The sequence below is a fragment of the Lethenteron reissneri genome, chromosome 68 (assembly GCF_015708825.2).
Source record: "Lethenteron reissneri isolate LAM-NWPU_2019-01 chromosome 68, ASM1570882v1, whole genome shotgun sequence".
In the NCBI taxonomy this organism is placed as follows: domain Eukaryota; kingdom Metazoa; phylum Chordata; class Hyperoartia; order Petromyzontiformes; family Petromyzontidae; genus Lethenteron; species Lethenteron reissneri.
Genome location: NC_083846.1, coordinates 5,994,876 through 6,139,054, shown reverse-complemented (window position 1 = coordinate 6,139,054; position 144,179 = coordinate 5,994,876). Strand labels below are relative to the sequence as shown.

The window sequence follows — 144,179 nt, the reverse complement described above, 5'->3', positions numbered from 1 at the left end:
TGTATGGTCCGAGTATCCATTCATCCTGAGGGCTTGGTGTATGTGCTCCAACTCACTGGCTAGGTGTTGCTGGTCGGAGATGCAACGGGCCCTATGGTGTAGGGTTTTGATGAGGGAATTCTTCTGGGCTGGATGGTGGTGGGAGTCAGGCTTTAGGTAGGCATCCATGTGGGTGGCTTTCCTGTAGACCGAATGTCCCAACGAGCCATCAGGTCTCTTCTCCATCAAAACATCCAGGAATGGTAGCGTGCCATCCTTTTCCACTTCCATGGTGAATTTGATAGATGGGTGTACGGAATTGATGTCATTGAGAAATTGGTTCAGTGCTGGCAGGCCATGTGGCCAGATGAGAAACGTGTCATCTACGTGTCTCTTCCACAAGGAAGGACGTAGGGTGGATGTCTGGATGGCATCTGTCTCAAATTTTTCCATGAAAAAAATTCGCTACCACTGGCGATAAGGCAGAACCCATTGGGGTACCCTCATTTTGTTTGTAGGTGCGCACGTGCGTAAGTGAGCGTCCACGCACGTGGATAACGCGTCGTGAACATTATCTCGACCCCGCTCACTAAAACAACAAACATCGTAAATGCGTAGAAGCGCGTCTGATGCACAGCAGTTAAGAGGCCAAAGGTAGCGTAATGATACACAACAACGATACACAACGACACACACAGCGATGCAAGATACACATCAACAATACACAATGACACACCACCGATACACACGAACAATACACAACGACACACAACAGCGATACACAGCAACGTTACGCAACTATACATAACAAGGACACACAACAACAACACAACGCGGGCAACAACCACACTTCATGAAGTGTCGCTGCTGCTGCTGCTGCTCTTGCACCGAGAGCGTGAATGGCTGTTCTGCCTCACGGCAGGAGGTTTACCTCACAGCAGATGGAGGGGGGGGCGTATGTACACAGGAATTTCCTGTTATTGATGCTAATTTTGGTCACGTGACCAGGAAGTTGCGATTTAAGATTCCCGCTCAACCACGCGGGCGTCGGCCATTACACACATAATTCAAGATGGCGGCACACATCGCGTCCCAGAGAAGCCAGCCGCAATTGTCCATTGTGGGACCTTAAGAATCATTGTCTGTAAGTTCGTTTATGTTCTTATAATATTGGCAATGCTGTTATAATGTTAGAATGACCGTTATAAGGATGTAAATGCCTTTATAATGCTGTTAAATTGTTATGATAAATACGAGGCCTAGTTAACAACGAAGCCTGCAACTTTCCTTATTGTGAATGTTACTTGTAATCTAATAAGTCGAGTCAGACTTGTACCCAAGTAACTTTATTGCGATCTGGAGAGCAAGGATGACAAAATGTCTCATTCATAGTGCAGTGTTATGTGTAGTACTGTGCATCTGGGGTGCAGTGTGATGATTACACGGTGTGCCTTATGTAACACAGCAGCTTATGCTCTTGTATAGTTGTTCAGTGGTAATGCAGGTGCCTGCCCCCTCCAGGGTCTATTGTTGAGAAACATGTTATCTAAGACAATTTTATGATGCTGTGGTATCATTCATTGTGTTGGTGTTTCCGGGTTATAACAGATGATGTATCTGTGTTTTCTCACCAGTGTTACCTCGTTAAAACCAATAAATGACGTTTGGAGTCGGATGTTCACCCTGGCTCCGAGGGTTTATTGGACGCGAGGTTATCTACTCAGCTAGCGGTGCAACGCAGCGCACAGCGAGGCCGAGACAATGGCCACGTGTGGTGTTCAATACTGATGTAGAGGAGTAGTGGGTGACATCACGTCACGTGGGTGACATCACGTCACGCTCGCCCTCGGAGAGAGTGGCGTCGCGGGACGTGACGTCAGGCGGGCCGTGGAGGACGGTGACATCAAGCCCCCAGGGGGTATTTAAAGGGGGACCCGGGATGGAAGCAGGGTTCGTCGGGGGTGGGAGTGGGGACTCTGGGTAGGTGATCCACACACGAGGCTACGGGAGGCTACGCCACCCGACCGGCCGAGGTTGGGGGTGGTCTCCGGGCCAGGGCAGGGTGGAGAGCCGGGCTAACTGTGGTGAAGGGATCACAGTCCCCTGTCCCCTGGGGGAGTTATTGGCTAGGGGGGTGTTGGTTCGGCATAAGCCTTATCCACCTCGCGTAAGCCCTGAACAACTTGGCGAAAGCCCTTAAATAAACGTGCCGTGAGCCCCTAACAGCAACCTGCCTCGGAGTCGTGGATTGCACCTCAACACTTACACCGCCTGTGTATGTGTTGTGTGTGTGTTGTGTGTGAGTTGTGTGTATGTTGTGAGTGTGTTGTGTGTGTGTTGTGTGTGTGAGCTGTGTGTGTGTTGTGTGAGTTGTGTGTGTTGTGTGTGTGTTGTGTGTGTGTTGTGTGGGTTGTGTGCGTTGCGTGTGTGTTGTGTGTGAGTTGTGTGTTTTGTGTGTTGTGTGCAGTCATTGGTGAACGGGCTGAGATCGTGAACTCCTTTGTTGCATTTGAGTACCGGGTTTAAATCTTGGAGGTAAGGTGAGTCTATGGCTCTCTATGTGAGTCTATGGCTCTCTGTGTGAATCTATGGCTCTCTGTGTGAGTCTATGGCTCTCTGTGTGAGTCCATGGCCCTCTGTGTGAGTCTATGGCTCTCTGTGTGAGTCTATGGGTCTTTGTATGAGTCTATGGCTCTCTGTGTGAGTCCATGGCCCTCTGTGTGAGTCTATGGCTCTCTGTGTGAGTCTATGGCCCTCTGTGTGAGTCTATGGCTCTCTGTGTGAGTGTATGGGTCTCTGTGTGAGTCTATGACTCTCTGTGTGAGTCTATGGGTCTCTGTGTGAGTCTATGGCTCTCTGTGAGAGTTTATGGGTCTTTGTGTGAGTTTATGGGTCTCTGTGAGAGTATATGGGTCTCTGTATGAGTCTATGTATCTCCGTGTGAGTCTGTGTCCCTGTGGAAGTCTATGGGTCTCTGTGGGAGTCTATGGGTCTCTGTATGAGTATATAGATCTGTGCATGAGTCTATAGATATCTGTGTGATGAGTCTATGGGTCTTTGTTTGATGAGTATATGGGTCTCTGTGTGGTGAGTCTATAGGTGTCTGTGCAGTGAGTCTACGGATCTCTGTGTGCATCTTTGTGTTCCTGTGTGAGTCTACGGGTCTCTGTGTGAGTCTATGGATATTTGCGTGAGTGAGCCTATGGTTCTCACACAGAGACCCATAGACTCACACAGAGACCCATAGACTCATCACACAGAGTTTCGTAAACTTGCATAGAGAGCCATAGACTAACATAGTTCCCCACAGACTCATCATATTGAGACCCATATACTCACGCAGATAGACATAGACTCACAGAGAGAGCCATAGACTCACACAGAGAGCCATAGACTCACACAGAGACCCACAGACTCACACAGAGACACATAGACTCACACAGACACCCCTAGACTCACTAAGAGAACCATAGACTCACACAGAGAGCCATAGACTCACACAGAGACACATAGACTCACACAGAGACACAGAGACTCCCTGAGAGAGCCATAGACTCAGACAGAGACCCATAGACTCACACAGAGACACATAGACTCACACAGAGACACATAGACTCACTCAGAGACCCACAGACTCACACAGAGACACATAGACTCCCTGACAGACCGATAGACTCACACAGAGACCCATAGACGCACACAGAAACCCGTAGACTCACACAGAGACACATAGACTCACTAAGAGACACATAGACTCACACAGAGACACATAGACTCACACAGAGACACATAGACTCACTAAGAGACACATAAACTCACACAGAGACCCATAGACTCACACAGAGACACATAGACTCACACAGAGACCCACAGACTCACTCAGAGACCCACAGACTCACACAGAGACCCACAGACTCACACAGAGACCCACAGACTCACACAGAGATACATAGACTCACACAGAGACACATAGACTCACACAGAGACCCATAGACTCACACAGAGACCCATAGACTCACACAAAGACACATAGACTCACTAAGAGAACCATAGACTCCCTGAAAGACCCATAGACTCACACAGAGACACAAAGATCTCTGCTAGTTTCACGACACCCCGCAACATTGCAATATCCCTTACATTGCCTAGGCTAGTGTTTGTATTTTATCGTTGTTATCCCGTCAGTTTGTTTCCGTTATTGCCCATATATTCAGTCTGCAACACGAGCTGACAGTTGAAGGCATTTTAAGTGCCAATATAAACTTAACCTCAGGTCGCCGGGTTCACAAAGCCCCTGCGTTGGCTGTCTCGCTACGAGCTCGGCGACCCGACTTTGATTCGCCCCCCCCCCCCCCACGGCCATCCAACAACAGCTGCCGGGACTCCCCTAGGTCGACTCAGCGTCAAACGGCGGTGTGCAGAAACATCGCCGCTGGGTGAGACAAAGACGGCCTGGGCGGGGTGCTGGCCACCCACCCCCCTCGCGCGCCGTGCCGGCCTTCATTGGCGGCCTTCATTGGCGCTGCTCCCCGCTACACAGCACTTGCCCCAACACTCTGTCACAGGCTATACGGGGGACCTTTGTCTGCCCACGTGGTGCAGTGGTTGGCGCAATGATTCTACGAACCCTGCGACCAGAGTTCAGTTTGCCGCTCACGGCCACCACCATCGCCAGTGACGATTATCTGAATCCGCTCCTGGGCTTCCCCTAGGTCGACTCGGCCTCAAATTAGTAACCTGATGTGGCCGCGTGTAGAATTTCGCCACCGGAGAGACAAAGGCGGCCTGGCGTGGTGCTGGCCACCCACCCCCTCATGTGCCGTGCCGGCCTTCATAAGTGCTACTCGCTCACAACACTTGCCACAACAGCCTGTGAAGGCTATGCGGGGGAGCTTTGTCTTTGATCCATCAACCCTCCTATGTACGTTGAACCTCTTTAGCGCCACCGCATGTCGACAAACGCGCCCATCGGAGGTTTGGCGTGAAAGACAACGAACTAAACACAAGCAGCAGTTCTAAAGAGATGAGTTTGTCAATCTGGATGATGATGATGTAAAAGAAGCATCATGGCTCCCAGTGGCTTCCGAATATCGGAAGGGAAGAGCGTTCCAGACGGCCGCAGAAGTAGCACGCCCAGAAGCGCCACGCGGTGATTTGGCGCGTGGTGTGGCGTAGCCAGAATCAGAATCAGAGAGACCCGTAGACTTGCATAGAGACTCATAGACTCACATAGAGGACCTACAAACAAACACCCATAGACTCGCATAGAGACCCATAGACTCACACAGAGACCCATAGACTTACAAAGAGACCCATAGACTCACACAGAGACCCATAAACTCACATAAAGACCCATAGACTTACATAGAGGACCTACAAACAAAGACCCATAGACTCGCATAGAGACCCATAGACTCACGCAGAGACCCACAGACTCACGCAGAGACCCATAGACTCGCACAGAGACCCATAGACTCACACAGAGCACCATAGACTCACATAGAGACCCATAGACTCACGCAGAGACCCACAGACTCACGCAGAGACCCACAGACTCGCACAGAGACCCATAGACTCGCACAGAGCACCATAGACTCACATAGAGGACCTACAAACAAAGACCCATAGACTCGCATAGAGACCCATAGACTCACACAGAGCACCATAGATTCACATAGAGGACCTACAAACAAAGACCCATAGACTCGCATAGAGACCCATAGACTCACGCAGAGACCCACAGACTCACGCAGAGACCCATAGACTCGCACAGAGACCCATAGACTCACACAGAGCACCATAGACTCACATAGAGACCCATAGACTCACGCAGAGACCCACAGACTCACGCAGAGACCCACAGACTCGCACAGAGACCCATAGACTCGCAGAGAGACCCATAGACTCACACAGAGCACCATAGACTCACATAGAGGACCTACAAACAAAGACCCATAGACTCGTATAGAGACCCATAGACTCACATAGAGGACGTGTCACCTGAGTGGGGATGGGAACGTGTCACCTGAGTGGGGATGGGAACGTGTCACCTGAGTGGGGATGGGAACGTGTCACCTGCTTGGGGATGGGAACGTGTCACCTGCTTGGGGATGGGAACGTGTCACCTGAGTGGGGATGGGAACGTGTCACCTGCTTGGGGATGGGAACGTGTCACCTACTTGGGGATGGGAACGTGTCACCTGCTTGGGGATGGGAACGTCTCACCTGCTTGGGGATGGGAACGTGTCACCTGCTTGGGGATGGGAACGTGTCACCTGCTTGGGGATGGGAACGGGTCACCTGCTTGGCGATGGGAACGGGTCACCTGCTTGGCGATGGGAACGGGTCACCTGAGTGGCGATGGGAACGGGTCACCTGCTTGGGGATGGGAACAGGTCACCTGCTTGGCGATGGGAACGGGTCACTTGCTTGGCGATGGGAACGGGTCACCTGCTTGTGGATGGGAACGTGTCACCTGCTTGGCGATGGGAACGGGTCACCTGCTTGTGGATGGGAACGGGTCACCTGCTTGGCGATGGGAACGTGTCACCTGAGTGGGGACGGGAAAGTGTCACCTGCTTGGCGATGGGAACATGTCACCTGCTTGGGGATGGGAACGTGTCACCTGCTTGGCGATGGGAACGGGTCACGTGCTTGGGGATGGGAACGTGTCACCTGCTTGGCGATGGGAACGTGTCACCTGCTTGGGGATGGGAACGTGTCACCTGAGTGGGGATGGGAACGTGTCACCTGCTTGGGGATGGGAACGTGTCACCTGCTTGGGGAAGGGAACGTGTCACCTGAGTGGGGATGGGAACGTGTCACCTGCTTGGGGATGGGAACGTGTCACCTGCTTGGGGAAGGGAACGTGTCACCTGCTTGGCGATGGGAACGTGTCACCTGCTTGGCGATGGGAACGTGTCACCTGCTTGGGGAAGGGAACGTGTCACCTGCTTGGCGATGGGAACGCGTCACCTGCTTGGCGATGGGAACGTGTCACCTGCTTGGCGATGGGAACGTGTCACCTGCTTGGGGATGGGAACGTGTCACCTGAGTGGCGATGGGAACGTGTCACCTGCTTGGCGATGGGAACGTGTCACCTGCTTGGGGAGGGGAACGGGTCACCTGAGTGGCGATGGGAACGGGTCACCTGAGTTGGGATGGGAACGGGTCACCTGCTTGGCGATGGGAACGTGTCACCTGCTTGGGGATGGGAACGTGTCACCTGAGTGGGGATGGGAACGAGTCACCTGAGTGGGGATGGGAAAGTGTCACCTGAGTGGGGATGGGAACGTGTCACCTGCTTGGAGATGGGAACTTGTCACCTGCTTGGAGATGGGAACGCGTCACCTGCTTGGAGATGGGAACGTGTCACCTGCTTGGAGATGGGAACTGGTCACCTGCTTGGGGATGGGAACGTGTCACCTGCTTGGGGATGGGAACGTGTCACCTGCTTGGGGATGGGAACGTGTCACCTGCTTGGCGATGGGAACGTGTCACCTGCTTGGGGATGGGAACGTGTCACATGCTTGGGGATGGGAACGTGTCACATGCTTGGGGATGGGAACGTGTCACCTGTTTGGCGATGGGAACGGGTCACCTGCTTGGGAATGGGAACGTGTCACCTGCTTGGCGATGGGAACGTGTCACCTGCTTGGGGATGGGAACGTTTCACCTGCTTGAGGATGGGAACGGGTCACCTGCTTGGCGATGGGAACGTGTCACCTGCTTGGCGATGGGAACGAGTCACCTGCTTGTGGATGGGAACGTGTCACCTGCTTGTGGATGGGAACGGGTCACGTGCTTGGGGATGGGAACGTGTCACCTGCTTGGCGATGGGAACGTGTCACCTGAGTGGGGACGGGAAAGTGTCACCTGCTTGGCGATGGGAACGGGTCACGTGCTTGGGGATGGGAACGTGTCACCTAAGTGGGGATGGGAACGTGTCACCTGCTTGGGGATGGGAACGTGTCACCTGCTTGGGGATGGGAACGTGTCACCTGCTTGGGGATGGGAACGTGTCACCTGCTTGGGGATGGGAACGGGTCACCTGCTTGGCGATGGGAACGGGTCACCTGCTTGGGGATGGGAACAAGTCACCTGCTTGGCGATGTACAGGAAGCTGAATCGCCGCGGCTGGACAGGCCGTGTCACGCTCGGCACGCCCCACAGATTCGCCAGCTGGATGGGAGCCGCCAGCAGCCAGAGCAGCGACAGCGGGGCCCAGACGAGCACCGTCTGCTCGAAGCACACCGTGAGGTCGGGCGTCTCCGTCTCCAGCAGCGATGAGTTCTTGATGAGGCGAGGACGCATGGGGTGGGGTGGGGGTGGGTGGGTAGGTGGGTGATGAAGTGGGGAGGAATGGGAGAGAGGGAATGGGGAGGTGGGAACACGACCTCCGATTAGCACGGTTGGCTACGTACAGTGGGAAAGACGTTTAACGTACATAGGTAGAATCACACAGAGACCCATAGACTCAGACAGAGACCCATAGACTCAGACAGAGACGCATAGACTCAGACAGAGACCCATAGACTCAGACAGAGACCCATAGACTCAGACAGAGACCCATAGACTCACACAGAGACCCATAGACTCAGACAGAGACCCATAGACTCACACAGAGACCCATAGACTCAGACAGAGACCCATAGACTCACACAGAGACCCATAGACTCAGACAGAGACCCATAGACTCACACAGAGACCCATAGACTCAGACAGAGACCCATAGACTCGCACAGAGACCCATAGACTAACACAGAGACCCATAGACTCACACAGAGACGCATAGACTCACACAGAGACCCATAGACTCACACAGAGACCCATAGAATCACACAGAGACCCATAGAATCACACAGAGACCCATAGACTCAGACAGAGACCCATAGACTCGCACAGAGACGCATAGACTCAGAGAGAGACCCAAAGACTACACAGAGACGCATAGACTCAGACAGACACCCATAGACTCACACAGAGTCGCATAGACTCAGGCAGAGACCCATAGACTCACACAGAGACACAGAGACTCCCTGAGAGACACATAGACTCACACAGAGACCCACAGACTCACACAGAGACCCAGAGACACACACAGAGAGCCACATACTCATACAGAGAGCCAAAGACTCATAGAGAGCCATATACTCACACAGAGAACCACAGGCTAACAGAGAGACCCACAGACACACACAGAGATCCATAGACTCACACAGAGATCAATAGACTTACACAGAGATCAATAGACTCAAACAGGGACACATAGACTCACAGAGAGACCCAGCAGACACAGATAGATCGGGAAGTATTAAACCAAAGCACCCTCTGATTGTTCACTTAAAGGGCCCTGAAAGGGGGAATTGGTCAGAGGCAGGGGGGACATCGATGGAAGGACATTGCAAGCAGAAATACAAACATGGAGGGGGAGGGGAAACTGAGGGATGATTGACACGGGGGTCGGTCGGTCAGGTTGACCTGCTGGAGAGAGTGGGAAGGTGATTGGGTGGAGGGGAAAGGGGAAGGTCAAATAACTTTCGAAACAGGGGGCTTGAGGGATATACGGGGACTCGTCGACGTACGAAATGGTTAGGTTCCAGAGGTCTGTTCGTAAGTCGATTTATTTGTAAGTCCCTAATTTACTCCAGTCGATTTCAAACACTTTGTACAGCGTGTACACTAAACACGGGGAATAGCTTTAAAAGTTGTATAATCTCTTGTAGATGTAGATGCCACTGGTTCTTCATGTTCTGCAGATGTAGATGCCACTACGCCTTCACGTTCTGCAGATGGAGATGCCACCACTGCGATCACTTATGACTCTCGGTCCAAACGGGCAACTGGACGTATGGACATATCTTTTCGTATCTCTGGAAGTTCGTAAGTAACGTAGGCCCTGTTTAAGGAGGTGGGGAGAGGACGCCATAGCTCGGGACGCTTGCAGTGAAGGGAATCTCCGAAGACCCGCGCGTGTCTCATGCCGGAAGAAATAACGGCTCCTGTCATTGAAGACCTCCTGCGTCGAGTGTTACTGCAAGGCTCCGTCCCTGGGGACGATCGCTTCTTTCGCAGAGTGCAGCGACGATGGAGACTATGGAACGCCGTTGACCGCTAGATAACGATGAGACAATTTAGAATCTTTAAGAGATATTTAAAGGTTGCCCTGAAAATTTTGTCTGCTTTAAAAATGGGCCCCCTGCCCTACGCCCCCCCTCCGCCCACTGCCCCCCCCCCCACCCCCCTCACTGGATCTGCCTTGGCATCTCCCAGCTTTCCATAGTTCGGGGGCACATTGGGATCCTTGGGATGAAATGTGCGATACATGTTTATTTATTATATATTATTTTTTGTATTTCTTTGTATATTTTCAATCAATTTAATATATTTTATTGATGTATTTTCTGTAAATTTTATTTTTATTATTTTTATTATTTTTTAAAAGATATTATTGATTCGATTTTATATATTTGTCTTTTTTTCAATATATTCTATTGCTTTTATCGATTGTTTTATATATAGATTGTTTGAGATTTTTATTTTATTTTACTTTCTCCGTTTTATTTCTTTTCAAAGTGTAATTATTTTATCATTTCATTTCTTTTCATTTCTTTTCATTTCACCCCGCTCCCTCCCCACCTCCTTTCTCTGCCACCGCCCTTTTCCGCGCGCCTCCTCACCCAGAAAGTGGAGCCGCAGTATCGGTCCAGCGTCGACGCCATCGGTCGCCTCTTGGTATGCCCCCTTGGCACTCGGACTCTCGACAGAGGAGCGGTGGGGGGTAGCTCGACGGAGAGGCTCGCGCGGTCCCTCACGAGTCTCACGGAGTCACGCAGCGGAACCCTGCACGCCGCATCAGAGTCAACCGTCGTCGTCACGTCAACTCACGTCGACTCACACAGGGACCCCCATAACACTCACGTGGAGACGCATAGACTCACATAGAGACCCATACTCGCAAGAGAAACCTATAGACTCACAGGGAGATGCATAGACTCACATAGAGACCCATAGACTCACATAGAGACACATACTCACAAGATAAACTAATAAACTCACAGGGAGACGCATAGACCCACGTAGAGACACATACTCGCAAGAGAAACCTATAGCCTCACAGGGAGATGCATAGACTCACATAGAGACCCAAACTCGCAAATATACCCATAGACTCACACAGCAAACCACAGACTCATACAGAGACCCATAGACTCACACAAAGACCCATAGACTCACACAGAAACCCACTGACTCAAATAAATATGCATAGACTCACATTGAGATCCATACCCACATAGAGAACTTTAGACTCATACAGAGACCCAAAGACTCATACAGAGATCCATAGACGGACACAGAAACCCATAGACTCACACAGAGACCCAAAGACTCATACAGAAACCCATAGACTCACACAGAAACACATAGGTGCGTACAGAGACCCATAGACGCACACAGAAACCCATAGACTCACACGGCAACCCAAAGACTCACACAGAGACCCATAGACTCACACAGAAACCCATAGACTCATATAGAGACACATAGACGCACACAGAAACCCATAGACTCACACGGCAACCCAAAGACTCACACAGAGACCCATAGACTCACACAGAAACCCTTAGACTCACACAGAAACCCATAGACTTATACAGAGACCCATAGACGCACACAGCAACCCATAGACTCACACCCATATAGTCACAGTGAGATGCATAGTTCAAGTTCACTGAGCTGCTCTATCTTTTTTCAGAATCGATCTGGCTTTCACAAATGGACATTGAAAGCAGCCAACAAATAACTCTGAACGCGTGGACGTTGATTCTAAATGTGGAGGAGGGAAAAACAGCCAAAGAATCCACGCGACCACGGAGAGAGAGAGACACGCAGACTTCAGTTCTAGCTCCCCCGCCTACTACCCCTCACCTCCATCACCTCCCTCATCCTCCTCACCCTCCATCACCTACATCACCTACATCACCTACATCACCTACATCACCTCCCTCACCTCCATCACCTCCCTCATCCTCCTCACCCTCCATCACCTACATCACCTACATCACCTCCCTCACCTCCATCACTCCATCACCTCCATCACCTCCCTCATCCTCCTCACCCTCCATCACCTACATCACCTACATCACTCCATCACCTCCATCACCTACATCACCTACATCACCTCCCTCACCTCCATCACCTCCCTCACCTCCATTACCTACATCACCTCCTTCACCTCCATCACCTACATCACCTACATCACCTACATCACCTCCCTCACTCCATCACCTCCATCACCTACATCACCTACATCACCTCCCTCACCTCCATCACCTCCCTCATCCTCCTCACCCTCCATCACCTACATCACTCCATCACCTACATCACCTCCATCACCTCCATCACCTACATCACCTACCTCACCTCCATCACTCCATCACCTACATCACCTACATCACCTACATCACCTACATCACCTCCATCACTCCATCACCTACATCACCTACATCACCTCCATCACCTACATCACCTACATCACCTACATCACCTCCATCACCTCCATCACCTACATCACCTACATCACCTACATCACCTCCATCACCTACATCACCTACATCACCTACATCACCTCCATCACCTACATCACCTACATCACCTACATCACCTCCATCACCTCCATCACCTCCATCACCTACATCACCTACATCACCTACATCACCTACATCACCTACATCACCTACATCACCTCCATCACTCCATCACCTCCATCACCTACATCACCTACATCACCTACATCACCTACATCACCTCCCTCACCTCCATCACCTCCCTCACCTCCATCACCTACATCACCTACATCACCTACCTCACCTCCATCACTCCATCACCTCCCTCACCTCCATCACCTACATCACCTCCTTCACCTCCATCACCTCCCTCCCCTCCCTCACCTCCATCACTCCATCACCTACATCACCTACCTCACCTCCCTCACCACCCCTCCCTCACCTCCCTCACCTACCATCACCTCCACACCTCCATCACCTCCATCACATCATTCACCTCCCTACGTATTCCTACAAAGATTATGAATCTTAGGAGACGCATCGTGCCGTAGGCACGCTCCTTCGACAACGACAACAACAACCTGAGAAGTTTGCAACAACAACAAACACATCACGCACAGATGCCTGCTGGCAGTTCCACGCAGAAACGAAGAAGAGACGCAGAGAGAGAGAGGGGGGGGCACGCGGATTAGAGACCACACGGAGGGCGAATGACATCATCATGTTGATCTTCATCCAGCTGTGGAGTGACCATATTCTTAGGTTTTTTTGGCAAAGTCACGTAGGTAAAAAATTAAAATTAAAATTAATAAAAGTCAAATAAAAATGGAGTGACCATGGCTGCTACGATGATGGTGATGGTGGTGGAGGCTTGTGGAGGCCTTCATCCAGCAGTGGATATAGAATGAAGTTATGACTGCGATGTTGATGGAGAGGGTTAAAAACAAACATCCGTAAATCTTCCCGGTCACTCACCTGACTGTGGCCTTCCCATACGACGACTCCGAGTGTGAAACACGCGAACGTGATCGAACACCATCGACACGGCGGGATTATTAACGCCCAAAAAATTATGGGGAGAAAATTATGGGAGAAAAATACGGAAAAAAATTATGGAAAATTTTACGGAAAAAATTGTAAAAAATTATGGAAAATTTTACGGAAAAATATAGAAAATTACAGGAAAATTATGGAAAAATTCACAGAAAAAATAACGGAAAAATAATGCAAAAAATTACGAAAAGGAGCAACGTGCATCGTAGCGAGGCAAGCGCGCGCGCGTAGAACCCCGCTGACGATCCGCTAAGCGGCGACATCAACTTACGGGAGACCTCCAAGTTAGTGGCGCCAGCAAAGTCGACTCAGAAGATGAGATCCTCCTCCTGCTCCCGCTCCCTGTTGCTGTGTAAAGTCGTCTCCGCTTCTCCTGCCCCCCGCCTCCTCTCTGCCCCTCCGTTAGTGAACGAATCGACGGAATGAATGAAGGGGGTGGGGGGGGCTAGAGTTGATTATGCAGCCACCGTGGCTTATACAGCAGCAGCAGCAGCGGCAAACAACCCACACAGCACCGATGCTGCTGAAGTTTCTGTCTCCCAAAGCTCCTCTCTGCCTCCTCCGTTGGAATGAATGAAGGGGGGGGGTGGTGGTCGTGGTGGGTAGAGTTGATTATACAGCGGCCCTGGCGTATACAGCAGCAGCAGTAGCAGCAGCAAGCAACCCTCACAGCACTCACTGATGCTGCCGAAGCTGAACTTTGGACGACAATCAAGATACGTGATTTACATCTTAATAGTGGGGGGTGGAGGGGGTCCGGTGGGTGTCAGCATGTTCAGACGCCGCAAAAGAAGACAAAGATCCCCCGGGTAGCCGGAACAGACTGTTGGGGCAAGTGCTGTTAGCTAGTAAACACCGGGCCGCCTTTGTCTCCCCAATGGCGATGTTTTTTTCTTTTTTTACAAATTGCGTTTGAGGCTGGGTAGACCTAGGGGAGGCCCATACCCGGTTCGAGTTTGATCGCCAATGGTTGTTGGCCGTGAGTGGGATTCGAAATGCGGGGTTCGGAGCGCAACGCGCTAACCACTGCACCACCGCTCCCCACACACACACAGTGTGCTAACCACTGCACCACCGCTCCCCTCACACACAGTGCGCTAACCACTGCACCACCGCTCCCCACACACGCACAGTGCACTAACCACTGCGCCACCGCTCCCCACACACACACAGTGTGCTAACCACTGCACCACCGCTCCCCACACACACAGAGCGCTAACCACTGCGCCACCGCTCCCCACAACGACCCACGCAGCGCACCCTCTGACACCAGAAGCTGCCGGTCGCCACTAAGTGGCAGTGACGTCACCACGGCGCCCGTGCCAGGCTAGGTGCACTTCGACGGCACGTGTCGAATTGCTCCCCGCTGGCAGGAGGTTACGGGGCCTACCCAGGTGCCATGGGTTGGCTGGCTGAGATGATGACCGATAGAAGCACCACCTGTGCCCCCTACTGTGTCAATTTGCCGTGCTTTATCGCCCGGCGTTCCGCTCGTTGTTGTGAGCGTCGCTCCTCCGCCCTCCGTTGTTGCTGGAGGGCGACTGCCTCCAACTGCCCAGTAGCGTCCTTCACGAGCCTCCTCCTCCACAGAGGCTGATCTTGACACCGCTGGTACCGGTCATCGGCAAGTCCACTCAGCTCCACGTCCTCCTGTACCACATCACTCCATCTCTTCTCTAGCCCGTGTCGTGCCCGTTTAGCCCATCCTCTCCGACCAAACAAAAGCTGCCTAGACATGCGGTGGCTGGGCATGCGGGCTACATCACCCAGCCAATGCAGCCTTGTTTGCCGGAGGAGCTCACCGTTGGGAATGTGTCCAGATTTGTCAAGGAATTGTGAGCTCCTCACACAATCCAGCCTGGTTGAACCCAGGAATGGATCTAAGGCAAGTCATCCTGAATTATTCTAACTGGCGCAGATGTTCCATGATCAATTTCTACGTTTCATAAGCAGAGATGACTATGGCCGAGAAGACCCACAGCTTCTCATGGAGCGACAGACCAGGTAGATTCCACACACCATTACACAGCCGATGAAATATAATGCTGCCCGACTGAACACTGTCCACTCTCTCCACAAATGAGGAGTTGAGGGGTGGAGTGTTTGATGGCACAAAATACCCAGGCAGGTGCTTAGTTTTGGAGGGGCTGATGGTGAGACCTCACCTCTTAGAGTCATGCTCCAGGTTTAAAAGCAGCGCCTCCAACTCCTCCTCTGAGTGAGCACCTATGAAGGCCGGCACGGCACACGAGGGCGTGGGTGGCCAGCACCACGCCCGGCCGCCTTTGTCTCCCCTGTTTGCGATGTTTACTGCACACCGCACCAGGTACTCATTTCTGTGACCCTATGGCTCACTGTGTGAGTCTCTGGCTCTCTGTGTGAGCCTATCGCTCTCTGTAATAGTCTGTGGCTCTCTGTGTGAGCCTATGGCTCTGTGTAGGAGTCTGTGGGTCTCTGTGTGAGTCTATGGGTCTCCGTGTGAGTCTACGGCTCTCTGTGGGAGTATTTGGCTGTCTGTGTGAGTCTATGGGTCTCTGCATGAGTTTATGGCTGATTGTCTGAGTCTATATGTTTCTGTGCGAGTCTATGGGTCCCTATAAAAGTCCATGGATATATGTGTGAGTCTAGTGGTCTCAGTGTGATTATGTGGCTCTTTGTGTGAGTCTGTGGGTCGCTATGTGAGTTGTGGGTGTCTGTGTGAGCCTGTGGCTCTCTGTCTGAGTCTGTGGCTCTCTGTGTGAATCTGTGGCTTTCTATATGAGTCTATATGTCTCTGTGCGAGTCTATGGGTCCCTATAAAAGTCGATGGATATATATGTGAGTCTATAGGTCTCAGTGTGATTCTGTGGCTCTCTGTGTGCGTCTGTGGGTCGCTATGTGAGTCTGTGGCTCGCTTTTTGAGTCTATGGCTCTCTGTGTGAGTCTGTGGTTCTCCGTGTGAGTTTTTCTCTCTGTGTGAGTCTATGGCTCTCTGTGTGAGTATGTGGCTCTCTGTCTGAGTCTATGGCTCTCTGTGTGAGTCTGTGGGTGTCTGTGTGAGTCTGTGTCTCTCTGTCTGAGCCTATGGCTCTTTGTGTGATTATGTGTCTCTCTATCTAAGCCTCGCTCTCTGTGTGAGTTTATGGGTCTCTGTGACAGTCTGTGGGTCTCTGAGTCTGTAGCTCTGTCTGAGTCTATGGGTGTATTTGCGAGTCTATTGATTTGTATATAAGTCTTTGGCTCACTGAGTCTACGGGTCTCAGTGTGAGTCTATGGGTGTCTGTGTGAGTCTACGGGTCTCAGTGTGAGTCTATGGGTGTCTGTGGGAGTCTGTGGGTGTCTGTGTGAGTCTGTGGGTGTCTGTGTGAGTCTATTGATTTATATATAATTCTTTGGCTCACTGAGTCTACGGGTCTCAGTGTGAGTCTATGGGTGTCTGTGTGAGTCTGTGGGTGTCTGTGTGAGTCTCTGGGTGTCTGTGTGAGTCTACGTGCCTCTATGTGAGTCCATGACTCTCTGTGTGATGAGTCTACGAGACCCCGGTATCATCTCTGTGGCTTTGCCGCTGAACCTCATAGTGGAACCCAGGCCCTCAACAACATCAGCAGCAGCAGCAGCGGCAGCAGCAACGCCATCTGTAACCTCTGATCCCAGCCTTGGTTATGGATCAGAGTACAGATATTATCCGCGAAGTTTGAACCCCAAAGTTTGGCACCTGACACCATGGGATATAATTATGTTTTCATTTCAGCCGGGGATGTACGGGTTATTGATCGAGAAAATAAATAGACATACACTCAAAAGTATTGATGGCTCAACGAAGTGGCTTACCATCGCGTGGAAATTCATCTCCAGCAGCGAAATGCTCATGAACGCGTGGTGTTGTTAATTCTCAACGTGGATGGGAAAACCCTGGAGAGGAAGCCGGAGACAAATCCACGGGACCACGGTGAGAGGGAGAGAGAGAGGGAGACACCGCAAACTCCCAATATACAACAGGCGTCAGGATCGGGATCGAAGCGACGATCTCCTGTAGACCAGGCGAGGTAGTTAACATCTAGCCACCGTGATGATGATGAGAGAGACGCAAACTCCAAATACACAGCAGGCGTCAGGGTCGGGATCGAAGCCACGACCTCCTGTAGAGCAGGCGAGGTAGTCAACATCTCCTAGGCCACCGAGGCGGCCCTGTTTGTCTCTGTCTATCACGGAAAAGCCGCATCGAAGCCACGACCTCCTGTAGACCAGGCGAGGTAGTTAACACCTCACTCTAGCGCAGAGCCGTCTGGGTAGCCACTGAGTTCACCACGGTGAGAAGTATTGGTAACCCTCCCCAGTGTCCTGCAGGGTCATAACCCAGTGAACACCTCAATGTTGAACGCAAAGCTGACACGTGGTTAGAACCGTTGGACGAACGTTGGCTCAACGTTCAAAATTTACTGGGAGTGCCCCTCCTACACCCACCTTACCCATCGCAGAAATCCTTGGGTTGCCTACCCCTGAACCGTATCACCCATCGATTCCAAACGCGTTGTTACGGAATGTACACTAAACACGGGGAATGGCTTCAACATTTGTGTAGAGGAGTCAAGGCCGTAGCCATGGAGTCAACATTGGGGGGAACCAAATCTTCCGGGGGGTGTGGGGGTGCCCCCCCCCCCCAGAAAAAATATCTAAATTTGAAAACTAATTTCCTGCCTAAAATATTAATAAATTCACTAACACATGGGATGGACTTTTTATTTATTTTTTACAACAATGTCTGTTTTTTTCTTTTTTACCTTTTCTTGTTTCATTGTATGTAATGGCAGAGATTGGGATTAATAAAGTACAATCATAACCACGATCAAATAAACATGATTTTATTATATGGCAATATATTGGGGGGGGGACATTTTGAGCATATTTGAATATTTGGGGGAATGTGCCCCCCCATATACATTATAATTACTGCCTTGAGAGGAGTAGTGTGAGCAACCATGAGGGGCGAACAGAGGGTGGAGCGAGCGAGTTGACAGTCAAGGGTCACGTCACGTCACGTGTGCTGTAAGAGGTTCCTTCGGGAACAAGGGCGGGTCCGGGCTAGGGGGAGGAGCCACCAAAGGTGGACCACGTGACGAGGGCGTGGTCACCATGGGAACCTCATTTTCCAGTAAAAAATATGATAATTGTTTTTTTACCCTTTTATCTGGCAACAAAACTGACACCTTTTTTTACAAGGAGTCATGTTTGCATTGGCCACAATACCTGCAGTCGGAATGCAAACAAAAAACACAACTCTGATAATGTATGCACTGTCCTTGAAGTTGATTTGGTCCACACCCGAGACAGCTTTTTCTTAGAGCCTAGTCTCACGTGGTGTTGGACCAAATGACGCCAAAAGGCGCACAACTCAAAGACAATGCACCATCAGAGTATGAGAGCTCGGGGTAAGCATTTACACCATTGGAACCTCATTTGCCAGTAAAAAAAATATATATGATAATTGGTTTTTTACCCTTCTATCTGCCAACAAAACTGACACCTTTTTTTACAAGGAGTCATGTTTGCATAGACCACAATACCTGCAGCCATAATGCAAACAAAAAACACAACTCTGATAATGTATGCACTGTCCTTGAAGTTGATTGGTCTACCCCCGAGACAGCTTTCCTTAGAGCCCAGTCTCACATGCTGTTGGACCAGATGACGCCAAAAGGCGCACGTGGGCGTAGTCGTTGTGGAGAACCAGGGCAAGGATTAGTTGCAGGGTGTCTCTCTCCTCGTTGCCAGGCGGTGTTTAATGAACCCCCGCTCCAGACAGACGAGCAGGAGAGCTCAGGTAATATCCGAGAATGAGGTCCAGAGTATTCAGTAGAGATCGGCTGAGAGAGGGTTTCTCTCTCTCCTTGTTGCCGGGCAGTGTTGGATGAACCCCCGCTCTGGGCAGACAAGTGGGGGAGCCCTAAAAGGAATTGCTGAAGTCAGGACCAGGCACTGTTCAGAGTGCGGGGTAGAGGACCCAAACAGAGAGCACCTACCTCTGGTGTGAGTCAGAGTGTTGAGTTCAACAGTGTTTGATAAACGGCAACAGCCCTTACAGCATTCCACGTTTCCACGTGGTTATACGGCACAACATTTGTATCAACTCCTGTAGATGTAGATGCCACTGGTTCTTCACGTTCTGCGGATGTCACTGGTTCTTCACGTTCTGCAGATGTAGATGCCACTTGTTCTTCACGTTCTGCAGATGTAGATGCCACTTGTTCTTCACGTTCTGCAGATGTAGATGCCACTGGTTCTTCACGTTCTGCAGATGTAGATGCCACTGGTTCTTCACGTTCTGCAGATGTAGATGCCACTGGTTCTTCACGTTCTGCAGATGTAGATGCCACTGGTTCTTCACGTTCTGCAGATGTAGATGCCACTGGTTCTTCACGTTCTGTAGATGTAGATGCCACTGGTTCTTCACGTTCTGCAGATGTAGATGCCACTGGTTCTTCACGTTCTGCAGATGTAGATGCCACTGGTTCTTCACGTTCTGCAGATGTAGATGCCACTGGTTCTTCACGTTCTGCAGATGTAGATGCCACTTGTTCTTCACGTTCTGCAGATGTAGATGCCACTGGTTCTTCATGTTCTATAGATGTAGATGCCACTGGTTCTTCACGTTCCGCAGATGTAGATGCCACTGGTTCTTCACGTTCTGAAGATGCAGATGCCACTGGTTCTTCACGTTCTGCAGATGTAGATGCTACTGGTTCTTCACGTCCTGCAGATGTAGATGCCACTGGTTCTTCACGTCCTGCAGATGTAGATGCCACTGGTTCTTCGCGTTCAGCAGATGTCGATGCCACTGGTTCTTCACGTTCTGCAGATGTAGATGCGAATGGTACTTCACGTTCTGCAGATGTAGAAACCACTGGTTCTTCACGTTCTGCAGATGTAGATGCCACTGGTTCTTCACGATCTGCAGATGTAGATGCCACTGGTTCTTCACGTTCTGCAGATGTAGATGCCACTTGTTCTTCACGTTCTGCAGATGTAGATGCCACTGGTTCTTCACGTTCTGTAGATGTAGATGCCACTGGTTCTTCACGTTCTGCAGATGTAGATGCCACTGGTTCTTCACGTTCTGCAGATGTAGATGCCACTGGTTCTTCGCGTTCAGCAGATGTCGATGACACTGGTTCTTCACGTTCTGCAGATGTAGATGCGAATGGTACTTCACGTTCTGCAGATGTAGAAACCACTGGTTCTTCACGTTCTGCAGATGTAGATGCCACTGGTTCTTCACGATCTGCAGATGTAGATGCCACTGGTTCTTCACGTTCTGCAGATGTAGATGCCACTGGTTCTTCACGTTCTGTAGATGTAGATGCCACTGGTTCTTCACGTTCTGCAGATGTAGATGCCACTGGTTCTTCACGTTCTGCAGATGTAGATGCCACTGGTTCTTTATGTTCTGCAGATGTAGATGCCACTGGTTCTTTATGTTCTGCAGATGTAGATGTCATTGGTTCTTCAGAGGGGTTTATCACGTAAACAAAACGTGACAATTCGTTACTAGTACAGCACTAACCGGTTGTTTGTTGGAGAGTAAACCCACTACAACGTTTACAATTATAGTGTAGTGTATAGTGTAGTGTATGGTGTAGTGTATAGTGTAGTGTATAATGTAGTATACTAGTTCAGCACTAACCAGTTGTGTGTTGGAGAGTACATCCACAACATTTACAATTATAGTTACGTGTATAGAGTAGTGTATAGTGTAGTGTATAGTGTAGTGTATAGTAGTGTATAGCGTAGTGTATAGTGTAGTGTATAGTAGTGTTTAGTCTAGTATACTAGTTCAGCACTAACCAGTTGTGTGTTGGAGAGTATATCCACAATATTTACAATTATTGTGTAGTGTATAGTGTGGTGTATAGTGTAGTGTATAGTTGTGTATAGTGTAGTGTATAGTGTAGTGTATAGTAGTGTAAAGTCTAGTATACTAGTTCAGCACTAACCAGTTGTGTGTTGGAGAGTATATCCACAACATTTACAATTATAGTGTAGTATATAGCGTAGTGTATAGTGTAGTGTATAGTAGTGTATAGTGTAGTATACTAGTTCAGCACTAACCGGTTGTGTGTTGGAGAATACATCCACAACATTTACAATTATAGTGTAGTGTATAGTATAGTGTATAGTGTAGTGTATAGTATAGTGTATGGTGTAGTGTATAGTGTAGTATATAGTAGTGTATAGTGTAGTATATTAGTTCAGCACTAACCGGTTGTGTGTTGGAGAGTACATCCACAACATTTACAATTATAGTGTAGTGTATAGTGTAGTGTATAGTGTAGTGTATAGTATAGTGTATGGTGTAGTGTATAGTGTAGTATACTAGTTTAGCACTAACCGGTTGTGTGTTGGAGAGTACATCCACAACATTTACAATCATAGTGTAGTGTATAGTATAGTGTATGGTGTAGTGTATAGTGTAGTGTATAGTGTAGTGTACTAGTTCAGCACTAACCGGTTGTGTGTTGGAGAGTATATCCACAACATTTACAATCATAGTGTAGTGTATAGTATAGTGTATAGTGTAGTGTATAGTGCAGTGTATAGTGTAGTGTATAGTGTAGTGTATAGTGTAGTGTACTAGTTCAGCACTAACCGGTTGTTTGTTGGAGAGTATATCCACAACATTTACAATTATAGTGTAGTATATAGCGTAGTGTTTAGTGTAGTGTATAGTAGTGTATAGTGTAGTATACTAATTCAGCACTAACCGGTTGTGTGTTGGAGAGTACATCCACAACATTTACAATTTGAGTACCGTCAAGTTTCGCTGGTGGGGCGGTGGCAGGTTTAACGGCACAGCTGTAGATCTACCCCAAGAATCTGATTCTTTTGATCATATTGCTCACGGAAGCCTCCTTCTTGTCACACTTTCCTGGCTCCCGCCCAGCAGAAGTCTCCGGCCCCACTGATTGGATGACAGCAGCGAAGCCGCAGCCAATCAGACACCAATCAACACTCCGCCCACAGTGTGTCAGGATATTGCAACCACTGTACTGTAGAGGCGATCGCGTTTGATTTCCGATTCAGCGGGAGCGCACACGTATTTTGTTCGGGCTAAGCACGCGTGTGTTCCTCGTAATGAACACGTCCAAGAGAACCAAAGCGTATCACGGTTGTCGAGATTATTAACTTTGGGCTTAAGGGAACAAGCTCACGAGTTTTTTTATTGCGTGTCAAGATCTCAACGTCGGTGCGGATCAGACGAAGCCACACGCAGACAACCCGCCACCTTGCTACATATTTTATGTATACATACAGAGTTACAAAGTTAATGTTTAAACGGAGCTTATGTATTATTTCTTTGTTGAGTTTATCACCAGGTCGATGATAAGGTGGGCGTGATGGGATGGGCGGTTGTGCAGGCAGACAGCTTCATCAGCACTACGTTTCTACGTTATATATACATCGTAAAATTACACGTTGCTAATTTAATCTCTTGAATTTTGGATGTGATTATGTTGGCGCTGCGTGGCTCATTTATAACAGGCAATCTGACACACACAAACACACACAAATTCTCGAGTCACTCAATCACTCACCAGCCCATCAACTCGCAGCAAAGATAAAGATCCCCCGTGTAGCCTTAACAGGCTGTATGGGGCAAGTGCTGTTCGTGAGCACCTATGAAGGCCGGCACCGTGGCACACGAGGGGAGTGGGTGGTCAGCAACCACGCCCGGACGCCTTTGTCTCCCCAGTGGCGATGTTTACTACACATCGCACCAGGTACTTATTTGAGGCTGAGTCGACCTAGGGGAGGCCCCGCCACTGGTTTAGATATTCCTCACCAATCTTGGCTGTGAGCAGGAATCGAACTCAGGTCGACGGGTTCGTAGCGCAGCGCGGGAACCACTACACAGCCACCCACTCACCCACCCACTCACCCACCCACTCACCCACCCACTCACCCACCCACTCACCCACCCACTCACCCACCCACTCACTCCAGCACTCACACACTCACCCACGCAATCAACTCAATGAAGATCAAAGTCATGCTAGCCATTACCCGCTTCGACCATGAACGTATAAACAAACATACACCTGGCTTGAATCACTCACCCACCCACCCATTAACTCACCTACCCATCCACTAACCCACCAATCTACCCACCCACTAATCCCTACACCCACTCAACCACCCATTCACTCACCCACCCACTCAACAACCCACACACTCACCTACCCACTCACACACTAACCCAATCACACACTCATACACTAACCCATACACCCACTCAGCCACCCACCCACTCACCCACCCACTCACACACTCACCCAATCAGCCATACACCCACTCAACCACCCATTCACTCACCTACCCACTCAACAAACCACCCACTCAACGACCCACTCACACACTAACCCAATCACACATAAACCCATACACCCACTTAACCACCCACCCACTCACTTACCCACCCACTCACCCACCCACCCACTCACACACTCACCCAATCATACACTCAGCCATACACCCACTCAGTCATACACCACTCACCTACCCAGCCACCCACTCGCACACTCACCCATACAACGACTCAACTACCCACTCACCCACACACTCACCCACCCATTCACCCACCCACTCACCCACCCACTCACCCACCCACCCACTCACCCACCCACTCACTCGACTACCCACTCACCCACCCATTCACTCGACTACCCACTCACCCACCCACTCAACTACCCACCCACTCAACCACCCACTCACCCACCCACTCACTCACCCACTCACCCACCCACCCACTCACCCACCCACTCACTCACCCACCCACTCACCCACGCATTCACCGACCCACTCACCCACCCATTCACTCGACTACCCACCCACTCACCCACCCACTCACTCGACTACCCACTCACTCACCGACTCACACGCGTGACTTGCCGCGTGTTCTAGCACGTTGGTTCGCGTGTTCATTCACGACAACAACAATGACAGTAGTAACAATGACACACACACGAGACACACCACACATTGATAACAAACACAAACATGAACACAACGTTAGGGCCAATCATACCCCCCCCCCCTTCTTCACAGCTCCCTGCGTCTCAACCCCGGCGACTCCGCAGTGAGTCGCGTGCCTGGTGCGGTGTGGGCGTCATGGGGACACGTGTCAGCTGCACGCGTCAGACGCACTCGCATCGATCCACTCCGACCGCTCGAACTCGATCTTGATATTTCAGCAACCGACGAGAGCCTCCACTCAGCTGCGCGGCTCTTTTTCAATTCACAAATGATTGCAGCTCAGCGAAGTGGGATGATCATCATAATGGGTCTTTGTGTGTGAGTCTGTGGGTCTCTGTGTGAGTCTATGGGTCTCTGTGTGAGTCTGTGGGTCTGTGTGAGTCTGTGGGTCTCTGTGTGAGTCTATGTGTCTCTGTGTGAGTCTGTGGGTCTGTGTGAGTCTGTGGGTCTCTGTGTGAGTCTATGGGTCTCTGTGTGAGTCTATGGATCTCTGTGTGAGTCTGTGGGTATGTGTGAGTCTGTGGGCCCATCCCGTGACCTCCTGCACCTAGTCTGGCACAGCAGTCAACCAATGGTACCTGGCTGGGTCCGTCCCGTGACCTCCTTCGACACTCCACGTAGCCTCAAAGTGCACCTAGCCTGGCACAAGCACCGCGGTGACGGTGGTGGTGGTCATGGAGCAGCATAGCGGTCCTGGGCCTCCCCTAGGTCGACTCAGCCTCAAAGTGAGCACCTCGGTGCGGTGTGTAGTAAACATCGCCACTGGGGAGACAAAGGCGGCCGGGCGTGGTGTTGGCCACCCACCCCCTCGTGTGCCGTGCCGGCCTTCATAGGTGCTGCTCGCTAACAGCACTTGCCCCTACAGTCTGTTAAGGCTACACGGGGGATCTTTGTCTTTGTTGTTGATGGAGCGCCCTGAGCGGCCCAAGCGCGTCTTGCACTATCATCATCGTCATCGTCACGTGGCATCACAAACGTGTGAAAGGGCACACCCAGTGGCAGCTGTAGTTTGAAAATTATTTCCAATTTGAGTTGCGGTTTTTGTTGTTGTTTATGTTGTTGTTTATGTTGTTGTTGTTACAATTATAGTGTATAGTGTAGTGTATAGTATAGTGTATAGTATAGTGTATAGTGTAGTGTATAGTGTAGTGTATAGTGTAGTGTGTAGTGTAGTGTATAGTGTAGTATAGTGTATAGTGTAGTGTGTAGTGTAGTGTGTAGTGTAGTGTATAGTGTAGTGTATAGTGTAGTATACAGTGTAGTGTATAGTGTAGTGTATAGTGTAGTGTGTAGTGTATAGTGTAGTGTATAGTGTAGTGTATAGTATAGTATGTTGTTACAAAATAAAGTCTGGGACGTTCGTCATTGCCAAGGTCATTATATTTATTTGAATCAGCAAGATACAGCACAGGAACTCCAAGCATTGCAAAAGGCTTAACAGCTTAGAATCTTCGAAGTGAACTCCTCGTCTTTGATCTACGCCTTCTGTGGTTGATACCACTTATTGATTTGCTTGTTCAATGTTTGGGTTTTTTACATTTTCTCACGCTTTCATTGACGGCACTTTAATGTCACAAATCATCGTCTGCCATGAATGGCATTCAGCGCACCCACCACTCAATGCGATTACTCGACATAATGCCTTTGTACAGCTCCATGATGTGTGTGCATTGAACTGCAATTAGCATGAATGCCACTACAGATTGTATATAGATGTAGGGGTGTTAGGAAGAGAGCCCGTTATGCATGGCAGCTTATGGCAAACAAACACAGTGGGCGGGGCTACGTGAGTGCACGGGGAGGTGCCCTCTACGACGTCCGCGCCAGGCAGCCTGGGGGGGTTGATTCGGAGTTATGATCCCCCGGGGCCCCACCCCTCAGCGGAGGTTGAGTATAAAAGGGGATGTGTCGGAGGGCTCGGGGAAAATGTTAAGCTAACGAGGGAAGACTGAAGACGTCTTAGCTAGAGCCCTGGACTCCCCTGGTTCGCCGTCCTTATCAGGGCCGAACAGGACCGAGCCAGCGGCGTGGTCCCGAGAGCCAGAGCCGGTGCTCTTGTCAGAGCTGGTCTGGGACTCAGGGTACCGGGCCCGACTTACCAGTGTCGGGCCAGATAGCCTCCCCTAGCCCGTTAGTGGAGGACTAGGAGGCAGGCTAGGAGTAGCTAGCGCGTGTATCCCCAGCTAGCCGGGTGAGGGGGCCGACACCCCCTCTAGTGTTGTATGCCACAACCGTGCTGTGTGAAATAAACCCGTGTGCCTCCAACTCCGGCGTCCAAGAGTCGTGAACTCTACTACATATATATGGAGATATATTTCTAACCGAGATGACTACTGATTGATGTTGTTGTCGTTGTTGTTATTGTGGATAAGCCGGATTGGCGTTACAGGAATTTGGGCTCCTTTACCCAACACTACTGTCATTGTTACTACTGCGGAAATTGGTGAGTGGTGGTGAGGGTCAGGTGAGTTGACTGGTGAGTGGTGGTGAGGACCAGGTGAGTTGACTGGTGAGTGGTGGTGACGCCTGCTGTTGCTGCTGTATATTTGGAGTCTGCGTCTCTCTCACCGTGATCACTGCGTGGATTTTGTCTCTGGGTCCCTCCGAATGTTTCGGGCTGCTGCTACGAATGTCCACGTGACAGGGACTATGATGACGATGATGACGACTATGATGACGACTATGATGACGATGTCAAACCTGCTATCATTTGTGGTGGCCAGGGGTCGCGTCTGAAAAACGTAGTGTCTGGTTAGAAAATAAAATATTGTGAAAGAGAGTTGCGGTGTTTTTAGTTGAGTTCAGTGATTAACCGTCAGGAAGAAACAGGCCTGGGCCCAGCTACGAAGAGTTTGCAATGCTTGGCACTGCCATAACAATTTAGATTTCTCTATATTCCTTTGCTTTGCTTAATATTAATATAGATTTTTGTTAAAACTTTTCTCTCTCGAGTGCCATCTTCGTGTCGTTGTCGTTGTTTCCGTGTTGTAAGCGTTTGCTGTCGGGCGCGCGTGGTTCCCACTAGACGCACGGCATTGTAGCCAGCCTGCGGGGAGAGACGAGACACACAGCGTCACGAACACAACATGCCGCATGGTGTTGTTGGTGTTGTTGTTGTTATGTCTAGGGAGGGGACCTGCATTATTATTGTTATCTTAGCCAGTATCACAAGATTCGCAAAGGATCAAATGCCACTCTTTGCCGGCAAGACGTCCGGACGCCAGGTTTGTGCGTGCGAACGTGCACGCTGAACTTCTTTAGGAGTGTAGTGTATAGTGTAGTGTAAAGTAGTGTAGTGCATAGTGTAGTGTATAGTAGTGTAGTGTATAGTGTATAGTAGTGTAGTGTGTAGTGTATAGTGTAGTGTATAGTAGTGTAGTGTACAGTAGTGTAGTGTATAGTGTAGTTTATAGTAGTGTAATGTATAGTGTAGTGTATAGTGTAGTGTATAGTGTAGTGTAAAGTAGTGTATAGTGTAGTGTATAGTAGTGTAGTGTATAGTAGTGCAGTGTATAGTAGTGCAGTATATAGTAGTGTAGTGTATAGTAGTGTAGTGTATAGTAGTGTAGTGTATAGTAGTGTAGTGTATAGTGTATAGTGCAGTGTATAGTAGTGTAGTGTATAGTGCAGTGTATAGTAGTGCAGTGTATAGTAGTGTAGTGTATAGTAGTGTAGTGTATAGTGTAGTGTATATTAGTGGTGTATAGTCTAGTGTATATCAATCACACCCCCCCCCCGCCCCGTGACCCCATCGCCAGCGTGCGCTGTGCCGCGTTGGCGATGCGGTTTACAAAATGCGCTAACCGCGGCGCCTCCGCTCGCTCACCCGGTGGTGTAGGTGGCCACGAAGGCTCCGACCGAGTCGACGGCGTCGCTGATGAAGGTGAAGGTGATGGAGCTGCCGGTGCTGAGGATGGCGGGCGGGATGGCGGCGCCGCACAGCGTCGTGCGGGGCGCGACCAGGGTCGCGTTGCTGTCGTAGACTATCAGGTAGTCGCCGGACGAGCCGCATGGGGCCAGTCCGTTCAGGCTGTAGGGGTAAGGGGGGGGGTTGTTTTCAGTTTTTCAGTTTTATTAATTAGGTACGAGCTTTATACTACCCGGCTTCGCCCGGGACTTGGATTCACCACGCCCGGCCGCCTTTGTCTCCCCAGTGGCGATGTTCACACACTGCACCAGTTACTCGCTTGAGGCTGAGTCGACCTAGGGGAGGCCCAGGACCGGTTGAAATAATCGTCACCGGTGGTGGCCGTGAGCGGGAATCGAACTCGGGTCGCCGAGTTCGTAGCGCAGCGCGCTACCCACTACACAATGCGTTACGCTTCCACATGCACGGGTCATGTGACATAGATGTGACGTCACAGCTCACTTGCCGTGCAAAAAATATGCATTATTAAGCCCCCCCCCCAAAAAAAAAACACAAAAGTGTATTTGTATAATGTTTGCATGGTGTACACTCTGGAAAGTACCCACATGGTAAATTTCAAGTTTGTTGCATGTCGGGAAGTACGCTAAACTTTTTGAACAGACACATATAATCACACCTTTGCCTTCTATATATATAGATAACCCTGTGAGCCATGCGGCTCTTGAATGGGGTGCAACCGCAACAAACAAAAAAACTAAAACACGAACAAGAAAACATCTTAAAGTGACTATGTGACTGAGTGCAAACAGAAGATCCAGGATTAAACAGCAAGATATTGCAGAAAAAGCACCGTACACCCACGCTGTGTGCAAAAATCCCAGTTGGATGCAAGTCAAACAACAACCACCACAAGACAACTTAGATTAAGGCTTCATTCTAACTCTGTACTACAACAAACAAACATGGCAAAAAACAAAAATGTTTTCGAAATCACAAAAATAAAGCCATAAAAGCAATGCAACAGTGATCATAGGAACTGTGACCCGTTGAGATGTCTTCCTCAATCTCGATTTGAAGCTTTCGTGACTGCAGGAATCCATACCCTTAGGTTCTTTTGGTAAAGTCACGTGGGTAGAAATGAAATAGAATAAAACAAACCGCGACGATTCGATCGCAACACAAGTAGCAATCCTCATCAGGTGGAACAACCACAGCAAGAAAACATTGCTGAAGTTGGCGTGACTTTACCGAAAGAACCAAAGAGTTTGTGTTCTTCAATGAGGCGGAGACAGTGGCCCGGCTATGAGATGTTAACTACCTCGCCTGGTGTACAGGAGGTCGTGGGTTCGATCCAGAGCCTGACGATGCCTGCTGCTGTATATTTGGAGTTTGCGTGTCTCTCTCTCATCATCATCATCACGGTGGCTAGGAGATGTTAACTACCTCGCCTGGTGTACAGGAGGTCGTGGGTTCGATCCCGCCCCTGACAATGCCTGCTGCTGCTGCTGCTGTATATTTGGAGTTTGTAGTGTCCCTCTCTCTCTCTCTCCCCGTGGAAGCGTGGATTTGTCTCTGTGTCCTCCGGTTTTTTTCCCCTCCACATTTAGAATCAAACGTCACCGCGCGTTCAGATGGTTTGGGTGCTGTAGATGTCGACGTGGTGATGATGCCTTAACTGGTAAGATACAAAATAAAGTAGTCGCTTGTTTCGTGTTCAGATGAGGATCACTCCACCACACCACCACCCCACCACCACCCCACCACACCACCACACCACCGCTCCACGTAGGTGAAAGGAGCTCACAATTGAGAAACAAGAGAGAGAGACGGAGACAGACAGAGACACAGAGACAGACACAGAGACAGACACAGAGACAGACACAGATACAGACACAGAGACAGACGAGAGAGGGTGAGATTTAAAAACAAATTAGAACCGGTGGACTCACCTGAAGGAGGTGAACTTGGTGCAGATGAACTTGCCGGCGCGCGTGATGGTGACGGTGAGGTTGGCGTTACTCGCGAACGTGGTCGCGGTCTCGTTGGGAGCCATGAAGCCTCCCGAGGCGGCGGTGAGCGACAGCCTCCGGCGGTAGACTGCGGACGGGAGAGAGACACGTGGTCACGGCGCGGCCATTGCTGGTGGTGGTGGTGGGGAGTGGTGGTGGTGGTGGGGAGTGGTGGTGGTGGGCGGTGGTGGTGGTGGTGAGTGGTGGTGGTGAACGGTGGTGAACGGTGGTGGTGATGAGTGGTGGTGAGCGGTGTTGAGTGGTGGTGGTGGGGAGCGGTGGTGATGGTGGAGAGCGGTGGTGAGCGGTGGTGGTGGTGGTGGTGAGCGGTGGTGGTGGTGGTGGTGGTGGTAGTGAGTGGTGGTGAGCAGTGGAGAGCGGTGGTGAGCGGTGGTGGTGGTGGAGAGCGGTGGTGAGCGGTGGTGGTGGTGGTGAGTGGTGGTGGTGAGCGGTGGTGGTGGTGGAGAGCGGTGGTGAGCGGTGGTGGTGGTGGTGAGTGGTGGTGGTGAGCGGTGGTGGTGGTGGTGAGCGGTGGTGAGCGGTGGTGGTGGTGGTGAGTGGTGGTGGTGAGCGGTGGTGGTGGTGGTGAGTGGTGGCGGTGGTGGTGGTGCCGGTGGTGGTGGTGAGTGGTGAGTGGTGGTGAGCGGTGGTGGTGAGCGGTGGTGGTGGTGGTGGTGAGTGGTGGTGAGCGGTGGTGGTGGTGAGTGGTGGTGGTGAGCGGTGGTGGTGGTGGTGTCCGCGTACAGGAGGTGTAGCTGCACTGGAAGCCCGTGTCGAGCCCCGTGCCCGAGTTGTAGTAGTCGAGCAGGAGGACGTTGGCTGAGCTGAGCGCCGGGGCGGTGAGCGCCTTGCACACCTTCTTGGTGGACGTGGCGGAGAGCGCGAGGCTCATGTTGGCGTAGGTGCACAGCCCCGCGTCACCAAACCTGCGGGCGTGGGGACCGGGCGGGACAGTCGGATGGACAGTCAGACAGATGGACAGACGGATGGACAGTCAGACAGATGGACAGTCGGATGGACAGTCAGACAGATGGACAGACGGATGGACAGTCGGATGGACAGTCAGACAGATGGACAGTCGGATGGACAGTCAGACAGATGGACAGACGGATGGACAGTCGGATGGACAGTCAGACAGATGGACAGTCGGATGGACATTCAGACAGATGGACAGTCGGATGGACAGTCGAACAGATGGACAGACGGATGGACATTCAGACAGATGGACAGACGGATGGACAGTCGGATGGACAGTCAGACAAGTGGACGGATGGATGGACAGACAGATGGACAGACGGATGGACAGTCGAACAGATGGACAGACGGATGGACATTCAGACAGATGGACAGACGGATGGACAGTCGGATGGACAGTCAAACAAGTGGACGGGTGGATGGACAGACAGATGGACAGGTGGATGGATGCACGGATTGACGGACAGACGCACGGACAGACGGACGAGACGCGCGCACGCCCGTGCGTGTAGAACTCACAGCACTGATCCGCAGGTCATGTTGACGCGGTAGAACAGGGGCAGCGTGATGTTCCACGTGCACGTCTCGGACACCGCGAAGCCGATGTAGGGGTAGCCCGGAGACGCGATGGAGTCCGACAGCAGGGACATGCTGCCTCCACACTCTGTGAGAGAGAAGGGAGAGGGAGCAAAGAGCTTTGTAGCTCATCGGATTCGCTGCCAGAATTAAATCGGATTGATCCTGAACGGCAGGAGTAGCAGCAGCAGCAGTCACACGGAGAGAGAGACGAGTCGTAACTCCCCCCCACCACCACCCCCCCCCCCCATCACCACCTCCACCACCACCACCCCCACCCCCACCACCACCCCCACCACCACCCCCACCACCACCATCCCCACCCCCACCACCCCCACCCCCACCACCCCCATCACCAACTCCATCACCACCCACACCACCACCCCCACCACCCCCATCACCAACTCCATCACCACCCCCACCACCACCCCCACCACCACCACCACCATCCCCACCCCCACCACCACCACCACCACCCTCACCACCACCCCCACCACCACCACCACCATCCCCACCCCCACCACCACCACCACCTCCACCCCCACCACCCCCACCCCCACCACCACCCCCACCACCCCCACCACCCCTACCACCACCCCCCCACCACCACCACCCCCACCATCCCCACCCCCACCACCACCTCCACCCCCACCACCCCCACCCCCACCACCACCCCCACCACCCCCACCACCCACCACCCCACGTGACTCACTCATGCAGGCGCTCTCGTTATCCAGCAGCACGTAGCCCACGTGGCACTGGCAGGCGAAGGAGCCGGCGCTGTTGACGCACAGCTGCTGGCACTTCCCGTTGCTGGTGGCGCACTCGTCGATGTCTGCGTGGGGGCAAAGGTAAAGGTCCCCCGTATAGCCTCAACACACTGCTGGGGGCAAGTGCTGTCGGTGGATGTAGCGCCTGAGAATAGGTTTTAGCCTTTCTGGCAATGAACCAGGCTTGTGTTGAGATGTTAAAACGCCAAACTGAAACCCTTTAGTAAGGAACCGTGTACTGCTTCTGGTGCACACACACACACAAATACAACAACACGCTCTGCCTCGTGTGTGGGGCATTGTCTTTGAAACTGATCGGTCCACCCCAGAGACAGCAGCCCTCTTTAGAGACTCGTCTCGAGCAGCGTTAGCCCAGAGGACGCCAACAGGCGAACACGGCACAAAGCCAACGCATCATCATACACGGGCAGAGCGTGTTGTCCAGTGTGTGCGTGTGTGCATGCTTCACCACACGAGTGCGGTTCGTGCAGCACACTATTACTTGCGAAAGGGTTTCACTTTGGTGTCTGAACATCTCAACACCACCTGCTTGATTGCTAGAAAGGGAGATTTTACTGGTAGGACCCTCCTGGTTACACCAGCCCACAGGGGATTATTGTGTCCGTCCGTCGTGCAGGGAGGGGCTGGGTGGGGAGGGAGGGGCTGCATGGGGAGGGGAGGGTGGGGAAGGGCTGGGTGGGGAGAGTGGGGCTGGGTGGGGATGGGCTGGGTGGGGCTGGGTGGGGGGTGGGAGGGGTGGGGCTGGGTGGGGAGGGGAGGGGCTGGTCACCCCGTGGTGCCCTTATAAAACTCAACGTTTAACCTACTCACGCCGGCTTGTGCCCGCCCTCACAGTCGGGCATATTTACGGAATACACCACGCCGCCGTTGACCCTGGCCATTGACCGAGCAACCCAACGTTCCTACCAGCTCCCTCCGCAGGACAACGTGTTCGATGCTTGCAAGGGAGGTGCCACACGTGCACGTGTGAACTCTCACGCTCGCTGACTCACACAGAGACAAAGATCACCTGGACAGCCTCAACAGGCTGCTGGGGCGAGTGCTGGTGGCCAGCAGCACCTAGGAAGGCCGGCAATGTGTGCCAGGTGGCTTCTGAAAGAGAGCTGTACGGCTCAGTGGGCCTTACCCGGTGCAATGTTTTTGTTGAATATACAGCGAGCAATGCTTCGTTATTCGCCTGCTTGTTGTGTTTAGTTTGTTGTTGTGCTTCCGCCGCACCCCCGGTGAGCGGGGCTGGCTACGTACGGTGCGAAAGAAGTTCAACAAACACACGACGACGCGAGAGGCGAGGGCGCTACCTTGGCACGCGGTCTGGTTGAACAGCTGGTATCCAGGGTGGCAGCCGCACTTGAAGGAGCCGTTCGTGTTGATGCAGAAGTCACTGCAGCCGCTGAGCGCTGGGTCGGCGCATTCGTCGATGTCTGCGGATACCACAGACGCGCACACACAGACACACGCACACACGCAGACACACGCACAGACACACACAGACACACGCACAGACACACGCAGACACGCGCACAGACACACGCAGACACACACAGACACATGCACAGACACACACAGACACACGCACACACACGCAGACACACGCACAGACACACACAGACACACGCACAGACACACGCAGACACACGCACAGACACACGCGCACAGACACACACACAGACACACGCAAACAGACACACGCACACAGACACACGCGCACAGACACACGCGCACAGACACACACACAGACACACACACAGACACACGCACACAGACACACGCGCACAGACACACGCACAGACACACGCAGACACACGCACACAGACACACGCGCACAGACACACGCACAGACACACGCAGACACACGCACAGACACACGCGCACAGACACACGCACAGATACATACAGACATACGCAGACACACGCGCACAGACACACATGATCACCCACCCGCTCACCCACCCGCTCACCCGCATGTTCACCCACCCGCTCACCCACCCGCTCACCCACACACTCACCCACCCGCTCACCCACCCGCTCACCCACCCGCTCACCCGCACACTCACCCACCCGATCACCCGCACGCTCACCCACCCGCTCACCCACCCGCTCACCCACCCGCTCACCCGCAGACTCACCCACCCGCTCACCCACACGCTCACCCACCCGCACGTCCGCACGCTCACCCACCCGCTCACCCACCCGCTCACCCACCCGCTCACCCGCACACTCACCCACCCGATCACCCGCACGCTCACCCACCCGCTCACCCACACGCTCACCCACCCGCTCACCCGCACGCTCACCCACCCGCTCACCCACCCGCTCACCCACCCGCTCACCCGCACGCTCACCCACCCGCTCACCCACCCGCTCACCCACCCGCTCACCCGCAGACTCACCCACCCGCTCACCCACCCGCTCACCCACCCGCTCACCCACCCGCTCACCCGCAGACTCACCCGCTCGCCCACCCACCCGCCCACCCGCTCACCCACCCGTGGCGCGCCACGCTGGCCCTGCTGCTCACCTGAGCAGCTCTTGCCATCAGCCTGCAGCTTGAAGCCGGCGGGACAGGAGCAGGCGAAGGAGCCCACGTTGTTGATGCAGACATCCTGGCAGCCGGCGGCGTTCAGCAAACACTCGTCCACGTCTAGCGGTGGGCCAGAGGGCGGTGAGTCGTGTGTTGTGGTGTTGTGGGGTGTGTGTGTTGTGGGGTGTGTGTGTATTGTGGTGTGGTGTGTGTATTGTGGTGTTGTTGTGGTGTGTGTGTGTTGTGGTGTGTGTGTGTCGTGTTGTTGTGGTGTTGTGTTGTGGTGTGGGTGTGTGTGTTGTGGTGTTGTTGTGTTGTGGTGTGTGTGTGTGTGTTGTGGTGTTGTGGTGTGTTGTGGTGTGTGTGTGTGTTGTGTGTGTGTGTTGTGTGTGTTGTGTTGTGGTGTGTGTGTGTTGTGGTGTGTGTGTTGTGGTGTGTGTGTGTTGTGGTGTTGTGGTGTGTGTGTGTGTTGTGGTGTGTGTGTGTGTTGTGGGGTGTGTGTGTTGTGGGGTGTGTGTGTTGTGGTGTGGTGTGTGTGTATGGTGGTGTTGTGGTGTTGTTGTGGTGTGTGTGTGTCGTGTTGGTGTGTGTGTGTGTTGTGGTGTTGTGGTGTGTTGTGGTGTGTGTGTATATTGTGTGTGTGTTGTGTGTGTTGTGGTGTGTGTGTGTGTTGTGGTGTGTGTGTTGTGGTGTGTGTTGTGGTGTGTGTGTTGTGGTGTGTGTGTGTTGTGGTGTTGTGGTGTGTGTTGTGGTGTGTGTGTTGTGGTGTGTGTGTGTGTGTTGTGGTGTGTGTGTGTATTGTGTGTGTGTGTTGTGTGTGTTGTGGTGTGTGTGTGTGTTGTGGTGTGTGTGTGTTGTGGTGTGTGTGTGTGTTGTGGTGTTGTGGTGTGTGTGTGTATTGTGTGTGTGAGCAGTGTGAGTCACAAGTCAATTGTGTTTCTGTTAACACACACGTGTCTGGCCACAAATCTGCCTCTCTGTGCTGCCACCATCATCATCACATGAATACACTCCTTCGGCAATTCTATACTTTAGTGGGTGGGTGGGTGAGTAAGTGGGTGGGTTAGTCAGTGGGTGGGTGTGTGGTTGAGCGTGGGTGAGTGGATGACTGAGTGTGTGGGTGAGTGGGTGAGTGTGTGAGTGGGTGAGTGCGTGAGTGGGTGGGTGAGTGGGTGGGTGAGTTGGTGACTCAGTGAATGGTTGGGTGAGTGGTTGGGTGAATCGGTGGGTGAGTGTGTGGGTGAGTGGCTGAGCGTGGGTGCATGAATGAGTGAGTGAGTGTGTGAGTGGGTGACTGAGTGAGTGTGTGGGTGAGTCGGTGGGTGGGTGTATGAGTGGGTCAGTGGGTGAGTGGTTGAGTGAATCGGTGAGTGAGTGTGTGGGTAGGTGAGTGGGTGAGTGAATGGGTGAGTGAATGGGTGAGTGAGTGACTGAATGAGTGGTTGGGTGAATCGGTGGGTGAGTGTGTGGGTGGGTGAGTGTGTGTGTGTGACTGAATGAGTGGTTGGGTGAATCGGAGGGTGAGTGTGTGGGTGAGTGGGTGAGTGTGTGGGTGCGTGAGTGGGTGTGTGACTGAGTGAGTGGTTGGGTGAGTGGTTGGGTGAATCGGTAGGTGAGTGTGTAACTGAGTGAGTGGGTGGGTGGATGAGTGAGTGTGCGTGTGAGTGGGTGTATTCAGCCTCACGTATCTAATCAAGGCGTGGCTTTATTGCTATAATTTTCCCACTGGCGTAACAATTATGAATTAATCCACGAACTAACAAGAAAACGCTTTCTCTCTCATCTCCAGAGCGCCGTGGCCCAGCGCGGTACGTCCTCTAGGGGGCGTTGGGGCACCGCCCCACCCAGCAGCTGGAGACCAGAAATAAAAAATTCTAATAAAAAAAATACTCTTCTCTCAATCGTTTTGTCGTGTTTAAAAAAAAAACAACGTAACGATTTCCTTCAACGTGCATTGCCCAATGAAGGTAACGTTTTCAAGTTGATCGCGTTAGAAACCGCTGCAAACAACGCAGTCTAATTCGTTGGGCTATCATAGCTAGGCCGCTTCTGCTAAAGAGCTACATGGCTCAATGGACTTAGCTGGTGAAGTAAAATAAGTTGTTTACACCATTGGAACCTCATTTGCCAGTAAAAAATATGATTATTGGTTTTTTACCCTTCTATCTGGCAACAAAACTGACACCTTTTTTACAAGGAGTCATGTTTACATAGACCACAATACCTGCAGTCATAATGCAAACAAAAAACACAACTCTGAAAATGTGCATTGTCCTTGAATTGAGACTAGGCTCTAAGGAAAGCTGTCTCGGGTGTGGACCAATAAACTTCAAGGACAATGCACATTATCAGAGTTGTGTTTTTTGTTTGCATTATGACCGCAGGTATTGTGGTCTATGTAAACATGACTCCTTGTAAAAAAAGGTGTCAGTTTTGTTGCCAGATAGAAGGGTATAAAACAATTATCGTAAAATAAGTTGTTTAGTTCTTAGAGCATCTGGCTTCCGCTATGAATTTCCACGCGATGATGATGAGCCACTTCGTTGAGCACCTATCACTTGTGATAACCAGAAGTCACTTCTGAAATAGGAGCTGCACAACATTCTAGATTTGAAGTGTTCGTGACTGCAGGGATCCATACTCTTTGGTTCTTTCGGTAAAGTCACGTTGGTGAAAAATGAAAAATAAATTAATTTAGTTTTTCTAGATTTGAAGCTTTCGTGACTGCAAGGATTCATATTGTTAGGTTTTTTCGGTAAAGTCACGTAGGTAAAAAATTAAAATTAATAAAAGTTAAATAAAATAAAAATCACGACGTTTCCGAGGCGGAAGCTTGTGTTGCCTCCGAAACGTCGTGATTTTTATTTTATTTTACTTTTATTAATTTAAATTTTTTACCTACGTGACTTTACCGAAAAAAACCTAAGAATATAATTTAGTTTTTACTTTATACCTACGTAAGGTGCACGGCAGCTCAGCAATGGGGGGCGGCCCTGCCTCTAAAAAAAGACCAAAAAATAGTTTCCAGTCGAAGTTTCAGTTCGTCGCCGCTGCCCGCCAGGCTCGCGGCGCTTCGACGTGTGAACCGACCTTCCGGCGCGTTCCCAACTCACCGTCGCACAGGTGACCGTCGGCGTTGAGCGTGTAGCCCGGCATGCAGGCGCACGCGTAACTCCCGTTCGTGTTGTCGCAGATCTGAGCGCATCCGCCGTTGGCTGAGTCGCACTCGTTCACATCTAGCGGAGGGGGTTGGCGGCGAGGCGACGACGGGTTTTTGTTTGTTTTACTTACAGGAGGCGTGGGGAACCTTTTCTATGCCAAGGGCCGTTTGGATATTTACAACATCATTCGCGGGCCATACAAAATTATCAACTTCAAAATTAGCCCGTTGTATTTGGTCAAGCATTTAATTAACTCACCCCTAATGCGATGGGCTGGAACTGCTTCTCTTTGGCGAGGCGTGTGATGTTAGCTGGTATTGATGATGTTGTTGCTACTCGCAACTGCTTTTCCAGGTTTGCTCCTAGATTCATTGAATTTCGAGTGCCGCCTGCGGTTGCCTTGGCAGGGCCACACCAAATGATTTCGCGGGGCCTTATACGGCCCACGGGCCGGACGTTCCCCACCCCTGACTTACAGGGACCTCTCTAGTTGTGAACGAATTAGGTTCCAGAAGTCTCTTCGTAAGTCCAACTTTGCTCCTGGCGATTCCAAACGTGTTGTATGGTGTGTACATCGGAATAGCTTTAAAATTTGAATAATCTCCTGTAGGTGTAAATGCGACCAGTTCATCTTCTGCAGATGTAGATGCCACTGGTTCTACATGTTCTGCAGATGTAGATGCCACTGGTTCTACATGTTCTGCAGATGTAGATGCCACTGGTTCTACATGTTCTGCAGATGTAGATGCCACTGGTTCTACATGTTCTGCAGATGTAGATGCCACTGGTTCTACATGTTCTGCAGATGTAGATGCCACTGGTTCTACATGTTCTGCAGATGTAGATGCCACTGGTTCTACATCTTCTGTAGATGTAGATGCCACCACCACCATCTAATGCGCGGCGGTTGAACTTACAACTCTCGGTCCGAAAAGGCAACTGGACATACGGACCAGCTTTGTTCGTATCTCTGAAAGTTCACAAGTCGAATGTCCGTAAGTGGAGGAGTCGCAGTGCCGTGCTGGCCTTCATGGTGCTGCTACTTGCCGACAGACAGTGCTTGCCCCGACAGTCAGTTAGAGGCCATAAGGGGGACCTTTATCTTTGTACGTGTACGACTCACCCACCCCCTCGTGTGCCGTGCCTGCCTCCATCCGTCATAGCTGCTACACACAAACAGCACTTGCCCCGACAGTCTGTCAGAGGCTACACGGGAGGGACACCTTTGCCTGTATCTGTGTACGAGCCCCACTCACCCACGCACGAGTGCTTGTCTGTCGACAGCAAGAAGCCAGGGTTGCACGAGCAGGCATACGACCCGTAGGAGTCCGTGCAGATCTGTTGGCAGGGGCCTGTACCACCATTGCACTCGTTGATGTCTGTCAAACGAAATGGGCATGAACGTGCGTTAGCACTGTGGTGGCCTGGATAGTATCGTGGTGGGCTGGATAGTATTGTGGTGGTCTCAATAGTATTGTGGTAGCCTGGATAATATTGTGGTGGGCTTGTTAGTATTGTGGTGAGCTTGTTAGTATTGTGGTGGGCTTGTTAGTATTGTGGTGGGCTGGATAGTATCGTGGTGGTCTCAATATTATTGTGGTAGCCTGGATAGTATTGTGGTAGCCTGGATAGTGTTGTGGTGGGCTGGATAGTATTGTGGTGGCCTTGTTAGTATTGTGGTGAGCTGGATAGTATTGTGGTGGCCTTGATAATATTGTGGTGGGCTTGTTAGCATTGTGGTGGGCTGGATAGTAATGTGGTGGGCTGGATAGTATTGTGGTGACCTCAATAGTATTGTGGTAGCCTGGATAGTGTTGTGGTGGCCTTGTTAGTATTGTGTTGGGCTTGATGGAAGGCTACCCTGGGGGCTAGGGAAGGGTAGTGGAGGTGATGGCAAGTAGTGAAGGGGCAAGGGAAGAGGGACTGGGGGGTGGAGAAGAGGTGAGACTTCGAGAGAGGAACGGAATGCAGTTAAGAAGGCGGCTGCTTCATGTGCAGGGCCAGGGTTGAGGCTATGAGTATCGCTGAATCTACGGGGAGTGTTGAATCCATAGGCAGTGTTGAGTCTATGGGTAGTGTTGAGTCTATGGGCAGTGTTGAGTCTATGGGCAGTGTTGAGTCTATGGGTAGTGTTGAGTCTATGGGTAGTGTTGAGTCTATGGGTAGTGTTGAGTCTATGGGTAGTGTTGAGTCTATGGGCAGTGTTGAGTCTATGGGCAGTGTTGAGTCTATGGGTAGTGTTGAGTCTATGGGCAGTGTTGAGTCTATGGGTAGTGTTGAGTCTATGGGTAGTGTTGAGTCTATGGGCAGTGTTGAGTCTATGGGTAGTGTTGAGTCTATGGGCAGTGTTGAGTCTATGGGTAGTGTTGAGTCTATGGGTAGTGTTGAGTCTATGGGTAGTGTTGAGTCTATGGGTAGTGTTGAGTCTATGGGCAGTGTTGAGTCTATGGGCAGTGTTGAGTCTATGGGTAGTGTTGAGTCTATGGGCAGTGTTGAGTCTATGGGTAGTGTTGAGTCTATGGGTAGTGTTGAGTCTATGGGCAGTGTTGAGTCTATGGGTAGTGTTGAGTCTATGGGCAGTGTTGAGTCTATGGGTAGTGTTGAGTCTATGGGTAGTGTTGAGTCTATGGGCAGTGTTGAGTCTATGGGTAGTGTTGAGTCTATGGGTAGTGTTGAGTCTATGGGCAGTGTTGAGGATATAGTTAGCAGTGTTGAGTCTCTGAGCAGTGTTGAGTCTATGGGCAGTGTTGAGTCTATGGGCAGTGTTAAGGATATAGTTAGCAGTGTTGAGTCTCTGAGCAGTGTTGAGTCTATGGGCAGTGTTGAGTCTATGGGTAGTGTTGAGTCTATGGGCAGTGTTAAGGATATAGGTAGCAGTGTTGAGTCTCTGAGCAGTGTTGAGTCTATGGGCAGTGTTGAGTCTATGGGCAGTGTTGAGTCTATGGGTAGTGTTGAGTCTATGGGCAGTGTTAAGGATATAGGTAGCAGTGTTGAGTCTCTGAGCAGTGTTGAGTCTCTGAGCAGTGTTGAGTCTATGGGCAGTGTTGAGTCTATGGATAGTGTTGAGTCTATGGGCAGTGTTGAGGATATGGGCAGTGTTGAGTCTATGGGCAGTGTTGAGGATATAGGTAGCAGTGTTGAGTCTATGGGTAGCAGTGTTGAGTCTATGGGCAGTGTTGAGGATATGGGTAGCAGCGTTGAGTCTATGGGCAGTGTTGAGGATATAGGTAGCAGCGTTGAGTCTATGGGTAGCAGTGTTGAGTCTATGGGTAGTGTTGAGTCTATGGGTGGCAGTGTTGAGGATATAGGTAGCAGTGTTGAGTCTATGGGTAGCAGTGTTGAGTTTATGTTGCAGTGTTGGGTCTATGGGCAGTGTTGAGTCTATGGGTAGCAGTGTTGAGTCTATGGTGCAGTGTTGAGTCTATGGTGCAGTGTTGGGTCTATGGGCAGTGTTGAGTCTATGGGTAGCAGTGTTGAGTCTATGGTGCAGTGTTGGGTCTATGGGCAGTGTTGAGTCTATGGGTAGCAGTGTTGAGTCTATGGTGCAGTGTTGAGTCTATGGGCAGTGTTGAGTCTATGGGAAGCAGTGTTGAGTATATGGGCAGCAGTGTTGAGTCTATGGTGCAGTGTTGGGTCTATGGTGCAGTGTTGGGTCTAGGGGAAGTGTTTAGTCTATTGGGCTTCACGGGCGGACACGTGTCTGTGTGCGTGTCTCACTGTCACACATGAGGAGATCGGCGTTGAGAGAGAAGCCAGGTTGACACTCGCAGATGTACGACCCATTCGTGTTGACGCAAGTCTGGTTGCACTTGTCGCTGTTCAGCTTGCATTCGTCCACATCTGCAACGACCACACACGAAGACAGAGATCCCCCGTGTAGCCTTAACAGACTGTTCGGGCAGAGAATTATACAAACTCCACTCACTCGCTCTCACTCTGTAAAACAGGGGGAGATCATACAAACTACACTCACTCACTCTGTAGGACAGGGGGAGATCATACAAACTCCCCTCACTCTCACTCTGTAGGACAGGGGGAGATCATACACACTCCACTCACTCACTGTGTAGAACTGGGGGAGATCACACAAACTTCACTCACTGTGTAGAACAGGGGGAGATCACACAAACTCCACTCACTCAGTCTGTAGAACAGGGGGAGATCACACAAACTCCACTCACTCTGTAGAACAGGGGGAGATCACACAAACTCCACTCACTCACTCATGCTGTAGAACAGGCAGAGATCATACAAACTCAACTCACTCACTCTGTAGAACAGGGGGAGATCATACAAACTCTACTCACTCTGTAAAACAGGGGGAGATCATACAAACTCCACTCACTCTATAAAACAGGGGGAGATAATACAATCTCCACTCACTGTGTAGAACAGGGGGAGATCAAACAAACTCCACACACTCACTCACTCTGTAGAACAGGGGTAGATCATACAAACTCCACTCACTCACTGTGTAGAACAGGCGGAGATCATACAAACTCCACTCACTCTATAAAACAGGGGGAGATAATACAATCTCCACTCACTGTGTAGAACAGGGGGAGATCAAACAAACTCCACACACTCACTCACTCTGTAGAACAGGCAGAGAACATAGAAACTCCACTCACTCAGTCTGCAGAACAGGGGCAGGGAGAACGTACAAACTCCACTCACTCACTCTGTAGAACAGGGGAAGGGATAACGTACAAACTCTACTCACTCACTCTGCAGAACAGGGGGAGATCATACAAACTACACACACTCACTCACTCTGTAGAACAGGGAAGAGAGAACGTACAAGACGTCACACCGAAAAGGGCTCCCGAGTCAGCAATCAAACCCAGGCCCTTCTGGCTGCCACCGGAGTCGCGACGTTCGCCCTCTGCGTACCGATACAGGACGAGCTGTCCGTCGCCAACTCCCAGCCGGCCATGCAGCTGCACTGGAATCCTCCGAGCAGCTCGGTGCACGTGTGCGCACAGGGGCTGCTGGCGCACTCCAACACATCTGTAAGAACGCACACACGACGGCAATCGTCGACGTCTCCCCCGTCGCCCGTGTGCAGTGACATGGAATGGGTCACCGTGGAACGCAGCGCCGGCTGCTGGCAGAGAAGAGGATCTGCGGTTGCAGCAGCCCTGTCCGTCAGCAGGTCACGTGATAAGCCAGAGAGAGGGACGTAGGGCAAAGGTGATAGGGGGGGGGGGGGCACGTGAGGTGAGCCCGGGAACCCGCTCGGAGGTTCTAGAAGGGGGGCGTGGCCGGGGGCAGAGCGAGGCCTCGCCGGGAGGATAAAAGGGGACCCCCGAGCGAAGGCTCGGGGCTGTCGCTGTGAGTGGGATCCCGTCGGGCTGCTGGAGTCTTCGTCGACGTCCTCACCTCCGCGGCGTCGTCACTCAGGCAGTCCGCTAGCCGTCCCGACTGAGAGTGTAGCCACCCCCTGTACCCCGTGACGGCTGTGATAAATAGAGTGCCTCCTACTCCAAGTGTCTCTGAGTGTCTCACTACACATTTATGTAGCCTTCAAGAGGCTGTCGGGGCAAGCGCTGCCAATGAGCAGCACCGATGCAGGCCGGCACGGCACACGAGGGGGTTGGTGGCCGGCGCCAGGCCCGGCCGCCTTTGTATCTCCCCCAGTGGCAATGTTTACTACACACCGCACCAGGTACTCATTTGAGGCTGAGTCGACCTAGGGGAGGCCCAGGACCTGCTTCAGATAATCGTCACCGGTGTTGGTAGCCGTGTGCGGTAATCGAACTCGGGTTCACCAGGTTCGTAGTGCAGCAGTGCGCTAACCGCTTCTTCACCACCGCTCCTCCCAACGTTACAGACAAAGATCCCCTGTGTAGCCGAGATTTTATCTCAGAATCAGGGCACATTTATTTAACGATGAAGAATCCCTTGAGCTAGCAAGATATTTTTTTACAGATGTCCAGTAGCGGTTACACGGGCACAGAACGTAACGGCAGCAAACACACGATACACAAACACCACGGGAGTGCGGTGGCCCCCCTACAGTGCCGGATGATCCTCGTAGCAACAGGAGCTGCACGTGTAGTAGCTGCACATGTAGTAGCTACACGTGTAGTAGCTACACGTGTTGTAGCTACATGTGTAGAAGCTGCACGTGTAGTAGCTACACAGGCTACGGGCCCCGCACTTTCAAGGGCCCCACGCTCAATGCTTTCAAGCTATCAATTCCGGTTCAGTGATTCTACACTTGCTCTATTACTATAGTACTATACCACCTTCGACTTTTACGAACGACTGGGTGTTTAAGGTTATCGATTTGCCGTATTATCCGGCTGTATAGCGAATGAAAACATACAATCACTTTACTATGCAAGTTAAAAAATGTGTGTTTTATTATTTGTGTTTTTGTTAAGTTAGTGCCCCTTTATAACACATTGCTCGAGGCCCTGCACCAGCTTCACTCGGCACTGCTCCCTTACGTGGTAAAAAAAAAGAACATTTCTATATATAGCGGCATAGTCGCTTTTCGTTTACGTACCGATGCAAGTCACTTTATCAACGTCCAGACGGAATCCTTTGAGGCACGTGCAGTGGAAGCTCCCGTCCTTGTTCACGCAGTCGCCCAGGCAGCCGTCCGTGTCGAGGGCACACTCGTCAATGTCTACACGACGCAGGCAACGTGGACAAAGGGTGACCCACCCCCCGTGTCGCCGTTAGCAGACAGTTGGGGCGAGTGCTGTTCACGAGCAGGCCGGCACTGCGGCACACGAGGGGGTGGGTGGCCAGCGCCACGCCCGGCCGCCTTTGTCTCACCAGTGGTGGTGTGTACACACCGCACCAGTTACTCATTCGCCCACTAACTCACCCACTCACTCACTCAAACACTAATTCACCCACTCACCCACCCGCTCACTCACTCACTCACCCGCTCACTCACCCACTCACTCAACCACTAACTCACGCGCTCACACACTCACCCACCCGCTCACTAACTCACCCACTCACTCACTCACCCACCAACTCACCCACTCACACACTCACCCACCCGCTCACTCACTCATTCACCCGCTAACTCACCCACCCACTAACTCATTCACCCACTAACTCACCCACTCACTCACCCACCCACTCACTCATTCGCTCACTAACTCACCCACTCACTCACCCACTAACACACTCACCCATTAACACACTCACCCATTAACTCACCCACCCACTCACTCATTCACCCACTAACTCACCCACTCACTCACCCACCCACTCACTCACTCATTCGCTCACTAACTCACCCACTCACTCACTCACCCACTAACTCACCCACTGACACACTCACCCACCTGCTCACTCCTTCACCCATTAACTAACCCATGCACTCACTCATTCACCCACTAACTCACCCACTCACTCAACCACCCACCCACTCACTCACTCATCCGCTCACTCACTCACCCACTAACTCACCCACTGACACGCTCACCCATCTGCTCACTCCTTCACCATTAACTCACGCACGCACTCACTCATTCACCCACTAACCCACCCACTCACTCACCCACCCGCTCACTCACCCACCCGCTCACCCACCCACTCGCTCACTCACCCACCCGCTCACCCACTTGCTCATCCACCCACCTACTCACCCACGCACCTACTCACCCACCCACCTACTCACCCATCCGCTCACCCACCCACTCACCCACCCACCTACTCACCCACCCACCCACTCACCAACCCACCCACCTACTCACCCACCCACCTACTCACCCACCTACTCACCCACCCACCCACTCACCCACCCACCCACCTACTCACCCACCCACCTACTCACCCACCTACTCACCCACCCACCCACTCACCTACTCACCCACCCACCTACTCACCCACCCACTCACCCACCCACCCACTCACCCACCCACCCACCTACTCACCCACCCACTCACCCACCCACCCACCTACTCACCCACCCACCCACCCACCTACTCACCCACCCACCCACCTACTCACCCACCCACCTACTCACCCACCCACCCACCTACTCACCCACCTACTCACTCACCCACCCACCTGCTCACCCACCCGCTCACCCACCCACAAGACAGACGTTCAAGTGCAGGAGCTGCACTCAGTGCCTCTCTCCCCGCACCTTCACAGCTGCTGTTGTCTTTGCCCAGTTTCCATCCGCTAGAGCAGGAGCAGGCGAAGGCGCCGACCGAGTTGGTGCAGCTCTGGTTGCAGGGGCCCGGAGAAGGCGCGCACTCGTCAACGTCTGCCGGGAGACAGAGACAAAGATCCCCCGTGTAGCCTTCAACACATCGTTGGGGAAAGTGCTGTTCGTGGCGAGTGAGCAGCAGCACCGTGGCACACGAGAGGGGTGGTTCGCCACGCTCGGCCGCCTTTGTCTCCCCCAGTGGCGATGTTTAACAACATCGAACCAGGTGCTCGTTTGAGGCCGAGTCGACCTAGGGGAGGAGGCCCAGGACCGGTTCAGATAATCGTCAATGGCGGCGTTGGTGGCCGTGAGCGGGAATCGAACTCAGGCCATAGACGGGTTCGGAGCGCAGCAGCGTAGCGCTAACCGCTGCACCACCGCTCCCCACACAACGCCTTGACATGATTTTCAGTTTACCAGGTAAGGCCCACTGAGCCATAGAGCTCGTTCTGGTGAGACTTAATAACTGACCACGGGGAGAGAGAGAGACGCAGACTCCAAGTATACATCAGTGGGATCGAACCCACGACCTCCTGTATACCAGGCGAGGTAGTTAACATCTCCTAGCCACCGTGATGATGATGAGAGAGAGACACGCAAACTCCAAATATACAGCTGGTGTCAGGGTCGGTATCGTACCCACGACCTCCTGTAGACCGGGCGAGGTAGTTAACATCTCCTAGCCACCGTGATGATGATGAGAGAGACGCAAACTCCAAATGCACAGCTGGTGTCAGGGTCGGTATCGTACCCACGACCTCCTGTGTACCAGGCGAGGTAGTTAACATCTCCTAGCCACCGTTGCGCCCATGGTGGACTGGTTTGAAGAAGCAACTCAGTTAGAGATGAGTGTCTAAGTGGCAGCGGCTATTGTAAAGTAAGGGGTTTGTCACGTGAACAAAAGTGCCAATTCGTTTCTAGTACAGTACTAACCGGTCGTGTGGTTGGGGAGTAAACCCACTGCAACGTTTACAATCCGAGTAGCCGTGACGTTTTGCCGGTAATTACAACAACAACTGCAACAACCAGCAGCAGCATCAGGCGACAGCCACAGAGCTGCCGAGGAATCGTCCCCCCTCTTCCTGTTTCGGTCTCCGATAGAGCGGAGGTCACAGATGGGACGTCGTCAACTTGCGCGCCAATGCGGGTGCCGAATCACCACCACCACCAGCAGCAGCAGCACCAGCAGCAGCAGCAGTCACGAATCACCACCAGCAGCAGCAGCCACGTGGGTGCAAACCGCCTTCCACGTGCGGTGGCAGGAGAGTCAAGCTGCAGTGTGACGGGGCTAGTGGCTACGAGGATGACCGAGAGTAGGGGCATGGCCAGGTGATCTAGGGACACAGTGGAGTCAACCTGCAGAGCGAGTGGAGTCGACCTGCAGGGCGAGTGGACTAGAGGGTCAACGAGAAGGATCGGGAACAGGGGTGTGTCCACAGGACAGGGGCGTGGCCTCTGGACAAGAGGCGTGGTCACAGGACAGGGGCGTGGCCACGGGACAGGGGCGTGGCCTCGGGATAAGGGGCGTGGTCACGTGACAGGGGCGTGGTCACGTGACAAGGGGTGTGGTTACACAGGACAGGGGCGTGGCCTTGCACCGTATATAAGGCGGACGCGCGGGAGAATCGGGGCTGCCGCAGGGCGTTCTTCGCGGGTTCGAGGGAGAGCCACGTGGCTCCTTAAATAAAGATCCTTCCCAGACAAGCAGCGAAGCCGTCGCTGCTGCACGCGTGAAAGCGTGCCCCCCCCCCCCCGCCCCGTGGCCTGTGTTTCACCCGTGGCGTGTGTTTTACCGGTGCATGTCGTGGGCGCGCTGAGCACGAATCCGGGGTTGCAGGTGCAGTAGAAGGAGCCGAAGGTGTTGACGCAGTTCTGGTTGCACGGCGACGAGGTGCACTCGTCGACGTCTGGGGTCACAACAACAACAACGACGACCGAGTTGGCGACAACAGGAAAAAACGCGGCGGAAGATGAGATTTAAAGGGAGTTTGGGGGTGGGTCAGAGCGGGGAATTTTTAGTCTAACGGTGCATTTTTTTCGCCTTTGGGATCTTGCGTTAGCCCGTCCGCTACGCCACGTGCCGTAGAATGTCGCTGTACGCTCGCCGCTGCCTCTCGTCCATTGGTCAGTCCCAACTCCCAGTTTGTAATAACTTGCCGATTTCTTTCACGTCTAGGAACCACCTCCCCCTCTCCTACCTTGTGCCAAAAATGAATGTGTGTTTTGTCGCGTTCTTGGTTAGACATGGCGTCAATATAAATGTTGCTACCTATAAACCCGACACCCATCCTGACACCACACGTCCAATTAGCAAAGGATCTTCGCACTGAATCCAAAACGTGCCAATGAGTTACTGGTTCAGCGGTTAGCGCTACGCTGCGCTGCAAACCCGGCGACGATTATCTGAAATGGTCCCGGGTCTCCCTTAGCTCGACTCAACCTCAAATGAGTACCCGGTGCGGTGTGTAGTAAACATCGCCACTGGGGAGACAAAGGCGGGTGGACAGAGTGGTGCTGACTACCCCACCCCCTCGTGTGCCGCCGTGCCGGCCTTCGTAGGTGCTACTGACCAACAGGGTACAAAAACAATTATCATATTTTTTACTGGCAAATGAGGTTCCAATGGTGTAAATCTTTTATTTTTTCGGACCCAACCCCATATTTCGTATCGCTTCGTTTAATAAAACTAAACACAAGGTAACGAAATCCAACAGCAAGCGCGTCCCACCCCCCACCCTCCCCCCTTCACAGTTGACCACTCACCAATGCAGGAGTGACCGTCCGAGGCCAGGGCCAGCCCGGAGCCGCAGCTGCAGGTGTAGCTGCCGGCGATGTTGGCGCAGGTGCCGTTGCAGGGAGGTGGAACTTTGGCACACTCGTCGTCATCTGCACAGGGCGCGCGAACAAAGGCGAGTCACCGTACGCCGGTGAGCGATAATGACGCGCGCCCTTTACCCCCCCCCCCGCTAGCCCTCGGCGTTCTCCGTCGTGAATGAGCGGAGAGCCCGGAGACAAGATCCACGCGGCCACGGGGAGAGCGAGAGACACGCTGACCCACAAATACACACAGAGTAGAAGCCGCTGCCTCGTGCGCAGCAGGCGAGGGAGATGACATCTCGCAGCCGCTGTGCTAAACAATTCAAAACAATTCCCCGAAAATCACTCAAACTAAAGACGAAACTACGTTTTTAATTTTTTTATTTTACCAGGTCATGCCCACTGAGCTAAGTAGCTCGTTGTCAGAAGCGAGCTGGCCACCAATAAATAGCTGAACGAAGCGGCTTATCGCGTGCACATTGATAGCAGCCAAATACTCTAAACGCGTGACGTTGAATCGTGACGTTGATTCCAAATGTGGAGGGGGGGGAAACCGGAGGAACCGGAGAAAAATCCACGCGACCGCGGGGAGAGATAGAGAGCCAAACAAGCAAACTCCAAATATACAGCAGCAGGCGTCGTCAGAGTGGGGATCTAAACCACGACCTCCTGCGTACCAGGCGAGGGAGTTAACATCTCCTGGCCACTGAGATGCCCCGATGCTACACAATGCCAACCAAGTCCCCAGCTAATCACTCGACTGGCATCACACAGCAGCCGCCCTCCACTTGTAGAGAGAATACAAATATTGAGGCATCTGATGAGCTATGAAGCTATTTTTCAGAGTTGAGTCTATGGGCATCAATACTGCCCATAGACTCAACACTGCACCATAGACTCAACACTGCCCATAGACTCAGCACTGCCCATAGACTCAACACTGCCCACAGACTCAACACTGCACCATAGACTCAACACTGCCCACAGACTCAACACTGCCCATAGACTCAACACTGCACCATAGACTCAACACTGCCCACAGACTCAACACTGCCCACAGACTCAACACTGCCCACAGACTCAACACTGCACCATAGACTCAACACTGCCCATAGACTCAACACTGCCCACAGACTCAACACTGCCCACAGACTCAACACTGCACCATAGACACAACACTGCCCATAGACTCAACACTGCCCACAGACTCAACACTGCAACATAGACTCAACACTGCCCACAGACTCAACACTGCCCATAGACTCAACACTGTCCATAGGCTCAACACTGCCAATAGATTCAACACTGCCCATAGACTCAACACAGCACCATAGACTCAACACTGCCCACAGACTCAACACTGCCCATAGACTCAACACTGTCCATAGGCTCAACACTGCCCATAGATTCAACACTACCCATAGACTCAACACTGCCCATAGATTCAACACTACCCATAGACTCAACACTGCCCATAGATTCAACACTACCCATAGACTCAACACTGCCCATAGACTCAACACTGTCCATAGACTCAACACTGTCCATAGACTCAACACTGCCCATAGACTCAACACTGTCCATAGCCTCAACACTGTCCATAGACTCAACACTGTCCATAGACTCAACACTGTCCATAGACTCAACACTGTCCATAGACTCAACACTGTCCATAGACTCAACACATGTCCATAGACTCAACACTGCCCATAGACTCAACACTGTCCATAGACTCAAACACTGCCATAGACTCAACACTGTCCTAGACTCAACACTGTCCATAGACTCAACACTGCCCATAGACTCACACCCTGCCCATAGACTCAACACTGCCCATAGACTCAACACTGCCATAGACTCAACACTGTCCCATAGACTCAACACTGTCCATAGACCAACACTGCCCCTAGACCAACACACTGCCATAGACTCAACACTGTCCATAGACTCAACCCTGCTCCATAGACTCAAACACTGCTCCATAGACTCAACACTGTCCATAACTCAACACTGCCCATAGACTCAACACTGTCCCATAGACTCAACACTGCCCATAGACTCACCACTGTCCATAGACTCAAACACTGCCCATAGACTCAACACTGTCCATAGACTCAACACTGCCATAGACTCAACACTGCCCATAGACTCAACACTGTCCATAGACTCAACCACTGCCCATAGACTCAACACTGTCCATAGACTCAACACTGTCCATAGACTCAACACTGTCCATAGACTCAACACTGCCCATAGACTCAACACTGTCCACAGACTCAACACTGCCCATAGACTCAACACTGCCCATAGACTCAACACTGTCCATAGACTCAACACTGCCCATAGACTCAACACTGTCCACAGACTCAACACTGTCCATAGACTCAACACTGCCCATAGACTCAACACTGCCCACAGACTCAACACTGCCCATAGATTCAACACTGCCCATAGACTCAACACTGCCCATAGATTCAACACTGCCCATAGATTCAACACTGCCCATAGACTCAACACTGCCCATAGACTCAACACTGCCCATAGACTCAACACTGCCCATAGACTCAACACTGCCCATAGACTCAACACTGCCCATAGACTCAACACTGCTACCCATAGACTCAACACTGCCCATAGACTCAACACTGCCCATAGACTCAACACAGCCCATAGACTCAACACTACCCATAGACTCAACACTGCCCATAGACTCAACACTGCCCACAGACCCAACACAGCCCATAGACTCAACACTGCCAATAGACCCAACACTGCCCACCCCACCACAATACTACCGAGGCCACAGCAATACAACACCAAGGTGCCACCCGTCCACCTGGGACCTGCGGGACCTGTTACCTGCGCAGGTGGAGGCCGTGTCCAGGATGTAGCCGATGGGGCAGTAGCACGCGAACGAGCCGGCGCTGTTGACGCACAGGTTGGAGCAGCCTCCGTTGGCGACGGCGCATTCGTCCACGTCTGGGGAACGGTCAACGCGCGGTCACTCGCCGTTACCCCTCTCTGTGTACCCCTCTCTGTGAACCCCTACCAGCCCCTACCCCTGTCTGTGTACCCCTACCACCCCTACCCCTGTCTGTGTACTCCTACCACCCCTACCGCTGTCTGTGAACCCCTACCAGCCCTACCCCTGTGTGTGAACCCCTACCAGCCCCTACCCCTGTCTGTGTACCCCTCCCCCTTTGTGTGAACCCCTACCCCTGTCTGTGTACCCCTCTCTGTGAACCCCTACCAGCCCCTACCCCTGTGTGTGAACCCCTACCAGCCCCTACCCCTATCTGTGTACCCCTCCCCCTTTGTGTGAACCCCTACCCCTGTCTGTGTACCCCTCTCTGTGAACCCCTACCAGCCCCTACCCCTATCTGTGTACCCCTCCCCCTTTGTGTGAACCCCTACCCCTGTCTGTGTACCCCTCTCTGTGAACCCCTACCAGCCCCTACCCCTGTGTGTGAACCCCTACCAGCCCCTACCCCTATCTGTGAACCCCTACCAGTCCTACCCCTGTCTGTGTACCCCTACCCCTGTCTGGGGTGTGTGTGTGTGGTGTGTGTGTGGTGTGTGGTGTGTGTGGTGTGTGTGTGTTGTTTGTGTGTGCAAGGACTGGTCAAGATCTCCCCGCACCTTCACAGCTGCTGTTGTCTTTGCCCAGGATCCATCCGCTAGAGCAGGAGCAGGCGAAGGCGCCGACCGAGTTGGTGCAGCTCTGGTTGCAGGGGCCCGGAGACGCCACGCACTCGTCAACGTCTGCGAGAGACAGAGACAAAGATCCCCCAGCCGGTGAAGCATTTTCTTTTTTAGTATTTTATGAACAAAGACGATTCAAACTAGACTCGAAGCTGTCGTGACTGCACGAGTTACTCCTTGGTTCTTTCGGTAAAGTCACGTAGAAGGGAAATAATAAATTAATAAAAATTAAACAATAAAATTCTAACGATGTTTCGACTGCAACACAAGCAATCATCATCAGGTGTGAAATCCACAGCAATAATATTTTTTTCAAATTTTCTTGCCGTGGATTTCACACCTGATGATGATTGCTTGTGTTGCAGTCGAAACGTGGTGAGAATTTATAGTTTTATTTTTATTATTCTTTTTATTTCCCTTCTACGTGACTTTACCGAAAGAACCAAGAATATGAATCCCTGCAGTCACGAAAGCTTTAAATCAAATTTTAAATAATAATAATAATAGTACGAATGAATGAGTTGCGTGGAATTCCAGCCCATAGCGGCCGGAGGAGAGGCAATGGCCTTACAAACAAGTATGGAGAAAGCAAGTTTAATTCTAGATTTGAAGCTTTCGTGACTACAAGGATTCATACTCTTATGTTCTTTCGGTAAAGTAACGTAGGTAAAAAATGAAATTAAAATTAATGAAAACAATAAAATCACGACGTTTCAGCTTCCGTCTTCAGGTGAAACTGAAGACGGAATATTGTGTTGCCTCTGAAACGTCGTGATTTTATTGTTTTCATTAATTTTAATTAAATTTTTTACCTACGTGACTTTACCGAAAGAACTAAGAGTAAGAAAGCAAGTTTAGTCAAATTAGGAAGTGTAACGCGATGCCATCCCGATAGTCGGTTCAACACACAGTTAATACATAGCCTGGTTCATTACGCTCTTCCAACGATTGCTAAATTAGAAACAAGCACGGAAAGAACCAAAGAGCAATTCCTGCACTCACGAAAGCTTCGAAACCAGTTTGAACCACTGCCTGTTGCAGGCTACAAGGGGGATCTTTGTCTTTGTGAGAGTCAATGCCACTAGGGAGACAAAGGCGGACGGGAGGGTTGACTCTGCGTGCGTGTCCGCTCATCACCATCACAAGTCTTGAGGTCCACTGCGTTGAGGAGGAACCCGGGGTTGCACTTGCAGGCGAACGAGCCGATGGAGTTGACGCAGACTTGCCCACAGGGAGAAGACGCACACTCATTGTCATCTGTAGGGAGGGCGTGGGGGGGGGGAGTGGGTAGGGTGGGGGGGGAGTAGGGGGTGGGAAGGGTGGGGGGGTAGGGGGTGGGGGGAAGGGTGGGGGGGGGAAGGGTGGGGGGAAGGGTGGGGGGTAAGGGTGGGGGGGTAAGGGTGGGGGGGTGAATCACAAGGGAAGAGAAGCCACGCGCACGGAGGGATTCCGTGAAGTATTCCTCGGGAGAGAATGGGATGTGTTGTGATTGCAGGCTGCTTGTGTACGTTGAACCGTACGTCGGCAACATCTCCTAGCCACCGTGATGATGATGATTGAGACGCAAACTCCAAATATACAGCAGGCGTTAAGGTCGGGATCGAACCCACGACCTCCTGCGAGGTAGTTAACATCTCCTAGCCACCGTGATGATGATGAGAGAGACGCAAACTCCAAATATACAGCAGCAGCAGCAGGCATCGTCAGGGTCGGGATCGAACCCACGACCTCCTGCGTACCAGGCGAGGTAGTCAACATCTCCTAGCCATCGTGATGATGATGACAGAGAGAAACGCAAACTCCAAATATACAGCAGCAGCAGGCATCGTCAGGGTCGTGATCGAACCCACGACCTCCTGCGTACCAGGCGAGGTAGTTAACATCTCCTAGCCACCGTGATGATGATGATGATTGAGAGAGAGAGAGGCAGTAGTGGTGCTCGCTCCACCCACCGATGCACTTGCTGTTGTCTTCGGCGAGGACGTATCCCGGATCGCATGAGCAGCTGTAGGAGCCCGCGGAGTTCGCGCAGTGCACGGCGCACACGGCCGGGCTGATCGTGCACTCGTCAATATCTGCGGAGGTGTTGAAACATCCACGTCACGTGCACACCAAATACAAAGATCCCTCCCCTGCCGTGTAGCCTCAACAGACTGCGGGGGCAAGTGTTGTTAGCGGCATACGAGGGGTGGGTGGCCAGCACCACGCCCGGCCGCCTTTGTCTCCCCGGTGGCGATGTTTACTGCACACCGCTACACCAGGTACTCGTTTGAGGCTGAGTGTTGTTGTAAGTGTTGTTGTGAGTGTTGTTGTTGTTGTGAGTGTTGTTGTGAGTGTTGTTGTTGTGAGTGTTGTTGTTGTGAGTGTTGTGAGTGTTGTTGTGACTGTTGTTGTGAGTGTTGTTGTGAGTGTTGTTGGGATTGATGATGTGAGTGGTGTTGTTGTTGTGAGTGTTGTGAGTGTTGTTGTTGTTGTGAGTGTTGTTGTGAGTGTTGTTGTGAGTGTTGTGAGTGTTGTGAGTGTTGTTTTTGTTGTGAGTGTTGTTGTTGTTGTGAGTGTTGTGAGTGTTGTTGTGAGTGTTGTGAGTGTTGTTGTTGTTGTGAGTGTTGTTGTTGTTGTGAGTGTTGTGAGTGTTGTTGTGAGTGTTGTGAGTGTTGTTGTTGTGAGTGTTGTTGTTGTGAGTGTTGTGAGTGTTGTTGTGAGTGTTGTTGTTGTGAGTGTTGTTGTGAGTGTTGTGAGTGTTGTTGTTGTGAGTGTTGTTGTTGTTGTGAGTGTTGTTGTGAGTGTTGTGAGTGTTGTTGTTGTTGTGAGTGTTGTTGTTGTTGTGAGTGTTGTGAGTGTTGTTGTGAGTGTTGTGAGTGTTGTTGTTGTGAGTGTTGTTGTTGTTGTGAGTGTTGTTGTTGTGAGTGTTGTTGTTGTTGTACCGTCGCAGGCGACTCCGTCCCCCGCGAGCTGGTAGCCCGGTGGGCACGCACAGCGGTGCGAGCTCCACGTGTTCACGCAGAACTGGGAGCACGGAGACACCGCCGCTCCACACTCGTCCACGTCTAGCACAAACAACAACAACAACAACAACGCTGAATGATGCAACAGCAGCCACACAAACAACAACAACAACAACGATGAATGATGCAACAGCAGCCACACAAACAACAACAACAACGCTAAATGATGCAACAGCAGCCACACAAACAACAACAACAACAACGCTGAATGATGCAACAGCAGCCACACAAACAACAACAGCAACAACAACGATGAATGATGCAACAGCAGCCACACAAACAACAACAGCAACAACAATGAGAGATGATGCAGCAGCAACAACACAAACAACAACAACAACAATGAGAGATGATGCAGCAGCAGCCACACAAACAACAACAACAATGAGAGATGATGCAGCAGCAGCAACACAAACAACAACAACAACAACGATGAGAGATGATGCAGCAGCAGCCACACAACAACAACAACAACAACAACAACGATGAGAGATGCAGCAGCAGCAACACAAACAACAACAACAACAATGAGAGATGATGCAGCAGCAGCCACACAAACAACAACAACCACAATGAGAGATGATGCAGCAGCAGCAACACAAACAACAACAACAACAATGAGAGATGATGCAGCAGCAGCCACACAAACAACAACAACCACAATGAGAGATGATGCAGCAGCAGCAACACAAACAACAACAACAACAATGAGAGATGATGCAGCAGCAGCCACACAAACAACAACAACCACAATGAGAGATGATGCAGCAGCAGCAACACAAACAACAACAACAACAATGAGAGATGATGCAGCAGCAGCCACACAAACAACAACAACCACAATGAGAGATGATGCAGCAGCAGCAACACAAACAACAACAACAACAATGAGAGATGATGCAGCAGCAGCAACACAAACAACAACAACAATAAGAGATGATGCAGCAGCAGCAACACAAACAACAACAACAACCACAATGAGAGATGATGCAGCAGCAGCCACACAAACAACAACAATGAGAGATGATGCAGCAGCAACACAAACAACAACAACAATAAGAGATGATGCAGCAGCAACACAAACAACAACAACAACAATGAGAGATGATGCAGCAGCAGCACAAACAACAACAACAATGAGAGATGATGCAGCAGCAGCACAAACAACAACAACAACAACAATGAGAGATGATGCAGCAGCAGCCACACAAACAACAACAACAACAATGAGAGATGATGCAGCAGCAGCAACACAAACAACAACAACAACAATGAGAGATGATGCAGCAGCCACATAAACAACAACAACAATGAGAGATGATGCAGCAGCAGCCACACAAACAACAACAACATCAACGAGGGTTGCAGCAGCAACACAAACAACAACAACAATGACGCACCTCTGCATGTCCGCCCGTCATCGTTGAGGAGCTGTCCAGCAGGGCACGTGCAGGAGAAGTTCCCCACGCTGTTGGTGCATTGCGACTCGCACGGAGAGCTGGGGATGCACTCGTCGATATCTGTAAACAACAACAACAACAACAAGGCAAACGCGTCATCGTCAGAAGCAGCAGCAGCATCATCAGAAGCAGCAGCAGTAGCGTCATCATCAGCAGCAGTAGCATCATCATCAGCAGCAGTAGCATCATCATCATTATCAGCAGTAGCATCATCATCATTATCAGCAGTAGCATCATCATCAGCAGCAGTAGCATCATCGTCAGCAGTAGCATCATCATCATTATCAGCAGTAGCATCATCATCAGCAGCAGTAGCATCATCGTCAGCAGCAGTAGCATCATCGTCAGCAGTAGCATCATCATCATCATTATCAGCAGTAGCATCATCATCAGCAGCAGTAGCATCATCGTCAGCAGCAGTAGCATCATCGTCAGCAGTAGCATCATCATCAGCAGCAGTGGCATCAGCATCATCATCAGCGTCATCAGAAGCAGCGTCATCATCAACATCATCAGCAGTGGCATCAGCATCATCATCAGCGTCATCAGAAGCAGCGTCATCACCACCAGTGTCATCATCAGCAGTGGCATCAGCATCATCATCAGCGTCATCAGAAGCAGCGTCATCATCAACATCATCAGAAGCAGCGTCATCATCAGCAGTAGCATCATCATCAGCATCACCACCAGTGTCATCATCAGCAGTGGCATCAGCATCAGCAGCAGCGTCATCATCACTGTCGCTTCTCGCCGTCACGCGCCCTGCCCTGTGTGCGTTGAACTTCTTTCGCACCGTACGTAGCCAACCGTGGCTAATCCGAGTTGCGGGGGGAAGGACAACAATCTAAACAACAACAACAACAAGCAGCAGCAGCAGTTCTAAACAAATGAGTTTGTCAATGTAGAACGTTCCAGACGGCAACGGAGGCAGAGCGATCTGCGCGTCAAGGTTGGTGATGTTGGAATGGAGGAGGCTCGTAAAGGACGCTGCTGCTGCCGCTGCTGCTACTGGGCACTTGGAGGCAGTCGCCTCTCCAGCAACAACAACAACAACGGAGGGTAGAGGAGCGACGCTCACAACAACGAGCTGAACGCCGGGCGGCTAAAGCACAGCAAGTTGGCACAGTAGGGGTACCGCTGGTGGTGCATCTACCAGGGGTCATCTCAGTCGGGCAACCCATGGCACCTGCTGGGTCTGTCCCGTGACCTCCACCTGCACCTAGCCTGGCACAGTAGAGGGGTACAGCTGGTGGTGCATCTACTGGTCATCTCAGTCAGTCGACCCATGGCACCTGCTGGGTCTGTCCCGAAAACTCCTCCTGCACCTAGCCTGGCACAGTAGGGGGTACAGCTGGTGGTGCATCTACCAGTGGCCATCTCAATCGGGCAACCCATGGCACCTGCTGGGTCTGTCCCGTGACCTCCTCCTGCACCTAGCCTGGCACAGTAGGGGTACAGCTGGTGGTGCATCTGCTGGTCATCTCAATCGGGCAACTCATGGCACCTGCTGGGTCTGTCCCGTGACCTCCTCCTACCAGCAGTGAGGCCTTTGACACTTCACGTGGTAGCCTCAAAGTGCACCTAGCCTGGCACAGGCGCCGTGGGGACGTAACTTTGTGACGAAGGGGGTGTTGGTATTGGTAGGTGTGTATGTGTGTGTGTACGTGTGTCAAGGTTGGTGATGTTTGTGTTTATGTGCAGCGGTTAGCACTACGAACCCGGTTTTAAGCCGAGTTCGATTCCAGCTCAGGGCCACCAACACCACCAGTGACGATTCTCTGAACCGGTCATGGTCCTCCCCTAGGTCGACTCAGACTCAAATGAGCACTCTCGGGTGCTGCTCGCTAGCAACAGCACTTGCCCCTACAGTCTGTTGAGGCTTTACGGGGCGTGTTAGGAAGCTTTGTCTCTGTACTCACCATCACAAGCCAGGCCGTCGGCAGCTATGGTGTAGCCGCTGTTGCACGCGCATTTGAACGAGCCGATGGAGTTGATGCAGATCTGAGCACAGGGGCTTGGCAGAGCCTTACACTCGTCAACATCTGTTTTGGGGGCAGAAGTGCGATCGTTACAATCATCGTCATTCAGAGTAAGCACCATCATCATCGTCGTCGTCATCATCTCCCAAGCCACCGTGATGATGATGATGATGAGACAGAGAGACGCAAACTCCAAATACACAACCGGTGCCGTCAGGATCGAGATCGAACCCACGACCTCCTGTGTACCAGGCGAGGTAGTTAACATCTCCTAGCCACCGTGATGATGATGAGAAAGACACGCAAACTCCAAATATACAGCTGGAATTATCAGGGTTAGAGATCGAACCCACGACCTCCTGTGTACCAGGCGAGGTAGTCAACATCTCTTAGCCACCGTGATGATGATGATGATGAGAGAGACACGCAAACTCCAAATATACAGCAGGCGTCAGGGTTCAGGATCGAATCCACGACCTCCTGTGTACCAGGCGAGGGAGTTAACATCTCCGTGCTCACCTTCACAGGACAGGCTGTCGGCCCCCAGGGTGTAGCCGGCGTTGCAGGAGCAGCTGAAGGATCCGTCGGAGTTGGTGCAGGTCTGTCCACAGCCTCCGTTCTGTGTCAAGCACTCGTCGATATCTGGGTGGGGTGGTGGGTGGTGTGGGTGGTGGTGGGGTGGGTGGGTGGGGTGGGTGGTGGTGGTGTGGGTGGTGGTGGGGTGGGTAGGGTGGGTGGTGGTGGGTGGTGGTGGTGGTGTGGGTGGTGGTGGGGTGGGTGGGTGGTGTGGGTGGTGGTGGGGTGGGTGGGTGGGTGGTTGGGTGGGGTGGGTGTTGTGGGTGGTGGTGGGTGGGTGGGTGGGTGGGGTGGGTGTTGTGGGTGGTGGTGGGTGGGTGGGTGGGGTGGGTGGTGGGTGGTGGTGGTGGGTGGGGTGGGTGGTGGTGGTGGGGTGGGTGGGTGGGTGGGGTGGGTGGTGGTGGTGGTGGTGGGTAGTGGTGGGTGGTGGGTGGTGATGGGTGGTGGTGGGGAGAGAGGATTGTGAGTCTCGGTTTCACCATACTTCACCACGCACGGTCACGTGTGGATAGGGAGGAGAGGGGGTAGGGGGTGTCGGGGGGGAGGTGGTGAGGGGGTGAAGGGGAGTTTGGGGTGGAGGCAGGGGGCGTAGAAGAGTAGAAACCCTCCACCCCCCACCCCCCTGCAACGTTGGGGAAACGATGGGTCAAGGTTGGAGCAACGTTGGGTCAAGGTTTGACCAACATTGGGGAAACGTTGGGTCAAGGTTGGAGCAACGTTGGGTCAAGGTTTGACCAACGTTGGGAAAACGATGGGTCAATGTTGGGTCAAGGTTGGAGCAGCGTTGGCTCAAGGTTGGAGCAACGTTGGGGCAACGTTGGGTCAAGGTTGGCTCAAGGTTGGACCAACGTTGGGGCAACGTTGGGGCGCAACGTCATGCAAACGTCGGGCGCCAACGTCGGTTTCGTGTCGAGGCCACGTACCGGTTTCGCACAGGAGGCCCGTGTATCCTGACGGGCAGCTGCACGTGTTGTTGGAGCTGCACACGCCGCCGTTGAGACACTGGTCCTGGCACGTGACTGTGGAAGGGACAGGGAGGGGCGGCTCCATTGGCACCGCGGGCGAAAGAAAGCGGCGAAGAGACCCACGGCCCAACGCGGCACTCGCGCTCGCACACACGAACTGCGACGACCGCGCAACGAACAAAAACTAAACAAGTATAACCCGTAAAAACTAAGTTTTTCACTATAAATCCTTTATATGCTTGGCGGCTAGAGTCCTCTCGTCCTCTGGCTTGAGATGGCTGCCACCTATGGGTCAGATGATTGTCTGCAGTATTAAACAATTGGTAATTAAATATTTAATTTGTTTTCCCTAAACAGTGTACAGTTTTGGAAAAAAATTTCACGAACATTAATTGTCTCGCACAACGAGTCTGTGTGCAAAATGTCAGCTCGATTGGATCATGGGAAGTGGGTTAAAAAACGACCGAAAGATTTGCACGGTCGTAAGCAAGCAAGCAAGCACGCAAGCAAGCGAACTTAATATAAAGAATTTAAAAACGTCATCTCCGAAAGAGCTTCGAAGCTCTTCGGATTGATTCCTCCGGTCTAAGTGCCGGCCGTGTCGCTCTGGCCCGACGAGGGCACGGGGAACGCGCCGCCACGGGCGACGACGAGGAGGGAAACTCTCGTTTGCCGGACTTTCTGTTTGGTGGAGTATCGGTCGCGGCTAGCCAGAAGTCTGCAGTGTCTCGGGCGAAGTGATCGTCCTTACGCTGATGTAGATTGGGTGGGTTCGCTGTGGATGTTGCTCTGATGTCCACGTCATTGTGTTTTGCATTAAACGCATCAACTCACTTGCACTCAGCATATTGTGAGTCTATGGGTCTCTGAGTGAGTCTATGGCTTTCTGAGTGAGTCTACTGGTCTCTGAGTGAGTCTATGGTTGTGTGAGTGAGTCTATGGGTCTCTGCGTGAGTCTGTGTCTCTGTGTGAGTCTATGGGTCTCTGTGTGAGTCTATGGGTCTCTGTGTGAGTATATGCGTCTCTGAGTGAGTCTATGGGTCTCTGTGGGAGTCTATGGGTATCTGTGTGAGTCTATAGGTCTCTGAGTGAGTCCATGGGTCTCTGTGTGAGTCTATGTGTCTCTGTGTGAGTCTATGGGTCTCTGAGTGCGTCTATGGGTCTCTGTGTGAGTCTATGGGTCTCTGAGTGAGTCTATGGGTCTCTGAGTGAGTCTATGTGTCTCTGTGTGAGTCTATGTGTCTCTGTGTGAGTCTATGGGTCTCTGTGTGAGTCTGTGTGTCTCTGTGTGAGTGTATGGGTCTCTGTGTGAGTCTATGTGTCTCTGTGTGAGTCTATGGGTCTCTGTGTGAGTCTATGTGTCTCTGTGTGAGTCTGTGTGTCTCTGTGTGAGTCTATGTGTCTCTGTGTGAGTCTATGTGTCTCTGTGTGAGTCTATGTGTCTCTGTGTGAGTCTATGTGTCTCTGTGTGAGTCTATGTGTCTCTGTGTGAGTCTATGTGTCTCTGAGTGAGTCTATGTGTCTCTGAGTGAGTCTATGGGTCTCTGAGTGAGTCTATGTGTCTCTGTGTGAGTCTACGTGTCTCTGTGTGAGTCTATGTGTCTCTGTGTGAGTCTATGGGTCTCTGTGTGAGTCTTACAGATGGGACACTCGTCGCCACTGACGAGCCAGCCCGGGCAGCACACGTACTGCGTGATCTGGACCACGCGGTAGCTGAGCTTTGACGTTGTCCTGCAGATCGCAACGGAGGGCAGAGGGCAAGCAGTTTAACACGTAGGCGGGGGGGGGGCGGGGGGCTTTCGCGACCAATATTATTCATAATGAAGGTGTGTTGGGTTAGATCGCGTGAGTATGAATGTTGTTGTCGTAACCCTCCACCACCCGACACAGACAATTAGTAATGGGTTCGTAGTGCCGTGCGCACACCACTGGACTCAACCCATCATCCTCCCTCCCTGGAGGGGGGGGGTCGATAAAACGAGCTACCACTTTGTGTGAGGAGGAGGAGAAGGAGGAGGGGGGGTAGGGGGCGTTAACGGGGGTTGTGCATACTGGCCCTCGACATAGGAATGTTGAGTTTCCACGAGGAGGAGTGGGGGTCGGTTTCCCCTCCGACCAGCAGACAACTCACACGAGCGCAGCGTTCTTGTAGTAGGAGATGTAGGTCTGGATTTTGCTGATCTTCTCGGAGCAGACTCCCAACCTGTGGAAGAGAGGCGGGGGGTGGGGGGGGCGGGGGGGGGGGCAGGGGGGGGCACGTGATCACATCGTCACACGGGGTGGTGGTGGTGGCGGGGGGGGGGCAGGCCTCGACTTACGAACGGGTTGCGTTTTTGTTGTGTCCCCAAGGTCCCGTTCGTGAGGTTGGACCACGTGTACCCATGTCGGGCAATGCTTCAGGGTACGACAAAGGAAGGGCAAGCCATTGCTAAGGAATGAATGTGCTTCACATTTGCAGGTCACGGCGTGGTGAATGGTCGACGCAAAGTAAGGAGGGAAATGAAAGAGATCGGATTGTTTTCATTTGCTTCGAGTCGTCCTGATGCCGGCTTGCCTGTCGCACGGATGCTGGGACTCATCACGTCTCACGAATACATCGCTTCGCCGAACGGTGAAAATATATTTCTGAGGCTCGGTTCGACATGTGATCGAAGGTTCGTAAGTCGGGCGGTTAAAAGCAGGTGCTGTCGTAAGTGCGGGTTCGTTCGTAAGTGTGGGTTCGTTCGTAAGTGCGGGTTCGTTCGTAAGTGGGGGTGTTCGTAAGTGCGGGTTCGTTCGTAAGTGTGGGTTCGTTCGTAAGTGTGGGTTCGTTCGTAAGTATGGGTTCATTCGTAAGTGCGGGTTCGTTCGTAAGTGGGGGTGTTCGTAAGTGCGGGTTCGTTCGTAAGTGCGGGTTCGTTCGTAAGTGCGGGCGTTCGTAAGTGCGGGTTCGTCCGTAAGTGCGGGCGTTCGTAAGTGGGGGTGTTCGTAAGTGCGGGTTCGTTCGTAAGTGCGGGTTCGTTCGTAAGTGCGGGTTCGTTCGTAAGTGCGGGCGTTCGTAAGTGGGGGTGTTCGTAAGTGCGGGTTCGTTCGTAAATGCGGGTTCGTTCGTAAGTGCGGGTGTTCGTAAGTGCGGGTTCGTTCGTAAGTGCGGGCGTTCGTATCTTGCTGCATGCCAGCATGCAGGGGTGGGTTGGTGAGTGAGCGGTTGGGTGAGTGAGTGCGTAAGTTGGTGAGTGAGCTAGTGGATGTGTGTGTGTGAGTGAGTTAGCAAGTGGGTGAGTGGGTGGGCGGATGAATGAGTCGGTGAGTGGATATTTGTGTAAATGAGTTAGCGAGTGGGTGGGTGAGTGAATGGATCGATGGGTGGATGAGTGAGTTTCTGAGTGGGCGAGTGGATATTTGTGTAAGCGAGTTAGCGAGTGGGGGAGTGGGTGGGTGGGTGAGTGGGTGGGTGGGTGAGTAGGTGGGTGGGTGAGCGAGTGGGTGGGCAGATGGGTAAGTAGGTGAGTAGGTGGGTGGGTAAGCGGGTGGGTGGGAGAGTGGGTGAGTAAGTGGGTGGGTGGGTGGATGAGTGAGTGGCTGAGTGAACTAGTGGACACGTGTGTGAGTGAGTTAGCGAGTGGGTGAGTGGGTGGGTGGGTGTGTGAGTTGGTGAGTGGATATTTGTGTAAATGAGTTCACGAGTGGGTGGGTGAGTGAGTGGATCGATGGGTGGATGAGTGAGTTTCTGAGTGAACTAGTGTACACGTGTGTGAACGAGTTAGCGAGTGGGTGAGTGGGTGGGTGGGTGGATGAGTGAGTTGATGAGTTCACGAAGAGGTGGAATATGCGAGAATACGAATGACCTCGTCATCAGTCAGTCGCGGTGAAGAAACAAAAGTAGCCGAGCCCTTTGCTTGCGACCGCCACGCATAGAGAAATATGTGCGTGTGTGTGAAAAAACACACACACATACACACTAAGAGATGTTTTTCTCTCTCTCTTTTGAGAACGCACACACACACATTGTGCGTTAAAGGTTTAAACAAAATCCTCATAAACGCACGGCACGAAAATAGTCCGATTGTCTCTGTGTATGTGTGTGCGTGTGTGTGACTGTCTGTGTGTGTGTCTGTGTGTATCTGTGTGTGTGTCTGTGTGTGTCTGTGTGTGTGTCTGTGTGTGTCTGTGTGTGTGTCTGTGTGTATCTGTGTGTGTGTCTGTGTGTGTGTCTGTGTGTGTGTGTCTGTGTGTGTCTCTGTGTGCGCGCGTGTGTGTCTGTGTGTGCGCGTGTGTGTCTGTGTGTGTGTCTGTGTGTGTCTGTGTGTATCTGTGTGTGCGCGTGTGTGTCTGTGTGTGTGTCTGTGTGTATCTGTGTGTGTCTGTGTGTGTCTGTGTGTGTGTCTGTGTGTGTGTGCACGTGTGTGTCTGTGTGTGTGTTTATGTGTCTCTGTGTGTGTCTGTGTGTGTGTGTCTGTGTGTGCACGTGTGTGTGCGCGTGTGTGTCTGTGTGTGTGTGTTTGTCTCTGTGTGTGTCTCTGTGTGTGTGTGTGTCTGTGTGTGCGCGTGTGTGTCTGTGTGTGCGCGTTTGTCTTTTTTTCCGAAAATATTTTTTTGGGAAATCCGACTGCTCCTCTGGTGGAAAATGAAGCGACATGGGGGGGGGGTGAGGGGGGGAGACTTTCTCTGTTACTTTTGTCTTTGCCCCCCTCCCCCCTTAATTTAAATGCAATTGCACCTGACGATGCAAAAGGTCGGGCGACTTTGAGAGGCGTCACTCCTCCCTCCGCTCGTTCAGGGATTGCCGCGCGGTGCTCTGATCAATGCCGGGGGAAGTCAACGCCGAGTCTCGGAGGATCGATTCATGACGTGGGGCGCCACGGTGGCTACTGTAGGAGATGTTGACCACCTCGCCTGGTCTATGGGAGGCCGTGGGTTCGATACAGAGCCCTGACGACGCCTGCTGCTGCTGTGTTATGTGGAGTCTGCGTCTCTCTCTTTTTAACGATCAGAGGAAACGAGATGATGCTCGGTGTAGTCGGCACTTTGCTTCGTTCATCATTTAGTTTTATTTTGTTTTTTTTCAATGCTTTATGTGCCCCCCCCCCCCCCACCCTTTTTAAATGAAATATTTCACGGATTTCTCTCCCCGTGGCCGCGTGGATTGTTCTCCGGGTCCTCCGATTATCCCCCCCGTCCACATTTAGAATCAACGTCACCACGTGTTTAAGAGTAAATCGGCTGCTTACATAAATCCCCACGTGGTGCTGATAAAAAAATTAACCACTTCCGTTAAGCCGCTATCATTTGTGAAGAATAGCCGCATTGCTCGGTGGGGCCTTACCTGCTAAAACAAAAATAGTCGTAATATTACGGCACTTTTGATGTATTACTGTGAGTATTGTTGTTGTTGTTGTTATGAATGCTCGCCCCCAGGAAATCCTCACTTAGGTACAAAAAAACGCCACGTGGTCGCTGAGGAAATCTTCACTTCGACTCGCTGGCAAAGAGGGGTCGTGCCGAAGGCTTCTCACTGGCGGCGCGGTGCGTAAATATTAGTAGCACATACAAGCACACACATTCAGACGCTGTCGCCTCGACAGACCTGGTCTTCACCTGAGGACGGCTGCTTGCGTTGTGGCCGAAACGTCGTGAGAATTATTTTATTATGTTTTATTTTTATTATTTTATTACTTCCCTTCTACGTGACTTTACCGAAAGAACCAAGAAGATACAAGCACACAGTTTGACTTGAAACTTTCGGTAAAGTGACGTAGATAAAAAATATATAATATAATTAAAAATAAAAATAAAGTGATTCAAAACATCACGGCGTTTCGATCGCAACACATAAATGTTCCTTTTTGTATGTTTATAAATGTTATTTAATATAGATACATTCATAAATGTTCCTTTATACATGTTCCTGATGACGACCGCTTGTGTTGTGATCGAAACGTGATATTTTTCATCACTTTATTTTTATTTTATTTTTTTATTATTTTCTACCTACGTGATTTTACCGAACGAAATATGAGCCTAACATTAATATTTATAAATAGAACTAAATATATAAATACATCTTTACATCTATGTGTATATTTTGATATATGTATGTTTAATATATTTATTTACACGCATACATATACAGATATAAATATTTATTTATGAATATATCGATATAAATGCTTATTTCATTAAATTCAGAAATTAATACATATTTAAAAATATATTTAAATATATTGATTAATGTATTTATCAATAATTATATATTTCTTTATAAATATTTTTTTTACATATACATCTATACTTTAATATATAAATAGATTGATATTTAAATACATATTGTTATATGTGTGTGTGTAACATTTGCACCGAGGTGTCCAGAACATTCGCCGGATATTTTAAATTAAGAAGCGAGGAGGCGCCTGTCCTGTTATTATTTATATCCCCCCCCCCCCGCGCTATTCACTTTCATGACTTAGTTAACAATTACCCGTTATTACCCTTCATTGTTTTTGACCACGGCATTCTGTTATTTTTTTTATCTTAATTACTTATTATCATTTATTGTTCTTCATCATTTATTCCTAAATGATTTATCGCTCAAAATTTGTGTCATTATTTTTATTTATATGATTATTATTATTGGACTAACTAAAAAAACAAACCCCCATCTGTCTAACAGCGGGGGACACGGACTCCCCCCCCCCCTCCCATGATCGTGCGTTACCTTTTAATCTAAATCTTAATTTTAATTTTCGATTTAAAGCTTTCGTGACTGCAGGGATTCATCTTCTTGGTTCTTTCGGTAAAGTCACGTAGAAGGGAAATAATAAAATAATTAAAATAAGAGAGAGAAAGAGACACAGAGAGAGAGAGAGCTTTCACTCAAAACGACTGGCGTGGTTTGTAGGGAGCGGTGTTGAGTCTATGGGCAGTGTTGAGTATATGGGCAGTGTTGAGTCTATGGGTAGTGTTGAGTCTATGGGTAGTGTTGAGTCTATGGGTAGTGTTGAGTATATGGGCAGTGTTGAGTCTATGGGTAGTGTTGAGTCTATGGGTAGTGTTGAGTCTATGGGTAGTGTTGAGTATATGGGCAGTGTTGAGTCTATGGGTAGTGTTGAGTATATGGGCAGTGTTGAGTATATGGGCAGTGTTGAGTCTATGGGTAGTGTTGAGTCTATGGGCAGTGTTGAGTCTATGGGTAGTGTTGAGTCTATGGGTAGTGTTGAGTCTATGGGTAGTGCTGAGTCTATGGGCAGTGTTGAGTCTATGGGCAGTGTTGAGTCTATGGGCAGTGTTGAGTCTATGGGTAGTGCTGAGTCTATGGGTAGTGCTGTGTCTATGGGCAGTATTGAATCTATGGGCAGTGTTGAGTCTATGGGCAGTGTTGAGTCTATGGGCAGTGTTGAGTCTATGGGTAGTGCTGAGTCTATGGGCAGTGTTGAATCTATGGGCAGTGTTGAGTCTATGAGCAGTGTTGAGTATATGGGCAGTGTTGAGTCTATGGGCAGTGTTGAGTATATGGGCAGTGTTGAGTATATGGGCAGTGTTGAGTATATGGGCAGTGTTGAGTCTATGGTGCAGTGTTGAGTCTATGAGCAGTGTTGAGTATATGGGCAGTGTTGAGTCTATGGGCAGTGTTGAGTATATGGGCAGTGTTGAGTATATGGGCAGTGTTGAGTATATGGGCAGTGTTGAGTCTATGGGCAGTGTTGAGTCTATGAGCAGTGTTGAGTATATGGGCAGTGTTGAGTCTATGGGTAGTGCTGAGTCTATGGGCAGTGTTGAGTATATGGGCAGTGTTGAGTATATGGGCAGTGTTGAGTCTATGGGTAGTGCTGAGTCTATGGGCAGTGTTGAGTCTATGGGCAGTGTTGAGTATATGGGCAGTGTTGAGTATATGGGCAGTGTTGAGTCTATGGGTAGTGCTTTGTCTATGGGCAGTGTTGAGTATACGGGTAGTGTTGAGTCTATGGGTAGTGCTGAGTCTATGGGCAGTGTTGAGTCTATGGGCAGTGTTGAGTATATGGGCAGTGTTGAATCTATGGGCAGTGTTGAGTCTATGGGCAGTGTTGAGTATATGGGCAGTGTTGAGTCTATGGGTAGTGCTGAGTCTATGGGCAGTGTTGAGTCTATGGGTAGTGCTGTGTCTATGGGCAGTATTGAATATATGGGCAGTGTTGAGTCTATGGGCAGTGCTGAGTCTATGGGCAGTGTTGAGTCTATGGGCGGTGTTGAATCTATGGGCAGTGTTGAGTCTATGGGCAGTGTTGAGTATATGGGCAGTGTTGAGTCTATGGGTAGTGCTGAGTCTATGGGCAGTGTTGAGTCTATGGGTAGTGCTGTGTCTATGGGCAGTATTGAATCTATGGGCAGTGTTGAGTCTATGGGCAGTGTTGAGTCTATGGGTAGTGCTGTGTCTATGGGCAGTGTTGAGTCTATGGGCAGTGTTGAGTCTATGGGTAGTGTTGAGTCTATGGTGCAGTGTTGAGTCAATGGGTGGCAGTGTTGAGTCTATGGGTGGCAGTGTTGAGTCTATGGGTAGTGCTGTGTCTATGGGCAGTGTTGAGTCTATGGGTAGTGCTGTGTCTATGGGCAGTGTTGGGTCTATGGGCAGTGTTGAGTCTATGGTGCAGTGTTGAGTCTATGAGTGGCAGTGTTGAGTCTGAGTCTATGAGTGGCAGTGTTGAATCTATGGGTGGCAGTGTTGAGTCTATGAGTGGCAGTGTTGAGTCTATGAGTGGCAGTGTTGAGTCTATGGGTGGCAGTGTTGAGTCTATGGTGTTGAGTCTATGGGTGGCAGTGTTGAGTGTGTAGTGTTGAGTCTATGGTGTTGAGTGTGGACTGTGCGGTGTGGAAGAGGACACGAGGTGGTGGACGCGCCACTCACCCATCAGGTCGGAGTTGGCCTTCTGTCGGCCTGCGGAGGGACAACAACAACAACAACGACGACAATTAGAGTCAGAATTTGTGTTTATGCAACAAAATCCTATGAGCTGTGAAGCTCTTCAATTCACAGATGTCCAGCAATCCAATGCCTTCGACAATCACATTTCTTATGATCACTGTTACATTGATTTCACAGCATTATTTTAGTAATTTCTAGAAAGGTTCAGTTTAGCCCGATTTTTTAATGTAGTATAGAGTTATACTTAAAATTTTAATCTAAATTGTATTAAGATTGTTATTGTGATTTAACATCAAAATGGGATTTTTTTTGCACATTTTTGTATGCAGCATAACAAATGGTGCTTTTTCTGGAAGATTGTATTGTTTGTCTAGCGGATGTTTAAATTTGCGTACAGTAAATTTTAAATGTATCTTGTGATTTTATTGCTTGTTGCGGTTGCACCCGAATCAAGAGGCGAATGACTCACAGGGTTATTCCAAATAAATTAAACTGAAACTGTAACACCTCCGAGAACAGGAGGGACCTCTCCGTTATACTAGCAAATCGCCTGATGGTGAATCGTCACGGCTACTCGAATGTGTAAATGTTGTAGAGGGTTTACTCCCCAACACACAACCTGTTAGTGCTGTACTAGTATACTACACTATACACTACACTATACACTACTATACACTACACTACAATTGTAAATGTTGTAGTGGGTTTACTCTCCAACACACAACCTGTTAGTGCTGTACTAGTATACTACACTATACACTACACTATACATTCCAATATACACTACACTATACACTACTATACACTACACTATACACTACTATACATTACACTATACACTACACTACAATTGTAAATGTTGTAGTGGGTTTACTCTCCAACACACAACCGGTTAGTGCTGTACTAGTACACTACACTATACACTACACTATACACTACACTATACACTACTATACACTACACTATACACTACACTATACACTACACTATACACTACACTATACACTACTATACACTACACTATACACTACACTATACACTAAACACTACACTATACACTACACTATACACTACTATACACTACACTATACACTACACTATACACTACACTATACACTACTATACACTACTATACACTACACTATACACTACACTATACACTACACTATACACTACTATACACTACACTATACACTACACTATACACTACACTATACACTACACTACACACTACACTATACACTACACTATACACTACACTACACACTACACTATACTATACACTACACTATACACTACACTATACACTACACTATACACTACACTACACTATACACTACACTATACACTACACTATACACTACTATACACTACACTATACACTACACTATACACTACACTATACACTACACTACACATTACACTATACACTACACTATACACTACACTACACATTACACTATACACTACACTATACACTACACTATACACTACTATACACTACACTATACACTACACTACACACTACACTATACACTACATACAACACCACGTGCAGAAGCAAAGGGGGAGATGTTTCGGGTTACTTACGTCGCAATACAGAGCACTGCCAACGCCACGGCCAGGACTAACGTTGATCTCCCCATCGTTGTCATCTTCGGGTCTAGCTGCGTCGAATGAACGAAGTGGTGGTGGTGGTGATGTCCGTGTCTGTTGCGAGCGTGGTGTGTCTGGTTGTGCGTGCACTGCCTCGTCTTGAGTGAGCCGAGATCGGGACTTGTGCCCGTGTTGAGCACTGCTGCGGATGATTGCGTGCTGAGGTCGGACAGCGGAGCTGTGCGCGTGAGCTGTCCGTTCCGTGGGTTGAGACATCACGGCTCAGGTAGGCAGCTTTTATGTCCGGCGGAGACAATGGGGGGGGGATGTGCGTCAGGGTGTGGTGGGCGCGCGTGCATTTGTGTGGGTGGCTGTGTGCGCGCGTGCGTGTGTGCGTGCATGCGTGTGTGTGTGCATGCGTGTGTGTGTGTGTGCGTGTGTGTGTGCGTGTGTGTGTGCGTGTGCATTTGTGTGGGTGGCTGTGTGCGCGCGTGCGTGCCTGTGTGTGCGTGTGTGTGTGTCTGTGCGTGTGCGTGCCTGTGTGCGTGTGTGTGTGTGCATGTGTGTGTGCGTGTGTGTGCGTGTGTGTGTGCATGTGTGTGTGTGCATGTGTGTGTGCGTGTGTGTGCGTGTGTGTGCCTGTGTGTGTGTGCGTGTGCATGTGTGTGTGCGTGTGTGTGCGTGTGTGTGCCTATGTGTGCGTGTGTGCCTGTGTGTGTGTGAGGAACAACGCTCACAACAACGAGCGGAGCGCCGGGTGGCTAAAGCACAGCAAGTTGGCACAGTAGGGGGCACAGGTGGTGCATCAGCCAGTCATCTCAGTCATATCAGTCAGTCGACCCGTGGCACCTGCTGGGTCTGCCCCGTGACCTCCTGCCAGCGGGCGTTCGACACTTCACGTGGCCTCAAGGTGCACTTGGCCTGGCACAAGCGTCGTGGTGACGTCACCGCCACTTAATGGCGAATGGCGGTTGTTGTTGTTATGTGTGTGTGTGTGCGTGTCTGTGTGTGTGTGTGTGCGTGTCTGTGTGTGTGTGTCTGTGTGTGTGTCTGTGTGTGTGTCTGTGTGTGTGTGTCTGTGTGTGTGTGTATTGGTGTGTGTGCGTGTCCGTGCGTGAAAACAAAGGCGACCTGGCGTGCTGCTGGCCACACACCCACACGCCCACACGGTCTGTTCAGCCTATACCGATGATCTTTGTCTTTATCTTTGTGATTGTGTGTGATTGTGTGTGTGTGTGCCTGTGTGTGTGTGCCTCTCGCTACGCACGGACACCCTCAAGGCAGACAAAAGAGTCGAACAGAGAATCGCTGCGTCTGTGAGGCTGCGTGCCGATAGGCGGACCAGGAAAAGCGCTGCTCGCGAAACGAGATCTATTCGTGAGCGCTATTGTCCAGCGAGGCGTGCGCGTGTGTGAAGTCACTTGAAATGACAAAACGCAAACAAAGAATCTTCCGTTTGGCCTTAACAGGCAGCAGCGTTCTGTTAGCGAGCAATCTTTGAATGCGCGCCCGACCGCCTTTGTCTCCCCAGTGACAACGTGTATAGCACACCGCACCAGGTACTCATTTGAGGCTGAGTCGACCAAGGGGAGGCACACATACAAAGACAAAGTTCCCCCGTACAGCCTGTGACAGACTGGGGCAAGTGCTGTTAGCGAGTAGCACTAATGAAGGCCGGCACGGCACACGAGGGGTGGGTGGCCAGCACCACGCCCGGCCGCCTTTGTCTCCCCATTGACGGCGTTTACAGCTCACCGCATCAGGTACTCATTTGAGGCTGAGTCGACCTAGGGGGACAAGAGGCCCAGGACCGGTTCAGATGAATCGTCAGCGGTGGTTTTGGCGTTGGCCGTGAGCGGGAATCGAACTCCGTCACTCCGCTCCGTCTGTCCGACCTTCGGTGACTTCCCGGGAGCACCCGAGGTCATGAATCGTCCCGGCAATTGCAGGTGCTGCGCCTCAATCTCTCGCCGCGCGTGCTCCCTTCAATGGGTCCTGTCCACCCCGTGGCATTTGGGGGGTGGTGGTGGTGTTGGTGAGGATGGGGCGATGTGGTCACGCACAGCTGATATGCCGGCAGCAGCAGCAGCGGCGGCAGCGGCATCATCATCATCAGCGCCCATTCAGTCGGGGCGTGACGCGCTCTCAAATGTTTTGCATCCTTCACAATTAGGGAGTCACGCGCGCTCAGACAAAGACAAAGATCCCCCGTGCGGCCTTCACAGACTGCTGGGGCAAGTGCACGCGTGAAGGCCGGCACGGCGCACGAGGGGGTGGGTGGCCAACCACCACGCCCGGCCGCCTTTGTCTCCCCAGTTGGCGATGTTTATGCACAACCGCTCCACGTACTCGTTTGAGGCTGAGTCGACCTAGGGGAGGAGGCCCAGGACCGATTCTGATCATCGTCACTGGTGGTGTTGGTGGCCGTGAGCGGGAATCGAACTCGGGTCGCGCGTTTCGTCACGCTAACCGCTGCACCACCGCTCCCCACACACAGACCCACAAAGACAAAGATCCCCCGTGTAGCCTGTAACAGGCTGTTGGGGCAAGTGCTGTTCGTAGCAGCAGCAGCAGCAGCTTGTGAAGGCCGGCACTGTGACGCACACGAAGGGGGCGGTGGGGTGGGGGGCGTGTTGCAAGCACCACGCCCGACCGCCTTTGTCTCCCTAATGGCAATGACGCACACAGAGACAAAGACCCCCCGTGTAGCCTGTAGCAGGCAGTTTGGGCAAGTGCTGTTCGTAGTGGCGAGTGGCAGGAACCCCCTACGAAGGCGGGCAGTGTGATGCACAAGAAGGGGGTGGGGGTGGCAGAGGTGTGGACTCGAGTCATGTGACTTGGACTCGAGTCAGACTCGAGTCATGAATTTGATGACTTCAGACTCGACTTGGACTTGCATAACAATGACTTTGTCCCACCTCTGGGGGGTGGGGGGTGGGGGGGTGGGGGTCAGTAACCCCGCCCGCACACCCGCATGCCCGCACGCCCGACCGCCTTTGTCTCCCCGTGGCTCTGACGCACGCGTCACGCAGAGCACGCGTCGTCGTCGTAATAAAAATGTTCACGTGTGAAGCTCCCCTTGAATCGAGCGTTGCCCACGGAAAGGCGGAAATAGTTGAACATGAACCCGGGGAAGGAGAGACGCGGGCAAGACGTTCGAAAACAACTCAAAAGAGAGTGAGAAATACATTTGAAACGGATGTGGTTCTGAGATTAGAAGATCCGTGAGTGTCTCGGAAGGCCCCTGACCTCGACGAGTTCACGGAGCGGCCGAGTTTAAGTGCCGCAAAGCCACCCCCCCCCCCCCTCCAGCTGTGAGGGCTCGAGACCGCGGTGACGGTGAGCGCCGCACACTCCGAGGGCCTCGATGGTACTCTTAGTTATTTCGTTAAAGTCACGTAGGTAAAAAAAATGAAATTAAAATTAATAAAAATAAAACAATAAAATCACGACGTTTCGGAGGCAACACAAGTCTCCGTCATCAGGTGGGACCGTCACAGCCAGATTTGCTGCATCATTTTTTACCTACGTGACTTTACCGAAAGAACTAACAGTATGAATCCTTGCAGTCACGAAAGCCTCAAATCTGGCCTCAATGATACCCCGTGGAATATTCGTGGCCGAAGGGAGGTCACGGATAGTCGGGGAGAAGCAAGTCCGTTTTAAGGCCTTGAATAGCATGGGTGGAAAAAACCCGATTTTTCCAGCGGCAGGCATCGGGTTTTTTCTTTAATATAATTAAACCCGAATTCGAGGAATTAAAACCTGGTGTTATGAATATTCTTAGTTTTTTTCTTCACCTTACCATATGAATAAAAAGTGTGCTGTACTTGGCCCTTCCCCCCTCTCCAACCATTATAGAAACGGAGTGGTAGCTCCTGCATTCTCTCATTCACTTGATACAGCTGTCGTGGCTGTGACGGTTCCACCTGAAGACGGAAGCTTGTGTTGCCTGCGAAACGTCGTGATTTTTATTTTATTTTACTTTTATTAATTGTAATGTTTTTACCTACGTGACTTTACCAAAAAAACCTAAGAATATGAATCCTTGCAGTCACGAAAGCTTCAAATCTAGAATGGTGTTATGAATACGAAACTCTGACCCAAGGCTTAGGCTGCTTCCTCGTCGGTGCTGCTATCGTACTCGGGGGGGGGGGGGGGGCGTCGGGCACGGGGTAGTCGTAGAATGCGGCGGGCAGGTTGGTCTTGATGAACACGAGCTTCTCCTCCACACTCGTGGGCACCGCCAGTGAGTTCCTTAGCTTGGAATGGATGAAGCTCATCGTTGAGAATTTGGCGAAGTGCGGTTCTGCAATTAGAACCAATTAAGCCGGATTTCTCCCAATCTCAGATGATCGGGTTTAATAAAAAAAGACAACTAAACCCGATTGTAAAAAAAACCCGACTGTGCCACCCTTGTTGAATAGCAGCAAGAGAATCTAAAAATCAATCACGGGGGTACGGACAGAGAGTCAGTGGAGGGAACAGGAGCGCGGCCGTGATGGGAGCCTTGAAGGGTGTTGTGCCAGTTAGCGCCGTGTAGGCCGCATTTTGAACAAACTGCAGCCTGATAATTGTTTTTTTAACCCTTCTATCTGGCAACAAAACTGACACCTTTTTTACAAGGAGTCATGTTTGCATAGACCACAATACCTGCAGTCATAATGCAAACAAAAAACATAACTCTGATAATGTGCACATTATCAGAGTTATGTTTTTGACTCCTTGTAAAAAAGGTGTCAGTTTTGTTGCCAGATAGAAGGGTAAAAAACCAATTATCATATTTTTACTGGCAAATGAGGTTCCAATGGTGTAAACTGAAGCCTGTTCTTGGTTCTTTCGGTAAAGTTACGTAGAAGGGAAATAATAAAATAATAAAATAATAAAAAATTTACAATAATAAAATAAATTCTCACGACGTTTCGGCCACAACGCAAGCAGCCGTCCTCAGGTGAAGAAACACAGAGCTGTCGGAAAGACAGCGTCTAAATCTCATTAATCTCATTCAGACGCTGTCTTTCCGACATCCCTGTTCTTCATCTGAGGATGGCTGCTTGCGTTGTGGCCGAAACGTCGTGAGAATCTTATTTTATTATGTTTTATTTTTATTATTTTATTATTTCCCTTCTAGGTGACTTTACCGAATGAACCAAGCATATGAATCCCTGCAGTCACGAAAGCTTTACATCGAAATTTAAACTGCAGCCTGTTGGGAGCTTGCTCGGGGGTTCTAAAACGCAGGGCAGTTGTGGAACTCAATGCGTGGATCAATTCTTTCAGTGTCTGATCTTTAAAGGTGCTTTTGAAAATGTTAATACTCCTACTGATGCTCCTGCTGTTGTGAAGTGACTCATGCAGCCAGCTATGGCTACAGGGTTTGCTGGTGCATGTTGTTTATGTCGTTTATTGTGAAATTTCGGTCACAGTTCCTATGATCACTGTTACATTGTTTTTATGGCTTTATCTTGGTGATTTCGAAAAGTTTTTTTGGTTTGGCCGCTATTTTGGTTTTGGCAGCCAACATCGGCCGTAACCCCTGTGGAGGTTCTTCACGTGTACTGCCTCCTACCCTTCTAGCCCCTTCCACCTCCCCTTCTAGCCCCTTCCACCTCCCCTTCTAGCCCCTTCCACCTTCCCTTCTAGCCCCTTCCACCTTCCCTTCTAGCCCCTTCCACCTCCCCTTCTAGCCCCTTCCACCTCCCCTTCTAGCCCCTTCCACCTTCCCTTCTAGCCCCTTCCACCTTCCCTTCTAGCCCCTTCCACCTCCCCTTCTAGCCCCTTCCACCTCCCCCTTCTAGCCCCTTCCACCTCCCCTTCTAGCCCCTTCCACCTTCCCTTCTAGCCCCTTCCACCTCCCCTTCTAGCCCCTTCCACCTTCCCTTCTAGCCCCTTCCACCTCCCCCTTCTAGCCCCTTCCACCTCCCCTTCTAGCCCCTTCCACCTTCCCTTCTAGCCCCTTCCACCTCCCCCTTCTAGCCCCTTCCACCTCCCCTTCTAGCCCCTTCCACCTCCCCCTCTAGCCCCTCCCACCTCCCCTTCTAGCCCCTTCCACCTCCCCTTCTAGCCCCTTCCACCTCCCCTTCTAGCCCCTTCCACCTTCCCTTCTAGCCCCTTCCACCTCCCCTTCTAGCCCCTTCCACCTCCCCTTCTAGCCCCTTCCACCTTCCCCTTCTAGCCCCTTCCACTCCCCTTCTAGCCCCTTCCACCTCCTCTTCTAGCCCCTTCCACCTCCCCTTCTAGCCCCTTCCACCTCCCCTTCTAGCCCCTTCCACCTTCCCTTCTAGCCCCTTCCACCTCCCCTTCTAGCCCCTTCCACCTCCCCTTCTAGCCCCTTCCACCTCCCCTTCTAGCCCCTTCCACTTCCCCTTCTAGCCCCTTCCACCTCCCCTTCTAGCCCCTTCCACCTTCCCTTCTAGCCCCTTCCACTTCCCCTTCTAGCCCCTTCCACCTCCCCTTCTAGCCCCTTCCACCTCCCCTTCTAGCCCCTTCCACTTCCCCTTCTAGCCCCTTCCACCTCCCCTTCTAGCCCCTTCCACCTCCCCTTCTAGCCCCTTCCACCTTCCCTTCTAGCCCCTTCCACTTCCCCTTCTAACCCCTTCCACCTCCACCTTCTAGCCCCTTCCACTTCCCCTTCTAGCCCCTTCCACCTCCCCTTCTAGCCCCTTCCACCTTCCCTTCTAGCCCCTTCCACCTCCCCCTTCTAGCCCCGCCCACCTTCCCCTTCTAGCCCCTTCCACCTCCCCCTTCTAGCCCCGCCCACCTCCCCTTCTAGCCCCTTCCACCTCCCCCTTCTAGCCCCTTCCACCTCCCCTTCTAGCCCCTTCCACCTCCCCCTTCTAGCCCCTTCCACCTCCCCTTCTAGCCCCTTCCACCTCCCCTTCTAGCCCCTTCCACCTCCCCTTCTAGCCCCTTCCACCTCCCCTTCTAGCCCCTTCCACCTCCCCCTTCTAGCCCCTTCCACCTTCCCTTCTAGCCCCTTCCACCTCCCCCTCTAGCCCCGTCCACCTCCCCCTTCTAGCCCCTTCCACCTCCCCTTCTAGCCCCTTCCACCTCCCCTTCTAGTCCCTTCCACCTCCCCTTCTAGCCCCTTCCACCTTCCCTTCTAGCCCCTTCCACCTTCCCCTCTAGCCCCTTCCACCTCCCCCTTCTAGCCCCTTCCACCTCCCCTTCTAGCCCCTTCCACCTTCCCCTCTAGCCCCTTCCACCTCCCCCTTCTAGCCCCTTCCACCTCCCCTTCTAGCCCCTTCCACCTCCCCTTCTAGCCCCTTCCACCTCCCCCTTCTAGCCCCTTCCACCTCCCCTTCTAGCCCCTTCCACCTCCCCTTCTAGCCCCTTCCACCTCCCCCTTCTAGCCCCTTCCACCTCCCCTTCTAGCCCCTTCCACCTCCCCTTCTAGCCCCTTCCACCTCCCCTTCTAGCCCCTTCCACCTTCCCTTCTAGCCCCTTCCACCTCCCCTTCTAGCCCCTTCCACCTTCCCCTTCTAGCCCCTTCCACCTCCCCTTCTAGCCCCTTCCACCTCCCCCTTCTAGCCCCTTCCACCTCCCCTTCTAGCCCCTTCCACCTCCCCTTCTAGCCCCTTCCACCTCCCCCTTCTAGCCCCTTCCACCTTCCCTTCTAGCCCCTTCCACCTCCCCCTCTAGCCCCGTCCACCTCCCCCTTCTAGCCCCTTCCACCTTCCCTTCTAGCCCCTTCCACCTTCCCTTCTAGCCCCTTCCACCTTCCCTTCTAGCCCCTTCCACCTCCCCCTTCTAGCCCCTTCCACCTCCCCTTCTAGCCCCTTCCACCTCCCCTTCTAGCCCCTTCCACCTCCCCCTTCTAGCCCCTTCCACTTCCCCTTCTAGCCCCTTCCACCTCCCCCTTCTAGCCCCTTCCACCTCCCCCTTCTAGCCCCTTCCACCTCCCCTTCTAGCCCCGTCCACCTTCCCTTCTAGCCCCTTCCACCTCCCCCTTCTAGCCCCTTCCACCTTCCCCTTCTAGCCCCGTCCACCTTCCCCTTCTAGCCCCTTCCACTACCCCTTCTAGCCCCTTCCACCTCCCCTTCTAGCCCCGTCCACCTTCCCTTCTAGCCCCTTCCACCTCCCCCTTCTAGCCCCTTCCACCTCCCCTTCTAGCCCCTTCCACCTTCCCCTTCTAGCCCCGTCCACCTCCCCCTTCTAGCCCCTTCCACCTTCCCCTTCTAGCCCCTTCCACCTCCCCCTTCTAGCCCCTTCCACCTCCCCTTCTAGCCCCTTCCACCTTCCCTTCTAGCCCCGTCCACCTTCCCTACTAGCCCCTTCCACCTCCCCCTTCTAGCCCCTTCCACCTCCCCTTCTAGCCCCTTCCACCTCCCCTTCTAGCCCCGTCCACCTTCCCTTCTAGCCCCTTCCACCTCCCCCTTCTAGCCCCTTCCACCTCCCCTTCTAGCCCCTTCCACCTTCCCCTTCTAGCCCCGTCCACCTTCCCCTTCTAGCCCCTTCCACTACCCCTTCTAGCCCCTTCCACTACCCCTTCTAGCCCCTTCCACCTCCCCCTTCTAGCCCCTTCCACCTTCCCCTCTAGCCCCTTCCACCTTCCCTTCTAGCCCCTTCCACCTTCCCTTCTAGCCCCTTCCACCTCCCCCTTCTAGCCCCTTCCACCTTCCCTTCTAGCCCCTTCCACCTCCCCTTCTAGCCCCGCCCACCTCCCCTTCTAGCCCCGCCCACCTCCCCCTCTAGCCCCGCCCACCTCCCCTTCTAGCCCCGCCCACCTCCCCCTTCTAGCCCCTTCCACCTCCCCTTCTAGCCCCTTCCACCTCCCCTTCTAGCCCCTTCCACCTTCCCTTCTAGCCCCTTCCGCCTTCCCTTCTAGCCCCTTCCACCTCCCCTTCTAGCCCCGCCCACCTCCCCCTTCTAGCCCCGCCCACCTCCCCCTTCTAGCCCCGCCCACATCCCCTTCTAGCCCCGCCCACCTTCCCTTCTAGCCCCGCCCCCTCGCCTTCTAGCCCCGCCCACCTCCCCTTCTAGCCCCGCCCACCTCCCATTCTAGCCCCGCCCACCTCCCCTTCTAGCCCCGCCCCCTTCTAGCCCCGCCCCCTTCTAGCCCCGCCCACCTCCCCCTCTAGCCCCTCCCCCCTCCCCTTCTAGCCCCGCCCACCTCCCCTTCTAGCCCCGCCCCCTTCTAGCCCCGCCCACCTCCCCTTCTAGCCCTGCCCACCTCCCCTTCTAGCCCCGCCCACCTCCCCTTCTAGCCCCGCCCACCTCCCCTTCTAGCCCCGCCCACCTCCCCTTCTAGCCCCGCCCACCTCCCCTTCTAGCCCCGCCCACCTCCCCTTCTAGCCCCTCCCCCCTCCCCTGAGCCAATATATAAGAACTTGTCTCTTGGATTTCTCTTCACTTGAAACAGTAAATTTGGCTGTGACGGTCCCACCTGAAGACGGAGACTTGTCTTGCCTTCGTGACGTCGTGATTTAATCGAGTTATTTTCATTTATTATTATTTTATTATTATTATTTTTTTACCTACGTGACTTTACCGGAAAAAACCCTAAGAGTGTAAATCCTTGCAGTCACGAAAGCTTCAAGTCTAGAATTAATGACAGAGGTTGCAAGAGTTTTACGACGCAGAGCTGAAGTGTTTGAAAGGGAAGGGCGGATAAAGGCAACGGAGTTGAATGGGAACATTTTTTTGTTGATTCGCCGTTTTGGACTGTCCATGAATGGGAGGCCTTGCCGTCGACCAAGCAGATCGGGGGTCACGGAAAAGCAAATGACCTGAAGGTGTTGCCTCGATTAGCGACGAAAGGCTGGAAGGTTCTACGCCGGGTCCTACAGTCGAGCACACGATACTGCCTTCTAGAATGCAGTATCATTGACGAGAACTGCAGTGCCCTACCGCTTAATGAACGGATGGTTTAACGATGAGACCCGGGCAAGGTCAGAAACACGACGTGCGTCGGTACGGGGACACGTCTAGTTATGAACGAGGAAGGATTCAGAAGTCTGTTCGTAAGTCAATTTGATCGTTACTCTAGTCGATTCGAAACGTGTTGTACAACATTTAAACTAAACACGGGGAATGGCTTCAAAAGTTGAATAATCTCCTGCAGATGTAGATGCCACTGGTTCTTCACGTTCTTCAGATGTAGATGCCACTGGTTTTTCACGTTCTGCAGATGTAAATGCCACTGGTTCTTCACGTTCTGTAGATGTAGATGCCACTGGTTCTTCATGTTTGCAGATGTAGATGCCACTGGTTCTTCACGTCCTGTAGATGTAGATGCCACTGCTTCTTCATGTTCTGCAGATGTAGATGCCACTGGTTTTTCACGTTCTGCAGATGTAGATGCCACTGGTTATTCATGTTTTGCAGATGTAGATGCCACTGGTTCTTCATGTTCTGCAGATGTAGATGCCACCGGTTATTCATGTTCTGCAGATGTAGATGCCACTGGTTCTTCATGTTTTGCAGATGTAGATGCCACTGGTTCTTCATGTTCCGCAGATGTAGATGCCACTGGTTCTTCACGGTCTGCAGATGTAGATGCCACTGGTTCTTCACGTTCTGCAGATGTAGATGCCACTGGTTCTTCACGTTCTGCAGATGTAGATGCGACTGGTTCTTCATGTTCTGCAGATGTAGATGCCACTGGTTCTTCACGTTCTGCAGATGTAGATGCGACTGGTTCTTCATGTTCTGCAGATGCAGATGGCACTGATTCTTCACGTTCTGTAGATGTCGATGCCACTGGTTCTTCACATTCTGCAGATTCCACTGGATCTTAACGTTCTGCAGATGTAGATGCCGCTGGTTCTTCATGTTCTGCAGATGTAGATGCCACTGGTTCTTCACGTTCTGCAGATGTAGATGCGACTGGTTCTTCATGTTCTGCAGATGCAGATGGCACTGATTCTTCACGTTCTGTAGATGTCGATGCCACTGGTTCTTCACATTCTGCAGATTCCACTGGATCTTAACGTTCTGCAGATGTAGATACCACTGGTTCTTCATGTTCTGCAGATGTAGATGCCACTGGTTCTTCACGTTCTCCAGATGTAGATGCCACTGGTTCTTCACGTTCTGCAGATGTAGATGCGACTGGTTCTTTATGTTCTGCAGATGTAGATGCCACTGGTTCTGCATGTTCTGCAGATGTAGATGCCACTGGTTCTTCACGTTCTGCAGATGTAGATGCCACTGGTTCTTCATGTTCTGCAGATGTAGATGCCACTGGTTCTTCACGTTCTGCAGATGCAGATGCCACTGGTTCTTCACATTCTTCAGATGTAGATGCCACTGGTTCTTCTCAACAGAGGTAGGGCTAGTAGGGGTTCACAGACAGGGGTAGGGGTACACAGACAGGGGTAGGGGTTCACACACAGGGGTAGGGGCTGTAGGGGTACACACACAGGTGTAGGGCTGGTAGGGGTTCACAGCCAGGGGTAGGGCTGGTAGGGGTTCACACACAGGGGTAGGGCTGGTAGGGGTTGACAGCCAGGGGTAGGGCTGGTAGGGGTTCACAGCCAGGGGTAGGGCTGGTAGGGGTTCACACACAGGGGTAGGGCTGGTAGGGGTGCACAGACAGGGGTAGGGCTGGTAGGGGTTCACAGCCAGGGGTAGGGCTGGTAGGGGTTCACACACAGGGGTAGGGCTGGTAGGGGTTGACAGCCAGGGGTAGGGCTGGTAGGGGTTCACAGCCAGGGGTAGGGCTGGTAGGGGTGCACAGACAGGGGTAGGGGCTGGTAGTGGTTCACAGACGGGGGTAGGGGCTGGTAGGGGTTCACACACAGGGGTAGGGCTGGTAGGGGTTCACAGCCAGGGGTAGGGCTGGTAGGGGTTCACAGACGGGGGTAGGGCTGGTAGGGGTGCACAGACGGGGGTAGGGGCTGGTAGGGGTTCACACACACAGGGGTAGGGCTGGTAGGGGTGCACAGACGGGGGTAGGGGCTGGTAGGGGTTCACACACACAGGGGTAGGGGCTGGTAGGGGTTCACAGACGGGGGTAAGGGCGGGTAGTGGTTCACAGACGGGGGTAGGGGCTGGTTAGGGTTCACACACAGGGGTAGGGGCTGTAGGGGTACACACACAGGGGTAGGGGTGTAGGGGTACACACACAGGGGTAGGGGTGTAGAGGTACACACACAGGGGTAGGGCTGTAGGGGTACACACACAGGGGTAGGTGTGTAGGGGTACACACACAGGGGTAGGGGCTGTAGGGGTACACACACAGGGGTATGGGCTGTAGGGGTGCACACACAGGGGTAGGGGTGTAGGGGTACACACACAGGGGTAGGGATACACAGACAGGGGTAGGGCTGGTAGGGGTTCACAGACAGGGGTAGGGCTGGTAGGGGTTCAAACACAGGGGTAGGGGTGTAGGGGTACACACACAGGGGTAGGGCTGTAGGGGTGCACACACAGGGGTAGGGCTGTAGGGGTTCACACACACACAGGGGTAGGGGCTGTAGGGGTACACACACAGACAGGGGTAGGGGTGTAGGGGTTCACACACACACAGGGGTAGGGGTGTAGGGGTTCACACACAGGGGTAGGGGTGTAGGGGTACACACACACACAGGGGTAGGGGTGTAGGGGTTCACACACAGGGGGAGGGGTGTGGGGGTACACACACACACACAGGGGTAGGGGTGTAGGGGTTCACACACAGGGGTAGGGGTGTAGGGGTACACACACACACAGGGGTAGGGGCTGTAGGGGTTCACACACACAGGGGTAGGGGTGTAGGGGTTCACACACAGGGGTAGGGGTGTAGGGGTACACACACACACAGGGGTAGGGGTGTAGGGGTACACACACAGGGGTAGGGGCTGTAGGGGTTCACACACACAGGGGTAGGGGCTGTAGGGGTACACACACAGACAGGGGTAGGGGTGTAGGGGTTCACACACAGGGGTTCACACACACACAGGGGTTCACACACAGGGGTTCACACACACACAGGGGTTCACACACACACAGGGGTAGGGGTGTAGGGGCTCTAGGGGTTCACACACACACAGGGGTTCACACACAGGGGTTCACACACACACAGGGGTTCACACACACACAGGGGTAGGGGTGTAGGGGCTCTAGGGGTTCACACACACACAGGGGTTCACACACAGGGGTTCACACACACAGGGGTTCACACACACACAGGGGTAGGGGTACACACACAGGGGTTCACACACACACAGACAGGGGTAGGGGTGTAGGGGTTCACACACACACAGGGGTAGGGGTGTAGGGGTTCACACACAGATAGGGGTAGGGGTGTAGGGGTTCACACACAGGGGTAGGGGTGTAGGGGTACACACACAGGGGTAGGGGTGTAGGGGCTGTAGGGGTACACACACAGGGGTAGGGGTGTAGGGGTACACACACAGGGGTAGGGGTGTAGGGGCTCTAGGGGTTCACGGAAGGCATCGCCTGGGAACCGGTGCCGCGCCGCTGCGAAGCGGCTCCCACCGCCGCAGCGGCTCAAAGCGGCGTGAATGTCACGCGGGCGCACCTCACGCGCCATTGTTCAGGGTGTCGCTTCTCTTGTTGTGGTCGCCGATCACCGCTGAAATCCAAGCCGTGTTGTGTAAGCTCACGAGCAGCGGTTGACCTTTCGGCGGTGGGGGTGGGGGGAGGTCAGCGCAAAAGGTCACCCGGATATTTTTTTCTTCCTCCAGTTTTATTGAAAACAAATTTTTGAAACGCAGCAAAATACAAAGACACAAATACAACGCTGGTACCAGTCATCGGCAAGTCCACTCAGCTCCACATCCTCCTGTACCACGTCACTCCATCTCTTCTCTAGCCCGTGCCGCGCCCATTAAGCCCCCTCGATCCGGCTGAACAAAAGCTGTTTCGGCATGCGGTGGCTGGGCATGCGGGCTACATGACCCAGCCAATGCAGCCTTGCCTGCCAAAGGAGCTCACCGATGCGACTTTGTCCAGATCTTTCGAGGATTTGTGAGCTCCTCACACAATCCAGCCTGGTTAAACCCAGGATGGATCGTAGGCAGGCCAGCCTAAATGTTTCCAACCGGCGAAGATGTTCCATTAGGGGCTCCACGTTTCGCAAGCATAGAGAAGGGAGGGAATGACCGTGGCCGAGAAGACCTGAAGCTTCGTGCGGAGTGATAGACCAGGTAGCTTCCACACAGCGTTACGCAACCGATTAAAATATAATGCCGCTCGACTGATTCGGAGTGCGACCTCTGCTGTTAAGCCGGAGCAGGTTATAAGCACACTGCCCAGGTATGGGAAACTCTCCACTCTCTCCACAACTGCCCAATCACCAATTGGGAGTTGTGGGGGTGGAGTGTCCGATGGTACAAAATACCCAGGCAGGTGCTTAGTTTTGGTGGGGCTGATGGTAAGGCCCCACCTCTTAGTGGCAGGTTCAGCAGCAGCGCCTCCAACGCCTCCTCTGAGTGAGCAGCAATTACCAGATCATCGGCATACATAACGTGGTTGAGCAATTTGTGAGCCATCCCCTGACCGCACCCGGGCATCCATCAGCCTCCCATTGCATCTGTACCAGATGGAGATTCCTCCGGTACAGCTATTGAAGGCTTCACGAACTACGTGGTCAAGATAGATGTTAAATAATGTGGGATCCAGAGAACATCCCTGTCGCACCCCAAGGTGTACAGGGAAAGGCTCTGACTCCCGGCCACGTAGTTTTACCCGGGCCCGCTCACCATCATGAAGATCCAAAATGATCGTGAGCAGAGGGTCAGGGACTCTGAAAGCACGAAGAACAACCCAGAGCCCAGGCCTACTGATGGTATCATAGGCCTTGACCAAGTCAATAAAGCAGAGATGTAGGTCTTGTTGGAATTCCCTACACCTCTGCTGTAGCAGACAGACGGAAAATATGGCATCTGTGCAGGACCGCCCTTTCCTGAAACCGCATTGGGACTCCGCAAGCCTCTTCTCAGCGTGCCTGGCAAGGCGATGTTGAATAATCCTTGCCAGGACCTTACCTGGCACACTGAGGGGTGAGTTGCCCCTGTAGTTGTTACAGTCTGTGCGGTCCCCCTTCTTAAAGAGGGGGACCACCAGGGCATCCTTCCAATCCTGTGGTACCCCTCCAGCGGTCCAGACTGTTGTTATGATGTCATGTAGGGCAGTCTGTGCACAAACGCCACCCTCCCTCAGCATTTCGCTTGGGAGATCATCTCTGCCCGGTGCCTTTCCTGGTCTCAGACTCTGGATCGCCTTCAGTACTTCCTCAACAGATGGCACCTCAGCCAGCACTCACAGGGGGTGACTTCTTCCAATATTTGAGGCACCGCAGCCTCAGCAGGGTCATCCCCACTTTGTGCCATGATGTTTTCCATGCCAAGAGATTTCCCCTCCCCCAGGACCTCACAAAAATGCTCAGCAAATCTGCAAACCTGTTCCTGGGGGTCGGAGATTGGATTACCGTTTTTCCCCCTAATTATGGTAATAGGTGTGGCGCTGCAGGTTACTTTTTTGATGGATTTAAATAGGGATTTGTGATCGCGGGCCATTGAGGCAGACTCCATCTCCCCAGCAACACGCGACCACCACCCATCCTTGCAGCGCCTCACGGCTCTCCGAACCTTCGAGCGAAGGCTGCGGTAAGCCTCCTCATTCACTGACACACACGCACAGATACACACACAAAGACAAAGATCCCCATATAGACTGTAGGGGCAAGTGCTGTTAGCGAGCACCTATGGCGGCCGGAACGGTACACGAGGGGGTGGGTGGCCAGCACCACGCCCGACTGCCTTTGTCTCCCCAGTGGCGATGTTCACACACCACACCAGTTACTCGTTTGAGGCCGTGTCGACCTAGGGGAGACCCAGGACCGGTTCAAATAATCGTCACCGGTGGTGGCCGTGAGCGGGAATCGAACTCGGGTCGCCGGGTTCGTAGCGCAGCGCCGCTACCCACTACACTACAATGCGTTACGCTTCCACGTGCGCGGATCACGTGACAGATGTGACGTCACAGCTCACTTGCCGTGCAAAAAATAAATGCATTATTGAGCTCTCCCCCCCCCCCAAAAAAAAAAAAACACAAAAGTCTATTTTTATAATTTGTGCATGGTGTACAGTCTGGAAAGTACTCACATGGCAAATTTCAAGTTTGTTGCATGTCGGGAAGTACGCTAAACATTTTGAACAGACACACATAATACTCAATTGGTACCTCATTTGCCAGTAAAAAATATGATAATTGTTTTTTTACCCTTCTATCTGGCAACAAAACTGACACCTTTTTTTACGAGGAGTCATGTTTGCATAGACCACAATACCTGCAGTCATAATGCAAACAAAAAACATAACTCTGATAATGGATATGCACTGTCCTAGAAGATGATTGGTCCACACCCGAGACAGCTTTCCTTAGAGCCTAGTCTCACGTGGCGGTGGACCAGATGACGCCAAAAGGCTGCATCTGTGACATTAAGTCACTCACCACCACCACCCCCACCACCACCACCCCCACCACCACCACCCCCACCACCACCACCACCCCCACCACCACCACAGTGCATTAAATTTTAGTTACAAGATTTGAGGATACAACAACGACAACAGAGTGAGTTAAAACACATTCCTGCGGAGGGAGCTGGTAGGAACGTTGGGTTGCTCAGTCAATGGCCTGCAGGGTCAACGGCGGCGTGGTGTATTCCGCAAATATGCCCGACTGTGAGGGCGGGCACAAGCCGGCGTGAGTAGGTGAAACGTTGAGTTTTATAAGGGCACCACGGGGTGACCAGCCCATCCCCACACAGCCCCACCCCTGCCCCACCCAGCCCCTCTCCACCCTCCCCACCCAGCCCCTCTCCACCCTCCCCACCCAGCCCCACCCAGCCCCTCCCCACCCAGCCCCACCCTCCCCACCCAGCCCCTCCCCACCTTCCCCTCCCCACCCAGCCCCTCCCTCCCCACCCAGCCCCTCCCTGCACGACGGACGGACGGACACAATAATCCCCCGTGGGCTGGTGGAACCAGTGGGTTCCTACCAGTATGAGAGCGTGTAGTAGTAGTCTATCAAAGTGGGAGGTGTGGACCGCCCTGCTCAACACGAGTAGTAGTAGTAGTAGTCACACAAAGTGGGAGGTGTGGACCGCCCTGCTCAACACGTGTAGTAGTAGTCACACACAGTGGGAGGTGTGGACCGCCCTGCTCAACACGAGTAGTAGTAGTAGTAGTCACACACAGTGGGAGGTGTGGACCGCCCTGCTCAACACGTGTAGTGGTAGTAGTAGTCACACACAGTGGGAGGTGTGGACCGCCCTGCTCAACACGAGTAGTAGTAGTAGTAGTCACACACAGTGGGAGGTGTGGACCGCCCTGCTCAACACGAGTAGTAGTAGTAGTCACACACAGTGGGAGGTGTGGACCGCCCTGCTCAACACGAGTAGTAGTAGTAGTAGTCACACACAGTGGGAGGTGTGGACCGCCCTGCTCAACACGAGTAGTAGTAGTAGTAGTCACACAAAGTGGGAGGTGTGGACCGCCCTGCTCAACACGAGTAGTAGTAGTCACACAAAGTGGGAGGTGTGGACCGCCCTGCTCAACACGAGTAGTAGTAGTCACACAAAGTGGGAGGTGTGGACCGCCCTGCTCAACACGAGTAGTAGTAGTAGTAGTCACACAAAGTGGGAGGTGTGGACCGCCCTGCTCAACACGAGTAGTAGTAGTAGTAGTAGTCACACACAGTGGGAGGTGTGGACCGCCCTGCTCAACACGTGTAGTGGTAGTAGTAGTAGTCACACACAGTGGGAGGTGTGGACCGCCCTGCTCAACACGAGTAGTAGTAGTAGTAGTAGTCACACAAAGTGGGAGGTGTGGACCGCCCTGCTCAACACGAGTAGTAGTAGTAGTCACACACAGTGGGAGGTGTGGACCGCCCTGCTCAACACGAGTAGTAGTAGTAGTAGTCACACAAAGTGGGAGGTGTGGACCGCCCTGCTCAACACGAGTAGTAGTAGTCACACAAAGTGGGAGGTGTGGACCGCCCTGCTCAACACGAGTAGTAGTAGTAGTAGTCACACACAGTGGGAGGTGTGGACCGCCCTGCTCAACACGAGTAGTAGTAGTAGTAGTCACACACAGTGGGAGGTGTGGACCGCCCTGCTCAACACGAGTAGTAGTAGTCACACACAGTGGGAGGTGTGGACCGCCCTGCTCAACACGTGTAGTAGTAGTAGTAGTCACACACAGTGGGAGGTGTGGACCGCCCTGCTCAACACGAGTAGTAGTAGTAGTAGTCACACACAGTGGGAGGTGTGGACCGCCCTGCTCAACACGAGTAGTAGTAGTAGTAGTCACACAAAGTGGGAGGTGTGGACCGCCCTGCTCAACACGAGTAGTAGTAGTCACACACAGTGGGAGGTGTGGACCGCCCTGCTCAACACGTGTAGTAGTAGTCACACACAGTGGGAGGTGTGGACCGCCCTGCTCAACACGAGTAGTAGTAGTCACACAAAGTGGGAGGTGTGGACCGCCCTGCTCAACACGAGTAGTAGTAGTCACACACAGTGGGAGGTGTGGACCGCCCTGCTCAACACGAGTAGTAGTAGTCACACAAAGTGGGAGGTGTGGACCGCCCTGCTCAACACGAGTAGTAGTAGTAGTAGTCACACAAAGTGGGAGGTGTGGACCGCCCTGCTCAACACGTGTAGTAGTAGTAGTAGTCACACACAGTGGGAGGTGTGGACCGCCCTGCTCAACACGTGTAGTAGTAGTAGTAGTCACACAAAGTGGGAGGTGTGGACCGCCCTGCTCAACACGAGTAGTAGTAGTAGTAGTCACACAAAGTGGGAGGTGTGGACCGCCCTGCTCAACACGAGTAGTAGTAGTAGTCACACACAGTGGGAGGTGTGGACCGCCCTGCTCAACACGTGTAGTAGTAGTAGTAGTCACACACAGTGGGAGGTGTGGACCGCCCTGCTCAACACGTGTAGTAGTAGTAGTAGTCACACAAAGTGGGAGGTGTGGACCGCCCTGCTCAACACGAGTAGTAGTAGTAGTCACACACAGTGGGAGGTGTGGACCGCCCTGCTCAACACGAGTAGTAGTAGTCACACAAAGTGGGAGGTGTGGACCGCCCTGCTCAACACGAGTAGTAGTAGTAGTCACACACAGTGGGAGGTGTGGACCGCCCTGCTCAACACGAGTAGTAGTAGTCACACACAGTGGGAGGTGTGGACCGCCCTGCTCAACACGCCGGCGACGCGACCCCCGCCACGACAACCGACTGAGAGAGCGAAGAAATCGACGCGCTTCAAGAATATGTTGCTGCTGCTATGGATGTCCACGTGATGATGACGATGATGACGACGATGATGACGATGATGATCATGATGATGATGATTATCATGACGATATTCATGAAGATGTAAATGATGACGATGTACATGACGATGTACATGATGACGATCATCATGACGATGATGACGACGATGATGATGACGATGATGACAATGACGATGATCATGATGATGATGATGACAATGACGATGATCATGATGATGACGATGATGATGACGACGATGATCATGACGATGATGACGACGACGAGCCACTTCGTTGAGCTGCTGTCGTTCGTGATTGCCACGGTCGCTTCTGCAAGAGAGAGCTGAGTAGAAACTCAACGGGGCCCTTCCCTGGTCAAATAAAAAATTAACCCGTAAAAACAAAGTTTTTCACTATAAATCCTTAATATGCGTGGCGGCTAGAGTCCTCTCGTCCTCTGGCTTGAGATGGCTGCCACCTATGGGGCAGATGATTGCCTGCCACCATTAAGCAATTGGTAATTAAATATAAAAAATTCCTAAAAAGTGTAAAGTTATGGAAAAAAAATTTCACGAAAATAAATTGTCACGCACAACGAGTCTGTGTGCAAAATGTCAGCTCGATTGGATCAGGGGAAGTGGGTTTAAAAACGACCGAAAGATTTGCATGGTCGTAAGCGCGCAAGCAAGCAAGCAAGTGAACTTAATATAAAGGATTAAAAAATTTGATTCGTTACGACGGCTCAGATTTGAAACGCATTCACACATCGTCACAATCAAGAATACCATAAGCATTTTAATTCAACCACAAAGTCCTTTAAAAACATGAACAACAAACCATAACACTGGGTGGGTTTATCACAGTCGTGCTGCACAACGCTGCAGCAACGCGTTTGAGAATGTGCACCGCTGTGCATTGCTCGACGCCTCAACGTGCACCTAGCCTGGCACAAGCTCCGCGGTGACGTCACCGCCACCACTTAATTCATTTCCCGGAGGTCATCGCGCTGAACAGGCACGCAGCAGGTAACAACTCGGACACACCACATTGGGAGACATTTAGACATTTAAAAAAATACACGTGGCAATATTTTTGCATACGACTCGATTTGATTGCAAGTCCCATGATGAGTCTACGTGTGTTTGTGTGGGAAGCGGTAGTTTGTGGCTAAAGCACAGCAAGTTGGCACAGTAGGGGGCACAGGTGGTGCATCAGCCACTCGTCTCGGTCATCTCAGTCAGTCGACCCGTGGCACCTGCTGGGTCTGCCCCGTGACCTCCTGCCGGCGGGCGTTCGACACTTCACGTGGCCTCAACGTGCACCTAGCCTGGCACAGGCGTCGCGATGACGTCACCGCCACTTAGTGGCGAATGGCGGCTGTTGTTGGAGCGTTAGTTTAGCGGTAAATCTCGCTGAACCACGAGCCCGGCGGCCCGAGTTCGACTCCCGTTCACGTCCAACGCCAGCGACGATTACATCTGAACCAGGTGCTGGGCCTCTCCTAGGTCGACTCGGCCGCAAATGAGTACCTGGTGCGGTGTGTAAACATCGCCACTGGGGGGAGACAAAGGCGGCCGGGCGTGGTTACTGGCCCACCCACCCCCTCGTGTGCCGCAGTGCCGGCAGCCTTCATAGGCGCTGCTGCTGCTGCTACTCGCTACGAACGGCGGCCCTTGCCCCGGTGTTTTGTGCATGCGAGCCCGTGAGCGTTTCCTCTCGAACAAACAAAGAAGATGTCTACAATGTTAAAACGACTTTCAGCGGTCAGCACAAAGACAATTCACTCAATTTTCTTTCGCAAACTGCCAACGGAACCGCAGGTCTGCAACAGTCGGGAGAATAAGAGCGTGCACGTGTGTGTGCATGTGCGTGTGTGTGCGTGTGTGTGCGTGTGCATTCGATAAAACTGTGGGGGGTGTGGGGGGTTAGCGGCTTATACACTGGGAGGGGGGTCCACCCCCTGAAGCAAAAAACTAAACGTAGTTTCAGAAATCGCTAATCTACGGGAACCCACGTTGCCGCGATCGAGATGACGGTGAAGCTTTACCCTTTTAGGCAATACTACAGCAGCGCTGTGAAAGCTTTCGTGACTGCAGGGATTCATCCTCTTCGTTCTTTCGGTAAAGTCATCACGTAGCAGGGAAATAATAAAATAATAAAAATAAAACATAATAAAATACAATTCTCAAATTCCTTTGTCAAGGCGCCCTTCCTCCCCTAACCCAGCAGCTTAAATAAACGCTGCCCAACTTGGTGGTGTTCATTCAGACGCTGTCTTTCCGACAGACCTGTTCTTCACCTGAGGACGGCTGCTTGCGTTGTGGCCGAAACGTCGTGAGAACTGTATTTCATTATGTTTTATTTTTATTATTTTATTATTTCCCTTCTACGTGACTTTACCGAAAGAACCAAGAAGATGCAGCAGCGCTGTTAAGATGTTTAAGCACCAAGAAGCAGAAGTCGGGATTTTCCGCGCAAATGACGGGGAAGGCCGGCCGCAGATAAATAAAAAAATCTCGGATGATCTAGAAATAACAAATTTTTCCACAGATCTCCGTGCAAAAAATACACGAATGTTGGTATAAAATAATGTTTAAGTGAAGCAAATTGAGTTTGTTAACTGAACAAGACAAAAATGTGTCGTAAAGAATGCGCCGATCTTGTTTCATTACAAAAGTCCACACAAACGCACTCGCTCACAAAATATGCAGTTTCTGCTTCAAAGTTAAGCCCAACGACGGCTGCATGTGTGTTGCGATCGAAACGTCGTCGTGTTTTAGCGCTTTTCTCTCAACCTACCTCCGTGACTTTGCCGAAAGAGCCGAAGAATATTAATTCCAGCAGTCGCGAAAGCTTTAAGTCAAGATTTGGCGTCATCTGGTCCAACACCATGTGAGACTAGGCTCTAAGAAAAGCTGTCTCGGGTGTGGACCAATCAACTTCAAGGACAGTGCATACATTATCAGAGTTCTGTTTTTTGTTTGCGTTCCGACCGCAGGTATTGTGGTCTATGCAAACATGACTTCTTGTAACAAAAGGTGTCAGTTTTGTTGCCAGATAAAAAAAACAATGATCATATTTTGCTACTGGCAAAGGAGGTTCCAATGGGGTCAAGATTTGAAGCGTCAGCATTGTCCTTGAAACCGATTGGCCCTCTAACACCAACCCCCGGCTGAAGCCTTCTTCGTCACGGACTCGTTTCACCGCCGCTTGCCGCCGCTACGAGCGGAGAAGATCGGCAGGAGGGGAACAGCCGTTGACAGGCAGCCCTTGGGGGAGGCTGCAGACCAACCAGTTTCAAGGACCACGCGTGCACACACCGCTACCAAAGCGAGTTTGGCTCGCATGTTTTACCACAACGCACGATGTGCGCGGTGAACAGAGGTCGCAACCGGGTACCCGATACCCGTACCCTACCCGATACCCGGCTACGCGTACCCGGCCGGGTATGGGTAGCCAGGTACCCGTTTGCGACCCTGGTGCGGCCGGGTACGGGTACGGGTAGGCTGTGAGTTACTGGTGAGTCACCGTTTGTCACTCATTTCCCAACGTCTTGTCTCTTCTCACAATTCAAGTTCCTAGAATCAACCCACCCGCGCCTGCAACATGGCTTCATCCCAGAGGTCGCAATCAGGTACCCGATACCCGTACCCTACCCGGCCAGGTACGGGTAGAGTACGGGTACGGCCGGGTACGGGTACGGGTACGGGTACCCATTTGCGACCCTGGTGCGGCCGGGTACGGGTACGGGATCAAAGCCCGTTTGCGACCTCTGGCGGTGAATGCAGACCCGATGGTGCCTTGTGATAACAGGCGGGCGTCGATTTGGTGTTTGGACATATTTGATGTCGTACCCCCGCACCTCAGATTATCACAGTTTGATTTAACACGTAGCAGGCTTTCGCCACCAATATTATTCACAATAGAGGTTTTTGGGTCAGATCGCGTTATTTATAAATGTGTCGTAACCCTCCACCACCCGACACGGCCAAACAGTAAACAAATGTCACGTTTTTCAAAGGACAAAACAATTCACTTCTTTAGCCCCAGCGGTGTGTGTTGAAGATAGAATCAACAGCATTTGAAAGTTTGAGTCGCGCGACGTTTCGCTGGTAATCCCAATCAGCCTCATCGGGCAAGACTGCTGAAGCCCTCCTGTTGCTTGCGGTCTTGAATAGAGCAGCAGCAGCAGCAGCGGCAGCAGCAGCAGCAGCAGCGGCGGCAGCGGCGGCAGCGGCGGCAGCGGCAGCAGCAGCGGCAGCAGCAGCATCAGCAGCAGCAGCAGCATCAGCAGCGGCAGCGGCAGCAGCAGCATCAGCAGCGGCAGCAGCATCAGCAGCAGCAGCAGCAGCAGGGTTTGCTACGTACGATGCGGTGCGAAATAAGTTCAACCTACATGCATAAAGGCTTATTATTACACTGGTCAGCAAAAAAATCATTTTTTTCTGGCCTGGACTTTTGCAGCTGTTTTAGACTAATTTCAGGGTGCTGATTCCAAATCTGATCTCAGATTTTCTCTATCACATCTCATTTTATGCTATCGGCATACCCCATTTTCATTGATTTTACCCGAAATTAACTCTGTCACTTATGATTGCAAGTTGTTGCGAGTCAGTGACTGCTTTAGTGCTAAAATATGGTGCTGTATTTTTAGGATAGTGTGTTTATAATATCATTTTACGTAGATATCCACATTTATTTAACATTTTTATTCTGCAGTTTTGATTAAAAATGCAATATTTAATATCTCAAAAACCTGATGTGATAGACAAAAACTGATGCCAGATTTGGAATCAGCACCCCAAAATTACCTTAGAACCGTTGGAATACCTTGTGCCAGAAAAAATGTGTTGACCAGTGTTCTTTTCTTCACGAAATCGATGAATCGTCCGCAGCTCAAGCAACGGAACGGAGCGCAGAGCGTCGCTGACTTTTAACCGTCGCAGCAGCGTCACCACGCCCCGTGCAGGGGACAACGAAGAGCTTCACGGCTCATCGGGTTCCTTCAAGTCTAAAACAACGATTCTGATAAAAAAAACACGAACATTTATATCCCGTGACCATTGCATAGCGACGCTGCGGTTTCTCTCACCCTCAAGGGTCACGAGTTCAAATCCTGCCCGGGGTGGATTGAGGCCCATCATCATCATCATCATGTCAATAAAATTGAGTACCGCTTTGTACGGAAGTCAAAACTGGTTGTGCAATGGGCCGGGATGTCCCCCCCCTCCCCTCCCGCCATAGGAACGTGGAACTTCCCCCGCTGCCTCTGCAGGGCTACGGGTCACCGAGGAAGTGAATGCCGCCCCAATTCCCGTTCAAAAAGGGAAATCGATCGCTCGGCAGGTCCAAGCCGGTGAGTCGCAAGCAACCTAACCGGGGGCACACGTCGGCCAATCGGAACGCGGCGTGTTTGGATTGGACGCGACTCCAACAGTCAATCAAGGAGTGCAGCACGGCGCATTCTAATTCGACGCGATCGGCCAATCGGAACTCGACACGGCGCGTTCCCATTGGCTGCGTCGAGTCGACGCGATCGGCCAATAGGAACGCGGCACGGCGCGTTCCCATTGGCTGCGTCGAGTCGACGCGAACGGCCAATCGGAACGCGGGGTTTCCTGTTGCAGCTCAGAGCTCCTCGTGCCGACGGTTGAGATCGTCGCCGTAGTTGGTGGCCTGGCTGCCCAGGAAGACGCTCCACTTGGCCAGCACCTCCTCCTTGGACAGCTTGCCGTCCTTGCCACCCGGCAAACCACAGACGGGAATCGACAGCGACGACAATCAATCTTGACGTGAGGCTTTCGTGACTGCAGGAACCCACGCCCTGTCGTTCTTTCGGTAAAGTCACGTGGGTAGAAGATCTACAGATCACGACGGTTGCTTGCGTTGTGATCGAAACGTCGTCGTCTTTCGATGTAAAGCTTTCGTGACTGCAGGGATTCATCTTCTTGGTTCTTTCGGTAAAGTCACGTAGAAGGGAAATAATAAAATAATAAAAATAAAACATAATAAAATAATTCTCACGACGTTTCGGCCACAACGCAAGCAGCCGTCCTCAGGTGAAGAACAGGTCTGTCGGAAAGACAGCGTCATTCAGGAAAAACAGTGTCATTCAGACGCTGTCTTTCCGACAGACCTGTTCTTCACCTGAGGACGGCTGCTTGCGTTGTGGCCGAAACGTCGTGAGAATTGTATTTTATTATGTTTTATTTTTATTATTTTCCTTCTACGTGACTTTAACGAAAGAACCAAGAAGAAGTCGTCATCTATGAAGTTTTCTACCTCCGTGGACTGGGGGGGTGGGAGGGTGGGAGGGTGGGGGCGTGGGGGGCGTGGGGGGGTGGGAGGGTGGGGGAGTGTGGGGCGTGAGGGGGTGGGTGTGGGGTGGTGGGGTGCGTGGGGGGGTGGGGGGGTGCGTGGGGGGGTGGGGACTTGGGGGGTGCGTGGGGGGTGCGTGGGGGGGTGAGGGGCATGGGGGTCACGTGGGTCCCCACCTCGTCGCCCCCGTCGGCCTCTCCCACGAGGTGGCGTGCCTCTGCGTGTGCGTGCTCGTAGCCGACGGGCAGCAGCCAGGCGCGCACCTCCTCGCGCCCCATACGCCCGTCGCCGTCAGAGTCGCGGAACCGCCGGAACTGCTGCCGCTCCGTCTCTACCCACTCCGGCTCCGTCTCCGCGGGCTCCGCCGGGTGGTACATGTCGGCTGGGCGGCGGTCGGGGTCGGGGTGACATTTCGACTTTACGAACTTTCATCCGTTTCACACCGTGGGCTTTCGCGACAAAATATTATCCATCGGAGGGCTTCACGTTAATGTGCAGGGTGCTTCAAAAGAATGTGAACACTTGTAGATTTTAAGTTGTCGTGACTGCAAGGATCCATACTTTTTGGGGGTTTTCGGTAAAGTCGCGTCGGTGACAAATAAAATAAATTAAAATGAAAACAACTGAATTAAATCACGACGTTTCGGAAGCAATACAAGCCTCTGTCATCAAGTGGAACTGCTACTTACTGCAGTGAAATTAAATCATTCACCACCTGAAAACGGAGGCTTGTGTTGCTGCTTCCGAAACGTCGTCATTTAATTTAGTTGGTTTCATTTATATTTATTTTACTTTTTACCTACGTGACTTCACCGAAAAAAACAAAAAAGAATGTGAACGCTTACATGGGACTATCGTTTTAAATGGAAAAAGAACGGGTAAAATACGCTGTAAACATGATAACAAATGTGATGTTAACAGCTTCAAAAAGTCAGGGAGTCTCTGCTTGTTCGCCATCGTTGTCAACGCGTGCCTGTGTTGTATCCTAACCCTTCTTCCATAATTGAGATTAATAATATTTGATGATTTTTATATATTATCTTTTTACTTGTTTTTTTAATGAGTGAAACACACCAAAGCGCACCAAACTGCAAAACACCAGGTGTTGTTAAGTAATGAACGAGAGGAGGGCTAGGATGACAGAATTGCAACCTTGCTTCAAGGCAAAGGCAGTGAAAGGAAGCAGAGGGCCTTTGTCTAAGTCATAACCACAGAAAGCCAGGAATCATCACTGATTGTGTGTTAGGGATTCCGAGCTAATTAGAACACGTGCACACAGAAAGGGAGGTAGAAGCACGCCTTGTTCTCCTGCAGCTGAGGAAACATAGATAAACCCAAGAAGGCCAAGAATTAAATTAAGTGGGTCAGCTCAAGGCTGTGTGCACAGGGGGGGGGGAGGCAGAGACAGTGCGGGGGTCACCAGAAGTTCGCGTTCGCCTACTTAAGACAAAAAGCTCAATTATTCTGTATTGCTATTAAAGTAACGTTAAAGTCGGAATTTAACAACAGGGTAGGCTAAAGTTTGATATTCACACCCACTCCAATTAAACCAGGTCACAAGTACGCCTACTGAACCATCACCATCATTAAGTCAATATGAAATGTTATTTCCATACTTTAATGCTTTCTATACAACTCGACCCGAAGCATATGCATGAAAAGACAAAAGTAAAACTTATGAAAAGCCAGGATAACGGGATGAATCACCACCAGGTCGAATATAAATACATAAAAAAAAACGATGTTAAACCCAGGGTCGGAGAGAAAGGGAGATCCCGGCCGTCTTTGTATCTCCGCAGCGCGGGATGGGAGTGTGTGTACGCTCGGGGAGACGCCTCCACTTGGGTCGGGCACCACGATGGGAAACGACAGACCTTGGGTTACATGCGGAATCATGGCTGTGAAATAGTAAGGGACAAATGTTAACTTAGAACTTTTGGCCATTTCTTTGTGCGCCGGGTCGGAGAGAGCGTTGCCCCTCCCTCCAGGTGGTACGAACAAAGACGCCTATGAGACATTTGTGACGTCTGTGTTTTGGGTTCATGGGGAAGGCCAGACAGGAGATAATGTTGCGCCCAGACGGAGAGACGACCTCGAGGCAATTTGTAACATCTGATTGTTTGCTCGTGGGTTTTATGGAGGGAGTGTGACAACGGAATATACCGTCAGTGATGCACACAAGGACACACGGACGTACGGACACACACATGGACACACCTGCCTACGGACAGATCCTGACACAAAAAAAATCGAAAGAAGTCCCGCCTTGTGGGCGGGATCCAGGGGGATTTTTCGGCATAAAGTAAAGGATCCTGAGCATTGGAAACCAGTGCGACGGGAGGGTCCACTCAGAAGCTCGACCAGGAGGGTCGACTCAGGAACGAGTGTGACGAGAGGGTCCACTCAGGAGCGCGACCGGGGGAGTCGGCTCAGGAGGAGTGCGACCAGTGGGTCCACTCAGGAGTGCGACCAGAGAGTCGACTCAGGAGCGAGGGCGACCAGCGGGTCGACCCAGGAGCGAGCTCGACCGGGAGGGTCGACTCAGGAGCGAGCTGCGACCAGCGGGTCGGCTCGACTCATCTTCAGCTCGTTAACCTCTGCCGAACCGGGGGTCTCTGCTGCCACCGGAGTGGTGAGCATCGCGATTCGGCGACAACCCAGAGCTGCACGCTGCGAGCGAGTTGTGGGCGCCACCTACCGACCGGGTTCCGAACTGCGACAGCGTATCAACAGCCATCCGAACCAATTCGCCACGGGATCGACTGATACGTATGACGCGCACCGCCCCCTCACCACACGACCACCAGGCGTCTGTTTGACCTAAAGAATCGACTCCGAACACTGACTATTCAAGACAACTCTTACCACTCAAAGACACTCGAACCCATGAGCCATCCGTGGCTGGAAAGCATCACAACGAGACCGAGGGATGGCCCTCCGTCGTTTATAAGAGTATTCTTAATTTTTATCTTTAATATTTAGTGGGCTGTACTCTTAATCGCATAAATTCCCAACAGATCCATCAATACGAACTGATTCTTGGCACCTCCTTCCGCCGAGCCACGCTCACGTGGGGAGTGGTGGCCCACCGGATCCTTATCAGGTGATCTGGTCCCCAATTAGTAAACTTGGTATAAGATAACGATCTTCGGAAAAGGAGCACCGTCGCAGGCCCTTACTCCGAGCCGTTCTGAGATAACCTGCCGATGTATCTGTTGAGATTGGTGCCTTTAAGAATAATAACTGTTTTGATTGTGTTTTTTTTATCGCCGTATAATCTTTCAAGTATCTTTCAGTCATAATCGCCGCACGTACTCGCATCCTCTACAGAATATTCAACTGTCCCGTGACCCAAGGTGTTAACAACGTGATAAGGGTTGCGTATGGTCAATAAGGAGTGTGGTACTGCGTGAACAATATTGAGTATAATCATTCATTAGCGTTAAGGTTTTCTTAGCATAGTATTTGCATATTTCAACGACTCTCTCTCTCACTAACAACCATCGCGTTATGAACAATATTGAGTATAATCATTCATTAACATTAAGGTTTTCTTAGCATAGTATTTGCATATTTCAACGACTCTCTCTCTCACTAACAACCATCGCGTTATGAACAATATTGAGTATAATCATTCATTAACATTAAGGTTTTCTTAGCATAGTATTTGCGTGTTTTAACGACTCTCTCTCACTAACAACCATCGCGTTATGCGGGATCCATGTGCAGTTGTCAAAGTGAAATCAGACAATCGTTGATGATACTGTATTGATGCCGTGTTGACGTTCCGGGATTGAGAGTTCGCATATTATATCATAGTTAAGGTTGAATTAGTAATAAATTGATTAATACAGAAGTGGTTGTGTGATTCTTTCCTGAAATCTATGCATAAGATCTGCTTCTGCGTTGAGATTTGAACTTGGTGACCTTAATAAACACACTAACACATACTCAGTAAATGTTAAAGCGATAACGGGGTGAACCGGGGACCTAAAAATATAACCACGAATAAAAACTCTGGGAATGTTAAAGCGAGAATGAGACGAACCTAGACAACGATGCCGAGTTAATCTAAGTTAATCTTGCATACTTACACCACACCTGCATAACTGCATACGATTAATTGCCTTATTCCGATCGATAACCCACCCTCGTCACCGAGGCGGGGTCTGGTTCTCATAACGACTTGCATTATCATAATTACACCCACTCGCATAATTAATACGATTACCTCTCGAATTGGCATAATTAAAATGTGCGTAATTACATAAATTAACATATTTCCGGATAATTACACATTTGGCCAAATTTCATTTAATTATTATTATTTTCACTGAATATTCATAACCCACATATACAACATAATAATTTCACCCACGCACGCATACAACATAACAAATTTTCTTAACCCAACATATACAACATAATGGGGGCTCGTCCGGGATCTCTCGCAGACAGTTTATGCATGAATTCAGGAACGAATCACTGATGTGTTAATCAAAGTGTTGTGAACTAACGTTGCCTTGTGATTGTAAACGGGGGTATACAAACAAAACGCGCTCTGAAGGGAGGTACCAGAGTAGCAGAGTATAACAAAGACAGCTGGGCTGAGATTATTTGCTCGAGTTGAACTGACGCATCCTGTGATACAATTGTTTATATGCACTCTGAAAAGAAATATTAAGGTAACTCTTGCCATACTAAGATGCTAGGATTAAGAATAATATTTGAATGGGTTACGGGATACGGGGAGGTCGTATTTAAACGTACCGACCAATCTGTTACAAAGCAGTACAGTCAGAGAGACATATGGGAAGGGAGCTGTATCGATAACACGAACACACCTCGGGGGAAACTAATTGACTGGATAAAAAGTAACGAAGGCAAACACGATGCAAAAACTGCAGAGAAGGCAGGACAGGACTCATACCTTCTCACACAGGCGTACAGACAGGGATTGTGGAATGAGGGAAAATTTGGAAAGGAAACGGGAGAGAAATCGTCTCTAATAAACGACGAGAAATGTCCTCACACCCTCGAGAGGGAGGAGAAATCAAAGCTCGCGACACCAGCGAAACTCACAGACGTTGAGCCACAGAATAAATATGGAAGTAACATCAAATCACTCTCTTGGGTACGTGGACAGAGTCCAGGGATTGATCGCACAAAAGTTAAAGTAAAATCGCCAGGACATGGTACACTAAGGGCAGAGGCAAAAACTGAAGGGAAATGGCAACACGAGCGACACGGCCCTGGGCGCGCACACAGAAAATGCACACCACTTAAACACAAGAGACACAGCACAGACCAAAGTGACAGATTGCCTGATGATAACTTGTTTGATGATGACGCTGTCAGCAATCAACTTTCGGAATACCTGTTCACCAGTAAAACCCTTAAGTTGATGGACAAGGCTCTAGTCAGAATTCCCGATTTTGACCCCCACAATAAGACTATGGATATCCACACACATATCGCGACAGTGGAAGAGGAGGCAATGATTAGAGGGCTGAGGAGACGGGATGAAAAAGCGAGTTTGTTGAAACGGACCTTACATAAAGAATCTATTCCATGGGTAAAGTCACTACCACACAAGGTTAGAAATGATTTTAAACAATTGAGCCTGGCAGTGATTCGGAAGTTTGGAGAATATTCGACACTCACTGAGGGGTTTTATGCTGTAAAATCGATGACCCAGGGCATGGACCAAGATCCACGTGACTACCTCGTCCAATTTAAAAGAGCGTATTACGCAGGCGATGTGAATCAATACCACGAAGGGGATAAAATGTTCAAAATTATGTTTTTTGAATCCTTGAAGCCCAGAGATTACAGAAAGGGTGAGAATGGTTTTGAATCCAGAAACCGCATCCTTACGCCGCATAGAGAGCAAGGCGTACATGGCATGGTTATACAGAGCTAAGAATCATAATTCGGATCCAGAACACAGGGAGAGGGATGAGGAACCCAGCCTCTCAGAGAGGAATAAAAATCACCGAGCAGTCCCACCATGCAGAGAGCAGCAGAAACGCACGCACACATGGAAAAATAACCCAGAGAGAGGTTGGCACGAGAATGAGAGCGGCACAAAGCCGAACATTCAGGAGAATCGCAGGAGGGGGAGGTTCAGAATAGAACCATACCAACACCCCATGCCCCGACATGCGCAAGGTCAAGATTACCCACAGGGATGGCGAAGTAACAATCCAGGAAAAATTTGGCACCCAAATGGGAAAAACACTGGGCCAAGGGTGCAGGAGAATCGTAGGAGGGAGAGGTTCAGAGCAGAACCATATCAACACCCCATCCCACGACACACGCAAGGTTCAAATTACGCACAGAGATGGGAAGATAACCACCTAGCGGGAAGGTGTTACACATACCGCGGAGGTATGGATGCGAACATTCACGAGAATCGCAGGATGGGAGGTCAAACACAATCGATCCAATTCCGACCAATTCCTCCACCGGCTATACCAGGAGGGAATAGAGGAATAACACAGAATACGGTCCAAATACGTGATGAACCATCCACAGTGATTGAGAGCGGGCAGCCCATACGCGCCACACCCGCCGAGGTGTTAAACCCGGCGCTCAATGTGAAATACAGGCAGGCTGCAAGTGACAGGGCGGGCAAAAACGTGGACAGTGCTCCCGTAAATGACGCGCGGATCGAATACAAGGACAGGGTTGCATTGAAGCGTGATCGGACAGTACAAAAACAGACAGCAGGGACACGCCCTGAGGAGCGCAGGCATGAGCCTTTGAATGGAAAATATCCAAGGGAAACCAAAAATTATGTGGATCGGAGTGCTAAAATGGAGACGAATGTCCATGACGTATCGGGAATGGTGTTGAAATCCAACACACTAGTAAAAACAAAGAGGGCAACATTACGAGGGACAGAATTAAATCGACACACTGACTCGGCAAATGTGCATGTAATCGCAGAGAGAGCGAATGCCTCGAACCAAGTGTCAAAGTGGGTCGTGTGCGCGAATTCTGGTTATGTGCAGCACAATTTTTCACCACACACTCCCACGACACAGAGAGTCAGAGAGGAAACTACAAAAAGCGAACCCGAAAACCGTGATCGAATTATCGAAGTGATAAGTGGTGAACGAGGCAACATGAGGAAGGTAACGCATAAATGCGTTCGAAACCGCTACCTAGCGTTTCCCAGGATTTAACAAAAACAAAAATGAATATTCGTCGGAGTCATGATGTATCAGAACCGATGTAACGCAATATCGATGTTTAACGCTTGTTTAATTTTCTTTGCTCAATTCAAATATAACCATGTTAAGTTGTGACACGTACGCACGCGTTGTAAGGAATAGCAGCAAAACTTGAGGACAATCGATGGTTCATGATGGAAGAAGGGTATACATATTTTTTTAAAAATAACCCGTGGCCATTTGACCACTGGTCATTTTTAAAAGGGCGGTATGTTGTATCCTAACCCTTCTTCCATAATTGAGATTAATAATATTTGATGATTTTTATATATTATCTTTTTACTTGTTTTTTTAATGAGTGAAACACACCAAAGCGCACCAAACTGCAAAACACCAGGTGTTGTTAAGTAATGAACGAGAGGAGGGCTAGGATGACAGAATTGCAACCTTGCTTCAAGGCAAAGGCAGTGAAAGGAAGCAGAGGGCCTTTGTCTAAGTCATAACCACAGAAAGCCAGGAATCATCACTGATTGTGTGTTAGGGATTCCGAGCTAATTAGAACACGTGCACACAGAAAGGGAGGTAGAAGCACGCCTTGTTCTCCTGCAGCTGAGGAAACATAGATAAACCCAAGAAGGCCAAGAATTAAATTAAGTGGGTCAGCTCAAGGCTGTGTGCACAGGGGGGGGGAGGCAGAGACAGTGCGGGGGTCACCAGAAGTTCGCGTTCGCCTAGTTAAGACAAAAAGCTCAATTATTCTGTATTGCTATTAAAGTAACGTTAAAGTCGGAATTTAACAACAGGGTAGGCTAAAGTTTGATATTCACACCCACTCCAATTAAACCAGGTCACAAGTACGCCTACTGAACCATCACCATCATTAAGTCAATATGAAATGTTATTTCCATACTTTAATGCTTTCTATACAACTCGACCCGAAGCATATGCATGAAAAGACAAAAGTAAAACTTATGAAAAGCCAGGATAACGGGATGAATCACCACCAGGTCGAATATAAATACATAATAAAAAACGATGTTAAACCCAGGGTCGGAGAGAAAGGGAGATCCCGGCCGTCTTTGTATCTCCGCAGCGCGGGGATGGGAGTGTGTGTACGCTCGGGGAGACGCCTCCACTTGGGTCGGGCACCACGATGGGAAACGACAGACCTTGGGTACATGCGGAATCATGGCTGTGAAATAGTAAGGGACAAATGTTAACTTAGAACTTTTGGCCATTTCTTTGTGCGCCGGGTCGGAGAGAGCGTTGCCCCTCCCTCCAGGTGGTGCGAACAAAGACGCCTATGAGACATTTGTGACGTCTGTGTTTTGGGTTCATGGGGAAGGCCAGACAGGAGATAATGTTGCGCCCAGACAGAGAGACGACCTCGAGGCAATTTGTAACATCTGATTGTTTGCTCGTGGGTTTTATGGAGGGAGTGTGACAACGGAATATACCGTCAGTGATGCACACAAGGACACACGGACGTACGGACACACACATGGACACACCTGCCTACGGACAGATCCTGACACAAAAAAAAATCGAAAGAAGTCCCGCCTTGTGGGCGGGATCCAGGGGGATTTTTCGGCATAAAGTAAAGGATCCTGAGCATTGGAAACCAGTGCGACGGGAGGGTCCACTCAGAAGCTCGACCGGGAGGGTCGACTCAGGAACGAGTGTGACGAGAGGGTCCACTCAGGAGCGCGACCGGGGGAGTCGGCTCAGGAGGAGTGCAACCAGTGGGTCCACTCAGGAGTGCGACCAGAGAGTCGACTCAGGAGCGAGGGCGACCAGCGGGTCGACCCAGGAGCGAGCTCGACCGGGAGGGTCGACTCAGGAGCGAGCTGCGACCAGCGGGTCGGCTCGACTCATCTTCAGCTCGTTAACCTCTGCCGAACCGGGGTCTCTGCTGCCACCGGAGTGGTGAGCATCGCGATTCGGCGACAACCCAGAGCTGCACGCTACGAGCGAGTTGTGGGCGCCACCTACCGACCGGGTTCCGAACTGCGACAGCGTATCAACAGCCATCCGAACCAATTCGCCACGGGATCGACTGATACGTATGACGCGCACCGCCCCCTCACCACACGACCACCAGGCGTCTGTTTGACCTAAAGAATCGACTCCGAACACTGACTATTCAAGACAACTCTTACCACTCAAAGACACTCGAACCCATAAGCCATCCGTGGCTGGAAAGCATCACAACGAGACCGAGGGATGGCCCTCCGTCGTTTATAAGAGTATTCTTAATTTGTATCTTTAATATTTAGTGGGCTGTACTCTTAATCGCATAAATTCCCAACAGATCCATCAATACGAACTGATTCTTGGCACCTCCTTCCGCCGAGCCACGCTCACGTGGGGAGTGGTGGCCCACCGGATCCTTATCAGGTGATCTGGTCCCCAATTAGTAAACTTGGTATAAGATAACGAGCTTCGGAAAAGGAGCACCGTCGCAGGCCCTTACTCCGGGCCGTTCTGTTGTCAGATAACCTGCCGATGTATCTGTTGAGATTGGTGCCTTTAAGAATAATAACTGTTTTGATTGTGTTTTTTTTATCGCCGTATAATCTTTCAAGTATCTTTCAGTCATAATCGCCGCACGTACTCGCATCCTCTACAGAATATTCAACTGTCCCGTGACCCAAGGTGTTAACAACGTGATAAGGGTTGCGTATGGTCAATAAGGAGTGTGGTACTGCGTGAACAATATTGAGTATAATCATTCATTAGCGTTAAGGTTTTCTTAGCATAGTATTTGCATATTTCAACGACTCTCTCTCTCACTAACAACCATCGCGTTATGAACAATATTGAGTATAATCATTCATTAACATTAAGGTTTTCTTAGCATAGTATTTGCATATTTCAACGACTCTCTCTCTCACTAACAACCATCGCGTTATGAACAATATTGAGTATAATCATTCATTAACATTAAGGTTTTCTTAGCATAGTATTTGCGTGTTTTAACGACTCTCTCTCACTAACAACCATCGCGTTATGCGGGATCCATGTGCAGTTGTCAAAGTGAAATCAGACAATCGTTGATGATACTGTATTGATGCCGTGTTGACGTTCCGGGATTGAGAGTTCGCATACTATATCATAGTTAAGGTTGAATTAGTAATAAATTGATCAATACAGAAGTGGTTGTGTGATTCTTTCCTGAAATCTATGCATAAGATCTGCTTCTGCGTTGAGATTTGAACTTGGTGACCTTAATAAACACACTAATACATACTCAGTAAATGTTAAAGCGATAACGGGGTGAACCGGGGACCTAAAAATATAACCACGAATAAAACTCTGGGAATGTTAAAGCGAGAATGAGACGAACCTAGACAACGATGCCGAGTTAATCTAAGTTAATCTTGCATACTTACACCACACCTGCATAACTGCATACGATTAATTGCCTTCTTCCGATCGATAACCCACCCTCGTCACCGAGGCGGGGTCTGGTTATCATAACGACTTGTATTATCATAATTACACCCACTCGCATAATTAATCCGATTACCTCTCGAATTGGCATAATTAAAATGTGCGTAATTACATAATTAACATATTTTCGGATAATTACACATTTGGCCAGATTTCATTTAATTATTATTATTTTCACTGAATATTCATAACCCACATATACAACATAATAATTTCACCCACGCACGCATACAACATAACAAATTTTCTTAACCCAACATATACAACAGGCTACACCTTTACCGTTACGTATACAGCTTTCAGCAATGGAAAGGTTTCCCACCCTCGGTATAAGGAGCCTGAAGACGCCTTCTCTTCCATGCGTGCACTGCGTTGCATGGCTGCACACGCTCACTCGCTTTTGACGTGATCGTGTGCGGCGGGGCAGCGAGGTTTGGCGTTAAAACACGACGTTTTTTTTTTAATCAACCATGAAAAAGGCAATTGCTTCCGTTTTAATCTTACGAGTGCATGGCCTTATGCGCCCGTGCATTCATGCGTACCTACCCTAGGGGCAAAACTCCACATGGACCCATCTGGTGGCTGAGACTTATGTTTGTGGCACCAGGGGGTGAAAATTCATGAAACTGATCAATCTGATGTCACTGAAATTAATTCCATGTACTATATCTATGGGACCCTCTTTTGCCAGTATCAAAATTATTAACATGAAATATCATAAGTTATTTATTAAAGAGTTTAACATTCACTTCCAAATATGTCTATATAAGCTTTAGAAATATCATATATCTAACTTGTGTATGCTCTCTAATTTACATGTTCCACTTTCTATCTCTCAATATAGTTCCAAGCACACACCTTTCCATGCGTATTTGTGCACTATTCGACTTGAAATGTGAGCTTTGGTAGGAAATGTTGCCAGAAGGGATAATGGCTGGTCGTCGAGAATAATTATGGAGTGGAAGCCAAAGATGGGAACACATCCAGAAGGAGGAGATTGAGTGATGAAATATCATACTCTTAGTTCTTTTGGTAAAGTCACGTAGGTAAAAAATGAAATTAATAAAAATAAAACAATAAAATCACGACGTTTCGGAGGCAACACAAGTCTCCGTCATCAGGTGAGACCGTCACAGCCAGATTTGCTGCATCAAGTGGCTGTGACGGTCCCACCTGATGACGGAGACTTGTGTTGCCTCCGAAACGTCGTGATTTTATTGTTTTATTTTTATTCATTTTTATTTCATTTTTTACCTACGTGACTTTACCGAAAGAACTAAGAGTATGAATCCTTGCAGTCACGAAAGCTTCAAATCTAGAATTGATGAAATATCAGCTCGTGTGCTGGTGCGATATGAAAACTAAAAACGATTAAACTAAACTTTTTTTCTCTTACCAGGTAAAGCCCACTGAGTTATATAACTCTTTTGCACAAGCGACCTGGCCACAAATGATAACCCAACGAAGTGGCTTATCATGTGGAAATTTATAGCAGCCAAATACTTTATACGCAAGTTTCTAAATATGGAGAGAAAAACCGGGAGGACCCAGAGAAAAATGAACGTGACCACAAGCAAACTCCAAATGTGATTTGTGGCTTTCGTGACTGCAGGAATTACTTTTTGGTTCTTTCGGTAAATTTGATTCTTCTTTCTACGTGACTTTACCAAAAGAACCAAAAAGCAAACTCCAAATATACAGGCACCAGGGTCAGAATAAAACCCATGACCTCCTATATACCAGGTGAGGTCGTTAACATCTCTACCATGGCACCCCTGAAATGTTACACTAAAGGATCATGATAGAATGACGACGGCTTGGAGAGGTCTTCCCACATTAGAGGATTGATTCATGGCTAATGATGATAATGATGAAGCTTTAGCAGTCTGTACAATATTCTAATCCTGGTTATGCTAACACATGCCTGGAATACAGAACTTTTAATGAAATCCTGGATAACTACGGGGTGCATATGTTGTTAAGCATCAGCCTATGTAGATTAGGGATCGTTGACCTGTATATGACCATGCTTTGGACCTCTATGAGACAGAATGGCATTATATTTTATAGTAATCTACATACAGGCCATACTGATGTTTGTTGTCAAACCAGTGGAGGAAGTTCAGATGGGCAGAAGTGCAGACAAAAACTCTCATGATCTTTCAGAGTCCGAATGGCAACCCACTCTGCCTTTCACAGACCCATTATTGCTGACTCCTAGAAACCTCTTATTCGTTTGTTCCACACAAACCCTGCATTAGTTTTTACAATATGATGATCATTGCAATATCAGATTTCTATACCTTTATTACTGCACGGGGCATTTTTATTCTATTATCGTTGTGCTTGGCTCTATTTTAAAAGCACCACAATGAACAAACACGTGGTTGCTTTAAAAAAAAAACAGCAAATATAATTTGTACAAAAAACGTGATGAGCAACCATTATCAAAACGCAACAATACTCGGCAAAATGGACGATGATTATCGCGGACATTAATTTGCTGTATCGCAATGACCCCAGTAACCGGGCCGCCCGGTTCAGTTGGGCAACCGAGTCCAAGTGACGGGCGACACAGTGGGTTGGGGCGAGCGCCTGCATGGCGGTGGGTACCTTGTGGTAGTGGTTGGCGTTGGCCTGCAGCATGAGTTGCAACGCCGCCACCAACTTCTTCCTGCGGCGACACTCGTCGCGCGCGGCCTTGAGCTCCTCCGCAAGGCGTTCCGCTTCGGCTCGGGCACGGCCCAGCTCCGCCGCTAGACCCTGCGTGCGTACAAAAGTAGACGTTCCTCGGTTTAGCCTTACAGGCTGTCAGAAAAGAAAGTGCTTTTCGTGAGTAATTAAGCCACGTGTTAAGTCGTGTCGCCTCGCGTCCTGGTTGCCATGTGTCCCTGACTTAGATATGCAGGATGTGTGTCCCACATCAGGTGTTTCCCAGATCTGATTAAAAGGCTTTTGGAGCCACGGACAAAATAACTAGGACCCACGCAGCCATTTTATCCTGCCCAGCCTGCCCCCCTCCCCTACTCTATTTTCCGCACGCATCTTGGGTTCCATATCTTCTCAGTCACTTGTGTTTAGAGTACTATATTTTCTAAGTTAAATTCATCCCAGGTATTGTGTGCCCCAGGTATTATGTCTTAGACCCCACATGTCCTGAATACAGTGTGTTCCTTGCGTCTCAGGTTCTGTGTGTCTTCGATCTGTGTCCTGGATCCCATGTTTATCATATCCTTTGTCTCTTGTGTCTTTGCGTGTCCTAGTTTGCTGGGTTTCACCAAGACTCACACATTGGGTGTGCCCTGATTCCTGTGCAACTTGTTCGCGTGTGCACTTTATGTCAGATTCTGTGCCCCAAGATCCCATGTATACTTCAATCGACGTCTCCAAGGTCCAATGTCTTTAGGGTTCCATGTACATTGATTCCCAGTTAGTGCACGTCCCTGTGGTCAGTTGTACAATTAACTTAAAGTAGAATTTTCCATTCTTTTGTTAATTAAACGAAGATAAAACCCATATAATGTATCATATGCTGGTAGTGTAGTTCAATCAATCAGTCGATTTGAATGAACACTCTACAAATGAGACAGAATAAAATAAAGAATCAATACAAACACATAGATGTGCTCAACCCTGTGGTAAACTCACTGCTGGGTAAGGGACTTGCCACGCTATGCGGGTAGTGGGGGGTTATTGACCATACTTCACTACTCTGGACAGTGCACGTTGATGAAGGCAGTGAGCATAAATGTGGGGGCACAGAAGTACAGTAGAACAAAGAATGTTGCTGCACCATCCCCCGCTGATCGCCATGTACCACAGCCTCACAGCTGCATATAATTACATCCGCATATGATTCACATGAATAATATACTTAAAAACTAATTAATGTATTATATATGAGTACAATAAGCTATTTTAATTGATGAAACGATGCATGGTTATATGCCTGGTATGCAAAGTTTAATTTCTCAATATTTTCCAGGTCGCTGGTAGACTGGAGTAAGCACGTGACTAACATGAATATTTAACTTCTTCTGCACCGTACGTAGCCAACCGTGCTTATCGGTGGTGTGCTGAGTGCAAGAAAAAAAAAATTTGCTGGTCAGTAACCTGGATGAAATTAATCTCTGCTGGTACGTGCAAGATAAGAGCCATTTCTTTTTTGTGCAGGTGATTTTCTTCCTATCAAGTTCTCCCTGCTACAGACGCCAGTGCTGCACTGCCTGTGCACCGAAGTCGAGCCGTTTACCTGCGTGCGTGTGTGCGCGGCGTGCGCGCCAGCGCCCAGGCAGCCCTGCGTGTGCACCAGGTACTCGACCGTGAGCTGGGCCAACCGTAGCAGCTTCACGAGCAACGGGTCGGCGGGCGCCTGGCAGCGCGCACAGCGCTCGCTGGTCACATCGCAGTACGTCACTGTCGTGATGTACTCCTGTGAGTGGGGAAAGCACGCACCGCCGCCGGGGAGATTAGGAGAAGAAGCAACTCAAAACTAGTTAAGAAAACAATAAAACATAGCGTGGATTATGGAATGCTTTCCAACGTGCGTTTGATTTCGCAAGTAATTAGCGGTAGGGATGCCAATGGACAGCTGTCAGGGTCAAATGTGTTTGAATTTTTGCAAAGAGCCCTCTTTTCTCGGGTCAGCATGCAGCAAGAAAATCTCTAAATTCCCAAGTCAAAACATCGAGCTTGGAAAAAGGAGGGTAGGAAGCTAAAAACTTAAATGCAGCACAGCATGTGACAGTCAAGATGAAAAAAAATGTCAAATTAGGAGAACAGGAAAGTCTAAATCTTGGACTTCAACAGGTTGAGGGCATTATCAGTGGGAACAGCCATGAGGAGGGATCTCCAAGCAGTGTGCACATCAGAGGGTTGGTGAAGATGGTGAGCATATGCATTGGAGCATAGTACATTACAAAACTGGATTTTACTGCACTACCCTATGCAGAAACCGAAAACACATGTTTTACACATGTCAGTCATCAGGCTCAAATCCAGCTGAGCTTAACAAAATCAACCGGACCGAGTACACTCCGGTTGATTTTGACAAAGGCTACACGCCGTGTAGCTGCTGAAGGCTACGACAGGCAGAAGATGGCTGCAGTGTGTGTGAGTGGAGGGAATTGGAGGAGGCTGCGTCAGTTGCCTGTAGCGTGGCGACGTCGACCTCGCGAGCCACGCGCTCCACGTCCACCGCGCCCAGACGCCGCCAGTCCACAGCCTCCCTGCGCTCGCGGAACTTGAGGTACAGCAAAAGCACAAAAACAATTCAATAAAACTGGCAGCTCTGGTTATGATCACCCTCTACCTTTCCACGTGATAAGCCACTTCGTTGAGCTATCATTTGTGGCCAGGTCGCTTCTGAAAAAGAGCTGTATGGCTCACTGGGGCCTTAATAAAAAAAAGTTTTTAGTTTTAAATCAGCTGATTGTGGTCAAGCCCATCCATTCTACAATGTTTTTAATCCAAGTCTTCATTGGGCACCCTCTTTTTATAGTCTCCACCAAATGGTCAGTCCCTCCAGAAAAACGCGATTATGCGATCGCAAGATTCCACGCAAAATCAGCCAAAGTCCGCATATTTATGCGGGGGGCGCGTTTTTTCAAATACGCCGCACTTTCGCCGCATAAATTGCAGATTTCCGCGCGCAAAATATGCGGGCTTGCATGATTTCATAATCCCCGCATTTTCGTTGCAAAAAGTCACATATATCTTAGCAGAAAGTTGAAAAATATTGCGTTTACTTCACACAAGCGCAGCCATTTCCCCTGTTGCCATGGGAACGTTATGAAGTGTTAGAGGCTACGTAGTTAGTTTTATTCAGGAGTTTATGCAACTTTACAGTTGAAAGATTGCACTTTTTTGTTAGTAGTATGTAAATTTACATTACTGTAAGACTGTACTGTTACTGTATTGCTTACGTTACTGTGCACTGAAAACACTTATTTTAACAGAAGATGTCTGTTTTGTATAGCTACCTCTGTAAAACAGGAAGCACATATTTTATTTTTAAATATTTTATTTATTCATTTTTACAGAAGTTGTAGCATATTCATTTTGTAAAGCTACAGAACTTGTTCGACTCAATGTTTTGTAAGTTTGAGCCATCTGTTTGTTAAGGTCTGAAATAAAACAAGATGAGAACTTAAATATTCCCAGCACTTTGTGATGTAGTATGCTTGCTTATCATAGGAAGTAATACGAAATGACTCTTTACATTAAAGTAGTAGCCTAGTGAATAGGGTGTTGGGGGAATCACTTTTTTTTCTCTTTTTCATCAAACCGCAGTTTTTGCAAGTTCCCGCAATTTAATCGCATAAAATTGCATAAATATCCCGCATATTCCATCGCATTTTTTAAGAAAACGTGCCGCATAATCAACGATTTTTGCCCGCAACAATCACCAAAAAACTCCGCGTTTTTCTGGAGGGACTGAATGGTACCTTGTACGGTGGATTTTAATTTTAAAAAAATAATTGATGAACCCAAAGAACTGCAGTTTTGATCATTTAAAGGCAACGACAAGTTGTTATTTCGATAACATGAAGAACACCGCATGACGCACAGCACACTCCGCGTGGCACATGACGATGGTACGCAACATGAGACGCACAGCTTACGACACAGAGTATATGTCGTGCACTGCACAATGCACATTGCCAAAGCGCATACGTAACTTTGTGAGTGAAGTAAAAACGCGAAAAGGCACAACACTCAACACAGCGCAACACATTGGAGATTAATTATGAGTCAATAATTGCATCGCAATACAAATATAAATCAACACACAGCTCTTTCGCCAATCCACTGCTGGACAAGGCCCTCATCACGCCCTGTAGACCGTGGGGGTTATTTGACCATACATCACCACGCTGGTCAATGCGGGTTGGTCAAGGTGAAAAACACAGACCTGGTAGCATAGAAGTACAATATAACAATGTACTTTACTGCACTGTTCTATTGTGCCCTCCCATGTAGCCGCACAGCATATACCAACCTGTTAGTTCGTGGTGGTCACCCATCCAAGCGTTATCCAGACTCAACTCTGCTTACCTTCCGAGGTCTGACGAGATGGGGTGCATTCCCGGTAATTTGACCAAAGGCTTATCAACATAATCTCTCCTTCTTCTTGGTTCTTTAGGTAAAGTCACGTAGAAGGGAAGTAATAAAATAATAAAAATAAAACATAATAAAATAATTCTCATGACGTTTCGGCCACAACGCAAGCAGCCGTCCTCAGGTGCCGTCCTCAGGTGAGGACGGCTGCTTGCGTTGTGGCCGAAACGTCGTGAGAATTATTTTATTGTTTTATTTTTATTATTTTATTACTTCCTTCTACGTGATGACTTTACCGAAAAAAACCAAGAAGATGAATCCCTGCAGTCACGAAAGCTTTAAATCGAAACATAATCTCTCCCTATGTCTTGAACATAAGTCCTCGCTAGACGTGTTTTCACAACAACGCGTTTTCACAACAACACAGTTCCTCTGTTTGGGAACACTTTTCGCGCACAACACAGTACGCGCCCGTCATAACGTGGAACGCGCACCGTTATAACGCGCTTTCTGAGTGGTCGACGACAAACAACTTTCTTGAGCTGCACGGCTGAGCGGTATGGGAATTCCGGGCATATGCACGAAATTATAAAGTACGAGGTGTACCCACATGTCGGTTATTTGTCCCGCCGTGTGATGACTGCAGGCTGATTGTATAGTGCAAATGCGCTGCAAATTTGCATTGCTTTATTTATTTGTGCCCTGTAATGTGAATTCATTAATTCAGCGCTAAAAGCATTCTCGCTTAAAGAGGCATTTTCCAGTAGTGCATCTTAAATGAGAAATTACTGTTTTAGACATACGATTAATCTCTCTCTCTCGCACGCACACATACAAGCGTACACACGGCTGTGACGGGTACCTTGAAAGGCATGAGCACGGGCGTGTAGGCGGCAGGGCCCGCGAAGGCCCCTGGATTGAAAGAGCCGCCCATCATGGGCAAATCCGCCTGTCCTGGCATCACCAGCACCTACCTACACCTGCATACAACCACATCACCAGCACCACCAACCGACATAACACCCATTACATTACCTCCACCACAGTCAAACACATTCAAATAAGCCACACATATCTCCCACTGTCACCGTTTCCACGTTAATACATCTGTCGCGTAATACATAAATGCTTATTCTCTATTAAACGTGTTACAGTAAAACAACGGTGCAAAAAATATACAGCGGGTGCCAGAATGCACGATTTACAGCTAAACACATTTAATCCGTGATAAAGCCGCCAATCTCACAAATGCAATGCAAATCTCCTTAATGACCAAAAACGATCAGTTCGAATCAAGCCTCCAGCACGCACACACAAATTAACCCTAGCATCCAAACAACAGCAACAATAAGAAATTGAAATAGGGCCCTTGCCGTCTTCACAGAACCCACCCCGTAACGCTGCTGTGTAAGGAGTCCGTGAGCTGCATCGCGGTTACTAATGCAGCCCCCCCTGTTGCCTCGGTAACGAAACACCCCCCACCACCCGTAGCTTGACTCCGTTGTGAGGCAACTGCATTTTTATAACCGAGTCACCCACGCTCCTGCACACGTCCAACCATTCACTGTACACGCCCAGGACGCTCTGCTCTGGGTGGGTAAGGGTGGCTAGGAGGCTGGGTGACCACTTGTTCTAGTTGATGGGTGGCCAGGACAGGGGTGGAAGGGTGGGGGAGGCTGGATGTGGCTACATTGCCAGGTGAATGGGTAGCAACGTTGCCAACGGCTGATCGGCCAGTTGAGTGACAGGCTGGATGTCTATCTGGGTATCTGCATAGCAGCAGCTAGATGATTAATAGCAGCCGTAACAGCAGGATTAACAGCAGCAGCAATCACTTCATTTTGCCAGATCACTGGTGCATGGTTGGCATGTGACCTTAAAGGTATGCCCCCCTTTGTATGAACCGACCATCTGGCATTGAATGACCGACATGCTGCGATGTAATTGGAAAATAAATGTATAAAACATGTATTTGACATTGTTTAGAACCAGATGATAGCACTGAAACATTGAAGCTCATTTGCGTTGGAGACTTGGCATAAAACCTGATGACGGACGCTTGTGTTGCGCCCGAAACGTCGTGATTTATTTTATTTTATACCTACGTGACTTTACCGAAAGAACCAGAGTATGGATTCCTGCAGTCACGAAAGCTTAAAATTAAGATGAATTTAATATTTCCAATTTATAGCATGAAAAAGTCACAGAGGGTAAAAGTGTGAGTCAAAATTAATCAATAATCAGACAAATGATCTGTTAGCAATACATATTGCAGTGTTCAGGACTCACGGTACTAAAGTTATAAGTTCAAATCCCAGTCAGGCCTGACTCAGTCCACGTCCCCCAATCGTGAATACAAGTGTTGCTTTGCACAAAGTCAATTGCACAGACTTGGCACCCGCCATGCATACGTGGAATTTCCAACCACAGGCTCAGGGCTGATAATGGACATTTGTGCTAAGAATGTCCACTGTGACTTTGTCATTTACACACCCCCTCCCCATGTATAAACATTAACTTTTATCTTCCACATGCTTTTAACCAAAGGGAGGCATTCCCAGCTGCCTGAATGCTAAACTGAAACGTCCAGCTTTTGCATTTTTTTACAATGTAGACTGTACTGAAGCTTTTTTTTCATCTCTCAAAACATTATTTTATCAAACTCTGCATCTCGTACAACACATCCCAACTTTTAGTAGCCACTACCAACATGCATGAACATGCGATCTCACTCACCTAACGTGTTATTCTTCTTCTTGGTAATCCACTTTTAGATTATATAAAAGGAATAATTTGCTAACTCTGGTCATTACAAGACGATACAACCGTTCACTCGAACCGTAAACTTAGAAAATCGATGGTAGACCACTACTGAAAATACTCCCGACTCTAATCATTTATCATAACTTTGTTGACAATTAATACAACTCGAGAATTCTGCGATGAGTACAACTTTATGGAGTATCTGATCCATACATAGCCTGTGGTCCAGAACACTGTACCCCTTGGCCATGATTGGGAACCCGTTACGCGCCTCCCGGTGGTTTTAACATTCCACACAACAAGCCAAACGAAACAGGAATTTAAAACAAAACGCTGAGAGGACCCAGCGTGGCTGTCTCCCAGCGGCTTTGTTGGCGTCTGCAGCCAGAGAGTTTTAAACCCACACAGAGCGACTGCTTACTTGGGTGGCTGAGCGGGATGGTTTTTGCTCATGAACGCAGACAAGTTTCTGTATGCTGATTAATAAACAAGTCAATTCCTAGATGGGTCAACTTTCTGGCCTGGTCAACTCATATAATTGTTCAAGTCTGCGTTGGTCAACTACGCTTGACCAGTTCGCTAGGTTGATTGATTACCCAAGTCTACCTCCTCATTTGGTCAACGCATTTTACATTGGTCAACGCCCAATAATCGACGTCATCAACTCGCTACCTTGGGTCAACCCTGACTGAGTTGAGTCCGTTATGTGTTGGCTAACAAGGCTGCTATTGGCTTGGTGAGCTTGATGGCTTCATCAACTGCGGGCAGCCAGACGACTCGACGAAACTCGTGATATCGGTTTAATAATTGCCTGGTCAACACGCTGGACTGTTTAACATTGGCTCGGTCAGTGTTAACATCGCATCTCCCGGCTTTGACATTCCTCGAAGACATCAACCGCATCAACACATCAACACGCCGATGCGGCACATCTTCGTGGATGTAAAATGAAGGACAAGCCACGGTCACACAATTGTGGCCGTACAACCCAAACTGCAACGGAGGACGAACAGCAAAACCCTCTCGTCGTGGCTCACGGCAGACATCGGCATTTAACTCAAGAACATTTAGCCACACGCACGAATAGAACCCATCGCTTGTGGGTATCATGCCGTGGTGACGAAGCACGGTCACTCTACATGAATTAGGGGCACCAGAGTGAATGAATAATAAAGTACTGTACTGTAAGCCAGTGGGGTCTGTCTGGAATTCCGTCCGCGAATTCAAACGCCGCACCAAATGTGGCCAAAGCTGGCCCGTGTTTGCCAGTGGAATTAGGACGCCATGTGGCAGCGTGTTTGGCTTATTTATTGTAATAACAACAAGCGCATGTTAACTCCTTCAACTGCATTCACAGTTACCGACACCACACAACAACGGGGATTGCAGGACCAAGCGTTGTTGTGATTTTGGGTTAATTGTTCATTCTATATTTGAAGTTTTCGTGGCTGCAGGAATCCATAGTTTTTGGTTCTTTCGGTAAAGTCACGTAGGTAGAAAAAGGGATATTTGTTGTCGTTTGTAGAACATTTTTAAGTCTTCATTGACTCGCAACAATTAAACGGCTAAACTGCGTGTAAAACAAGACAAACTTAAATTTCGATTTAAAGCTTTCGTGACTGCAGGGATTCATCTTCTTGGTTCTTTCGGTAAAGTCACGTAGAAGGGAAGTAATAAAATAATACAAATAAAACAATAAAATAATTATAAAAAAATATAAAAATAACTATTATTTTAATTTTATTTTATTACTTCCCTTCGACGTGACTTTACCGAAAGAACCAAGAAGACAAGACAAACTTCTTACACTGAAACATAAATCGTTTAAATTTTTAAAAGTACGGTATCAAAGCGTGTTTATAATTATTAATGGTTTCACATTATAAAGTTAACGTTCGAATGCGGTTACTATCATCAACCGCTGTGTATCCACTGCTGGGTGAATGCCATATCACTACCTATGTCTGTATACACAATATAATCTCGCATCGTAAGTCATTATTTTAAACAAACATAAAAAAACATAATCCACGTAGAAAAATAGTAACTTGAAGAAAATAAAAAAAACTCGTTCTAACGCATCAATAATTACACGTGGGCTCAAGCTTAAAGTAATACATTTTAAATATCTATTCTAGATTTGAAGCTTTCGTGACTGCAAGGATTCATACTCTTAGGTTTATTCGGTAAAGTCACGTAGGTAAAAAATTTAAAGTAAAAAAGAAAATGTGATTTATTTGCATTTATTATTATTTTATTTCTTATTTTTACCTGCGTGACTTTACCGAAAAAACCTCAAGACTATTTTAAACATCTCTCACCGCAGAACTTGCGCTAACACACGGCTAATATGCTCTCGTCGTTCCTTATATACGTGAGTATTTAATTTTTGCAAAAATATTAAATCGCTTAACTTTGGTTCACTCGCCATTGACAATTGCAGACTTAACGGGCGCAAACGCCTTTAATGAAACCCACACCACGACTTTTAGCGTCATTATTGTTACACTTGGTTAACACGATGTTTGTTCCTGGGTAGTAAGTGTTATTTTCTAATTGCTTATGTCTCAAAAGTATATAAAATTGCTCTTATTCCCCACAAACTTTGCTTTTGTGACCACGACTTTACGTGAAGGAATGACGCAAACGCACACCACGTTTTCTCTCACTGTCCTGGTCACAAAAGCAAAGTTTGTTGGGTGATAATAACCATTTTCAATACTTTTGCGGCATAAGCAATTAGAAAACAACACTTACTACCCAGGAACATAAAAAAATATTTTAAGATATTTTCAAAAAATATACATTTTTTGTTAGTGTTATCATTCACCTCTTCTCGTGATCCACAGCCGGCAAACGACGCTTGCGTCGAAAGCCCACGAGGTTTCTCCTCTCAAGCAGCTGTTTTAAACTTGCACATTTGTTGTAAACTGGTTGAACAACAACAACGACGACGACAACGACGACGAAGCCGCCGATGGAAGTTTTCCTTTTTAACCGGCGGCCTCACAACGCGTGCGAAGCCCCCGCCGCTTGGGCCCCTGGCAACGGTTGCCAGGGAGGGGGGGGCGACAGGGGGGGGGGGGGGGTAACCGGAACCCAACGGAAAGGGAATCGATTCCCGTCGCTGCGTTGTCGTGCGTCGATTCGAGCGCGCAGCGATTCGATTAGGCACGATTCAATCAGAGCCGTCAAACCCTTAGTGGGGGTTTTTTATATTCTTGGTTACTTCGGTAAAGTCACGTAGAAGGGAAAAAACAAAAAAGAATAAAAATTTAAAACATAATTTATTATTTTTGGTTATTTCGGTAAAGTAACGTAGAAGGGAAATAATAAAATAATAAATATATAAAACAAACAAATTTCTCACGACGTTTCGACTGCAACACAAGCAATCACCATCAGGTGTGAAAAATGATGATTGCTTGTGTTGCAGTCGAAACGTCGTGAGAATTTTTATTGTTTTATATTTTCATTATTTTATTATTTCCCTTCAGCGTCTCTTTACCGAAATAACCAAGAATATGAATCCCTGCGGTTACGAAAGCTTTAAACCTTAGTGGTTTTATTTATTTAAACCCCCGTATTTTTGTACAGAGAAAACTTCGTTTTTAGGTCCATGCGGCGTACAGACGTTTCAATACGGGCACAAAAAATTCACAATGTTTGTTTATTTGTTTGTGTTTCTCCCTTGTAGGATGAACGTTGAGATTTATAAGGACACGGGGTCACAAATAAGGTCTGAATTGATTTGTAATAAGGGAGGGCACTGATAAGGGGTTGACAGGTATGAGTATTTATTTCTAAAAGGTTGGCAGCTTAAGAACGTCTTTCTCAAAATCAACATTGCTTTAATTGGTATGCCCAAATTAAAGAGTACCGGTAACCATTTGCGCTCGACTACGTATATTTCACTCGGTGACTACAACGCTATGTCATACTAATACTGTTCTGTGCGTGGTTACAACCGTGAGCCATACCTCAACGACAGTCGGGACTTATATACAAATCGCGCACGGTATCGATTGAAAACCCTTTCTTTAAAACTGTATAGAGGAAGCGACAAACCCAAGAGTTTCGGCCGCTTCCCTCCAAAAATAACAATTCGGTATAACCCGAAAACACATCAAAGGCTTACAGGTCTTCTCGGCTGTACTTATACTCAGCCTCTATACAATGTACACTATGGGGCCCCTTACGTGGACACCAAATGCAATTGTGTTAGCAACAGAAAATGCTTCTCAAAGTTTATTTTAAATTAAAATAGTCATACATCTACTCCCTTCATTTCATTATTTAACTTCACTAAAGTGAGTGCGTATCTGGCTTTTCGCGTTGAGAAGCCGCTATGATTTGTGGGTATTAAGCCCTGTGCACTCCCCCTGTTGGCGGGCACGTGAATTTAAACCCCAATCCGTGGCATTGAGGTGAGACAAAGATGACGACAGAACGAGAAAAAACTGTTAAGTTTCGTATACCTCCATTGGAACCTCCTTTGCCAGTAGAAAAATATGATAATTGTTTTATTACCCTTTTATCTGGCAAAAAAACTGACAGCTTTTTTACAATGAGTCATGTTTGCATTGACCACAATACCTGCGGTCAGAATGCAAACCAAAAACACAACTCTGATAATGTATGCACTGTCCTTGAAATTGATTGGTCCACACCCAAGACAGCTTTTCTTAGAGCCTAGTCTCACATGGTGTTGGACCAGATGACGCCTTTCGGCGTGTGGACCAATCAATTTCAAGGACATTATCAGAGTAGTTTTTTGTTTGCATTCCGACCGCAGGTATTGTGGCCAATGCAAACATGACTCCTTGTAAAAAAAGGTGTCAGTTTTGTTGCCAGATAAAAAAAACAATTATCATATTTCGTATACCTTCTAATCTTCTTTGTGGTACGGCCTTCGAGCGCTCACGGGTATGCACGTAAAAACATCAGTTTAGAAGTTCTGTAGCTGCTTAGATTTGTTTTAAGGAGTCAAGATTCAAAAGCCATCATCGCAAGGATCCCAGGTGACGTAACACGCCTGGCCACGTTTTAACGAATACGTGCCTATCTCTTTCATTTCCACCGTAATTTCTTGGTATTTAAACCTACATTCCTCTCCATGTTATCTTCCCTTCACTTTTGGCGAGTATTAACATTAACTCAGATCAGTTACAAGCCACGAGATAATCATGCATAGACCCAACCTGAATTGTGGGAGACACGACGAAAAATTTCTGCCTACTGGCTTGGATAAATATCGTCCAAATTTCGAGTTTATTTGAATGTATAAATTGCAGCAGCTGTATATACCCACCCCATGCAACCTTAAACTACCGGGGCGCGAACTGTATTGTTGAAATTTTATTTCAGAATGGTATTGCATTCGTTTCAATCTCCTTAAATAGTATAGAAAATATATTTGATCCTTTGATCCTCCTGCAGCGAGGGAGAATCTAGGAACGAAATTAACTCAATGCAAGTTCTGCGCATCAGGGTCCGTATGATAGCGCATGTTCCCCTTGTTGCAGGTTGAATCATTACTACGGGCAAATAACCATACAAAAACCCACGCGTTGTCACAGCGCTCGTGAGTGATCCCGTGACATCATTTGCAAAGTAGGGCAATGCGTGTTATGGTCCGAACGTCAAATTTGAAACAAAAAAAACTACCAGCGAATTACTCAGCGGTACTTCTACATAGCAATCATGATCCCCTGGTAAAAAAAACTTGGCAGGACCCTCCTGAAAAGGAGTCACAAAACATAAGAGATGCAGTCGCAATTTGACATGCCAAATTAAAATCGTCTTTTAAAGTTGCATTTGGTAAAAAAAATAATTACATGACAAGTAACAATTGAAAGAGCACTTTATTCAAACAGGAAACGTAACATTCAGAGGATTACATCTGCTGCAATACTAAACTGGACCAGGTAACTGCATTAGGGGCCATCCATTTATTATGTACGCAAAAATCTGTAAAAACTTAACCCCCCACCTCCCTGTACGCACGCGTACTCTTTACACACCTCCCTCCACCTGCGTATGTAAGCTTGACGCACCCCCCCCCTGAATCCTATACAGACCGATATTTAATCCACGCAGAAACGATCAAGGATTAATAACGTGTTTAAGCAAACAGATAGTCTGGCGGTGGACTAATTTGAAGGCCAATGTAGACAAATTATCGAGACTTCAACCCCCCCTTCCCCCCGTTTCCTATGCGTAGGTACATTGTCAGTAGACCCCCCCATACGCAAAGCATACGCATTTGGGTTAACCCCCCCTCACCCTCCATGCGTACGTACTAAATGGATGGCCCCTTACAAGCCATGCATCACAAACTATTATCACAAGTGAACCTTGTAACACATTTTAAACCAGACTGAATAAACCACACCAGTCATCAACATAGCTTTCTAGCAAAAAGAACACAACCAAACAGAGGGCACATAGCCTATCTTGAGAGCAGTGAAATATGGTAACCAGAATGCTGCGCGTTCAAAGTTGTATTAATTGTGGTACATTAAAAAAGGACATTCATGAATACAATTGAAAAATGAAAGCTATATAAAGCAGCGTGGAGAAATGTACGCTGTGAATTACAGAGAGAAGAGAGCGTGGATGTTCACTTTAACTTAAGAAACGCAAGGGGGCTTGGGCAGGGGACACAGCTGTAAGGGATTGATGGCCGGTGGCAAAGACTAATGATGGAGTGGCAGCCAGAGGAGGGAACGCACCGGAAAAGGACGTCCAACGCAGAGATAGTGGAGCGATGAAATTAGCTCATGTACAAGGTGCCAGATGGACTGTTTCAATCGCAGGAACCTGAGAGATAGCGATGGCTTGGGGTGGCCGACATTGAGTAGTGGATTGATCACGGCTGATGATGATCGCAACGATTAACAACATGTAGGTGCGAATCACGAACAATTTTTATTCACACGTACTGGGGTAGAAAAACTAACCGATAGTGAAAAGCAAACGTGTACAACACTGACAAGTGAAGTACACATTTTAGCCTACACACATTACCTTACAAACCATGTTTCATGATGAAGCAAGGCAGGATTAATAACACTACAGAATAGGATTTTAGTCTGTACTTGTATGTATGTTGAACTTCTTTCGCATCGTAGGTAGCCAACTGATATTAGGAAGTCACTGGAGCTATGCACTTGTGAATCTAGATTTAAAACCCATTTCTTTAGAAGCGATTGTTGTGTTTCGTTTGTTGTTCCCCACCCCCACGCACCTCTGATTAGCAAGGTTGGCTACATACGGTGCGAAAGAAGTTCAACCTACGTACAACCGTGATAATCGTTCTTTTTGCTCGGAAGATTGCATCAGATTGATAACCAGTTCCTTAAGCATAATCAATTTGAAAACTATCATGAATAAAGTTGGGGACCTGGAATCAAACTTTTGTTTACATAATTGTTAAAAGAGTGTTTGGGATTGGTGTTGCAGTGGTTTAAGCACTGCACTACGATCTTGAAAACCTGGGTGCGATTCTTGAACGTGGATATAAAATGGCAAGTGGTATTCAATAGGGGCTTTAACGATTTACCTCCTCCATAATTTATAGTTGACAAGTTACCTCTTTTTTCCATTTGTTTAGGTAGACTACATCGTGGCAACAAGGTTTTAATGTTTTTTGTAAATACGCTAAAACAGACATTGTGCGATTGCCAATATGAACACGCAATTTTTGTCACGGGCAACTACACGCATATTTATATGCGATCATAAGAGTGTATGTTTGTGTGTGTACGTGTGTCAACGTTGAAGCGGACGGGCGGGTTCACATGAAGGTGATGGCGGTGCGCGCTTGGTTCACGTGCCACACGTTCAGCTCCTCGTACTCGTCGAGCGCAGTGTGAACCTGCGCCGGAGTGAACCCCCGCGACACGCACCGCGACAGAGCCTCGGCATAGCGCACGCGACGGTTCGTGCCGTCGGCAGGCGCCAGTTCCCGGATGAGGCTGAAGATGACGTCCGACGGGCGCTGGGTCCTGCGCGAGTATCATCACGACAGTCACATTCGTTGCAACGATGACGGCAAAAGCAACGTCGATGAAACTTCAGAATTAACTGCCCACGTGACAGTGAGGGGCGACTATAATTGAGAGAATTCAACGTGAAGTCACTAGCTCACTGGCATTCAGTCACCTCCTCATCACCCGTCTGTCGATACTCACATAGCTACCGTTCCCAATGAACCTCAGTTATTGATTCTCCCACCCATGTTGAGGACTCTACCCGAACCATACCATGTTCAACCATCATACTGCATATCACAACACATTCTCTGTTTTAACATGTAGGCTTTCGCAAACAATATCATCCATAATACAGGTTTTTTTGGGTTATTAATGTGTCGTTATACCCAATTGTAAATGTTGTGCATTTACTCTCCAACACATCGGTGTACTGTACGAGTAACGAATTGACATTTTCTGTTTACGTGACAAACCTTACCAATTGGCTGTGTTGATTGGTGGCGGGTTTAATAACACATTTATATTTACGCGATCTAACCCAAAAAACCCTCTATTATGGCATTCTCTTTCGGCTTCTCTCCTCGCACTTCTCGCCTTTCAACTTCCCTCACATCGGGGTGGGTGATAAGAGAACTGGGTTGGGTACCTGGTCGGCTGCCCGCGGTCGGTGATGAGCGAGTCCTTGCTCATCTCCATGAGTCGCATGGCTTCGTTCACATCCTCCTTCTCCACCACGTCCACCAGACGCAGCCGAGCCTGCAGCACACGCAGACAGCGTACACACAGGCTGTTGGGACAAGCGCCGCGAGCCAGCGCCTACAGCACCGCATGAGGAGGCTGGGGGCGGTCGGCACAATGCCCCTTGCGTCCACTTTGTGTTTCCATCGCTGATGTTTTTACACACTGAACCAAGGTAACTCAATTAATGCCAACGAGCTAAGGGAGGGCCCAGGAAGGGTTTAGATATCACCTGCTGCCGATGTTAGCCGTAACAGGGAATCGAACTCGGTTTACTAGTGACGAATTGGCAAGTTCTGTTTACGTGACAATCCTTACTAATTGGCTGTGTCGGGTGATGGCGGGTTTTAACGACACATTTATATATTTATGTGATCTAACCCAAAAAGCTCAATTATGAATCAAACTCGGGTTAACTCGTTCGTAGTGCAGCGCACTAACCAGTGCTCACTGCTCTACCCAACTGCCTATATACACACACACAAAAACACACCTCAAGAATACACAGAACACACATTTGTTAGTGCGTGTTTTTACGCAAACCTGCACATGCAGGATTTAAAATGGTCACGCGCCGGTGTACACACCACGCACATACCAGCGCGGTGGACAGCCGCAGGATGGCGAGCAGCGTGCGCGCGGACGTGAACGTCGTGTCCTTGCTCACGCGCGCCTCTTTGCGCATCTCCACGTAGGCCGCCGTGATGTAGTCCGCCAGCGTGTCGGGCACGGCCGGCTGCCGCCGCTGGCACAAGGCAATGTAGCGCCTGCCGAGAAACCACACGAGACAAAATAAATCCTCGCCGTCGTAAAACCCACCCATCCAAATGATTGGGCGAGTAGGTGGGTCAGTGTGCAAGTGTATCCGTGGGTACACACGGGTAGGTCATTGGGTGCGTGGGTCATTGGGTGAGTGGATGAATCATTGGGCGAGAGGGTGGGTTGGTCATCGGGTAGATGGGTGGGGTAAGCGAGTGGGGCGATCTATGGGTAGATAAGCACTTGTGACTCAATGGTTGAGTAAGCAAGCAAGTGAATATGTAAGTGAGCCAATGAATGGCTAGATGAGTTATTGTTTTGGGGAGTGGGTGAGTCAGTGTATGGGTGAGTGGATAAGTACATGTGCTACTAAGTAAGTGAGTAGATGAGCAAGTGAATGAATGCACAGGTGATTGAACGAGCGAGCAAATAGAAGAGGAGAAAGCAGATTCTTACCGCATGAGCTTCATGTCGAGTGGCGTGTGCTGGGAGGGCGGCTGGTGGCAGTGCTGGTGCACGTAGGTGATGTGCTGTGCCAGCCTGTATAACATACATCCACATACACGGTTACACGCTCATGCACACAACAGCCGCCATTCGCCACGAAGTGAATGAAATCACCAAAATGCTCGTGCCAGGCTAGGTGCGAAGTGCTAATGTGTATACACGCACACGCTCTCATTCACATGCAATACATCAACTAGTAATCAAGGTGGTGGCTGGGTGGCTCAGAGTTCCGAGGGCTGAGCTGGCAATGCTAAGATACTGAATTTATTTCAGGGAATGTGATTCAATGAGAAGTTTAAAAAAAACATATATTTGATCTTTTATCCCAATTTTTACCAAATTGTGTTAACAAAGCCAATTTTTTGAGAAATAATCAATTTAGAACTCTCACAAAGCAGTGCAACTCTGTGTTAAACAAAAAGATCCCGGGGAAGAAAATACCACAGAGCTACTTCAACAAATCCTTCAAGTGACCTCTGGACCACACATTAGAGGCCGCCTTCTCTGTCACTGTCGATAACGATTGTGATGACCGTCACTGATATTCTTAACTCTCACATCTGGAATTGAGCCAAATTAAATGCGGAACCAAAGTTAATTTGAAGATTTTTTTGCAGTCATTGGTGACGGGGCTAAGACCATCACTTCACTATGCTTGACGACCCGATTTAACCGATGAGCTGCCTGGATTCGTACCTAGGATATCAGCGGTGTCAGCTTAGCGCTCTCACCTCCGAGCCACCTCGTCAACTCTTAACCAAACTGCTCACTCGCCTAAACTAAAACCCACAACTCACCGGATGTCGTTGTCGCGGTCGGGCTTGTCCTGGATGAGCCACAGGAGGTCGAAGCGAGAGAGCAGCGCCGCGGGCAGCTGCACGTTCTGCTCCACAGACTTCTTGGGGTTGTAGCGGCCGTACGCGGGGTTAGCGGCCGCCAGGATAGAGCAGCGCGCGTTAAGGCTCGTCATGATGCCAGCCTGGGTGACGGACCCGCGGTGGAGAGAAAAGAGGGAAATAATAATTAAGAGGGCGGGATGAGGTGATGAGCAGATTTTTACAAAACGAGTCCGGAAAAATCGTGCACACACGTGGATTGTTACGCTCTCCAATGTGTTTGTCTTCCATGTCTGTAAATACTGTTTTGTACCTTTATCCCCAGTCAGCGACTGCAACAGAATACCCCCCCCCCCCCCACTGCCATATCCCACCAGTTGAAGAACCCTGGTCTAAGCTGAACATCGAGAAAGACATTTGATTGACACTAATGCCTGCCAAACGCAATCGTCGATTCGACTCGCGCGCCCCGCCGCTCCCGTTCAGCCTCCACCACCGGCGCAGAGCGCCGTGTGTAAGCTAAACTAAACTAATTTTACCAGGTAAGGCCCACTCTCTAAACGCACGTCGATTCTAAATGTGGAGAGAAACAACGGAGGACCCAAAGAAAAATCCACACGACCACGGGGAAAGAGACACGTAAACTCCAAATGTACAGCAGGCATCAGGGTCGGGATCGAACCCACGATCTCCTGCATACCAAGCGAGGTAGTTAACACCTCGCTACCGGGTCGAAGCCCCTAACCCTCCCCTCCCCAAGTCACCTTGGCGATGGAGATAGTCTGCTGCTCCATGACCTCGTGGATAGAGGTGCGGTCGCTGTCGGCCATCTTGTCGAACTCGTCGATGCAGCAGACCCCGTGGTCGGCGAGGACCAGAGCGCCGCCCTCCAGCGTCATCTCCCCCGTGAGTGGGTCCTGCAGCACGGCCGCCGTCAGCCCCACGCCCGACGAGCCACGCCCCGTCGTGTACTGGCCTGCAAGGGTTGCACACGCGCGCACAAGAGGAAGGCACGCGCGCGCAAACACGCACTTTACCGGGCGCACGCAAGGGTTCGTGGCGGTTGCTCGTCATTTTGTAGTTGTGTATATTTTGTCATTGCGCCATTCATTCATGAGCACAAAGGATATTGTTAAGGCGCTATGTTTTGCAGGCGAGTATCGTCTGCAGTAGTATTGCCGTAGGGGGCAACGTTATTATGTTGCTACGCTACACGAGGTAAGTTGCAAGTATATTTCCAATTTTTCCTTTAAATTGTTGCAGTGGTATAGGAGTTTTGGGTACAAATACCAAGATCCCCCCCTATATGTATGATGAACTTCTTTCGCACCATTAGTAGCCAACCATGCTAATCGGTGGTGCAGACTGTTGAGGCAAGTGCTGTTATCGAGCGCCTCTTAAGCCCGGGACGGCACACGTGGGGATGAGTGGTTAGCATCACGCTCGGCTGCATATGTATCCCAAGCGGTGATATTTACACTCGACAATAGGTACTCATTTAAGGCTGCGTCGACCTAAGAAAAGCCTTGGACCAGTTCAAATATTCACCACTATTATTGGTCGTGAGCGGGAATCGAAAATCGCAATGCACTAACCACTTACACTACATACAAACACAATTACACAAAGACAAACATACACATTATCAATGTATGCCAGAGGAAGGTGTTTGTGCGACTGTGCACGTACTTCTGGGGGCGAGTCGATCGATGTAACAGAGCAGCTGCGACTTGGCCACACCGGGATCTCCCATCAGGCAGATGTTGATATTCCCTTTAGGAAACACACGGCGAGACACACTCCTGTTAACCACAATGCACCGCAGTGGCACGGGCCATCGGCGGGCACCATTTGAAAGCTGGCAAGTGATGTTCATGCACGGACACTCTTGCATCATCAGCAATACCACCCAGGGCTTTCAAACGAAGAGGTAAAGTCGGGTTTCCGCAATGAAAAAATTTTCACAATACGACGATTGTGAGTTTTCAGTTTCCCATAAATCTGTAATTGCTGTTTAGCATTTTTATTGTATTTTTGTGTGCTTTGTTGTAGTTACAGCACAAATAACGATTACTTGAAAGTTATTCCACTGAAGTTCACACAACATAAGCCTGCTGCAAGACTTCTAGTTATGGCAACTTTGCAATCTGTATCCCTAACAAAGCAAATGTTGTCCGTCACATAGGAATAAATTAAATGAACCATAACAGCGATAAATTCGTATAAACCCCATGTCACCTATTAATATTCTCCCATGTTTTGCACTGCATTAATTTCATGTGTAATAGCTATTTCTTATTTTATTTCAACTATTGTTTATTTCAGAAATATTTCGTGAAGTAATTACAACAAGCAACGATAATCATGACTAAAAAATATTTAGCAAACAAACTAAACGATTATTGCGAATCTCATATCGAACGACTTATCACGATATCGTCACATCGCGGCAACCCTGCTCGTGATACAATCACAGCTGTGATTGACCTGCTTTGGCAGGAGACCGGGGAGGCACCACCGGGAGAGAGGTATGTATGTTGAACCGTGTGTAGGTTGAACTTATTTAGCATCGTAGGTAGTCAGCCGTGCTAATCAGAGGTGGGAAGAGGTGAGCAGAGAAGGGAGGAGATGGCTGGGAGGGGGGGGGGTCACACCTCGGATTCTCATGCCGCGTGGGGAGCGGTCTACGCCACCCACGAGGAGCAGCAGCAGCGCTTTCTTCACGTCCTCGTGCCCGTAGATCTCGGGCGCGATAGATGCCGCCAACTTCTCGTAGAAATCTTCCTCTGTTGCGTCACGAACGCCATAGGTTAGTGCCGGAGAGCGCTCACCACACGTACAAGAGACAAAGATCCCCTTTTGTAAGCAGTGACAAAATTTTTTGGGCGAGTGCTGTTAAGCGAGCAGCACCTATGAAGACCGGCATGGCACACAAGGGGATGGTGGCCAGTGCCACGCCCAACTTCCTTTGCTTACACTGCACCAGGTACTCATTTGAGGCCGAGTCGACCCAGGGAAGGACCATGACCGGTTCAGATAATCGTCACTGGCGTTGGCCATGAGCAGGAATCGAACTTGGGTGCTTGTGTTCGTAGCGCATCGCGCTAAACCGTTACGCTGCCGTTCCCACAAAGACAAACCCACTCCGGAGTCAACGCAGGTGAGCGCGTGCATAACATGTCGTCTTTCACTTTTCCCCTCTCGGCTTGCTCTACTTCCGCTTCCGCACGTCTTCGTCACAACTTGACACCGAAGGCGCGATCGGGGAAGACGGTGGTGAAAACGACTAAAAAACGAAAGGAGAGAAATCCCTGGCTTACCCGTGATCTGCCTCAGCTCGCTCTCCGACAGCTCCTCCACGTCGAGCTCGTTGTCCTCGGTTTTGTTCATCTTGACAACGCGGTGCGCCTCCAGAAACGTCTCCGACAGCAGCCCCTGGAGGACAGCACGGGAGACGGCCAGGGGTCACTAGGGTCAGGATGAGTCCCTAGGTCAGGCCGAACGGCTTCGTGGGATTTTGTGAAATATAATCGGGCAGCCACCGCAATGGAGGGTGACGATGACTGGGCGACACACGGATGAAACTTGTCAAAAGCAAGCGAGGAATAATCATGCGTGGTTACGTAACACTTTGAACACGTGTTTGTCTTGGAAAGTATTAACTTGGCCGCACAATGAAATGTCACACAGAGCATAACATGCAACATCGCGAGATATTATCGCACGTGACGACGTAGATCTCAGGAGTGCCAGCTCATTGTCTCCGATACGGACATTACGAACCACGTGAGCCATTCCGCCTCTGACCAAATAGCCCGCAATGCGACGACCTCCGATCAAATTTTCTGCCGTACGACGAGGGGACCTTTAAATCAGAAATGCTGTCACCTGCTGCATGGCACGGAAGCCCTGCTTGAGTACGGGGAGGAAGATGCCGGTAATGGAGATGTGGTCACCGGGCTGAGCAAGACGCGTGTTCTCTCCGCGCACGCACACCGTCATGGCACGCGGGATGGAGCCCACGGGAACCTGGTCGCTCTGCACGGTGGGGTGCGTGGGGGGAGACATGAAGACACGGATGGGGGAAATGTGAAGACATGGGGGGAGAGCAGAATAGGGGAGGGAGTGTAGCGTAGTTATGTAGTGATTTAACAACTTGCATCAAAACAAGTACCACCCCAAGAGATGTCAACAGATGCTGCGCTGTGTGAGTGGTCCTCGCCAAAACAATTACCATCACTGGCCAAACGAAATGAGAGGTGATACTTTGATACTTGCGTCCAAACAGACTCAACATGATCTCAGTGTCTTAACTGGCGCAGGGGGTGGGTGCTAATGCAGGGGCATAAACTTCATTGCCATCTACCAAGGAAGCAATCTATCCATACAAACAATGGTGTGAACTGGAAATACTGGGCCAACTCAACATGGGTACACATGTCCAAATTATTTCGAGAACACTCTGTACATCCTAACATAACCAGAACCTCATGTACTGTCAAAGCACACAGCTTGTATGCTGGATTGTTACAGGATCGTGCGACAGTGACCGCCTACGGAGTCGCTTCTTCCAGGACCAATTTACCGTGGCCGACGATGATATGCGGGGGGCGCTGTATATATCCGCCCGCGGTAAATTCGCGAAAAACACTTTCTGCCTAACGTAAACCCAAACTGCAGATGCTGTCGTGTGGCGGTCACGTACGTGCTCCTGTATCTTGAGCTCCTGGAACTTGACGAACTTGGAGCCGCGGCTCTGCAGGTAGAGTCGTCCCCCGGACTTGTTGGTCTGGCAGTCGCGGCTTGGGCACAGCGCCAGCGGCATGAAGGAGGTGGACGCGATCTGCCCGCGTGGTAGCAAAGGACGGTAGGCCATGCGGGTGACGTTTGCGCAACGCTCAAAACGTGCACGCAGTGCAACGTCGTATATCCGCTAGTTTGCTTCATATTAAGTCTATTTCACGAGTTATTTACTGTATGTACTGCGTGTGTATGTGTAGATGAGCCTACTCCACCTTTGTCTGTGTGTGTATGTTTGAAAGTCTAGGGCTTGCCTAATGAATGCACGGTAAACAAACATTCATAAGTGACTGCTTTCTGTTAACAATTAATATTACATTTTTGTGATATTCATAAACAATTGAATACAGTATATGTTCCATTAGTTTAATAATGGTTAGTGTTAGGGTACATATTTGATGAAATGAAAGAATTATAGGAAGTGCAGCGATACAATGGAGGTAGCGATAGAAAACTGATGACAGCGCAATACAGTACTGAGAGAAAACAGTAGGGGAAGCACAACTATATCCAGCTATGGGATTTTATCTTGATTTTGGGGGAAAATTGTTCAGTTTCCGACATACGGAAAATTCGGGTTACGAATCGTTTCTCGGGAACCTAACCCTTCTGTCACCCAGGGATTGCCTGTACTTTTATTGTGGAAGATTATTTAAATGGAGGCCAACCCCATATTCTGTTTCCCGAAGGTGGGAAACTCCCTACAAGCAATGCCCTGCGCGATACGGGTGACAATGCCAAATTACGTCACGTCAAAAATCCCCGTCAAACACCTCCAGTCCAGCGGCACAAATGGGAATAGTGGTGAGGTCATTTATTCCAAATGTTTAGATTTTTCCGATTTAAGGTCAAGGAATCAATTGCTTGAAGCGCCCCCTGCTCTATTTTTCATGCTGCTCAAATCGACAAAGAATTACAACGGACAAAGGTGTAAGCACAGAGTCGGGATGTTACCGGTTGGTAGGTTTCGGCGCCACACTGATCGCAGGTGTAGGTGGCCACCACCATCATGGGCTTGACCTCGGTGGCGCGTGTCACCACGCCGCGCACCGTCACGAGCTCCCCGATGCGGTTGGCCTTCACATCACGCACGCTCAGCGGCTTCAACGTGCCGGGCGCCTTGAAGTACAGCTCACTGCCGGAGCGCACAGACACATGATTCACACACACACACAAGGCACGTTGACACGCACAGCACAGTTTACACATGCACATGCAGGGCACAGTCACACGTGTGGCACGTTTACGCGCACATACAGCATGTTTACAGGGCATGGTTCACACAGGGCACGCTTATACACACAAGGTAAGTTCACACACACACGGCACATTCATAACCACACAGCACGCACAGAATGTTCACACACGTACACACGCAATGTTGAGACACACACAGTTTACACACAAATATTAATGGACAGTGCAGTGGTTGGTACCTAATATCTACTTTTGAAATGTATTTTATTCTATCAAAACAATGATAATGATATGGCATGTATCCTCAAAATAGTGTGGGTAGAGACAGTGAATTTAATCCAGTATTTCAAGGACATTGCAATTCCTCCAAACAATAAAGAAAACGATGGTGACAGTAATCACAATGACAAGACATGTTTGCCTTTGAGCGAGCATGAAAACAAATGTGTATATGCGTGTGTGTGTGTGCGTACAAGCGCCGCATCAGCTCCGGTGGGTACTGGTTCTTGGGGTCGTGTGCATCCGCGTCTCCATGCCGATTCTGCAGCATGAGCCGGTGCTCGATGTAAACGTCCAGCGCGTCCTTCTGAACTGGCTGCAGGGATAAGAGCAAGCCAGAGCGATGCACAGACTCGGTGAGAGCTCCCACTGGCGCAAGTGTAGTTGGCAAACACCTATTAAATAACAAATGGCGGGTAGCCCATTGAGATTCTTCACTTGTCAATCACTCTGAAGGATGAATACCTCCCAAAAAATGCGGGGGTTGTTTCACTCAACTTCAACAGAGGTTGGTGAAGGGACCGGTTAAGATATATCTCGCCGCTGATGTGAGCTAGCCGTTACCAAGAATAAAAACTAAGGTCGCTGGGCTCATAGCACAATGCACTCACCACTGCATCACAGCTGTTCACAACTGGTGGGAAAAGCCCCCCTGCACTCACCTCTCCCTGGCGGTACTCGGGCAGCAGCTCGCTCACAGCGTCCGCGAAGAGCGCGGCGTAGCGGCGCGCGTTTTCCACAACGTGCTCAGCCAGCTCTGGCTCCAACTCCGCAAGGTCATCCAGGTCGATGCAGAGAGACACCTGCTCGCGCTGAGCCAGATGCACCTGCGCGCAAGGATAAAAGTTTATCCATTGGCGGTATGTCGGGGCAGGTGTGGCACAAGATGTGGTGGTGTGAGGGACACCACACATGGCCCAGCTGCCTTTACGATCTTTGTCACAACACTGCAAGAGGCACCCTTTTCAAAAGGTTGAGTCGAGCTCAGGAAGGTCTGAGAAAAGATTCCGATACGACTCTCGACTGACGTTAGCCGTTGGCAGGAATTGAATTTGGTTCGCCAGTACTGTAGCGCAGTGCACTAACCACCACGCCACCACTCTACTCTACCCCCAAAATAAAAATTTGCAAAACAAAAAGTGATGCCCGGTAAGTTTGCCAAATAGGTTCAGAAACCCAATTTCATTTCTTGGCCATGAAAAACACACACACACACACCATGTGACAATTAGATCGGTAAGCTCCCCTCAGTTAAGTCTGGCACCACGAGTGAGACAAAGACAAAGCTGCCCCGTGTAGCCTAAACAGACTGCTGTGGCAAGTGCTGTTAGCGAGCACCTATGAAGGCCGACATGGTAGACGAGGTGATTGGCCAGTACCACGCCAGCGGCGATGTTGACACATCGCACACACTTCTCTTCCAAGGACATGTGACGAAACGTTCTGAAGATGCCTCTCTTACCAGCTGCTCACCATACTTGAACTGCTTCTTGCCCAGACCATCATCCTTGTAAAACTCTTGCAGGAACTTTTTGCAGGTGTCTGTGCCCACACAAACACAACACACACAGTCTGAATGTCACCGAACCTGGCACAACATATAGCCCAAGGTAGAACCTCCTACACAAGTGGGAAGATTAGTTCATTAACCAGCAAAATATTTTCATTATTTATTTTAATAATAATGGGGTGTGGTTGAAAATATCGAGTTCGCGGAGACAGCCGAAGATGAACTTTAACAGTAAAACCGCCACCTGTGGAAAAACTACATCTTTTACTTTGCATTTAACAACGCAAGCTGCCTGGAGAGGAAGCTCAAACATTTTAATTTGTTTGTTTCTTTAAACACAAAATTGACGTTATTAGGAAACGTAGTTTGAGCCGAGAACCAAATTTCCCCGAAACTCCAACAACACAATGGTGTCAAAACCATCGAGCGCACGCACCAGGACATGAACAGGCCGATACGCCGCATCTCTTCGTAAAAGGAAACTTAAACACAAGTCTCAGTAGTGTGCGATTGTGGCCATGTACCTAAAACTATGGACCGACCATACACAATAATACCAAACTTGATTTGAAGCTTTCGTGACTGCAGGAATCCATACTCTTTGGTTCTTTCGGTAAAGTTACGTAGGTTAAACTGTTTTATTTTATTGTATACCTACGTGACTTTAGCTAAAGAACCAAAGAGTACAATAATACCACAAATACTACACGAACTCTTCCACCCTGAAGGCCTCTCGTGACCAGCAGGCCTCGAAGTTGACATTTAGCTCCCGAACATGTCACCATACGCAAGAATGGACCCGAAACAAATTGTTTAAAAATATATACACTGGAGGAATCCGATGAGCTATTAAGCTCTTTGTTCACAGACGTCCAATATGGACGGGTAAACTCAGAAGCTTCATCGTGGACAGAGCGCCTCCAAAGAGACTCGAATGAGTGACCACCATGCATGGAACAGGTTGTTGTTGTTACAGGCTGCGGAGGCCAGGACAGCAAAACCCCGTTGTTGTACCCTACTGCTATGCTCCCATGTACTCTGCCTGGCTTGACCAATCAAATAATGTACTATAATATATTAATGCCCCATCACAAATAACTCCCAATACAATTATTTTGCTGTGCCTTTTTAACACCTGATGAAGGAAGTTTGTGTTGCCTCCGAAACGTCGTGATTTATTATTTTATTTCTATTATTTATTTTTTCCTACGTGACTTTACCGGAAAAACACCCCTAAGAGTATGTACGATAATGGCTGAAGTACGGACAAATAACCTCTGCGATCGTCACAGAGTGGAGAATGCCCTCATCCAGCAGTCGATTGACAAAGGACACGTACGCGTAACACGCTTGATTGTCCTGTGGATAGACTCGTCCATTGTGACAACGCTGCATTTGCATCTTTAGGGGTGGCTATGAAAGCGATGAGGTGAGCGCGAGAGAGACAAATCGACTTGTAAAGTTAATTAAGGAACCGCTTAGGAGGGTGTTCATCGTGGAGACGCAGCGATTACATCGTCACCTGGCATGCTGGGGGGACTATTGCACCGTATCGATGGATATGTACTTCAAATCTAGATTGAATGCTGGAGATGGTGGCGGATTTAGGGAGGCCTTCATCCAGCAGTGGATCGATGACGGTTCATGACGATTAAAGTAAGACTCGAGACGCACAGCGCAAAAAGCAAGCAATTTACCTTTCTCAGTAGCGTAGTCTTTAGGCGCCATCTCTTTGCAACGAACAGCGCTTGGCTTGTTTAGTTTAGCGAGCGAATTGATGTCCCGCGCCGCCACGAAAAGGAAACCGATCTCTGGACTCGCCGATCAGGCCGCAACTTTCCCGCGCTTTTTTTGGCGCGAAAATATCGTCACGTGACGTTGGTGGCGATTCCAAGTGTCAGGTTGGAGGGGGGGGGTTGAAGTCAGCGGGAATTAAGATTTGTACTTAACAAAATGTTGTGTTTTGATTAGAAAATGTTGTGTACACCTATATGAAACGTCGCAATTATGTTTGTCCTCGTATTTATTTTTTGTGGAAAATATTTCGACACTTGGAACTTTTAATTGTATCCCCCCCCTCCACTTGCGTAATACGGCGAGCGAGACAGGGCCAATGAAACCGCAGCGCGTTTGGTATTAACAGCACCAAACATTTGTCCCGTTAGAATCAGTATTTATCCTGGAGAAACCCCATGAGCTTTGAAGCTAGGGGTGGGGTCAAAAAGTTAAACTTGTATAAGTGCTCTTAGGTTTTTTTCGGTAAAGTCACGTAGGTATAAAATAAGTAATAAAAAAAATAATAATGAAAATAAAATAGGAATGAAACAGTAATTTTATTATTTAAGAATTTTTTTCTTTAAAATAATAGAGGACTAATATTTTTATTTAATTTTTACTCCTATTATATGTATTTATTACTTTTACCTACGTGACTTTACCGAAAGAAGCAATAATGTGTGTATATAATGTAGCATAGTCCCGCTAAAAGTAGTGCGATGAACGATTATGTTGGCCAGTGTTGAAAGCGAAAGTCATGTTACCATTCATTTTATCATGCTTCTTTACTAGGGTGATTGCAATAATCGAAAAAAAACCTGTGAACATTAAAGTCGCACAAGATTGACCATTGCACAGTTCCTGCCGTCATATTTAACTATTATATTCCTAGCCTCTTACATCACTTAAAACACCCACCCCCATCGCCTCTTTCCACACAGTTTAGTACAACTTTTAAAGAAAACTATTATCTACGTGGCTTTACCGAAAGAAAGACCCAAAGAGTATGAAAACCCAATAAGTACGAAAACCTACGATTGCTAGCTCGTTATTTTTCTGATCATAATGAATTGTCGTGCAGTATAAAACCCACGAATTGTTAAGGCGCGTCACACATTTCATCGATACCAGTGTGTGTACACACCACCATCATCACAAAGCACAAAACTTTAAATAAATCAAATGAGCACGAAGCGTAGCGCAACATTATTCTTTATTTAAGTTTAACCCCAAACTCAAAGCTTCTCGCTTCAAGTTGGGGCTTCCAAAAAATGAGCCAAATGAAGGCTCTGGATACCGTACTCTGACCTTGAAACGTATACGTACTGAGCAAGGGACATTTAACGCTATGGGACACACATTTTACGTGGTACTTTATTTTACATAAAAGACAACACATTTTACAGATACACGTATAAAGGTAAATTTATTTCCTATTTAACACCGCTGTTTTTAATCCAATTTAATGTGAACAAATTTTTTTTAAGTTACTGTGCAGCAACAATGCAACGCTCGATTTTTGGCGGGAATCCACCTCAATGATGTTGACTACATCATAATTAGTAAGAACAATAACAATTTACAGCGCTTTCTCAATCCACTGCTGGATGAAGCCCCCCCACCCCACGGAATATATGTCATCCCCTTAGGGGCCGTCCATAAATGACGTCACGCGATCTTGGACGAATAACGATACGATTACTGAAACAAAGCCTGTCTCTGACATTGTTGTTACAGGAGTATCAGCTATTGTGTGGACGAGTGTTCGGGTTATTGTTAGGGGTAAAGTTAGGATTACAGCTAGCTATATGGTTAGTGTTAGCTGTAAGGTGAGTGTAAGAACTACGCATATGGTTAGTGTTAGAGCTACATTTAGAGTTTGTGTTAGGGGTAAGGTTAGAGTTAGGGCGACAGCTACATATAGGGTTAGTATTAGGGTTAATGTTAGCTTTGAGATTGGTGTTAGGTTTAGAGTTTAGTACTAAACATAAACCACAACCATAGAGATGAACCGAATCCTATCTTAGAGTGGGAGCAGCCACAACAACAACCTTAACGCAGCCTAAATCCTAACCCAGCCTCACCTCCACAACTCCGCATCACCCCAAGGATAAATCTAAAAACCGGCGGACAAACCCAACAGTCTCAAAACCAAACCCGTGGGATGAACAGTTTGCATTCGCAATAGTCTGCGCTGATCCCGCGGTGGGAATTCCACATTCCTATGGCGGGAAGCCAGTCTCCGTCCGCGGGATAAACCGACTCAAACTTCACCGCGTACCAGGCGTGTACCGCGCGAGTGCCAAAGAAACCTGGGCAGAGGTTCAGGTGACGAGTGGTGGCGTGAAACATCAGCAGAGGAAGAACTTACGGGGGTTTCAAGCAGCTGAAGGTGGGGGAGGCTTCTACTCATAGAAACAGAGCCCCCCCCCCCCATCAAACACATTCTCACATTCAAATCCTAACACTGTACACTTCATTCAGACGCTGTCTTTCCGACAGACCTGTTCTTCACCTGAGGACGGCTACTTGCGTTGTGGCCGAAACGTCGTGATTTTTATTTTGATGTTTTACTTACGTGACTTAACTGAAAAAACCTAAGAATACTGTAGCGCAACGAATTGTTAAGGCACGTCACACATTTTCTAGATATCATAGTCAAATCTTTAAATAATGTAACGGCCACGAAATGTTAAACAAAAATAGCGAATCATCGCTAGCCACTATTCTTTATTAGATTTTAACCCCAAACTTAAAGCTTCGCGCTTCAGCTCAGGGCCTCCAAAAAATAAGCCAAATGAAGGCTCTGGATACAGTGCCTAGACATTGAAACCAATATGTACTGAGCAATAGACATTTAACGCTATGGGAACCACATATTACGGGCTACTTTATTTTACCTAAAACACAAAACACATTTTACAGATACACGTATAAAGGTAAATTTCTTTCCTATTAAACACCTTTGCTGTTTTTAATCCAATTTAATGTGAACAAAAAATGTTTAAGTTACTGTGCGCTTGACATCCGGGAAGTGACGTCACAAGTGCCAGGCCGAGTGGGGCTGCACAAACCAGCAACAATGCAACGTTTTATTTTTGGCGGGAATCCACCTCAATGATGTTTGCTACATCATGATTCGTAAGAACAATAACAATTTACAGCGCTTTCTCAATCCACTGCTGGATGAAGCCCCCCCCCCCCCCACGGCATATCTGTCAACCCCTTAGGGGCCGTCCATAAATGACGTCACGCGATTTTGGACGATTTTTGACCCCCCTCGTCACACGGCGTTACAAAAAGTCAGACCCCCCCCCCAAGTATGACGTCACAAAGCTCTGCCCTCCTCGTCACACGACGTCACAAAAAGTCAGACCCCCCCCTCAAATATGACGTCACAAAGCTCTGCCACCCTCCCCCCCCCAAAAAAACATGCTTCAAATCGCTTTAAACAATTGTCATTGTAGTGCGTATTTAATGTGCCGCTGCACTCTGATGTTGTAGGAGAAAACATTTATTAAAAAGTCTATTTATATAAGTAGAACGTGTTTATATTTATTTAAAGTTGCACATTTTGATGTGACGTCACATTTCTCACCCCCCCCCCCCTCGTCACACATCGTCACAAATGTCTGACCCCCCCAGGTGCGTGACGTCATTTATGGACGGCCCCTTATCAGTACTTACTTATTACCGACCAATTCAGCCATTAGTGGTCACCCCGTGCCCTGATCAATCTCGTCGTTCATCCCACAAAGTCCCATCACAAGGGAGAAGCACAAACAATAGACATGGGAAGTGAGCATGGAGTGTTTGGTGGGAGCCGGGATTTGTTCAGATGATTGCCGGGCAGAACTGGGAGAGACATGGGACGTCAGATTGGACGGAATGAGCTGACAGAACGGGGGAGCACGTCCTGAATGTTGGGGCAGTGGATGTGCTTCAAGGAAGCCGCAATGCAATGCCCTCTGGACTGCCGAGAACCAACAGCATTAAAGTCTCGATTTAAAGCTTTCGTGACTGCAGGGATTCATCTTCTTGGTTCTTTCGGTAAAGTCACGTAGAATTGAAATAATAAAATAATAAAACATAGTAAAATAATTCTCACGACGTTTCGGCCACAACGCAAGTAGCCGTCCTCAGGTGGAGAACAGGTCTGTCTCCTCGACAGACCTGTTCTCCACCTGCGTTGTGGCCGAAACGTCGTGACAATTATTTTATTATTGTATTATTTTAATTCTACGTGACTTTTACCGAAAGAACCAAGAAGAAGGGGCATTAAAGTCGCCATAGTTGGGTTGCTTAAGGCGTAAAAAAAGTTAGCGTGAATAAAAATGCTGTTTCGGGGATAGTCAAATATTGAAAGGGCTGTGGGCTAATGCCCTTTAAAAAATACATACTTTAGATATATGTAGCGAGACAAACACAATTATTACGAAATGGAATTGATTGTATGCAGTGGATGACAGGATTGAGACGATAACACATTACTTAGCTTGGGTACAGATTCGAAAAAAACATTACGACACGTTTATTTCTGAAATGTGTGTATATATAATGCTGTATAATCCCGCTAAAAGTAAGTAAGGAGAGAGCCGATATAGTTCGAAATTGAAACTACTGTAGTGCAACGAATTGTTAAGGCACGTCACACATTTTCTCGATATCAGCGTCAAATCTTTAAATAAGTTTAACGACCACGCAGTCGTTCAACAAAAATAGAAAATCATCGCCATCCACTATTCTTTCTTATATTTTAACCCCAAACTTAAAGCTTCTCGCTTCAGCTCAGGGCCTCCAAAAAATAAGCCAAATGAAGGCTCTGGATACAGTGCTTAGACATTGAAACCGATATGTATTGAGCAATAGACATTTAACGCTATGGGAACCACATATTACGGCCTACTTTATTTTACATAAAAGACAAAACACATTTTACAGATACACGTAAAAAGGTAAATGTATTTCCTATTAAACACCTTCGCTGTTTTTAATCCAATTTAATGTGAACAAAAAATGTTTAAGTTACTGTGCGCTTGACATCCGGGAAGTGACGTCACAAGTGCCAGGCCGAGTGGGGCTGCACAAACCAGCAACAATGCAACGTTTTATTTTTGGCGGGAATCCACGTCAATGATGTTTGCTACATCATGATTCGTAAGAACAATAACAATTTACAGTGCTTTCTCAATCCACTGCTGGATGAAGCCCCCCCCCCCCCCACGGCATATCTGTCATCCCCTTAGGGGCCGTCCATAAATGACGTCACGCGATTTTGGACGATTTTTGACCCCCCCCCCTCGTCACACGGCGTCACAAAAAGTCAGACCCCCCCCCCCTCAAGTATGACGTCACAAAGCTCTGCTCCCCCCCCCGTCACACGGCGTCACAAAAAGTCAGACCCCCCCCCCTCAAGTATGACGTCACAAAGCTCTGCCCCCCCCCCGTCACACGGCGTCACAAAAAGTCAGACCTCCCCCCCTCAAGTATGACGTCACAAAGCTCTGCCCCCCCCCGTCACACGGCGTCACAAAAAGTCAGACCCCCCCCCCCTCAAGTATGACGTCACAAAGCTCTGCCCCCCCCCGTCACACGGCGTCACAAAAAGTCAGACCTCCCCCCCTCAAGTATGACGTCACAAAGCTCTGCCCCCCCCCCGTCACACGGCGTCACAAAAAGTCAGACCCCCCCCCCTCAAGTATGACGTCACAAAGCTCTGCCCCCACCCGTCACACGGCGTCACAAAAAGTCAGACCCCCCCCCCTCAAATATGACGTCACAAAGCTCTGCCCCCCACCCAAAAAAACATGCTTCAAATCGCTTTAAACAATTGCAATTGTAGTGCGTATTTAATGTGCCGCTGCACTCTGATGTTGTAGGAGAAAACATTTATTAAAAAGTCTATTTAATTAAGTAGAACGTGTTGTCTATATTTATTTAAAGTTACGCATTTTGATGTGACGTCACATTTCTCCCCCCCCCCCCATCGTCACACATCGTCACAAATGTCTGACCCCCCCCCCAGGTGCGTGACGTCATTTATGGACGGCCCCTTATCAGTGCCTACTTATAACAGACCAATTCAGACATTATTGGATGGGAAGTGAGCATGGA

General features: G+C 49.7%; 5 protein-coding genes across 5 annotated transcripts in view; all 5 read right to left on the bottom strand.

The window, feature by feature from the left end:
- Window positions 1–13,993, bottom strand: part of LOC133360324 (ATP-binding cassette sub-family C member 2-like) — a 43,936-nt gene extending 29,943 nt beyond the window's left edge. Inside the window, exons 1-3 of the mRNA XM_061578972.1 lie at window positions 13,870–13,993; window positions 10,659–10,821; window positions 8,080–8,271 (exon numbers count right to left, since the gene is read on the bottom strand). Coding sequence (XP_061434956.1) covers window positions 8,080–8,271; window positions 10,659–10,700 — 234 coding nt within the window. The 5' untranslated portion in view covers window positions 10,701–10,821; window positions 13,870–13,993. The remainder of the gene's footprint in view (window positions 1–8,079; window positions 8,272–10,658; window positions 10,822–13,869) is intronic.
- Window positions 13,994–25,967: 11,974 nt separating this feature from the next.
- LOC133360370 (fibrillin-1-like) lies at window positions 25,968–71,924 on the bottom strand. Its single transcript, XM_061579056.1, has 29 exons — window positions 71,661–71,924; window positions 70,053–70,082; window positions 63,327–63,398; window positions 62,835–62,926; window positions 61,154–61,249; window positions 60,174–60,296; window positions 59,595–59,717; window positions 57,616–57,735; window positions 56,135–56,257; window positions 55,163–55,285; window positions 54,348–54,467; window positions 53,148–53,270; window positions 52,368–52,487; window positions 49,455–49,577; window positions 48,485–48,598; window positions 46,626–46,748; window positions 45,021–45,143; window positions 43,400–43,516; window positions 42,224–42,346; window positions 39,763–39,885; window positions 38,459–38,581; window positions 35,343–35,465; window positions 34,123–34,245; window positions 32,746–32,868; window positions 31,977–32,121; window positions 31,227–31,408; window positions 30,423–30,570; window positions 28,432–28,635; window positions 25,968–27,651 (listed from the first exon to the last, which is right to left on the bottom strand). Exons 1-29 carry the CDS (start codon window positions 71,723–71,725, stop codon window positions 27,627–27,629), a joined length of 3,372 nt encoding a protein of 1,123 aa, XP_061435040.1. The 5' UTR covers window positions 71,726–71,924; the 3' UTR covers window positions 25,968–27,626.
- A 19,746-nt stretch (window positions 71,925–91,670) lies between these two features.
- On the bottom strand, window positions 91,671–97,836 carry LOC133360402 (reticulocalbin-1-like). The gene is made up of 2 exons (XM_061579109.1): window positions 97,390–97,836; window positions 91,671–96,631 (listed from the first exon to the last, which is right to left on the bottom strand). The coding sequence occupies exons 1-2, from the start codon at window positions 97,588–97,590 to the stop codon at window positions 96,524–96,526; spliced, it is 309 nt and encodes a 102-aa protein (XP_061435093.1). The 5' UTR covers window positions 97,591–97,836; the 3' UTR covers window positions 91,671–96,523.
- Window positions 97,837–105,577: 7,741 nt separating this feature from the next.
- LOC133360323 (cilium assembly protein DZIP1L-like) lies at window positions 105,578–120,706 on the bottom strand. Its single transcript, XM_061578971.1, has 6 exons — window positions 120,497–120,706; window positions 115,766–115,883; window positions 112,994–113,086; window positions 112,097–112,276; window positions 110,458–110,607; window positions 105,578–105,583 (listed from the first exon to the last, which is right to left on the bottom strand). The coding sequence occupies exons 2-6, from the start codon at window positions 115,862–115,864 to the stop codon at window positions 105,578–105,580; spliced, it is 528 nt and encodes a 175-aa protein (XP_061434955.1). The 5' UTR covers window positions 115,865–115,883; window positions 120,497–120,706.
- Window positions 120,707–123,927: 3,221 nt separating this feature from the next.
- Window positions 123,928–138,157, bottom strand: LOC133360373 (DNA replication licensing factor mcm7-like). Its single transcript, XM_061579071.1, has 16 exons — window positions 137,987–138,157; window positions 136,242–136,321; window positions 135,442–135,606; window positions 134,974–135,095; window positions 134,258–134,438; window positions 133,209–133,346; window positions 132,392–132,541; window positions 131,824–131,938; window positions 131,158–131,289; window positions 130,193–130,276; window positions 129,268–129,479; window positions 128,465–128,646; window positions 127,617–127,700; window positions 127,000–127,168; window positions 126,310–126,419; window positions 123,928–125,675 (listed from the first exon to the last, which is right to left on the bottom strand). The coding sequence occupies exons 1-16, from the start codon at window positions 138,015–138,017 to the stop codon at window positions 125,465–125,467; spliced, it is 2,166 nt and encodes a 721-aa protein (XP_061435055.1). The 5' UTR covers window positions 138,018–138,157; the 3' UTR covers window positions 123,928–125,464.
- Window positions 138,158–144,179: the final 6,022 nt, after the last annotated feature.

Coding starts and splice junctions, on each gene's coding strand:
- LOC133360370 (XM_061579056.1), bottom strand. CDS start 71,725: ATGACAACGATGGGGAGATCAACGTTAGTCCTGGCCGTGGCGTTGGCA. Junction 60,297..61,153: donor GGGCCTCCTGTGCGAAACCG/GTACGTGGCCTC, acceptor CACCCCACCCAG/ATATCGACGAGTGCTTGACA. Junction 52,488..53,147: donor AGACAACAGCAGCTGTGAAG/GTGCGGGGAGAT, acceptor ACCGTTCCCCAG/ACGTGGACGAATGCGCCGTC.
- LOC133360402 (XM_061579109.1), bottom strand. CDS start 97,590: ATGTACCACCCGGCGGAGCCCGCGGAGACGGAGCCGGAGTGGGTAGAG. Junction 96,632..97,389: donor AGGCCGACGGGGGCGACGAG/GTGGGGACCCAC, acceptor CCGGGTGGCAAG/GACGGCAAGCTGTCCAAGGA.
- LOC133360323 (XM_061578971.1), bottom strand. CDS start 115,864: ATGCCAGGACAGGCGGATTTGCCCATGATGGGCGGCTCTTTCAATCCA. Junction 113,087..115,765: donor CCGTGCTCATGCCTTTCAAG/GTACCCGTCACA, acceptor CTGTACCTCAAG/TTCCGCGAGCGCAGGGAGGC. Junction 112,277..112,993: donor TCGACGTCGCCACGCTACAG/GCAACTGACGCA, acceptor CCCCACTCACAG/GAGTACATCACGACAGTGAC.
- LOC133360373 (XM_061579071.1), bottom strand. CDS start 138,017: ATGGCGCCTAAAGACTACGCTACTGAGAAAG. Junction 131,290..131,823: donor CGAGCTGAGGCAGATCACGG/GTAAGCCAGGGA, acceptor GTGACGCAACAG/AGGAAGATTTCTACGAGAAG. Junction 127,169..127,616: donor CTCGACATGAAGCTCATGCG/GTAAGAATCTGC, acceptor GTTTCTCGGCAG/GCGCTACATTGCCTTGTGCC.